General features: G+C 39.6%; 1 protein-coding gene across 9 annotated transcripts; it reads right to left on the bottom strand.

Moving 5' to 3' along the window:
• Nucleotides 1-25,483: 25,483 nt before the first annotated feature.
• UNC79 (unc-79 homolog, NALCN channel complex subunit) lies at nucleotides 25,484-140,584 on the bottom strand. 9 transcript variants are annotated; one of them, XM_049828745.1, is made up of 52 exons: nucleotides 140,445-140,584; nucleotides 134,829-134,949; nucleotides 128,783-129,087; nucleotides 125,172-125,342; nucleotides 122,099-122,191; nucleotides 120,734-120,789; nucleotides 119,359-119,488; nucleotides 117,232-117,296; nucleotides 115,297-115,385; nucleotides 114,085-114,125; nucleotides 112,787-112,815; nucleotides 111,502-111,731; nucleotides 111,011-111,182; nucleotides 108,413-108,643; nucleotides 106,314-106,504; nucleotides 105,283-105,406; nucleotides 103,920-104,060; nucleotides 102,356-102,577; nucleotides 101,524-101,751; nucleotides 99,969-100,110; nucleotides 99,476-99,555; nucleotides 99,243-99,391; nucleotides 98,022-98,179; nucleotides 97,487-97,668; nucleotides 95,983-96,184; nucleotides 94,162-94,341; nucleotides 93,079-93,144; nucleotides 89,807-90,093; nucleotides 85,947-86,129; nucleotides 84,939-85,101; nucleotides 81,834-81,986; nucleotides 79,144-80,367; nucleotides 76,707-76,814; nucleotides 72,868-72,984; nucleotides 70,877-70,960; nucleotides 68,368-68,470; nucleotides 66,454-66,594; nucleotides 62,445-62,483; nucleotides 61,367-61,479; nucleotides 61,195-61,280; nucleotides 60,054-60,227; nucleotides 58,199-58,267; nucleotides 57,485-57,595; nucleotides 51,729-51,833; nucleotides 46,387-46,464; nucleotides 43,790-43,879; nucleotides 38,611-38,786; nucleotides 36,756-36,942; nucleotides 35,141-35,338; nucleotides 32,899-32,976; nucleotides 26,842-26,883; nucleotides 25,484-26,144 (listed from the first exon to the last, which is right to left on the bottom strand). In XM_049828745.1, the coding sequence occupies exons 1-52, from the start codon at nucleotides 140,464-140,466 to the stop codon at nucleotides 25,944-25,946; spliced, it is 8,130 nt and encodes a 2,709-aa protein (XP_049684702.1). In that variant the 5' UTR covers nucleotides 140,467-140,584; the 3' UTR covers nucleotides 25,484-25,943. The 9 variants fall into 9 exon arrangements, with proteins under 9 accessions (XP_049684702.1, XP_049684706.1, XP_049684703.1 ...); XM_049828749.1 differs by having other exon boundaries at nucleotides 79,144-80,241; XM_049828746.1 differs by having other exon boundaries at nucleotides 81,834-81,983.
• Nucleotides 140,585-144,179: the final 3,595 nt, after the last annotated feature.

The raw sequence follows: 144,179 nt of genomic DNA, 5'->3' as shown, positions 1-144,179 counted from the left end.
TGGTAGAAACAGGCCTTAGTAGAATAGGAAAACCACTTAGCAGAAATAAACAGTCTCAACAAAGGAGAATCTTCCTGCTTACTGTGTTAGTGGGAATGAAGGATATTTTCAACGTTGCCTTGAAACAGGTGATGCTGATCATACACGCAGGTAGAGACCCTCAGCGTGAGAAATCCCTCAGATGAATGACCACATGAATCTGCTCCACCCTCCTCTTTCCTGGTACCTTGGGCAGTGCTTAGACAGAGCTCCGATGCAACGGCTATTCAGACATGCCTCCTGCATGTAGGCACACTGGCACACACATGCAGATGTGTATAGACACATGGTGTCTGTCCAGAAGTGAGATGCAACTATTTGCAATTTTCCATGACAATGCAACGTAAAGTGTTTCAGGGCATCTTTTGAAGCAAGCTTTTCTCCCTGCCCCGATCACTAAGGCAAAATTGTTACAACCTGATTCTCCTTTGAAAAATGACAGGGGGGAAATGGAGTGCGAGATATCTTTAGGTTCATCCTTTTTCCTAACTTTTTGAAGTACTGATTGTGCACATCTGAAGTTACTGAGGCTTTATGGGGATGGAGGAATGTACCCGAATGAAGAAAAAACAGATTCAGCAGCTGTGTTGGTTTTTTTTCTCACGCCTCGTCACCTGCAGTATGAATTCAGGTCTCCAAACTGGGTTTTCAGCTGCATTTGAGCGACTCATCATTTTCAGATTATGATCTTTCTGACCCACAGCTGTATTCAAGGAGGCTGTCCAGGAAGAAAAAAAATGCAAATTTAGCAAGCAGTTCCCTAGCTGAGGCATCAGACTGTATGGTTCCCACAAGGTAACCTGCCAGCTTCACTGGCCATACTAAAAGCAGTGGAACTACTCAGTAGCAATAGGCATGGGAAAAAGCACCAGAAGTTTATTTCAGTAATTGTAATTTTGTGTAGGAATTATGTTGTTAAGATACCACAGAAGATGGAGCCAAGCACTTTTAGAATTAAAATTTACCATTTCTGGGCCAAAAAAAATAGTCTTCTCTAAAATGCTATTTACTGTACAAACATAAAGCTGAGCCACCATAAGCTTGAGGGATGCTCTAAATTCAACATTCCCTTTAAATGAGTTGTAACTTACCAAGCTGAGTCTCGTGGTGAAATCCCATTTGGTATCTCTACTGTGCTGGCTGCTGTCTAAACGTGGTGAGAGACATTCTCTGCCCAGCACCATGTAATCTGAACAGGCTCAACTTTTGCTGTCAGGACCTTGAGGGATATCAATAATATTGAGTTTCATTTGTCATTTGTCATATGGGAGAAGAGGTTTATTCTCAACACCTATGTTTTATGAAGCCTGACTTACAAAGCCACTGAATAGCTGAGGCAGGATTCCTCTCACCTAATTTTAACCAAACTAAAAGTGTGGTATTTAATATCTCTAAATTATCTAGAATATTATCATCAGTGGAGAAAGACGGCACCTCCAGATGGCAACCCATCTTACCCTGAAATAAGTACCTACACCTGGCAGGGGGACTGAATAGCCCCAGCCTATTTGGCTGCACAGGGACAACTGCTGTAAGACGAGATGTGGCTCCCAGGGTCTGAATTTATTGATGGTGAGAGGGCAGATGCTGCTGCATGCAGGCATTTCAGCAGGGGGTTGTCATACAGTCCAATGATGTTAGACGCCCATCCTAGTGGGAAATAATGCAAAATAAGGATAATAATAATAATCAATAATCAGAGTAGGAACAGTCCATCCAAAACTGGACATATTCCTACAAACTTGTACAGAAAATCCAACCTCATTCCAAAAAAACCACAGTGGATTAATTAATACAAAACAAGACTTTAGAAAATTTGACAAAAACCTCTGTGCGTGTGTGTACGTGTGCATGTGCGTGTATGAGCACACATGTATGCAATTTAGTTCGGCCTGAGTAGAAGAATGTTATTCTGAAAATAATAATTCTTGGGCAGACAATATCTTTGAGGTCACTTGCACAATCTGGTCAGGCATCCACTGAACAGGACAACTGAAAAGCCTGCGGTGCATCCCCCTCACTCCTAGTAGGCAGCAGCACACGCAGCGCAGGCTTCCATAGCAGCTGTAGGGTCGCGGCTGCTCGGAGGCTTAGCTTCCCTCTCTGGAGACAGAAACCTAAACTGGGACCTCACGGGGGTCTGGAGAGCATGCAGGAGAGGAGCCCAGGGTCCCGGCCCAGCTTTGTGGCAAGGCCATCTCTCCAGTGTTGAAGTGAACATGGAAATGCAGGTTACAAACATATTAAAACATTAAGCTCCCCGTCCCCACACCACATTTTCTTTTTTAGGTGAAAAAAACTGAAGTGGCCATAGAACACCCCCTTCAAATCTGTATTTCCTCCTGGTTTTGAGCAGTTTCTCATATCAGGGAAAACCGCTCAGATGAGTAAGTGAGGAAACGAATGTCCTTTGAACTGACTCGCCTCTAGGGCAAGGGACTGCATCATCTGTCCAAGCTGGCTGGTCACACGCCATCGACAAGAATGACTGGAGGTGCCTGAAAAGCCAGCTCATCCTTTCTGATGACTGCAGCCTGTCACCGTCGCCTGAATTCAGCACACATTGCACAGACGTGCCCTTTCTCCACGGGAACCGAGCAGCTGAAAGCAACTTGACACTCCATCAGCTTAGGAAAGCTTAAAAACAATCAGCACTGAGTTTGTCTGTGGGTTTTCAGGGATTTTCTGCCTTGACTTACATTTAATCAGCAGAAATAAGAAAACCAAATATTAAAAAAAGTGAAAGTAAAATATACCAGCTACCAATCCACCTTTCCCAAACATTTCAAGCTCACAAGCCCTGTTTACGCCAGGAAAATACACTTTTATTACAGGAATGTACCTGGCGATGTTATTTGTAGCAGGAACAGAATTTTTTTAAATAGCTGTTTCATGATTGTTTTTCAAACCTGGTAACTGCTCTCCTGTTTACACAAACAACTTGTCTATACAGGGTGAGATCTGCTTCAGAACAATTTCTCGGTCAGATTATCCATCAGTACCTCTACAGTTTGCCTGGAAAATGATCATAATTTAAAAGCTTGCTTTGACCTGTATTAACGTTCAACTGTAGCTGAATTAAGACAATGACCTGTAGATAATGTGTGTGAACAAGACAGGTCATCAGCTGAGGCTGCATACCCTTGATGCTAGACTGGAGAAGGGGATCCCAACTGTCAAAGTCATTGCAGAAAGTACGATGCCCAGTGGATGATCCTGGCTGCTAACGATTAAGGATCTTCTGATGCTGCCAGATCTGTAGAACTGAAAAGGGGAAGCAGACATGTGTGGTTAATGTTTTTATAGGGTGGTGCGCTACGTGTACTGATTTCAGTGGCTGAGCTCCCATGGACTTGGCTGGTGTAGGATCTGGCTGCTGGTGGGTTCATGTTCAGGCTTACAAGACCAGGAAGAGTGCTGTTACATTCCATGCAGAGCTCTGGGGCCTGAAGTAGGTAAGAGGATGTTTGTTGAAACCAAAGTAGAAAAGATTTGTCTGAAATTTCCTTTTGCATAACAGAACACATTTTAAAATTACAGTGGAAACTAAAACAGTTATTCCATATTACGTTCTGCACATTTTATTCCATACTCAATATGCCAGGAGACAGACTAAGGAGGTGCACAAGTGATGAGATTCTTATTTGCAGGAGAGGGGGAAAAAACCCTTAAGTAACGAAGACAGAATTCACCCACATATCATATGATAGTGATAACTTAACTAATATAAATTAGACATGACATTTGGATGCTGAAGAATAACCTACATTCCACATTTGTTGTGATGATTCACAGCAATGAACTTGACCCAAAAAATGCTACATAAGTGCTCAGTGTTATTAATAATAATCATTATTCAGAGAATTCCCAGATGGATTAATTCAACTTCCTTTCTGCAACAGCTCCGGTCTCCTTTTATTCAGCATGTTCATTTTATTCCTTTCTAATTAAATGTGATTTTCTCAGCAGATGACTTTATTTTTTTATTTGACTCAGCAGAGCTGAGCAATAGGCATCCCATTCTGCTCGCCGACTTACCGCTCCGGCTCCGCCTCGCAGCCCCACACGCCACGTGCAGCCATCCTCAGAGAAAGTCACAGTTCTGGAAATGCACCAAAGGGAAAAGCTGTCACATTTTGATGAGGCCCACGGTGCAGATCACATCTTCCTCTCTGGACTGATGTCAAATTATAATCACAAGGCCAGCCTGTATGTTCTTGATACAGCATTTAGGGAATCAATCTTACTACTATGATAAATGAAACAGGCCACTAGGTCCTTGAAAACACAACCTGAAACTGTTCTGGAAAAGGAAGGTGATGGGTTTTTCCTGGTTCTTCATCTTCATGATTCAAAATAACTCAACAAAAAGACAGTTTTTTAGCAAAGAGCCACATTTTCAGGCCAAATTTAAACTCCCCCATCTGCTGTTGTCAATGTAACTGTACCCTGATGGGCCCCACCTGCATCCACAAACCAGAAGGGGAGATTGCCCAGCAGCTCAGGGAGTGTCACCAGCTGTATGGAAACCAAATTTATGTAATGAGGGACTGTGGCAGAAGCTTTTCCCTATGACCCCTGGCAGGCTGGGGGGACCCGTGCAAGGCTGTGGAGATGTGCTCTCCTGTACCTGCCAGGTGGCACAAGAACCCATGGACAATGTCAGGCTCTGATGGGGTGCAGGTACCCAGACGCTCATCTCCAGCTACAGCACTGCAGCTCATACAAGCATTTGATGCTGCTTTGCTGGTTGCCTACCTGGATCTTGTCTCAGAGGGCTGCGTTTTTGTTTGTTTGGGGTTTTTTTAAGGATAAATGCTTTCTGGATTTAGCTTGTGCTTTAAAACTTTGGACAAAGGAAGAATCAAAGCCTCAGTTTCTCCCTGGACCATGTGGGTGAAAGACGCAGCAGGCAAATCACCCCATGCTGAGTTTGTATTAGCCTTCACAGCTCACAGAGAGCACGACTGGTCTCTCTCTTAGCCAGCATCAGTGAACATAGTCCCAAAGTTGAGGTAAACTGAGGCAACTAATTTGGAGACATCAATGCACGGCCTGCAAAGAGCATTCGCTGGAGTCAGGAGAACTGTTTTTCCAGTGCCCTGGAGAACCAAAGACAATTATTTCCATATGCACCCATCACATCCCTGAAGGCAAATGTGATTCCTCAGACAAAGCCCCTGCAACTCCCCAAAGGGGACATACACCCTATGTTTACTGGAAGATGGTGCTGTAGGAAAAGACAAACTGGTCAAAAAGGTCATTCGACTGATCCCATTTCCCAGTCACTAAGTTCAAATGATGGAGGTAACAGAAGTGACACCACTCTTTAAAATTTTGTTCTCCTTTGTTTTCTCTTTTCTTTCTTTTGTTCAGTATTTTGTTTACTGGTTGATTCTGTTTTCATGAGTGAGGGGGATTTCCCCATTATTTTTTTTTTCCCTAACCTCCTGGATACTGCCATGATTTATAGCATTTTTTTTCTTCACAAAAACCAATGTAATGAAAGAAAGAACTGTTTTATGGGTAAGTTATCAATTTCTGATAAAGAAGAGTCACCCAAGAACAGAAATCATGCACAGTCTTGCTCCACTAATGATTGCATGTTGCAATCTGTCCCTCCCCATAGGATTACACAATTTCATACAAAATAGAGCAGCTGCCATAAACCTGCTCCTTTCATAGAAATGAGCTGAGATCTTCACCTGGTAAACAGTCATGTATCCCACTGGAGTCCAGTATCTTCAGTTTTATCGAAAGTGAAGATCTATCCCCTTTGCTCTCTTCACCAAGCTGCCAGAAAACAGCCAGTCCCATTGTGAGCCAGGATTTGCCTCATTCCCTCTCCCCGTCTGTGTTAACTGTGGTTGCTCCTGCACAGCACTATGCCCTCCACCTTGAGCTCAAAGATGGCTTCCAGCCTCCCAGAGCTTTTCATTACCTTATCTCCATTATTTAGACAAATGCAGAACACTTCTCCAGACAGGTCGCAGGGCGCCAGTTTATCTGCATTATTATAATAATGAGCCTTTATCCACAGTAGCCAGCCTCTCCTTAAAAATCAATCATTGCCTGATTAATGTTCTGTAAATAGGGGGATCTCCATGCTACAGTACTAGATGTACTGTTCTCCTCTTTTGATCCCACTCCACTGTGTTTCACTCCTTGCTTCTTGTTTTGCTCTTCTGACATCACCTGGCCACTTGCCATCTTAATGTTTATTGTTAAATAACCAGTTTGAAGAATATTCACAATCTGTTTAATGGGACCTGTGTCACATATTCAAAGGAGTTTAGCTTTAATGCATTTGCCTAGCTGTTCAGGGGCAAAGGGTAGCCAAGATGTCCTGAAGCTGTGACATGTTAATGATAACTGTTATCTTTGTCTCTGTACTGCCCGTGAAAGCTTGCCGTGGTCAGGATGTCCCAGGGCTAAGCATGATACCATGTAATTACATGGAAAGAGGAAGCCCATAACATTTATTGTATCCTGGGAATTATATGAAGCTATCCTATAGCAAACCGGTCAATCCATACAGAGCTTTTTGGGTGTCATACTATTTTATATGTTCTTTTGAGGATCATTTATTTCTTTTAACTGCCAGGTTAAAAAAACTGTCAGAGAAAGACAAAGATGTATATTCTCCTTATGCTCTGGCTTCCTATAATCTTACAAATTATAGGAGGGCTTCTCAAAAACATACTCCTATAAATGTAGCCATATGTGCAAATAAATAGCATTTCAAATGCCGCCTTCTAGGGGGTCTAGCTGTGCTACTTAAGACAAGATATGTTTTTACGCTATCTAGAAGCCTTGGCAAGAAGTCTTTCAAAAATGTGGCGGATCACCGTGTTTCACTTAAAAGAGATATGGACACTAAGATATACAAATCTAACATACTGAAATAAGAAGGAATATGGCTTCTTTTTGAGACACAGGACAAAGGACTTACAAGAGTCAGTCCCAATTTTCTGACTTGTCTATTGGAATAGAAGTTCCGTTCATTACAGAAGGATAATTATCTTCTTTTGGCTCCATGTGTGAATTTCCATCCAGCTACGGACTCTGCCTCATCGCAGATGGGCATATCATGAGAGAGGTCCAGTTATGCTGGGCAATGTGCATACATATAACAGAGAAATATCCTGTCTCCGAAGAACTGAAGAGATAGCAAAAGCTAGGAGAAATTGAGAAATTTTACTCCCATTTGAGTGACCTGCACAAAAAAGAAAGCTTACACTGAATAGCCCCAAAAGCCTGCACTTCTTGGGATGCCCATAGCATCCAGTGAATTGGGGAGGTCTCAGCAAGAGTCCGGGAAGCTGCCTCTGCGTTCAGAGTCCAACCATGTCAGTGTGGCCCTAACCCCCCCAGTAAGCACCTATGGTGACAGCTACACTCTGAGCCACAACAACCCATGTTCTGTCACTGTCCATGATGGAAATTACTGCCTTCTGATGCTGCTTTTTCCTTGGCATTTTTCCCTTTTGGAAGAAATGCATTTTTCTTTCAATGGAGAAAGCAGTTCAAAGGCAGAATATCTTTTCCTAACTTTCCTAAAGAGAAAAAGGAGGTCATATATGCTGGCATTTTCTTGTAACCACTTTAAACATCTGCAGACCCTCATGGTATGCTTGTCCAAACCAGTTAGGACAGGAAGGTTTCTATTTTTCTTTCTAGCTGGGGGACAAAGTTCATAAAACAAAAGGAACATGCCTCAGAGCAGCATTTCAAACAGAAAATTATCTACCCTGAAGAAGTGAAAACTCATTTTGCTATATTTATCAGTTTCATATCAGAGAAAGGTCAAAATGTGAATTTATCCAGCAAAATCAGCAAAGCTTCTTAGGCTTCCACCTTCCCAACTGGCATGAAACTAAAACTGCATCTTATGGTTTAATGTTGGTGGGACTTGGCTTTTTGTTGTATATGAAAACGTTCTATAGAATGTTTGGGGTATTGAGACAACACAGGGCCAGAAAAATCAGATTAAAATTAGCAGTCCACATATGTGGAATTAAAAAAAACGAACAACAACAACAAAACACTAGGAAAAATGATGCAGAGCCACTTCTACTTAGAGAGAGCCAAACCCATTAAGCTAATTAGTTAAGCAACTGACGTTTGGACCTGACATTTTTTCTTCATTTAGGATCTTGCATTCTTCATGCAAGAAGATCTCTCATTATTTCTTACCTAAACAAACCCAAATATACAGTCATTCTTCTGCAAACAGTTTGCTGATAAAATTTTCCTCTAAACAGTCGTAATCTGAAACTTGAACAGTGTGACCTATATGACCTATTACATAAATCCAATTTTCTCTTCTCTTGTGAACCAATGACCCGGACTTTATAAACAACTTCCTTTAAGCGTCCTTTAACAATTAGTTTCACTCCAAAATAAGTTTCCCTTTAAGATTTTTATTTTTAAAAAACAACAGGGAGATGGGTGACAAGATGCTTTAATGCAAATCCCCGTTTTGTCACGTACTTCTCGTAAGACACAGACACGACAAAGCCAGATCCCCGGAAAACATCTGGCAGAGCAATCCAAAAGACCAAGCTTTCAAATGCCTCTTCAGCTGAGAGGGGCTTAAATTCGCAGGCTGCTGGGATCCCCCCAGTAGAGCAGCTCTGTTCTGGGCACACACATGACTCCATCCGTCCAAGCAGCCCTGAGAGCTAAAAAACTCATCAGGAATCACAAACCAGTTGTGTCTTCTGCCCCCATCTGACCGGGGCTTTACAGCCTGGGGTTAGGGCACGGACCAGAGGCGGGAGGGGTTTGTAATCAGTGCCCCGGTCTGGTCAATATTGTGTGAGGTGGGGAGAGAGGAAAGAAAAGAAAGAAATCCCTACCCAACAATGCCAGGAAAGTCCACAGACTGGAGGTAAGTGCCAGATTCAAACCTTGGTATAAATCAAATCAGCAAAGCATCTGCTCTATCTGCCAGAGAAGTGGGAAACATTGCACCTCCCCATGCCCCACCATGGTAGCTGTACTGCATGCAAGTAGAACTGAAACGAGTTAGGTGTTTAACTAAAACCGGCTAAGTGTTTAAATACTGTTTTCACAAATGCTAACTCTGCACCGAGGAAGGCACGTACCGCCAGGAATCATTTAGGCACTGAAGGCCATGAGCCAGACCAGTGACGGCCACTCATTTCTGGTTTATGGGCCCCTGGGGAAAGCCTCCTTAGAAATATCAAACAGAAATATTACTGGAGGTATATACAAGCTTGCTTGTCTTCATCAGCTTTCACAGCTTCCCAGGAAGTATTCTGTAGGCATCCAGGGGCCTGGTGTGTTGAAAAGCATTAAGTTAGAGACAGAAGACACGTCTGTGCTCTGAGTGCAGCCGTATACAGAGGTCCCTTAGCTAACACTAAGTGAATCATCATTGAAAGTAAACACCTCCATTTTCATGACAGACTACGAGTGGGCACGCAGAGGAGCTTACATGCCTTGACTCCATTCCCTTACACTAACTCATTCCTGCTTCCGTGTTTTGTATGAATATTCATATCTTGCAATAGCACATCCATTATCGCTCTCTCTATCCTATATAAATAGCCACCACCAAAGCCAGTGGATACTGACCCACTTTATATGACAGCAAAGAAAGGAGTATCTGTCCTTTGGGATGGCTCTTCCACACCCCAGTGGTAGCACAGCAAGCAGGCAAGCAAAGCAAGCCCATGCCGAGCACCAGGCTTACACACCATCGTCCCATAAAGAGGGAGAAAAAAGCTGAGGAGTGGGGCAGGCCAGCGGACCGCAGCAGGGTGGCACCATCTCCATTCCTGAGACCATCGCCGTGCCAGACATTAAAAGGCTCTGCTGTCTTTTCAGTACATTTCTGCTCCTTCCCTCCCCCAGGGAAGTTTCTGAGATTAAAAACTTAGAATGTCTTCTAGTCATGGCAGTAAAAGTGGGTGCATTTCATAGGGTCCCTTTAGCCTCTCTGTCAGGATCAGAGGAGAGGAGATCTGCTCACGTCCAGCCCTGAACTTCCCCTAGGTGAAGTGCGTAGCATTCCCAGCAAAGCTTCTGGGATGGGTAGTTAAATTGTTCCAGCACAGGCTCGCACATCTCCCGGGGCTGGCATGGAGGGGGTTTAGCAGAAAATCAGGAGCACGGCAGGGAGCGGGTCTTCTGATTCCAGAGAGCTTGTTTTTCTGTGCTTTTCCTACTCCATCATGCTCTCTAGAAAATGAATGACCAAGCTTGACCTCTAACAATTTAATTTTCTGAGTGTGTTTTGTCATTGATCAAGAAGTTGCCTATTTTGGACTTTAAGTGATTGTCTCTGAACTGTTACTTTATATATAGATGCCTGCAACTGAGGCACCCTGTGACATTTTTGCTAAGCTAATCGGTTCCTGCCACTGAAGCTTAATAAACGTTACTCCTCTGCCATGCAAGGCCTGAGGTTGTTCTGCTGAGGAAAAGATGGGTAGAAATTGAATTTGAAGATAAAACGTTTTCTGCAGGATCAGAATTTGATATAAGCCTTAACCCTTGACTGCTTCTTACTAAAATAACTCATCAAAACTAAGAAAATGAAAACATCCACTTTTGTAAGCAGCAATACTTTTTTCCCCCCAAAATTAATTTACTTACATGTCTGGAGAAAAAATGCAGACTGGATTGCCTTTATGGGTCAGATTCTGCCATCCCTCCTCTGTTGAACCCACTCTATTGCCAATACAAAGTTGAATTATCATTGCTGATAACTGTAAAAGGATAGCACTGGATTTTGGTCTGGTGTTTGGAAAGTTCCCTCTTTTCAGTCTTTTGGGGTGTTTGATGACTAAATTTCAAGCCTTTGAAGGAGTGAAGAACTTTGGATTTTTAGCAGAAGTTTCCCGTAACATCAAATCCTGCCCCACGAGCGGGACCTCATGCACTGCTCCTCTGGGGGAAAATGGGCTACAGCTCCCTTGCACAGAAGCAACAATATAATGAACCCCTCTTGCATCACAAATAGATGTCCTGCATATACCAGGGAGCTACCTCGGGGATATAAATTGCCGTAAAGAGATCAGACATGTACTGTGTCACATACGCCCATCGATAGCTTGGGGTCCAGAACTTTAGTGATACAAAGCACTGAAGGGATCAGACATTGATGAAATTAAGAGCCATCTCTCTAGAGAAAATACAAACTATCCCAAAAGCCTGTCACACTATTGCTCATCTCTTCCTTCTTCTGCCTTTTTATTGCTAAGACCTTTCTTTCTCAATTTCCCCCTTTGTTTAAATTTAAGAACAACTCTTTGCATCTTAACAGGAGGAAATATTTCATCCCAGAAATGTTTATGGGTCACTGACAATGATGCACAATTTGTGGTTTGCTCATTAAGGACCTCCCAGCCAAACTTCAGCTCTTCCCTGTCCATTGCTTCAATTAACCTTCCATTTGGCATTTCGCTGCCTATTAATGCTAACAAAATATTGTTATGAAAACATATCAAGTTGCCTTTCTTAGGCTATAATCAGTCTTTCTGGCATGAAGTGCAGTCAGGTTCAATCTGGACTTTAAGCTCACTTCTAAATTTCAGAACATGATGCAATCTGTAAAAGTTCAGTAAGTTAAATTCTTTCTGCACCATCTGATATGTGAGCTAATCTACTTTTTCATTTAATTTTTATATGTCCTCAAAGCCAGATATCACATCCAGAAATATTTCCATCTGAAATGTTTTTTTGAGTGGGTAATTTCCCCTCTATGAGTACTGGAATCTACTAGGAATTGTCAAACAAACTTTTGATTTGGCTTTATTTGTTTTGCTTACAGGTCCATGTGGAATTTCCTCTGCTGGCCCATTGAGACCCCATAGCTACCTCAGATCTTCATCTCTTGGGCCCTTCAAATTCCTTTTGAACCTGCTCATCACTTTTTGTGCACAGAAGATCTTTACACAGAGACACTGGGGGTGGGCAAGTTCCTTTTACATTTCTCAGAAGGCTTCACAAATATAAAACTCATTTTCATAAAACTGTTCTGAGGGAGGTCAGTCTCACCACCCTTGCAGTATGATGAAGGAACTGAGACACAGATGCTTTGTCTAAGACTAGTCGCCCTCTGGGACTGAGAGGATGGAAGCCACGTCTGGTCCCAGGGCATTCCCATGCAGGTTCATTTGGTTGCTGACAATTACTCAAGTCAATGTAATCACTGTATCTCACTTAATGAATACCACAAACTAAACAAAGGGTTTTTTTCCTATATGCATATTACGTAGCAGATCTATACAAGTCCCAGATTTAGTTTGCCTCACAAAAACATAAAACAGTTGTTTCAGTGCTTCAGGGACAACTTAAACTCGTGTATGCTGGAATTGAATGTAGTATCAAAGTATATACATTTGAAAATATGACTCTCTGTGATGGCAAAGGAGATAAGATATTTTGAGGACAAACAAATTTAGTTATGTAAATATTACTTCTTTTATTCCAAATGTTTTGTTCCTAAGTATTAATTTAGAGGGGATTTTAGCTTGGCTAATCCAATAAAGAGCAATGACTTGGAATAAAACCAGCAAAATTACTCCAAGTCCTCTGCTTTCTTTTGTAGCAAGCAGTCTATTCCACCATTAGCTTTTAAGCTTTCAGTCACAGCCTTTCCATCTCACCCACTGCTGATATCTCCCAAATGAACCGCCTCCGTAGATAGCAGTTTTTCAGCAAACAGTCATCATCTCCTGCCACAGGATATCCTACAGCTGTCTGATCCAGTGAACGTAATCAACCTGCTGGGGAGACCTGAATTATTACCCAAGTAAGTCTGATTGAAATTAGTGATTCCCTCCACTTAATCCCAGTGTCAGAAAATGAGACCTTACATGTATAAATACCAAGTTATCTCAAACAAGTATGGAGCAATAACAACGTGAAATACCTGTGTTGTTCTGTCAGTACTGCATGAATTACTGGAATATTTGGTAAACCAGTTGAATCCCAATTCCAAGTTTGTTTGAGATTGTCATCCTGGGTATAGCTTTTTATATGAATGAGTCATAACAGCTACAACTTATTAGATTTCTTAGGAAAGATCTCAAGGCTCTAGCCTCAACCATCTGCATCTCATAGGAAGAAGTCTTAAATAAGCCTTAGCAGATGTGGCCAAGAGCTTCTTTGTGACTGCTGCTGATGCTGAAATAAGAGCCTCCAGGGACAAAGGGATCACAGATTCCCAGCCCTGGACTAGGCACCCTGGATGAGGAATAGAATAGAATAGAATAGAATAGAATAATTTCAGTTGGAAGGGCTGATCACAAGTTAAAGCCTATGTTTGCCATGGCGAAAGGAAAAGTACTGTGGAAGACAAGGAAGGCTGCTGGACTTCGGAACAAGTCCGACACCACCATATCAGTCAGGGAAGAAAACTGCTCAGCCTGTCTGAATGAACAGCTCAGGTCCGTGGGCAACGTGAGACCCCACCAAAAGTACCACTTTTAGTCTAAAATTGTTCTGCTGGAGCAGTACTATTGCTGGCCACAGATGCCTTGATATATAGGTGCCCACTATCAGTAGAGCTTACCTCCCTTCCCACATGGGATGAACAACCTGCTGTAAACGAGCTGACACCAGCACAGCTAGGACATTGATTGCTGTTGGCGACAGGCAAGCCTGCAGTTGTCCCCAGGATGGGAGATCATGGTCCCAGCCAGTGTCCTGATAGCTACAGGGATGCTGCTCTTTACAAGAGTCAAGTCCTCCGAAAGTACTGCGTATGTTCAGCAGGTGCTTTTTTAAAAAAAATAATCATAAAGACCTTGCTTTTTCACCCTGGGTTCATTCTCAGAGAATACTCCTTATGGTTTCTAGCCCCCGTAGGCCAGATGGTGAAACTCTGCTCCTGAGAGGGTTTCCTGAACCATGAAACCAGTGGAGGACCATACTCCAATCACCCTATTTGCTCCAAGCAGTGCCTTATATCACAAGAGACTGTAATGAAGTCATTAGGCCTACCGGAGGAGAAAAGAGCTATTTAAAGTAGATCTAGCACCAGAATTGGACTGAAGTGGAATTTTCCATTTTATACATATGAAAGATTAGGCAGCATCTGCGCCACGCTGCTGCAGAATTAGCCATGGATCCAATTATGACTCTTTTCCCTTCAGCCTTGTAAAGATCCCTATCTGAATTCACAGTCAGCAGTAAAGCAGTCAATGTTTATCTAAAATGATTATAATGCTTCCCTCTCCCTTGTGCCCCTTGTCAGTTTGTCCTTAGATTGCAAGAAAATATATTGTTTATCCACCCTGGAAGCATTTCCCAGACATATAGGGAAGAACTTCACGTGTAGCAGGTGCTGCTTTTAATGGCCAAGGCTTTTAACTTTCTTAACTATGGTGTCACTACCAGAAGTGCTGTTTTCTGCATGCTGTGGTTTAAGGGTAAAAAACCAAAAAAACCCACAACAACAAAAAACCGCTAACAAGCGTGTCAGCTCAGCACACAGACTCTCCCTGTCCTGGACTATCACAGAGTATAAACCCTCTGAAGGTTACTTCTCTGCCTGTTTCAAATATTGACCTTGATGTCCTGTCCCTTACAATATTCTTTAAAATCCATCATCTGCAAACAAAGTTTAAGTCAGAAAACCTAATTAGTAACAGAGACAATGAATAACAAGCTTAAGGGGAGGGAGGAGAGAACCTCTTGCAGGTGGCCAGCTCTTAGCTGAATAATTCTCCGTGCAATGGTCATGCTTCAAAAATTTAATTCTCTGTAATTTCATTTAGGATGAGGAAAACAAAACAAAATGAGCAAAGTGATATAGGATTTCATTTATATTCTGACAGGTACATTCGTCTAAAGTTTACCTATAATAGCTGCAGTTACTGTACCTTTCTTCCAAAGCATTTAATGGTGTGAAACAAATGGCAATAAAAAAATCATACAGGACCTACTTGGCATTGCTATTTTCTATTTTTATACCAAAAAAAAGAACTCTCCCTACTGTCAGGCTGATTGTATTAATCTGAGATTCCTACAGTCCTTCAGACTTGATTGCTTTTTGATTCTTGCTTAGTAGAAGTGGCGATAAAGAAGCTGAAATCATAATTCCTATTTAGAAGGCAAAGGGGAGGCCACTTCAGTTCTGTGGTGAGTGGCACATTTTGTTGCTTTAATTAAAAAGTTGTTCTGAGAAGCTTAACTGCTTCTGCAGTATTCAGAGGATATTCAGAGGACAAAAAGGATGGTATTTACAGAGACACTTTGGGATCACCCTTCCAATTTTTCTGAGGTATGTTGGTGCTCTTGTTTAAGCATACTAAGAGAAGCAGAGAAGTAGTCATCAAATTTGAAATATTCTTTTTTATCTTAAAAAAAATAAATCAATCCTCTCATTGATGGAAATATATTTTCCTTTATGTAGTTCTTAAAGCGCTATCCATCTCTATTAAGGCTCCTAAAGGGAGATTTTCAGCAACAGGACACCCTCTAAAACCAAAAAAAGACTTAAGTATCAAGCAGTAATTGAAGGCCTTTAGCCCAGAACTGCAGTGATTTTCAAGAGCCTGCTCCCTTTGAGATGAATGCCCAGAAACCTCTAAGGGTCAAGGTTTTTATTCCTTGAGAGTAAGCCAAAAGTGAGCATCACTGTACAACCATGAGCTACCGTTCTTTTCTGGAGACAGCAATGGCTGATGGATTCATCAGTGTATTATGCAATCCTCTGAGCTAGCCAGACTCCCTCAAGACTCAATTTTCACTTTTAAAAAATCAATACACTTCACTGGTACTTTCAGCTTTTCATATAGCAACAGCATTGAGAATTAATATTTTACTGAGATTAATAACAGTGGACTAAGGAGGGCATGTAAGATTTGGGTCCATTTCAGGATCACATGAGAGCTCAGGTGAGATGCTGTTGGCTTAGAGATTCTAAGTTAAATCACATCTGGGTTTTTTATTTAATAGTGCCAGGATCCTTCACGTTGTCTGTAACTGTAAGATCACCTGTTCCTTTTGCACTGGAATCATGACAAAGGCCCCTGCTAGTTTTAGATCTAAGCTCAACCCAAACTACACAGATGTATTTGATGTGCCTGCTATGTTTTCCTCTGCTCTAGGTAGCAGCAGAAATACCTCTCTCATGTCAAACAGTAAAATTAGCTGCAAGGGATGTAAACATCCCAACACCCAAGGTTCATTTCCTAATCTCTGAAACTATCCTTTACCAGAAAAGTGAACTGCAAGTTAAGCTTGTTCTCACCAAATCTTTTGCTAAAGGTCAGAGTTGTCCAAACCAACAGTTTTCACCTGTCAAGACACTGAACAGGGAAGGAAAAAGCTCAGTCCCACTCAGTTCTTCCAGTGGGACCCTCAAGTCCATGTCCTTAAACAAAAAGGGCAGTAAAAAGTCAGAATCTGTCCTCCTGTCTGCAGATGGCACCTAAGAAGAGGGTACAGCTGGCACAACTTCATTTACTCAAACTACCTAACAAGGGAGGTAATTGCTTTGTAAAAGCTATGCCATTAGGGCTAGCAAAAATCAACACGCAGCATATGCAGTCCTTCCCTGAGCAAAGCAGCTGATGCCTTCCAAAGAAGGACTTCAAATTTGAAAGCTTGCTGCATCCTTGTTTCTGAACAGGGGCCCAGCTCTTGAACAATCCGCCCAGTACCTTCAGGAGGGACCCAGATTCCCCTGTTCTGTCAGGCATGTTTGCTCCCTAGTGCCCAGCAATGCCTCCAGCTCTCCCCCCTACCTTTGCAGGGACATTGGTGGTAACGAACGCTGGGTAAATGGGACAGCTTGGGGTCCTCCCGTGAGGGCTCTGAGCATCGACTGCTACAGAGGTAGCAAGGTTCAGGCTGCCTAGAAGTACAATAGAGGCTGTGCCTAAGATGTACCTTGGTCTCAGGCCCCGTAGTCAGCTGGGGCACAGCTCACACACGTGCTACTGCTCCATCCTGCTCGTGATACGCTGCCTCCGAGGCCGTGCCCCTTGGCCGTGGTGAGGATGGTGAGAGAATGCCTGCGATGTGAGGCAATGCCTTTCCAGTTATGAACCGAGATCTAGCTTGAAGGGTTTCCCAGCATCTTCAGATGCTAGTTGACCTAGGAGAAGCTGACCCTGTGCCGATTACATTATCTACATTGCTTATCTCTAGTTTTGCTTTGGAACTCTCTTGTAACACCTCAGCTGAACCCTAGTATGTGTGTGCTTTTAAACACCCCAGCTGTTATCGCTTCCCTGAAAACTAACCTCTGGCTAAAATTTAAGATCCGGGCTCCTCAGTAAAACACCAGCTGGAAAAGTTGGTCGGGGAAGCCTCAGACTGGCAGAGGTCTACCTGCGCATCCCAAAGCATGTAAGTGTGGCCTATCCCACTCACACCTGGAACAAGGGAGGAACAGCTAGCTCTTCCTTGGGTCTTCAGGTCTCCGCAGGCCACGCTCTGTGCATTCACGAAGAGGTAAGGGAGACCAAAGTCTCACCAAACCCCCCTCTTGCTTTGCTGAGTGGTGAGGGAGTAGCATTATGTCACACTTCGGACTGGTCCATCGATGGAGGCCATAAGGGGGACCGGTTATTTGCCCCCCTCTGCTTTACACGTCCTAATTAGCACACACTCACTATGAAGCTCAGGAAAGACGCCACAGTACATAGGAAAACACTCTTGAGCTGGGACCAAGCAGAGCCTTGAAATGCTGCTGTGGATTTAACTTCCTAGCCATGTCATTCTGCTCCGTTTTGTGACACTTGAGGCAAAATTACTAAATTCCCTACTTCTAATAACCTCATTTGAAGCAAAGTATCTTCAGCAGCCCCAATGTTTGATCTCAGCCTCACAGCTGGGGAAAACTAGCAGCTGTTTTGCGATTCAAAAGGAACAGAACAATAACCCACTGAGGCTACTTCTCCTGTATGTGGATGGGTGAGTCAGATGAATAATTGGACAATGCAGATCAGTAAAGCCTAATTCAGTTAATAGAATTAATTTGCAAATTAGTACACATTAGGTGAATCAGCTGCAATTCATTTTGACAGAAATGTTAAAAAATATTAAAGTAGTTACAATGAAACATAGACAAATATTGCGGCTGAAAATGTTCCCAAGAAGGCAGTTGCTATGTGTAAGTTTTTGTCTGTAAGGGCTGGGGATGCATACGTTTGAGTTTCATAAAATCAGCAGGAAGCATATTTTCTTCCTGGCTTGTACAGCTTTTATCACCCTGACAACTCTCAGTGGATGTTAAATAATCATTAGAGTCGGGCTGAGAAAGTTCTGATTGGGATCCAGGCATAGATGTTGTTGGGGATGATATGGGGTCTGGTACAAGGAAAAGGAAAGAAACGGTTTTAAATTTGAAAGCTGGCCTAAGAAAATCAGTTTGTAAAATAATCTGGCCCTCTCACACTCTTCCTAGGAAAGCCTGGAAACACGTCTGGGCTACTGTTATTAAGTGACACACACTTAGATCAGATGAGCATCTGATATTTGAGACAGCTTGGTGTCTTCGCGGTGGTGATCACTGGGAGGAAAATGCCAGTAGTATTATTTTATATGTTACTGAAAGGCTGAAAAATGCTTTGGTCAGGTACAGTTAATAGGATCTCCCGAGCAAAAGTAGAGCTGCAGCTACTGGAGCAGTAAGATGATTTAGGAAGATGCTGAGCTCTGAGGTGTGATCAAAGCAAACTGAAGAACCAAGATGAACACAGGAGAACAAATGTGCAATCCCCCCTGTGACAAAGAAGAAAACCTCCATTGTTGGCTTGATTGTGCAATGATGGCAAAACCTGGTGCTGAATAAACGTATCTGGAGGAAGACCAAATCATGGCTGCATCAGTTTAGCAGTTTAATCTGACACCTCCCTGGAACTGACTAGTACCAGAAACATATTGCTGTGGTGCTTGGTTGCTTCACAGTATCAATCCTTGTTCCTTCTGAGCTATAAATACAGGGTTTGATCCTTAACAGGTATGAATTGTGCCTTTCTGTAGATTTCAGTACATGTCTGGCAGTTTGTACTTGCTTTGGATCTCACTAATCAACACCACGTACACAGGATTTCCTCAGTAGTGCAAAACGGGTAACAGTTTTAATTAATTAGTTATTTCTTTTAATGATGGCTCTTTGTATTCTGCTTTACTGACACTTTCCTGCATGGCAAGGATTCACAGGTTTGGAAAAGCTTTTGTAAAGAACTTCACTGCAATCAATTTGACCTCACATGAAAGCCATGGAGCTGCCAGAAAAGCTAACCTGCCTAAAGAAACTATTACCTATAAAATTTTTATTCTGTGTGTAAAACTTCACAGGCACGCTATTGTACATTTTTGAAAGGATTTAAAGTAGTAAAACAGCCGTAGCAGTTACGCTGCCCAGCTGCTGAATTATACATGGAGAAAATTGACCTAGCATTACATTGTGCCTATCAAGCTAGAGCCTCCCGGCTCACAGTCATAGCTTGTCAGGTTTGATGGGGAGCTGGTTAAACGCAATGTCAGAGGAGGTTACTTGGGGCGGTGCACAGAAGGCTGCTCGCCAGTCGGCTGGCAGCCCTGTGCTATCTATCAAATCCAGCAAAATACTGCAAAGTAATTCATGATGTAGACCTCCAGTGATTGAGTCATGGGTTCTGCTTTTCCATGTTAATGCTTCGTAACTATGAATGAGAAACCAGCCACCCTTCCCAAGCACCGACAGCTCTTCACAACCTCCTGCTCCTTGCCCACAAGTTACGATACACAAACCACACATGGCGATAGCTGAAAGCCCCCAAGTTCCCAGCTGCAGGATTTAGGCACCGCAGCAGCTCACCAGGCTGGCCAGGCCTCGTCGTCATGTGGCCTTCTGTTATCTGACCCAAGGCGTTTCCAGCGGTGGCCCCTGACTCCCCACCAGCAAGCCCTGGGGAGGCAGATGCCAAGGGTGGATTCAGGTTCTCTGCCTGATCCCCTTGCAGTTGGAGAGGCATCAGGACACCTTCCCCTCCAATTGCTGTTCTCACTGCCGTCCCTTGATGCTTAGCCTCCAGCTGAAATTGTGCTCAGCAGGGAGAGGCAGAAGCGGATGGAGTAATTTAATTCAGAGTTATAAATCAACAGACAAATGCAGAGCCCTTCCTTTCAAATTTGCATCAAGCCAAACAAACGTGTCGACTTTAAGCCAACCGTAATGCTGTTGCCGCCACCTGATTTTAGGCAGACTGCTAAGACAAAGACCCACACCGTTGACTTAACAGCCCTCGTGCAATCAAGATTCAGATCCTGCTGGAAGAATATAGACTTCGGCCCTGCTGAAGAGTCACATGAAGATGCAACAAGAAAAACAGTGGATGAAACCCTCCCAGAGCTGTGTGCAGCTGGGGGAACAGCGCAGGAACCTTTGCTGCAGAGCTCTTTTCCAGGACACGCTAGCAAAGACTAAACAGCCCTGGGCTCTGGTAATCTTCATCCAGCTTGAAAGGAGGCCATGCAGGCCGAAGTTCAGAGAGATTTTCAGGCCCAGAACGTTCATCAGTCCTAGAGCACATTGACTGTTGTCATCGCATGAAAAACAGAGCCACAAAACTGACTGTGTGATTTTAGGCCTTCTGACCTGCCACAGCTCTAATGAGATGTTACAGAAATGTCATGTATAAGATAAGGCACGTATGTAGATAGTAGCTGATGTGCTGCAAAAGCCTTTTGTTTGTGCAATCCTGCATGTAGCTCAGACAGCGGCTTTCTCAATAGGCAGCAGGAAAGCTCTCGGAGGTGCCAGCGTAGATGTTAACCTTGCTTTCAGGACACCGAGTTACGTAATTCAGCGGTACGGCATGCCATGGCCGGTGTGGGGTTTTAACCGTCGCTTCATCCAAAGTGCCCCACGTTGTTGAAAATTTCACAGTTCAGCGCACCGTAAATTGATTCTTTTACTAGGTCAGGCCTGGTAACAGGCATTGATTTAAGCAGCTTATTGCAACAGATGACTAAATGCTGTTCCTAAACAGCAGCTCTCTATGATCAGACAGAGAATGGATTCTGCTCCTGGTGACATCCCCAGAGACACAGCCATGCTGGGAGTGTGGCAGAGTACGAAGATTGGCCTCTGTTATTTGGTAGCATTTTCAAGGAATACCAAATGTTTACTTCCTAATCTTCCTACAGAATGTAAAGAATTGCTGCTCTGGGCTATTTCAGAGAGATAATGTGAGTGACTCACTTGAGTTGTCTATTGACCTCAGGCACTGTAAAGATATATTTTACAGTGCTTTTAAAAACAATTAGTGCAGATTTCTGTACTTCTGAAGATGCCTAGAATGCACTTAGAGATTTTCATGAGGTGTTAAACCACACACATCTGGCCAAGCCCCATGTTACTTGTTACATTAGTCAACACATTCCTAATCTGGTTGTACCATCTTCCAGGCTGTATTCTCTATGCTAAAGCAGCTCCTCAATTCATATTTATAGTCTTAGTTTGCCTACATATAACAGCTCTATAAGAACCGTATTAATTATAATCAGTGAGAGATCCATACTAAACCCTATGTTCAGACACGGAAGTAGATTCTGTGACCAGCTCTTATCTCTAAACCCTGAGCTGAAACTAGATCTAAATTCCCACAAAGTCTTTGTTTAGTTATGGACCTGGATTCAGCAGGTCTGGTTTTGGCTTGTGTTTAATTTTAGTAAGTACCCACCACTATATTTGCATTCTTTTTGTGTTTTGCCTGTCTGAATACTAGATGCTTTGAAGCAGAAATTTTGCTAGGCAGGGAAAGTGCTTGTGCCATGTTGCCTACATTCATTACCTACTGAGTGAGATGCCTGATCATGGCTTCTACTTTCTACAAGTGACTTTTAAAGCCAAACTTTCTCAGGCTCTCTCTTCCCTGTAAATCATCTGTCTTCACCCTCTAAGTTTCCACAATCCCCATTATACCCATATGAGTTCACCTACCTCACACCCAAGGGCCTCATACTCCCTCCCTCTCCTTGCCTTTCAGTTGTCTTTCAGATTCACCAGGTCACAGTAGACCAAAATACAAAAATCTCTCTCCCCTATATGTCCCGCTTTCAAGGGCCCAATAGCATTTCCATTCCACTAGGGTGACCCCAGACCCCACAATAAGTGAACCTGGGCCCTATTTACATGGTTACCCAGCAAAGTTATCATCTGTATTGCAGACACAAACATGAAGAAGACACAGCCCAGGAACAGGAGTCAGTCCCACTGAAAACACATTCCACAGCTCCTTTTTGCCTGAAGGCCAAAGTTACAACTGCCTCCCACTTAGTTTTGAACTGCACCTCTGTGAGGCAGTGACAGACAGGTTCGATGAACAAAGGGCCTGGGGTGATGTGACTGGAAGGGATCACAAAATCAACAAAACGGGGCTCAACCAGGATCACCATCAGCATTTTGCATGTAAGCAAGGAAATGCCTACAGGGCACCATTATGGAGAAATCCCCAAAACCCGTTTTGGGAAATCAGCATGCTGAGGGGGTCTCTCTGAAGTGCCTGTACATTAATGCACACAGTATGGGGAATATACGTAATGAGATCTGTGTGCAGAGACTGCAAGTCTACAGTCTCATTGGGATCACAGAGATGTGGTGGGATGGTTCCCATGACTGGAGTGTTGCAACAGAGTGATACAGGCTCTTTAGCAAGGATAGGCTGAAGGAGAGGGGACTTGTCCTTTCTGTAAGGGCAGCTGGAGTGCATAGATCTCTTCCTGGGGATGGATGAGGAGCCAACTGAGACTTTATGGGTAAGGATTACAGAGAAGACAGGTAGGGGTGACATTGTAGCGGGTGTCAGCTATAGGCCACTTGACCAGAAAGAACAAGTGGATGAGGCCCTCTACAGACAGATAAGAGCATCCTCACATTCACAGATCCTGGTCCTCGTGGAGGACTTCAACCACCTCGTTATCTACTGGAGGGACAACACCACAGGGCACAAACAATCCAGGAGGTTCCTGGAGTGCATCAATAACAAATTCCTCACCCAAGTGATAGAGGAGCCAATGAGAAGAGGTGCTCTGCTAGACCTCATACTCACCAACAATGAAGGGCTTGTTGGGGATGTGAAGGTCAAAGGCAGCCTTGGCTGCAGTGACCATGAGATGGTGGAGTTCTGGATCTTGAGGGGAGGGAGAAGGGTAAAAAGCAAGCTCACAACCCTAGACTTCACGAGAGCAGACTTTGGCATCTTCAAAGATCTGCTCAGAAGAGTCCCATGGCATAAGGCCCTGGAGGAAAGAAGGACCCAAGAAAGATGGTTAATATTCAAGGATAAACTCTTCCAAGCTCTTCAAGAGCAATCCATCCCAATGAGTTGAAAGTCAGGCAAAAAAAATAGCCCGGAGACCTGTGTGGATGAACAAGCAGCTCCTGGCCAAACTCAAACACAAAAAGGAAGCATACAGAGGGTGGAAGCAAGGATGGCTATCCTGGGAGGAATGGAGAGACACTGTCCAATCATCCAGGGATGAAGTCAGGAAAGTTAAAGCCCAGCAAGATTTGAACCTGGCAAGGGATGTCAAAGACAACAAGAAGGGCTTCTGTAAGTACACAGGTGACAAAAGGAAGATGGGGGAAAATGTGGCCCTACTGCTTAATAAGACAGAGGACTTTGTTACAGAGGACATGGAAAAGGCTGAAGTACTGAATGTCTTCTTTGACCTAGTCTTTACTGGCAAGACCGGCCTTCAGGAATCTGTCTGAACATCAGGGAACTTTTTTGCTTTGAGGGTGATTGAGCACTGGCACAGGGTGCCTAGAGAGGTTGTGGAGTCTTGGACCTTCAAGATACTCAAAAGCCATCTGGACATGTTCCTGGGTAACTGGCTCTAGGTGAACCTGCTTGAGCAGGGAGGTGGGACCAGATGACCTCCAGAGGTCCCTTCCAACCTCAACCATTCTGTGATTCTGTAATGACTATTAGCTGATTATTAAGTGACAAGGCAGGGGAAAAAGGAAGGAATGGGAACATGTATAATCATTTCTATATCACTTTGTTCTTTCTTCCCCATAGCCAGTCAAAAGCTGGGAAAAGAAAATGCTATCTCCCTCTCTTACCACTACGAAAATTTGGAAAGAAGCCCTCCCTTATCAATGCATGCAGGTCTGTGCAATCTCAATTCAGCATGACAAAAATCAATGCCAGAAACACGGAGAAATTATCATCTGATGGATCTCTTAATAATCTTCACATCAAGACAGAAATGTTTTCCAGAAACTCAGAAACTCTGCTTAGTCAGAGGCAAGTCACTCACCTCAAGCAAATACAAGCAAAACTAGTTACAATTAAATAGCTTATGATGAATCTTAGATTTTCTTTTAGATAGTCAGTCCAGTTTAAGCTTAGACTCCATTAATGTGTGAACCTGAGAAAGCCACATCAGTTTCTCTCCACTGCAAACACACAGAGGGGCATCTTTTAAGCAAGCTAGCACATGCTTTACTGTCTTTCGTTTGATTGGTTGGTTAGTTTGGTTCATTGGTTTGGGGTTTGTTTTAAAAGCATAATGGTACTTTAATAGCATATCTGCAAACATTTCAATTTTTTCTTTGGTAAATGCACTGAGGAAAGATTGACCCTCCACAACAAGTGAAATGTACTCAGGCAGTCCTTTACAGGTATGCCTTTCCACTTCCATGCAATCAGAGAGGAAAAAGATTGATTCTGAGAGTGGTAATAAAGACTAGGAATTTAATAGTATTCTAATACACAACTTAAATGTGTGTTTGTTATTCTTCCAATCGGTGCATTATAGGAATAAATACAGAAAATACAACTGTGATTGCACAGAGGTGGTAAATCATGGTGCTCTCAAGATTTTACGTAAAATCCACTGAAAATTAATTCAATAATTAATTAATTGAGTCTCCTTAGATTCCAATAGCCTTTGGCTGAGTCCCTTAATGATATTAAAATCCATCTGTTATTAAACGTCATGTTTAATACAATAGTATGCAAATGCTGTGATTTGTAAATATCATTATGCAAAAGCTCAGGTCCAATCATGCTCCTCTTGAAGTCTGCAACATAATTTCTGTAGACATCAATAAGAACAGGTCTGGGATATCAATTTTTAATTGCACTGTGTACAAGTATTGACAGAAGAATACAATACGGTAGTCACGAAATTAAAGAGGCTTCTATGAAACCTACAAAGAAGAGCAGCACAGAATCAATGAAGTAAAAGCAGTATTTCAAAAAATAATAAATCAGACTTGGCAGTTTTGGAAAACAGTACTGAAGAAAAGGACAAATGAATTGGCACACTTTAACAACCTAATTTCTAAGTGCACTTTATAATAACTCTCCTTACAAGCTGCTGTTTCCCCTGAAGATGATGACAAAAAGCCTCATTATAATATCACTGTTTTATAGTGACAGGTTTTATTGCATTGCCACCTGTGAATCTTAAAAAAAAAAAAAAAAAAGACACCCCCCCCCCCCAACTCCTATAAAGGTTCCTAAAACCCCTGTTTTCTTTTGTTATCATCAAAAAATAGCAACATAGCACTTCCATATGTTTGTGAATAACCACAATTCTATTTTTAAAAAAAATAGAAGTTAAAGAAAAGTGATTTTTGTCTTAGCTTCAAAAATAATGTAAAGAAACATTTAAGAACAAGATATTTCAATGATCAGTTATGTACAACGTGATAGATTTGAGTCCAATCCTGCAAATACATGTTCATGAATGCAGACTTGAGAACCTGTTGATCCTGAGTAAGTGTAACTAAAGACTGGCAGGATCAGGCTCTTAGCTTCACCCATTATAAGCTTTTCCACAATCTGTCCTAGGCTAAAAAGTATAGATACAGTATATACTCTGTATACTGATTTATACAAAAGGTCTTTTACAGCTCTAACCCTGTTATTGCTAGGCTAAAAATGAACATTTGGAACAAATTACATGAATCACAAAGGATAAAATTGAGATGCAGCTTCTGACGACTGAATTTCCACTTGAGCCATTTTAAATTGGGTACACTGTAGCCATTTGCGGAGCACAGATGAGCTATTGTTCATTTGTCCTGACCCCTGTAACATCCTTAGGCTGTGATGGTTGACATTGCTCTGGATGGCTTGGAGGCGTAGCTGGAGTCCAGCAGATAAATGCTGTTGAAATAATGGAAAACATTCAGTTTCCTTCCTTTAATACATATATTAATACAGCACTGTGAAGGGTACTGGTTGTTGGCCAGGGAAAGTTCTTCCACTGCCCCAATGTCACATTTTTTTCTTCCACATCCTGCACTGTAGTGTTGCCATGAAAGGCCAATGTGCTTACAGAAAGAACTCCATAGTGAGACTAACTCCAACACTTTTATTCTCATCACTAGAATTCTCTTGACTGGCAAGCCACACTGATCCACCTTGCTCTCTCTTACAAACAGGGCCAGCAGTTTCACCCAAGCAAGCAGGCCCACAAGATCTGCTACAAAACCCAAATCTCCTGAGTTGAGAGTCCCAATCCTGATTTGTCCGGGGACTCTCAAGCCTAAGACATCAAGAAAACCACAGCTCAGGGAACAACCAATCTCAGTAAACAGGGAGAAAAGGCTCTGCCACAGAACCTGTTAGAAGAAAGTGTTTCAGAAGGGAAAGGGAGAGCAGTACTGATTACAGGGCAAGTATCTTAGCTGATGATGCTCACACTTGAGACCTTCAGTGCTGAGCCATCCAGTGCATCTGGATACACTACAAGGCTCTATTTTCAAAGAGTCTGGACACGACATCTAATGATTTTATTTCCAGAATTTACAGAAATGTATAACACTAAGAATAAAAGGATAAGGTATTAGAAACAACTTACCTTTAGATTTGACTGTATCATTGGCAACCACATTGGTATGAGCTGTAGGAAGAGAGGTATATTTTGTTACTATACAAGTGACTGTAAACATGCTCCAGTTACTGTGAGACAGAGATGGGTATATCTAACCCATTTAACTGTCTGAATGGACATAGCCTGAACAACAAATCTGAAAACGTGGTTATTTTTAAATGTTGCATATGTTTTGGGGCAGGTAACTCTCAGAGGTAAAGAAGCCAGCTTCCCTTGTTTATAGCTTGATGAATCACCAGTAGCAATTACTGATACCCTGTTTAAGGCAACGGTGAGAGTACAGAATAAAAACTTGTTAAAGGAAATCACTTCTTATTTTCCGTGTGAGGGTGTTTCTGTATGTGCAGGTGAGCAATACTGCAATAAATACAGTAAACATTCTGCATGGCGAGGCCTACATCAAGAACTGACAAATATGCAGCAGAAGTTCCTAATAATAGGCCGGATATTTAAATGGTAACCAACATTTTATAAACCACTAGCCACATCAGTGCTTCACTGCAGAATGTGACCTGTAGGCCTGGGAGCACAGGTAAAAACTCTTTAACTATCCAGAACAAGAAGGCAAGGAGGTCTGTGAATCTGTCACCCATGATTGGCTTGATAGGTATTTCAGTCTCCTGCTCTTCAGACAACTTTTATTTCTAAGTATAACATGACAAGCTTATGGAAGACAGAGAGGCATTTCTAGCAAAAGTATTCATGTTCTCCAATATTAATTTAACCACCAAGGTTACTGCTCTAAAATGTTCCTCCAAATGGCATTAAAATTTGCAATTTGCCAATTATGCTACTGGGAGCTGCAAGTTAAACCTAATCACTATTGACAACATTAGATAAAGTGCTGCTTCCCTTGTGCAAGGAACGATAATTGTTTCAATTTCAATGCTTTTTTGCTGGAGAATCATATGCAGCGCTGTCAGGACTGATTACTTAGTCTACCACATGAAGAACTATATGCAAACCTCAGCATTTACAGATGAATGCCAAAACAGCTGGAATGCAGCCAGATGCAGCAGACACGTGAGTTCTGTACATCCTTCCATGGGCTCTCACACTAATGAAGTGCTTAATAAGATCCAGTGACTACAAGTCCTGATGTGTTTTTTGGAAAGCAGAGAACAGGTAAGCATACTGAGAAGCCATGCTCCATGCCCCACTGCCATCAACAAAACATCACTGAAAATTTCATCCAGCATTAATGAAGTTCCTCTGGAGCTAGCCAGTGGTGACAGGACTGGTGTCAGAAGTATGTCAAACAAGGAGGGAAGCTAGGCAGTATACTCAAGGTACCTCTCTGCATCTGAACCAATTCACTGGACATCTTTTACAGTCAGCTGAGAGAATCAAGCACTTCTCACATCCAGTTCATCTTGTCCCAAAGCAGGTATCTAAAACAGATCAAGATGAATCATGTCCAAAAATACCAGTTTATCTCCACTGACTATAAAGGGCACTCAGGGAAACTATTGATATCTACACTGTAGAGGTCTAAGGTTAGATACAGATCACTGTCCTCCATTGCCACTTCTGTCTTCAGGGTCTGGACACATTTAGGGAAACAAAACATTCTGCTCCAGGCACAAGCAAGCAAACCCTCCACTCCTACAGCTTCCAGTTAGATAAATGAGACAAGAAGACATTTTTATTGAAGTACTTGAGGTTTATAACCTAATCCCCAGCCAGCCTTTTCTTTACAAAGGAAGAAAACATAAAGCTAGTTAGAAAGAACAGCTGGAAGAACAGACTGCTGTCAGATACTGTCAGTTTTTTGGAGTTCATATTTTCAACAGAATTATGTTGATTCCAGTGCAAGTTTTGATGGAAACCAGGCTGGAGAACAGGTTGGTCACTGTGCTTTTCTGGTTCCCTGACTCTGCTGCCTACCCAGTTCTCTAGAATTCTACCCAGCAGCTGCTGGAGCTGCCTAAAACCCCTGGGTGTCTGGAAAAGACGTTGCAGTTTGCTGAGCTGCTCCCTTCTCTGCCGTAGGCTCCTAAATTCCTCAGACATACATCTGATGGTCAGACAGAGAGCTGTGATAAGCAAGGAGCTGGTCTCCCTCATCAATGGCTGTCCTGGGATGTCTATTTTCCCAGTTCCTTTGACATAGAAGGAAAGCTGAACACTTTCATTTTAGCCCCCCTAGAGCAGAATGCTTCCCCTCAGAGGAAAATATAATGAATTAAATATATATGTGGGTATGTGTGCATCTGTGTAAATGTGTGCATATATATCTATCTCCAACTTAAAAAGAAAAATAAATACATAACACTTGAAATGTTTTCACAGGAAAGAAACTGTGTTTTCCTTGGCAGATTGGTAAAGATAGTCTAACATCAGATCAAAAAAATATCCTCTGAGAATACAGAGAATGGCTCAAAGACATGTCAATGCTATCAGTGAGAGTTTAATTTAATAGCAAAGGCCAACGCAGTACCAGGAAGAGGAAACCTCACAGCACCAACACAAGGAGGAGATGAAGAAGTGCTTATCTCGGGTATAAAGCTCTTCTTTCAGTGAAGGAGAGCTGAATTGTTTACATGTTCTCTTTCTCTCTTGTTTTAGCACATATTTTCCCCTCACTTGTCATACAGAAAATGGCCACCTAAGACAGCCATCCCATAAACCACCTGGAATCATGTGACATGCACCACCTTCTCATTGTGGTGCATTAAAAATACATGTGTGTTGAATCATGCAATGACTTCATTAACAAATGAAGTTTCTGCAGCACCTGATTCTGTAGGTGGAATAAAAGACACTGCAGTAAATATATGAATGATAAAAGGTCAGGATTTATCAGTGCTACTGTACTCAGTTCCAAGAGGAAGTCATTGGGAATTATTAATTTTGCTGAACGAACCTCCAGAAGACTGTTAAGAATGTTCTGGTTTAAAAATCTCTCTCACTACACTATGTACTTTCCTTCAGTGAAAACAACCTTGTTTGAAAGGCTTGTATCTAAAATAAAATTTTAAAAATGCTTTAAAACACAAGATAAAATGGTTTCATTATCAAAGGCATGGCAATAGAAGATTGTCTAGCATAAAGAAACCACCAAAAAACTGCCCAGTCAAGTAATATTCAAAGAATTATCATCCTTGCAGACTTCTGAAGTAGGAGTAACAAAGTTCAGGTCTTCTTCAGAGCCACTGTAGAAGAGACAGTCTCAAAGCTGATCTTTTTTTAAATTACAGAGATGCCACTCACTGGTTCCTGTGTGAATTAGCTTTACACTTTTGGCTCTTTGAAGGACTTCAAACATACAGTCAGTCTTTCCCCAAAATCATGACACTTACATTTCAGATCCACAATAAATTTTTTTGCAATTAGTTAGTTTTGAGGAAAAAAAAAAGTAACCTGGGACTACAAATTCTATAACACTACTATGTATATATATATTGTTCCTGCAGGATTTCACTTTAGGGCTAAGTAAAGCAGATTTGGTCAACCAGATTCTACTCTTCCATCTCCCACCCACTGAACATGAAAGAAAGCTTAGCACTTTTACCTCTGAATTTCACAGGTTTATGAGCTTGATTTTGTAGTAACAATGTACTTTTAACATGATTTAGCATATTATTGATATATACTCTCAAATATAAACCCCTGAAAGCATTCATTTGAATTGTGACAGGAATTCAGCCCTAAAGGCCTCTCTTCTCACAGCTTTAAAGCCATTCTTCATCCTTGTCAAATTCTGGACATCCTGGATTGGCTGAAAGAGAAGCCCATGTCTTCCAGGGACAGCCATGATCACCTTAACATCCCATAGTGACAGAGTTTCTATAGTGAATCAAGTAAATACAGACTATAAATCTGTATTTTCACAACGAGTGTGAATACTTTCATGCCAGTTAACATCAAGACCTTCAATTTTAGCTACTTTATTTTCAATTCCTGCTTGACCATAAAAGACTGGAGTAAAACAACAGTCAGAAGTTTCCTTTAGGGCAACAGAAGAACTATATAAGTCAACATATTTCAGTTAGATTCAGAGTGCATTTAAATACTTGATTTGTTGATATTTTATGTGAAAAGTCCCTTCAGAATAATGCATTGGGAAAACATGTAAAAAAAGCTAGTGAAAATGATTTATGCTTGTGAGACTACTACAATCCTTTTGGCATCAGTTCTGAAAATGCTGATTTCCACTGATTTCCAAAAAAAAAAAAAGTTTTACATGAATAGACCATGCAGGATTTGATTCTCTAATCAAAGAATACCCTGTCACACATCGTAGGGGAAGATTGACTATCAAATAGTATTTGACTAAGACAGACACGCAGGCATATAATAAGAAAACCACTGTGGCACAAAGTTTTTGTTATCAAGAATGATAGGATCAGAACAGTGAAGTGATCTGCAAAGGACCTACGATGATTAAGTTACAGAATGGCTGAAAATTCAGAGACTACCGAGAGGTTCTTAAAGTCAGTGACAACAGTTGAGTCTATTAGAGGAATAAGACCATTGCAACAACGGAAGAAGGAAGAAGATCAGAAGTTCATTTGAAAAAAAAATAATCAGAAGAACTTGGATTTGAGATTATGGTCTGGTCTTACTTCTTACCAGAGATTTTATTTTTTGTTATAGAATCACAGAATGGTTTGCATTGGAAGGGACCTTAAGGATCATCTAGTTCCAACCCCCCTGCCATGGGCAGGGACACCTTCCACTAGACCAGGTTGCTCAAAGCCCCATCCAATCTGGCCTTGAACACTTCCAGGGATGGGGCATCCACAGCTTCTCTGGGAAACCTGTTCCAGTGCCTCACCACCCTCACAGTAAAGAATTTTTTCCTAATATCTAATCTAAATCTACCATCTTTCAGTTTAAAACCATTACCCCTTGTCCTATCACTACAGTCCCTGATAAAGAGTCCCTCCCCATCTTTCCTGTAGGCCCCCTTTAAGTACTGGAAGGCCACTATAAGGTCTGCCCGGAGCCTTCTCTCCTCCAGGCTGAACAACCCCAACTCTCTCAGTCTGTCCTCATAGCGGGGAGGTGCTTCAGCCCCCTGATCATCTTCATAGCCCTCCTCCGGACTCGCTCAAGCAGCTCCATGTCTTTCTTCTGCTGGGTGCCCCTGAGCTGAACATAGTACTCCAGGTGGGGTTTCACAAGAGCGGGAGTAGAGGGGCAGAATCACTTCCCTCGACCTGCTGGTCATGCTTCTTTTGATGCAGCGCAGAATGCGACTGGCTTTCCAGGCTGCGAGCACACATTGGTGGCTCATACTCAGTGTTTCAGCCAATAATAGCCCCAAGTCCTTTTCAAAAAGGCTGCTCTCAATCCACTCATCGCCCAGCCTGTATTTGTGCTTGGGATTGCCCTGGCCCATGTCCAGGACCTTGCACTTGGCCTTGTTGAACTTCATGAGGTTCGCACAGGCCCACCTCACAAGCCTGCCAAGGCCCCTCTGGATGGCATCCCTTCCCTCCAGCGTGTCAACTGCACCACACAGCTTGGTGTCGTCGGCAAACTCACTGAGGGTGCACTCAATCCCACTGTCTGTGTCACCAACAAAGATGTTAAACAGCACAGTCCCAGTACCAACCCCTGAGGAACGCCACTCGGACATCGAGCCATTGACCGCAACTCTTTGAGTGTGACCATCCAGCCAATTCCTTATCCACCAAGTGGTCCATCCGTCAAAACCATGTCTCTCCAATTTAGAGACAAAGATGTCATGCAAAACAGTGTCAAATGCTTTGCACAAGTGCAGGCAGATGATGTCCGTTGCTCTTCCCTTATCCACCAACGCTATAACCTGATCATACAAGGCCACTAAATTTGTCAGGTATGATTTGCCCTTAGTGAAGCCATGTTGGCTGTCTCCAATCACTTCCTTACTTTTCATGTTATGCTCTCCTAGGTTTTATTTCTGCATTAGTATTTAATCTCAGCTTCTTCCACTTTCTTTTTCTGGGTGGGAGGGGAAGCAGAGGACAGTATGTCTAGAAATCACAATAGATAGGGAACATCATTAACTAAATATTTATGGTCTGGTATGCCTACCTTTACAAAGATAGTAGAGTTGCATTCCTGTAAAGCTTCCATTAAACTAATCACATGCAGGCATACCATTTCCACCATCTTGGAAAAAAAAAAAAAAAAAGCATAAAAACAAATTAGTGTCCAGCATAACAGTGTTGTAAGCTCAGCCAACAGTCTCTAAAAAGAATCTTCCTGTATTTGCTTGGCAATTATACTGAATCACTAGATATGCATTTATTAACCACTGACATATAAGATTAAATATAAAGGACATTTTTCTTTATTTAGTTTTCCCCTGATGCAGCAACACCTATCTGTTAAATATTTCAAATGTATTTTAATTCGTATCACAAGTTGCCTTCAGCTTTGTTCTTTTCAGACATCATAAATCCTTTTACATGCCTTTGCTGTGTAGTTCTCATCAATCAGTGTGTCAGAAATTGATATTTTTATTTACTGTATCTTTGAAAATTAGCATACCCACAAAAATCATCTTTTTTCCCCCCATCAAAAGACAATTTATTGTTCTGAACTGGCAGCTAGTCCATAATTCTTCCATTTTGTACCATGAATTATGACAGATGCAAATATCAGTTATTTGGTAGTAGACAGCATTTTATGTTTTATATTGTGTAAATTCATAGGTACAAGACAAATACCCTGAGCCAGCAGTGAGTATTTACAGTGCCTGTCTGAACTATGTGTAAATTCCCCTTGATAATAATAAACTTAGCTTTTACGTAGTGCTTTTCATCTTCAAAGTGCTTTACAAACACTAACTAATTAACCTCACAACACCCCTGTGAGATGGGCAAGTATTATTATCTACATTTCACAGAGCAATAGCTGAGGCAGAGTGTTTAATAACTTGCACTAAAGCCACATAATGAGATACTTTCAGAATAAGGATTGGAACTTCCAGGTCATATTCTTGTTTTAAGGCTTGACAAGAAGCCTTTATGTCTGACTAAACAACTGGCTAGTTAGAAGCATTATGCAAATTTCCCATTCATTCAGATGGAGCTTCATGAACTACTGTTGCCAACAGTGGCTTGTCAACCACAGAGACCTCACTAGATGTCAGAGGCTAAAATATAATTTAAAGATAGCTTTAGGTGGTCCTTGCCTGTCATGGACAAGACAAGGGAATAGTAACTGGTTCAAAGACATTCAAGTGCAGCCTATCCAATTACAATTGAAAGGGCAAAGGTCCATACTTGCTTGGAGTGGAAGATGTTTCACATGGGGAAAGGGGATTTACATAAAATAATTCCATATAGATAGTAGGTCTCCATTTAAAAAAGAAAAAAAAAAAGAAAGAAATAAAGAAAATCCCAAACCTTAGGAGCACCTGACTTAGAGGACTGGGCCACATACAAAGAATCTTTCTCTCTTAAAGCTAATATCAAGTTCTCCAGAGCCAGAGCTACTAGTTACCATCTCAGTTAAAGTTAAGAAGTTTTGACAAGTCATGACAGGCCTGTCATGACTTTCTGGGAAGTGGGAAACACAACACATCTTGCTCATCAGAAACAAGCTCTCAACCCTAAGCTTGCAGGCGCAGAGAATCATTAGTCAACGGGAAGCAAAGGTAGCACCTATGAAAAGGCTGCTGGAATCCCTCTGGGTTCTTATTGTACAAAGCTGCTCCAACAGCACTGAGTGGTTGGGATAAATAAATGCTTAAAACTTATTTCCAAAAAATGGTCTGGACAATTTCTGGATAGAGTAAACATTTCCCTTTCAAACCTTATCTCTAGAGATACCTCCTTCAAGTCATTCATTACTCAAAAACGTTTCCAGAGATATTTGTGTAGCTTATTTTTGATGAGTAACCAATGGGTTATGAGTAGTGAAGTGTCATCATTTGTGTATTTTTTCACCATCATGTGGTAAAAAATATTCAAATGGATATCCACAGAATTATCCTAAAACACTTAGTTGTTCCTGTAAGGCAGAGTCAGATGAAACAATAGGACCACTGTGAAGAGCAGGAAGATATATGAAATGAGACCCGATGCAGGGAGCCCTTAATCCAACAAGCAGTGACTCTAGCTTTTGATTCTGTTTCAGGCAGATCCTGGCTAGATCCTTTCAGGCTCATTGCAAGGTTAAATCACTACCAATTGGCCTTCCCTTTAATTTCTCAAAAGCTTCAAAGCTGCTTTATGACGTTATTCATAGTCTTGATGTATTCCACTGAAACAAAGCCAAACCCTCAGAGTTTAATCTGTACTAAATCTGTACACAGCACCTGACTCACCACTTTGTTATGTGCCATTAGCTGTAGGATGCTAGGTGTCACTCGGCTCCAGAACTCCAGGGCTGTAAGGATTGCTGTAAAGCTAAATTCGTTCTGATTCTGGACTGTTGGAGCTACTGCTGTTTGTTCACAATACACTGTCCAGAGCTGAGCAAATATAAATGCATGGAAAAGGGAACACATGTGCAGAACAGATGTCTGTAGAAACAGAAAATAGAGGAAAATGTTTATTTAAGTAAGTGTATTGGGATACAGTGCAGACGCTTTCACCATCGTCTGTCTTGCATCCCACTGTGCAGTCTTGCCCCTCCCTTTCCCACGTTTCCCTCCCATGAGAAACTAGTAAGTCAAGTACCCTTGATAACATCTTCTCCATGTTTAAAAACTGGTTTTATATTTACAGACTAAAAACTGCATTTGCAAACACACACTCCCATGCAGTCTTACTGTATGGCATTAAGGTCAGTCCCTTTATAGAGAAGGTTAGTTTTGCAGAACAGCAACTCAGGACTAGTTCTGAGACTTTCTTGATGGAAAACTCCACTGCAATCTGTGGAAGGCCTGGAGGCTCTGGCATGTATGACTGCATTTCAAAAATGCTGCTGCAGTAAATCATTCAGATTCTGATCACGTGAAAGGAACGCTATCGTACAAAATACACAATCTTACATCTGTTCTGTTAATCTGTCATCCATTTCTAGCTTGCTGGGACAGAACTTCTCACAGTCAAGGAAAGTAAGTTTTGAAAAGCTAACAGAGAATTCATTTTGCATACTCAAGCATGGCTCTTTGCTTATATGTGTTATATATCACAGTGTCTGAGCCTCCAGGAGTGCTGAACATTAACTACTTCATTACAAGAAAGATGCTTCTGGTAGAGATGTTTTCTCAGCTTGCAAGTGCAACGGTGATTCATGCTCTGTTGTAGTATGACCGCACCAAACATTGCAATGGTTCCTTGGTAACTGGAAAGAGGTATTTGAAAGAGAAAAAAAAGGCCAAAGAAATGAATGGGAAGCACCAGTGTCTTGGCCGGGTGAGGGGGAAAAAAGGGGAATTTTACGTATGAGATAAACGTGTGTGATCATTCTGCTTCTGTTGCTAATAAAAACCTGATTGGTGTCAACGAGTGCTGCTCTATCCGTGTTAAACTACTGTCACAAATGGCTTACGATTTGCAATAACTCTTCTTGTCCAGAGCAGCTTGAGAAAAAAAGTTGTGCTTGAACCATCACTGTTTTTAATTAACTTTTGATCATAACATTATTTATAGGTTATCCAATTCTACTATACAGCTAGAATAAATAACTGAGAGATTTGCTACAGAGATGGTCATTGCTAAAGCTTCAATTTGGAATTCAGTTTTTCCTTCCTCACTCCTATGCTGAGATATTTTGAAATAGTTGAATCTCAAACTTAATTGTAGTGATTTCATCACCAGTTTTCTATGCATGAAGAGGCAGCTATGCAAGAAAAACTACAGAGATTTCTTTCCCTAGATGCGAGGTTTTAATAAGGTTTTACCCCTCCTTTCTTCTTATGAAGAAATAAATAACTGTTTGCAATAATAAGGCCAATATATAACACATCTCCACTTAAAACACAGAACCCTTACCTTTGATTGCTCTGGAAACCCAATCAGAATAACAATAAGGTGGTCAGCAATTTGTGAACCCGCATCCAGTGGAATAGGCATGCAAGATGATGGAGAATTTGGACAGACAACATTGTGTGTCAGAGACCCCAGGAGTAGCCAGGAGAGCAAACGAATGTGTGAGACACATTCTATGAACTCTTTGGGCCTGTCAAGAAAAAGCAAATTTTACAATGATGCTAAGTTTTCTGGTTTTCCCCAAAATACGGAGTCTCCTTATGCACACTAGGCAGATGCAGTCTCAGTGTGCTGGAGGCACAGATCATTGTTATAGCTTATGGGAAGACCAGAACCACACAGAACTTAGTGGGCTTGACATACCATTAACAAGTCCAACAGAACATATTTGGTGGGTCTAAGAAACCGTGTCTATAAAAGGCTGAGACATTCACAGATTCACTGCTTTCATACACAGTGACTTTTTACAAAATGGGAAGGGTTGCCCAAGTGGAAATGCTCCTCTCAGCTCCCCTAGACAGCACACAGTTGACAGGGCAATGGCAGGAACTTCTTCATGCCACAGCGAGCTCCAAGGCAGGCACCATGCCTGACTTCCACTGTTCCACTTCTCCATTGGTAAAGTACAGTTAATTTCTCTTTTTCTTAGCCTCTCCTTGGACATTTGGACTGCATGCTTTTGAGGGCAGGGACTATGCTTTTTTGTGACAATTAAGTATTCATCCACCATCTAGTGCAATGTCTAACTGTAAAGCAATGTGCTTCTATAATCTAAAAGGGAATAGCACTTTTCTGGTGTCATCTTGTCTGTCGCCTTGCTGCTACAAAGTTCAGATCACATACTCATTTGAATTCACAGGCACAGGAAAAAAAATAATTGGTTTATGATCAATAAATCACTACTAACTAGGCCACTCTCACTACTGTTTTTAATTTCTACTTTGATGTCATTGTCAAGGACTCATAGAACCAAAGAGGTATTCCATTAATTTATTTTTTTTAATAGACTCTGATACCATGCTCTTAAAGGAATTCACTACCTTCAACTCAGGAAACATACTCCTTTTTTTTACATGTAAGAAACTAAAGTGCAAGGAGATGATAACTCCATATTTCCGAAACTAGATATGCTCTACATGAAAGTACATGTAGACGTATCTACAGGACTGGAGCCTAAGCAGCTTAGTCCCCAGAATCCTGGGGCAGGTAGACTGGGACAAAACTGGGACAAGAATACAGGTTTGTTGAAACACAGTCCAATGGTCTACACTCAGAACACCTCATTTGTTGTCATTGTAAGACCAGGGACAGTATCTCCCTTCTCTTTTGAAGGTAAACCACTGCAGATTAGGATTTCTCACAGTGAAAAGGGATAAAAACCATGTCTTAAAGAACAAGATTTCTCTCATCTAACTTTAATCAGATGAAGTTAGTATTTTTATCAACATATCAATAGGCTTACACTTACAGTTCTCGCTCATTTGTACTCCATAATTTCAAAGGACATTTCCCATTGTATTCTCTGTAATTCCCAACATATTTTCTGTAATTCTAGGACTCATCAAGTACCTATGTGCTTTTCACTGTCTGTATCTAGATCAAGAATCAAGTTAATTTCCAGGGCAACATCAGTAAAGCCAATGGAGTTACCTCCACTGTCCCTTTGGCATGTACTCTAAATATTGGATTGATGAACTCCTCAGTTAAGGATCAGGGAGCTCCTGACCAGTTGTTTCAATTTCCCACAGCCACCATTCCCTACTGTGGGTCTTATCTATGGAATCTGGCAATAAACACAGAATTTTGTGAAGATTTCTAACTCATTTTAGTATTCTTTTTTATGGAAAAGCAGTCTCACCCTTGTTGCATTGCAGAAGGAGGATGGTAAAGCCAAGGCAAATATCGGATCACAGCTTTGTTGTCTCTGTGGTTTCCCCGTGTGATTTCCATAGCAGCAATCTGAGCTAAACCAACTTTCAGATGTCCACCAAACGTGTCTTCATGCAGGGGCTGAGAACAAGTCTTCATGTGACTCTGCAAGGCAAAGATCTGATTTCCTACCCAAAAAGATCATTTCACTTGAACTAAGTTCTTCCAAGCAACAGCACATCCTAATTAATTTCCCTTCAATTCCTTTCTCAGGGTCTCTAACTGTGTCTATAAAACTGCAGAAAAAAACCTCAGAAATAGATTTTTAAAAATTCTCCAGTCCCTATATTAGTAACAGCTTTATGATGCAGATCTTTCCACAGAGGACCACATTTTCAAGAGCCCACAGAAAATATGAATTGTGCAAAATGTATAGGCACCTTTTGTATCAGCAAACTCAACAGCTGATGAATACAAACTAATGGTTGCACATCCAGACAGCTTAAGTGAAGGTGAAGGAATCTAACCATTTAACAAGATAGCATCTGGGCAGAAAATGCCTTCCCTGTGCAGTATTCTGTTTACACGTACAGAAATAAGTTGCCACTCATTCACCAGCAATATGACTATGTTGCACTATTCAGCTGCTACAAATGCCTTTAAGCCCTGGAAATAAAAGGGCTAAACCTTTTACCAAGAAACACGCAAATATTTATGCCTGGAAAGATAATTCCGTCACGACAGGAAAGACACTGCGGTGCTCGAGAGTGTCCAGAGAAGGGCAACCAAGCTGGTGAGGGGCCTGGAGCACAAGTCTTATGAGGAGCGACTGAGGGAGCTGGGGCTGTTTAGTCTGGAGAAGAGGAGGCTGAGGGGAGACCTTATCGCTCTCTACAACTACCTGAAAGGGGAATGTAGTGAGGGGGGTGCCGGTCTCTTCTGTCAGGTGGCTGGTGATAGGACGAGAGGAAATGGCCTCAAGTTGCAGCAAGGGAGATTTAGGTTGGATATTAGGAAAAATTTCTTTACTGAGAGGGTTGTCAGACATTGGAATAGGCTGCCCAGGGAAGTGGTTGAGTCACCATCCCTGGCGGTGTTCAAAAAGCACGTAGACAAGGCACTTCAGGACATGGTTTAGTGGACATGGTTGATGGTTGGGCTTGATGATCTTTAAGGTCTTTTCCAACCTAAATGATTCTATGATTCTATGAATTTATTATCTTGCTTTGTCAGCTCTGGGTAATGCTTCATTGGTGCTTCTTGAGATACTTCAATATTTCTAATTAAGGTAACTTTGCATTACCTTCTGTTGCTAGACTAACAGAACACATGCTGAGTGCATTTGCTTGCTTAAAGCAGAGCCATATGCTTTGCACAAGAAAATCCAGGTCATCAGTTATTAAATTATTATAACAGGATAAAAATCAGTGGACCAATAATATTTTATAACAGATAAATATCTGACCCTAGCAACTTACACTCTCAGACATCACTTACTTGAAGTCTCTTTCAAGAGAAAAATAATAATAATAATGTACCAGCACGAGTATCTAATTACTTTGTTACAGAGTCAGGTAAAAAGGATAGGCAGGTATGCAGGCAGATAAATTAAACTTCTTCAAAAATGGTAGAATTTTCTAAATAAAGCCTTACGGAGGTTTACCAATTAAAATGTCATTCCAAAGGGAAAAAAAGATGATAAACTGAACAGAAAAAATAAACTGGAACGTGATTATCTTGAGAATTAACACTTATACCTTTTTATAATGCAGTAGTTGCTAATACGCAGGACTGAAAATAATTAACCTCTTTCAAAGAAACTATTCTCAGACACGCAAAATAAGACATTGGAAATTAATAAACAACTTTAACTATTTCTGTTCACTGAACTTCTACAGAGAGTAGAAATTTCAAAATTTGAAAACCAAGATTAAAATTTTGCTGTTGGGATTGTTACTGGTCATATAAATCATATAGTATTCTTTGTGTTAGTTTGGTAGTCCAGATGCTGTTGATAATAAACACTCATAGTAAGAAATTTTACAACTGGATAATCTTAGGACTCACTTCCTAGAAACACATCTATTAACAAAACCCAAGCAACATAAGTAAATATATTAAATGAGCTTACAGGAATTTGAATCTAGATGTTGTGAATTTGTTTAAAGTTCTGACTATTTGTAAACTTAGAAATGCTTACAAATATTTTCCCAGCCATGTTGGAACCACAGAATAAGTTTATCTGGTCTGGTTAAATAAAAACTGCCTTTTCATTTTCCAAAGACAGCCAAAGCTTATTCTTTACAATACATAAAATTATGGTAGTATTTGAGTCTCCTATTACATTAATCTTGTTTTCAGATTCCTGTATCACATGGCTAAATCAAAACAACATGAAATTTTAGAATATTTGGTTCTGATTTAGTTTTAAATGGCCAGACTACACATTTGGGAAGCTTTTTGTCTAATTTCAAAACATAAAAGTGAAGAACTGGGTAAAGTTTTATTTCATGTCCTACCTATATCTGTGTATAAAAATTTAAAAAGAAATAGCCCTACTAAGCATAAGAAATTATCATCTTATCAGACTGAAGCATTGTAAAAGCATTTCTAAAAATCAGACTACAGTTCAAGGGAGAAGGGGCAGAAGGAAAAAATGCAAATGGCAGAGAGCTTTCTACAGAAACATTTTACAGAGGAGAGAGAATACCTGCAAGTATTTATAAATAAATTTTCCCCATTCCTGGTTTCAGGTAAGCTCATGTTTTTCTGTGGAACTGGCAAACCAGATGTCTGTCTCCCTCATTTATGATTCATTTGCCTACCTATTCTGAAAGCAGTTCTGAACTGTAAGAAAAATAGGTGAATAACTTTAAGGGACAGAGTGGAAAGACAATCCAATTCAGCTGAAAATTATTAATTAGTCTGTGCTTTGAAGTAAATTTCTACTCCAGCACAAAAGGCTGCTTCCCTTATTATTTTTTTAAAACTCAAAGGGATTCAAGGCATATGGCCAACAGGGTAAGAACTTAACAAAAGTGATATTTTGTCCAGTAAAACAAGGTCACTGCGAGTTTCAAGAGACATGAGCTTCAGTTTAGTTGGGATTCTTCCTCCTTTGTGGTTAAGTATTATTAACTTGCAATAAGGTGTCCCCTCTGGGGCATGAGGTAGGATGGAGGGGACAGGGGGACAGTGAGCAAGTGTGTGAGAAACTAGTAGGGTAAAAGTTATCATCTCATTGCTTCATAAATAAACTCCAGTATCTATATCCACTACAGGTTATCATTTACTCTGTCTTGCCTGCTACACAATGCTTGCATGAACTTGTGGCATAAGACACTCCAGTGCATTTCCAGTAGCTTTCAGCAGACAACTGGTGCAGTAGTAGAAGGGCCCTTTCAGGGAAAGACTATACTGATTTATCAGGAAAACAGATCATCAACACCCTTTATTAGCAGATGCACTCTGCTAATAAGAAGCACAGTGGCTCTTGAGGTTAGAAACAAATGCCAAGAGCTTGGTCAAAGAACTTGCCTAGAAGATCACGTGCCAAAGCCCAGGCATGTAGGCAATGGCAATATGATTCAAACTAGCTAGAACAGGACAGCACTGTTTTCCTGTATCTGTCAACTGAGCACATAAAAGCAGCTTGGCAGCTACTTGACTGGGCCCAGTAATGATATGCCCTATTTCAGTTGACGTACTTCCCCTTGGATCATCAAGTTGCTGGTGTACGAGGACTAAATCTCTACTGCCAGATTTCAGATTGGCTGCATCTTTGACAGCATAGACTCTCCTCCATATCTGTAATGGTCCCTCTGCTGCGCTCCCACACCATTTATTTGTCTTGCCAGCTTTGCAGAAGTTAGAAGCATCAAGGCCTAGTCACACCTCTGCCTCCATTTTATGTGCTGAAGGAAATCCACCCTTGTGCAGGGTACCAGTATGTAGCTCAAAAGGCTACTTTCTAACTTTGCCTGGCATTGAGAAGTGACAGATGGTTCCACTATAAGACGGGTGTTAGCCCTCTACAAAAAGGAGGATTTTAACAACCAAAATTTCACTTCCAGCTCAATGCTCACTTAGTACTTAGCTTCAGATGATACAATAAAACTGCCTAATGGGATAGTGTTATACTAAATAGAATAAATATTGCCCCCTCCACAGCATTACGACTATTAGTGATATATTAGCTGAAATATTATATTTTTTATTTAAGCTATTATCAATAGATGCTATTTTGCTAGCAATTGAAACAGCTACACTTCTATTATTTCCTGTTATACAGCAGCAATGTTACTTAGCCTAGTTCTTTTCTAAAACATCTTAAAGAACTTCCATTTTGTAGGAAATTTAACAGATACTGGCTTCTCCCATGAAACAGAAATTCCAGCTAATTTTGACCAGCTAGTTATTAGTAGGATGCTTTCATGAAATAAATAAATAAATTCCTAAATGAAATATTTTATGCTGACAGAAATATTTTCCTATCGCTCCTGTTAGAATTTGGCATCAAACTAACGTACAGAAACCAAAAAGCAGTTTGGACTACAGAGATAAGAACTACTCAGTTTTCCCCACCTCAACAGAATATAACCTAACAATGAAAACAACAATATCCATAAGAAAGAGGCCCCCCCCCGCCCTTTTTTTTTTTTTTTTTTTTTTTTTTAGGTCAATTACTGCATTTTAATAACCTCTGAACTTCCAATTAAATTAAGTGTCTGTTTGTGTATATGAGACACAGGATTCCTCCAGAAGAGTGTAATTACTTGTACAGGCAAGGAGTTTTATGTTTCCAAGGGTTATATTAAACATGACTACTTCTCACAGTGATTTTGGTATGACATTAGCTTATCATCAACATTTCAGAAAAACTTACCATTAGCTTATCATCATTTCAGAAAAATCAAGCCTGCATTTTTATTGTGCTAACTACATTTGAATCAGCCTCCATTTCAACACTGCATAAGCTACTTTTTACTGATCCCCCAGAAGTGTCTAATCTATAACAGTACTAACATTTTTTAAAAAAGAAAGAAAAAAACCTGTCAGTCATCCTCAAAGACTTCCAACTGTTTCTCCCAGGTAGGTTCATTACAGAAAACATTTTTTTTTGTTAAAAAAGCACATACACTTTAGGTCAATATATGCCCAGAACCAACCTTTAATTTGGTTAAGGTATGCATATCTGCAATGAAATCCAGCACTTCTCCAACATACTGCCTCATGCATTCCATTGCTGCTGTTCCACACTAGAAGATAAAAGAAATAAGTTTAAGTACCAGGTTTTGAATATGTTCATGTTTTTGTCTTTGTTTCTTGTTCACCAGAACACAATTTGTCTGTCTCAAATTCTTTATTTTACTTTTTATTTAGATTACTTTTAGGAGTAGGTATTCTTTGATGTTTTTCTTCTCACTGTAATATGCCCTCTTATCTGATGATAGTATAAAAAGATAGCCCAGTCACTGTAGCTTCTTCACGCATCATAAAATACCCTTATCTGTGACAGCAATAAAAGATTAACCAATGAAACTTTCAAGAATATCCTTGTTATGTCATCCTGAGATTTACAGTGGTCCAGAATCAAAGTCTTAAAAAGTCACTGAGAGTTTAGCAACTCAGTTCTCCAAGCAGCTGAGCATTTCTGCAAGTGGAACCAACCAGCTACAACCCCAGAAAACAAAATTCAGTCACAGGCACAGATGCCCTTATGTTCACATTACTCATGATGGAAAAACAGTTTAAATGATTGGCTTCAGGTATTTTATGTGTAAACATCACTAAAATGAACACCACTGAAATTTAAGAAAATTTTTTTTCCTTTTTTTTTTAAACTAACAAATGTTTCTGTGCTATTCCTGAAGCAAAATCATTCAAAATACAGCATTCTAATGGCACTTAAGCTAGTTTCAATTTTCAAAAGGGGAGGCAAGGACTATAAGAGATAAATGAAATCCTTCATGAACTGCTCCAGTTTGACCATAGAAGTGTAAGAATTGAGAAGCAAACTGTGCCAGAGCAAGAACAACCTCAAAGGGAAAACAAGATGACTCAATGTGGTGCTTGTTGTATTCCCACAGTACAAATTTTCTTAATCCTTTTCCTAGAACACAATGAGAAACGTGAATCTGGCCTTTGGCTAGTACAAGACAAGCCCAAGGTGTGCAAAGCAGTCAACAGAACAAAGCTGTCAGATTAAATAAGGGCTTTGAACAGACCAGAGAACCCTCGAGAAAAGCTTTCAGAAGGTGATATGACTGGCCCACTAGGTATCATATAAACTTCTGTTTACATGTTAATAGTCTGAGGTGAAGATAATGCTAGCTGAATTCAAGGGGAACTATGAATGCCTCATTCTTAGGGGCCAAGTAAAAGCAATGCTTAACTTTTGAGGCTAGATGATGACATTATCAAATTAGGTATCTTTAAGTCACCAAAAACTACTGTATACAAAATCATAGGCTCAGGGCAAAACATTGCAGTAAAGTTTACAGGGGAAAACTACTCTTCTTTGACCTCTATTTAATTACCTACACTTTGAAGCACCGAAGGTGATTACCCTATCTGAATATACAAATTAACCAGATTTAGTTTTGATCACAAAATTATTAAGCCATAATTGAGTTTTAGTGGCTGAAATTTGAAAAAACTGTTAATATTCTATTTTTAAACAACTGACCTGGGCACTTCTCATTTTTGTATGTTAATATCAATCTACACAGTGTTGAACTATGCCACCTTCTGGCTTTTCAAATGCTATGCCTGTCAGTTCCTTTGACAGAATAACAAACAGTAAAACAAGGTCACTGGCAGCCCTGTCAGCATATCCTCCATCCAGTTTATGTGGACTAAGGATTCCACATGGGTTCCAATATATCGAATAATAGAATTATAAAAGATACTATACTCAGATCTCTGAAAATAATGCTCAGTTGCAAAAGACTTCTCTCCAACCATCTATTCTGTTTCATTTAAGCAGCAGGCAGCCCGATTCTCTATGATTTCTTCTGAAATGATCAGTTTCCTATCATACCTTCTAACACCAATGTTAGTCTACCTATTTAAAGCAAGTATAAATTAAAATATTCTGTTGGGAGGAAAGGTATTATTAAAGATTTGCATTAAAAAAAATCACACATTTCAGAAGATCCTGTTAGGTCACCCCTAAAGCTGAGAGAGACACACAAAAAGGGAAATGAGTTTTCCCCAGTTTGTGAAGCAGATCTGGGCTAACCCTCATCCATCTGTTTGGGTCCAGGTGTGCTACTTCCTCGCATATTCACCAGGTGCATTTTCAGCGCCTAGGCAATTATCAGTACTGGTAATTTAGCTACGCTCATCAGCAGGGTATAGATAAATGCCTTATACATTACCAGGAAAATACCATTAACTCCATTCCTTAAGCAGCTAATCTTTTGTGAGCATGGAGGCAATGGCTTATAGCTTTCTTCCCTGCTACCATTTTTTGAGGTATTCAGCTGTTCTGTTCCCCACATGTTGTCTTCTTAAGCATAGGCTCCAGCTAGTCTGTTATATGACTAAAGAATATCAGTGAAAGTAAGGGAAGCAACATCAGGTTCAGAACTTTTCCAACGTTAATAAAAAGGAAGAAGCATCTCAGCCTCTGCCTGCAATACACCTTGCCAACCAGAAAAGAAATGAACAGGAAAGAACATTAAAATGAAGCAAAATGAGCCAAATAAGAGACATATTTTAAAAACCAAAACTAAGAGATGGAGTTTGATTCAGTACTCACTCCAGGCATAGAGGCAATCATCTGTTTATGCAAGATTGTTGACTCAGCTAGTTTTGTTCCAGCATCTGCACAAACAAACTAAGAAGAAATTAAAGACAAGTTATTTTTTAATTATTTTTGGAGGAACCTGAAGACATTAGTAAGTTATTCATTACTTTATTAAAATCAGTTCAGAACTCTTCTTGCTTTTATTCACAGTAATTTGCCTTTAGAGCTCTCTTTCTTTATAAACAACCTAGTTAATTCACCATTATAAGTGAGGTAATTTTAATGAAAAAAAATCTGACTTTAATGTGCTTAATTAACACATATATGCTGTGCAGGAGCAATTTGAAGAATATTATAAAATAAATCAGACCTTTTTTATGAGCAAAAATATATAACTTCGCTATTCCTTGCATATATCAAATGTTCCTCTTTCATAATGCAAATCACGATAGAGGATGATAAGGCAGCATGCCATGTTCTTCACTGTGATATTACACTTTCACCGAAGTTCTACAATGATGAATTATATGAACAATTTTGAAGTTGAGAACACACTGGTATGGTGTGGTATAACTTCTGCATAATATAGGCCACAACACTACAAAAATACAAGCTGTTTCTGAGAGAAGGTCAGTATCATTCTGTTACAGTAGAATATCTCTAATTGCTTTTCTTATGCTTTTATTTTCCTTGCTTTTTTTTTTTTGCTTTTTTTTATTTCCAAATCCCTTGACCCAAAATCTCTGATGTCCACTTCATTCATACATTAGACCTGCTAATACTGTTATTTAATAATTATAAGCTTCAATAATGCATTGGACACCCTGCAGATGATTTGCCTGTTCCTAAAACTTGTCCTAATAGTGTAGTTGCACTTGAGCAATTTCTCTCCGTAGTGATGCAATGTAACTTTCTAAGAAAGAGCAGACAGAAAAGAACTGTCAGACTAAGGCCTAAACCTTAATTTTCTTTCTTGAAAATTAATACCATGGTACCTTCACAAGCTGAGACAGATATTGACTACACAATATATTTTACAGTTGTCTGATGCATGTGTGTTAGCAGTACTCTCAATGACTGGCTGCTCTTCTTGAAAATATTTCTAAATATTCCTTACAGACCTAGAATTTACTCTTACACTTCCACGAGCTTTACCTTTCAGTAACAGATTTAATCTGAACTCACACTGCCTACCAAGACTTGGAAACCACTCAACCTATATCTTCATGAAGAGTCTGTTCTTTGGGATAAATACCAGAAAGACGTACCTGAGTTTAGATTAATAATCTATTTAGGTATCCTCACACATAGGTCTGGCTCCAGCTGACTCTTCTAGCTAGAATTTATTTTACACCAGAATAAGCCAAGTGGAAATAAAATGGGAATCTAACTCATATTTCAGTCGAGAGATGGCCTGGTGCTCTTCTGTACCACAGCTCTAATAATTACATGGGAAGCAGAAGAAAGCCCTAGGGTTATGGGCTATATCAATCCAGTAAAGAGAGTTGAGTCTTAGTTCAAACAGCAACCATGACTCTCCACTTCTCTTTTAAAAGAAGGACCAGTAATGGACTTAGGCAAATAGATGAAAGATTTTCTCCTAATGCACCCTATCTCAGAAAAAGCAATGCTGACGCTGAGACCACTGGACAACAGATGTGTTGTTTTCCTGTGTGAAGAATTTCTCAGTCAACCATTTGTGTGTAGATTAGGGTTCCCTTGTACTACTTTAGCTGCAAAAAAGCACCATAATTCCCTTAAGAATCTGGCTGAGTATATTTAGCATCCAACAGTGAGTTCAGTGCGCTGCTACAGATATTGTACAGCACTCACCATATAAGTCAACAAAAAACCCTTGCCAAAGACAAATGTCATTTATTTCAGACATTTTCTTTTAAGAACAATAATAAGAAGCGGCAGGCAAAGCAAACTCTACTGGCCTCCTGTAAGCTTTCTACATCTTTTGCACAGAGGAGTTTGTGTTAAATAACAGATACTAATTTATATGTGAAAAACAGCTGACAAACTCCATTCTGTTTCTAATTAATAATTAGGCCTTGTTTAGCTTATCTTTCTTATCATCAGACTGCCAGTTTCAAGGATGCTTCCTAAAGTTGCAATGCAGCCAAAAGAGGATGGGGAAACCAAACTTAAAACGACAAGTTTCTTACATTTCCAGTCCAACTCACTGTCATTTATGTTATCTCCCTCTACAAATACTATAATACATTAAGACATCACTAGCAAGAGATTTAATGCCAGCCATATGTAAAGAAAAAAGGAAAGAAAATTACCCCCACAATGCAAAAAGATGAGAAATGGGCAAATAATTGCCTTGCCTCTTACTAGCATTGTCTGCTAAGATACAGCTGCAGAATAATGTCTAAATGTGAATGTCTGCTGACTGTAGTGAACTATCTATATACCATAATCTATCTATATTATACCTCCATACATAATCACAGTTTTTAAAATATACATTCTAATAAACATATATGTAATTTTAAATCCTTCCACTGAGTAATTAGTAGATCAGATCTTCACAGAAACATAAAGCGGAACCACTAGATACACACAGATGTACATTAGTTGAAGGTTCAGCCCAAAATAAGAGTCACCTAAACGAAACAGATCAGACGATACACTGAACCTTAAAGCCTGACTGAACAAGCAAATCCTAATGAGACACTAATATAATTTGAAGTCAATGGAAATCCTGAAGATGCGTGCTGATGGAATGCGAGCGGGAGAAAAGTACCGGGAAACAAAATGCTGGGTGAAGAAGCAGTTCCTATGGAAACCCACGGAACAGCAGCATGTACATGATGGCTTTCATTTGCTAGGATAAATCAAGGAGACAGACTTTCTGTACCCTTTATCATCCAGGACACCTATGCAATGATAGGGGTGATCTGGTTAAATTCTCATTCTTTGTAAAGTGGGATAAAGTTAACTCTCATCTTAGCACTGATGTCACCAGTGACACTGCACCACGTAATCTGGATGAATGGGGGTATCAAATGTACATTCCAAGGAATTCCTTTGTTAGTCAGCCCACAACTGATCTATCATTAAAGTGCTCTGTCTCCTTTGTTATCTCGAACATTTTGACTAATCTCTGTATTCTGTACGCACTGTCTGTATAGAATCTTGTACACAGGCTAACATGTCCATAGGAACATGACTGTCTTGGAAATTAAAACCATTTCCATTTGGTGCTGTGTTAACCCTGCTATAGCTTTATGGATTCAAAACCATACAACTTGAACTAAAATTGTGGCTTTGTGTGGTAAAGAGGTGAACCAATCCCTTCATGCTATTAATGACACCAAAGAAAATTAAAATAATCAGATACATATGCATTTTTACTAATAGGTTTCTTAAATTACAACGGTGCTTAAGATGAGCTTAGTGGTTACCATGGTATTTAAATTCAAGAAGCTGTTGAATGATTCAGACCACATACTACCAAGCGCTGCCAATTTGCACAGTCAATGGGAGAAGTAGTCATCATGCCTTCAGTAGGCATCTATGGCAGATGGTCTGAATACAACCCCTATTCTTTACCATTGACTGCATAAAAACAGAAGCTGGCTGCTTTGGATAGCAGGAAATATGAATCACTTCATCAGCCTCTGAAAGACAGACATCATAAAAGACATTTATATCCACATTAGGTGCTGTTGTGTAAGGTATGAATACACCACAAAGTGAATACAGCATATGGGAACAGTGCTAGGAGGAAACCCCAGGCAATTATCATTTTATCTTCTCTCATAAAGATAATGTAAGAGAGAGTTTTTCTTACTGTGCCTATCAGGTGATTGACTTAATGTGAAGGAAAAGTGTTCACCAGTTAAATCTCACTGCCAAAACTGAAGTGGCATGTTTTGCATTCTCAAATGAGGAATTCAGGATTGACTAGACTGTGGGATTGTCACCCCTTGGCGTAGCCATAGGACTGAGCTATACAATACAGCAGTGCAGAAAAATTGCTTTATTCTGTAATACAGGAAATAGTCAGTTCAAGTCAGCAAACACTGATGCATATGGTATCAAGCTGCATCACTGCACCCATAAGACAGTAAGAGGCTGGTGGTTGTTAAGTGATTTGATAGTCTTGGCTGGGACTGAAAAAAGAAGTCTGGGCTTAAAAAAAATTTAAAATATATGCAAATTCTGCTTTTGAAATTAAAATGAATTTTTAAAAATGACCTTTTACCACCCAAAGGAAAAAACCCAAGTGTTATTCTTCCCCACATCAACTTCTTCCCCTAATACTGATGGCATAATAATTGTTTTCAGAGTTATCCTAACTGCTATTTAATTTCACCTGTCAGTATTATTTCTCTGTCAACTTGCAACCACTTATTTACTATGAGTAATGTGCCAGTACTCAAAAGAAAACGAGCCCATAGTAAGCTATATGAAGCTTTGGCCCTGTAACGGGAGGGGAAAGAGTGAATGGAGCTGTGTGGCTGGGAGCATTATGAATGATCCACATAATGAACATCTTGCTTGAACCTTATGGAGTGCTGTTATGCTGGTCCCCTGTCATTTAAAGTTACTAAACAGATACAATGGTTAGCTCATTGCATACAATGAGAGCCTACTACCTGTGATTAAAATTAATGGACTTCAGTAAATTGTTTTTGAGGGACAGGCTTGTGGTGCCAAACAGTGCCACACTTGGCATTTTGGAGGCAGAAAGATTTTTCATGAGTTTGTAGCTTACTTCATCAGATTTTCCTATGAAAAAGCTAGCTTAACTCCTACCTCAGCAATCCACAGAATGCAATGAATGGAAATATTGTCTATGTATTCTTTGCTGGAAAATTCCACGTTAAAAGAGAACAGCCTTCAGGGACTGGAGACAGCTGACTGCCTGCCTGAATAGACAGAAACTGAGTTCTGGCCCATGACCAACTAGCATCTCTTACCACACACAACTGCTAACTGGTTTTGGGGCTATGGTATGAAGACAAGGCAGCAGCTGGGGCAGCTGCCCCACTGGGACATGGTATGAAACTCAATGGACTCCATCTTTATGGGTCCCTTCCAACTCGAGATATATTCTATGATCCTCAATACGTCAGCAATGATGCACAGGTCATTATCATCCCGGGAAATGTGGATTTCCAATTTAGTTTCTTAAATTTTAGTGTGACAGTCTAAATGGATGCACCTACAGTTACAAATGTAACTGGATTTTGATTCAAAAAATTATTGCTTCCCTTGACGTTGCTGGTACTTTATGCAACCATGATGGGCTTGCCTTTTTTTTTTTTTCCCCTCCTCCCCTCCCCTGGGCCGAGACAGGATCAGTATGAGAATTACATGGGAATCTCCTGTACCTGCACCAACAGCAGCAGATTCATGTCTGGTAAGGGTGACTTTAACTTGAGTGCCTGCAGTAATTCCAATATGACACTACGCGTCAAGTAGAATTTGTCCCTTTCCTACAACAGAAAAACACAGAATTATGAATGCCCTGAGATTCACTGACACACACCAATAAACCACAAAGATACTTTTCATCTATGTTTGAGACTAAAAAAAGTTACAAAAGTGTACTGGTTTCTCCTGTCTTACAAAAGAGCAGACATTCATCATTTATGTAATTCTACAGACTTGATTGAACAGACATCAGTGAGGGTGATTCTCATTTGATGTTGTATCAGGCACTATATCCAAGATTTTAATATTTCACATGTGAAAGATAGATTTTATAAAACAGTTATAAAGCCCAGGCATGCAGTGTAGCTTTCACTAAGTAGTTCCATATAAAGGGAAAAGCAGTAAGGATTGACACAGGAGAACAAAATTGGCAACAGTATTTAGCACTATTCTTTCATTAAACCTGCCAGAATGGTCTGCATTTTACCATACTTTTTTCCTCTTGTCATTCCCCTTAAAATAAGGGTGTCTGCACTAAGGCAGCTTGGACATCTATTTTCATTCATTAGACCAGCAGTACTTTTCCACTTACACAATAAAAACTGTCTTGGCCATGGCTGCTACAACAGAAACATTTTAAAACATAGCGGAAAATCAGCCAATGGAGATTAGAACACAGAAGCCTAAGAATAGAGTTGTAGAGCTGAGACAGCAAGGTGGTACAAGAGATAAGATGAGCTTGTTACACATCTTACTCTTACATTCTCTGACTTTAGATGATAAGATAAAAATGTGGAACAAATTTATAACCTGCTACTGACCAGAGCAACTCATGAATTCTGATCAGCAGGAAGACCTACACTAAGCTCTCTTTCAAATGACCATCAGAGATGAAATAATGTTGTCTAATAAAGAGAGCATATCCAAAGTGTTCTTAAGATTTAAAGCCTAGTATCTTCCATCTTGTAAATCACATGCACTTGCCTGCTCACTTAAGTTAAATGGGTGGAACTTTTTACTCAGTCAGGGCCTCATTTCCTCTGTGACATCTGTAAAATGGGATAATAATGTTTGCCTCTTCCTCAGAGAACTCTTGTGAGGTTTAGTTAGTTAGGGTCAGTTTGAAGGCCACCTCCAGCTGCACAGAGTAGCAAGTGCAGCTAAAAGGGAAGGAGTTGGAAGAGATGAACAGCTGGAAGTGAGAGTGAGCTTTGGTTGCAGCAGACCAAGAAGCCAGTCGCCAGTGTTCCTCTTTAGAGACCTGATGTCACCACATTGTATCTGCGTAGCATACTGCCAAAGCTTACAACAACAGTGTGTATCTCCCCCAGTACCCACATACCTTTTAATGAAAACAGATTTTAAACATCAACCCCTGATTTGGGAGAAGGTGCCAAAACATGAATGGTATGTCTTTCATGAACGCTATGAGGCCAAACTGTGAATCAAGAGACCTTACTTCAAGTTCCTAGTTTGATCTTCAGTTACATGGAGCGTGCAGACAGATAACACATTTAGCTGATGGAACGGGCCCCAAACTGCAGTGGTCCTTGTCTACCTACATTGCTGCAGTCTAGGCAGCTAAACTCATGAGAAGCTAACACTCTAAAGAGAAAAAAAAAAATTCATTCCCTTATGGGAGCAGCAAAGACTGGATCACTTCAGCTGTATTATGAAACCATTACTTGAGGGGACAAGTACTCAAAAGTCACACATCACACATGCTTGAGCAGTGCTCTGATAAGAATAATACAAGAACATCCAGGAGAGGTCAGACCAGAACAAATGTCCTCAGTAACTCATCTCCAACAAGGCCACAAACAGATGCAAAAGGAAGAATAAAAATAAGGCAAGCATGTATAATTCTCACTACTACTCTCCTAGCTACCAACTATTTTCAGCTCAGGGAGCTTCTGAGCTGAGTGTAGTTTCTGTATAATTCATAACTCTCAGTGGATTTCACTTCCACGTATGTGTCCATTCATGTCTTGGACCCACGTCAACTTTTAGCACCCACAGTACTTGACAAGGAGTCACACACTGTTGAAGAACCACTTCCCTTTACTTGCTTTGACACTGGTTCCTACAAACTTAGTATGTTCTTGTTCTTGTACTGGAAAGGCATGAAATTACCATCCCTCCCTGGGTCACTTGTGACCTTACAGACCTCTCTCACATTCCCATCAGTTGTCGGTTTTTCAGATTGAAGAGCCCTAACTTAGTTCCTCTGTATGTGGAACTCATCCCACTGTTTGATCATTCTTGTTACTGTTACCCGAACTTCCTCCAATTCTACAAATTCTGACTGGGAATGGGGAACCAGAATGGTGCACAATACTCAAGGTGCAGACAGACCCTGATTACTTGCTAGAATTCACCAGCAACAGTGACCCTTCCCACCATCATATGCCTTCACAGTCCTGAGACACATACAGAATGCAGTGCCATGCTTAGACAGTCGACAATTACATCCTCCAGAACACTAGACAGGAGTTTGTATCAGTAACCCAGTACAGTAGCCTACAAATACTGGAAAAGAAGAGAAGTAAAATTCTTTCAAAAGCATTCAGCTATTTTACAGACTAACACTTATGCTACACAGGATATAACTGGGTTATAATAAATTGTTTTGTCAGAACACTGGGAAGGAAGCATAGGCTTCATGAATCCCAGTTTTCCTTTGCTCTAAGGATAACACAACAGTGAGCTACCTCTTTCTCGAAGCAGTCTCCTATCTCACAGCAAAATGTTTTTGATATCTGACCTCTTGCTTCCTGCACTGTAAATCACAAGTGATGACACTGATGTCAATAGCCCAGAGTACCCTTCCTATCAAAGTCTACTTATTCCTATCATTCTGCTGGTGATAAATATGTTTAAACATAGTTTATACATGCTTTAAGAACTTTATATTCTGCCATGGAGCTGTAAATGGGTATTAGCTCCATGAGAACAATGCCCAGGGGAGTCACATGTGTAAACCTGGTACCAAAGAGTCAAGAATACAACCCCTTTAGCCTCTGTTAAACCAAATTAACCCTCTTTAATGTCTATGCATCCCTATAAAAAAATGCCTTGCAATCTTCAAACTGTGACTTGCCAGAGGTCTATGTGTAGAACATGAAACTACTGAAGTTTGTTTCTAGCAGTATCTCAGGGCCCAAACTTGGTAATAAGAATAGTAAATTTGGTTCTTTAATGGAGTGGTATGCTATCCTCCAAGTAAGCCAATATAAAGCAAAATTCTTTATTTTAGCTCTGTTGCTACTACAGTAATTACAAATACTGAGGATTGGCCACTTCAATATTCTTTAAAAAAATTCAATAGCAATATCATGTCGTGTCCAAGTCAGTGGCATTCTGCATTTACTTAACAAGGGTCAACAGAATGCTAGCAAAAGGCTAAGTTTAGGTTCAAGCTTCTGCAGCTGTAAGGGATAAGAAAGGCAGAAATTGTCCATTTTGGACCTTAAGATACTTGAAAGAAAAACTACAGATAAGAAGATTACAATCCACAGAAGAGATGCTACTTTCATGTGAGAGTTCCACAGACACTGAAAAAATCATATTGCTGACCTGGAACAGACACTCAGACAAGGAAATACCAGATTGATGTGAGTCTTCAGGCTCCAAGACAAGAGAAACCAAGATATTCCTGCCACAGGGTATTAGGAAAATGTGGAGATAAAAAAGATTTGGAGTGGTTGTACAGCACTGGTCTCTACAAAGTGCATGTCAGAGTGGCTTGGTCTTTGAAAAGACAAGAATCCTCCACAGCTTAGCTGAAAGTTGGTGTTTTGTTCCACCCAGCACATTCAAAGTAGTAAAACAAGTAATTAAATCTGAATAGTTTAAATGTTCACAAATTATACCCCTTCTGGAATTCACTTCTACATGGTATTCCACTACAAGCAACACTTGTTGTTTACTTGGCTACAGGGATTTCCACTGTAGAGAAACACAGACATCACAACTGATTTGTTTTTTTTCTAACAGCAGTCATTAATTTGATATTTCTAATGCAAACCCATGGTAAGCTTTCAGAAATAACAAAGATAATGTAGTGTGGAGTTCCACTAAATTAAGCATTTTGTGGCTGTAAATTGCAGGAGACCATTCACTAATGATTCCATTTCTGGGTCACCAGGTTGCATTAAACTAAATCAAGAAGGAGATTTTACCAAGCACTATAATTCAAGCTTCCTTTGTGAAAGTATGTACTCAGTATATTAATAAAACATTGAACCAGGAAGCATGCAAGAAACACATGGGGGTTTTTAATACCATGGTTTTAATAAAATTTTTGTGAAATAACTGAAACTGCAGAGCTGAAATGATGGGAGTGAAACTTTTCCTGTATTTCAAAATTTGCTTTAGCACACAGATGTGAAATAGTCCTATCAGGCCACAAATGCAAGAGGAACTTCTTTGCTGCAGTTTTAAATGTGGTGGGTTTTTTTTGTTTCAATGAAAAAAAAACCACTGTGGGCTTTAAGTTAACATTTTTCTCACTTTGCCTTGCCCAAAGCCTTAACTATAGATCTAACTCAAATTACATCCAAAAGCTGGACGGTTCTTTCTGTATTCAGGATTTTTTTCTTTCATAAACTTTTCTCTTTCCAATGAGACAAAAAAGGTAGTATTTGCTTGCTGTAATTAAACATACTGTTAGTTTCTATTTAACGCTTCAAACTATTACATCTGGTAAAAGTTTTTCTTATTTTCTTGTGGTGCAGTTTTTCTGTGAGAGTGTCATTGCTTTTATCATTTCTTCTCCATTGTTTGTCTAGTGATATTTTAAGCCTTATCAAGACCGAAGCAATGTGTGTTCCAGCTGCACATTATCAATACAGAAAATCATGTAGCTACTTATGAAAGAATGTTTCCTGAGGATTAATTACTGTTTTGACAAATGTATCAATGATGGAAAATGGTGCACTTAGTGGCTGAAGCAACATTTTTGCTCAGTACCTTAACAATCTACATAATGGAGCATATGGGCCCTTAGTAAAAGGTTTGACTGGTTTTTGTGGATTTTGTTGATGTTCAACTTCTCACCAGTAGCTACGAAAATGAACTTGAGTAATAACTCAGTGTTATTTGTACACCGTAGCTTTCATCCAGGAATCTTAAAAACTTTTTAAAGGTGCACACATACCGTTCTCTTTTCTATGTAGCTTACAACCATGCACGCCAAAGTGAGATACCTAACACAGAATGAAACAGGATCTAAGCTGGGAAGCTCCTAACTTGGAGTCTTCCACTTTATTTAGCTATCTGTTGTCTCCCTTCACAGCTGTGCTCTTAAAAGGCACCACCAGGAATAGTTAAGTTTTTACTGCACAAAGTATGTGGCTAAACTTGTGCACTAGGAAAGATATGACTGTACAGACTAAGTCATGCATGAATATCAGATATCATCTCTACAAGAGAAAAAAAATTTCAAGTCATGAAATCACACCAAAATACTTTTCCAAGCAATTTTTTTGGCAGGTTCCCTTTATCTGTGTGTATACTGTGAATGTGAAACTCAGTGTTATTAAAAGGCACTAAATTGTGATCACTACTTGATCAGCCAAACTACATTAAAACTGTTGACATGTCTGAAACTTGACACTAATTTCATCTTTACTTACAAACATACTACTTGAGGGAAGTAGGACTTTGTCCTATTTTCAGTTGTCCCTAAAGGAAGATATAGTCTCATTGTTACCTTAGTGAAGGCTCGGTAGCACAAACCACACAGTTCCACCAGGTAGGCCAGAGTGAAGACAGCATTCTGAATTACAAAGCTTAGCAATTTTGAAAAAGGCTCCAGAAGACTCTGCAATGACATGATTTAGAGAAATCAATAACTGGTTGCTCAGCAAAACAAAAAGCATGCCAAATCTGAAGTGCCTGAATGGAACATCATTATTTTTAGCTCAGAGGCTATCTTGCTGGGGTTTACACTGTTTCAGTCAAATGGCTATTCTATTTAGCATTTGCTTTCATGCTTGTATGAGAAATTAGAAGCAAAAAATTAGAAAATAGTTTCACTTCTGACACAGTGCTTATGAGATATAAGAGATTCTGTAGTGTTTATGCAGGAAAACCTCCTTGACCTCAGTGGAATTATACTGCAGAACTTCTAAGGAAGTTCATTACTATCTTTTTTTTAAAAAAAAAAAAAAGAGGAGGGAAAAAAAAAAAGAGAACATCAAATTCTTAAGAAGATATACATTCACACCCACACAGGAATGTAATCCCACCCACACTTTACTGTAACCTAGATTCCAAAGCTCTTATCAGTCTCCAAAGAGTATTGGACTGCACAATTTTATGCTTATATATAATAATTTCCTAGCTAGGGGATAAGAACACGTTCATAGAATAGCACAGGCTGGCTAAATCTGAGGCAACAGAGTTTTGTCTTCTTGGAACTTACCCTGGTGGCACTAGTCGTAGGTATCTTCAACAAGCAAATCATGATTCTTAAACTAGAATCTAAAGAACACTGTGAACATATTTGAAGGCAGGAAAGAAAAAAAGAAAAAGAAAAGAAAAAAAAAACCAGAGTTAGTACCTTTCTGTGCACATGTCTTGCTTTTAGTGGCAGCAGCTATGAATAAGTTATAGGTGAAGTCTGAAAAATGATCCCTAGTGATCTTTACTTACTTTGCCTAAAATGGCTTATTCCTGAACACACAATCATACCCCTTCAGTGGTAACATACCACAGCATGGGCCTTGAGATGAGAAAATTTCACTAAAGGGCTAGTTTAGAAAAGTTAACTTTAACCCTTTTATGACAAAAATTTCTAGAAATATATTTCCACTGTAATAAAAATGGATTTGGGGGGGGAAGAGTGGATTAGCAGGAGGTATGCACCATCTACCTCATTTTATATTTCTGTGGTTGCCCTGGACTATGACATTTTCCCCCATACCCCAAGACAGGGCTGCAAGTCACACCCCATAACATCAGAATGCACCCTGGCAATAGCTGCTCCAGATGCCCCTCTTAAGTTGTTCCTCATGGTGTAATTGATTTTTCTTCTGAGTAAATTACAGATGTTGCAGCAGTGAATGGGACTTTTCAGGGTCTACACATTGTCCGGCTGCTGCAAGCATCTAGAACAGCAGAGTCATTTATGACCCTAGAGGAAGGAACAGGAGATGAAAAGCTCAGGAGCAAGCAATTTTTTTACTTGTATCACTAATGATACCTCCCATGAATAAAAGGGAAATCAGAGTAAACACTCCATCTAAATGTTCTGTGAATGGCAGCTATGCAGTTGGAACCACTAAGATGCAATTAATTTCTTTTTATTTATTTCAATTAGACAAGATGCAACAGATTGGGGTGGCTAGTATGCAAAGGGAACGGTTATTGCCTGTTTGGCTTAGTAAGTGCTGCAAGATAGTGCCTCAATTTACCAAAACCTGAAGAGGTTTCAATATCTGACTATTGCATAATAGTGCCAAGGAATTTAATATCATTCATGTAATTTGGTGATGACACCCAATTTAAAAGACAATGTTATGTCACAAAGTTAGATTTTTGATCCCTCAGCTCATACTGAGCAATGCTGCTTTGCACAGAAGAAATTATGACTGGGCTCATTCACACCATAGGAAACAGCATACGGGCATCAGAATGGCATGTTTACTGGAAAGACTCAGAAAAGGTTTTGCTGTGTTTACTGAAAAGACATCTGGAAATATACACACTAGGAGAAGATCCATCTGTATGTGCTCTGAGCACTCAGAAATCAGAGCCCAAAGCTTCCAGATTCAGTTTCTGCAACTATATTCCCATTACAGCCAGAACTACAACCTGGTCAGCCAAACACACTAGGCTCAATTCCCAGTATTCTCAGTTCTCTCTGCCTGTCTGACTGTTGTGTACTTTTAGCAAATTAATTAGGTGGTGATGCTCTTCTTTAGAGTTTTATTTTGTTTTAACAGTTAAAAACAGATGGATTTTTATTGCGAAAATGCTGATTCTCTCAAATACAGTATTCTAATCTGACAAAGACAGGGCATGGAAAAGCGTAAAGGAAAAAAGCCAACAAAGAGGTAAAGAGTACTCTGGTCAGAGTTGTTATTGTTACCCACAGAAAGTATAATTAAAGGGATGGATCACACATGTAATAAGTCCAGTCCTCTGGACACTTTAGTTGAATCATTAGAAAATATTCACAACAACCTGCTCTGATTTCTCATCCACAGCTTTCCCGCTGTTTCGGTACATCCTGACCAATGGCAGTATAGGTCATTTCAGAGGTCCATACATCATACCTTTAGTGGCAAAACACAAGGGAGTTTAGTAAGGAAGGTCTGAAACTGATTACTAATTGTGGTCCAGAGGTTGCTGGGTGAATCCATCGGCAAGGCTTCCATAAAGGTAGCAATATTTTCCAAACAGCGTAGCATTGCACCTCCTGCTGGTAAATTCTTTTTGTTGTTTAAACCCTGGGAAACAAAACAAGAACAGTAACAAATGTACACATGCAGAAATGGTCCCTTAAACAGTATTTGGAAATGCTGAGGTTAATTTGTTCAGACCAAATACTACTTACCTCTTCTATAATGGTAATGATAAAATGTTGTGTAGGGAATTTGAACTGTGTATGTGACAGTTAAGTCTAGTTCAGTTCCTAAAGTAGAGGCCAAAAGATTTTGAGCCAAAATGTTATAAGCAGGGTCCTAACTCATAACCTGCTTAGACTGACATGGCAGCAAAAAGAAGCAGAACTAGAAGTATTCACCAGTGGATCACCCATGTCTTCCTTCAGACAGTTTTAAACAAGATATGTTCATTAATGTTCAGTAGACAATGTATGCTTTTTTGGTTTGTATACTAGGTTCAGGCCTGGAAAGACATGAGCAGTTTTGAAGTAAGGTCAAAATCTTTGTATGAAGCAACCGCCATGTTCTTGGAAGAGCAAGATACATGCAAGTGACTAGCGCTAGTGGGAGGATAAAAGTTACAGTAGAACCAAGCCAAGTGCACAGAAGCCAGTCAGGGAAAGGCAGGCAATAAATCTTTGTACTACTTAGAGAAACTGCCATCAGATACAGGGGAGAGGGAGAACTCAGATGTATGAGCAGAAATATTCCTGAAAACCAGAAATAGTGCTGGGGGAAGGGATGGCCCACACTACCAATGTGTAGGACAGCTCCAGGAGCTGGTCTAAGGGAAAAAATCCCCAACCAAACAACAACAACAAAAAAACCCAACCCCAAAAAACTCAGTGAGAGCAAAACCCAGAAAGAAAATGGCGAGGACAGCCTAATCCTGCTTCTAGGGAGGACAAAACAAAAATTCACATTGTTTTTGGTGATGCAAGTCTGAACTTTTAATGAATGAGAAGTGATTGAATAAGCCTGATAATGCTAATAAAACTAGCACCATTAACAGAGCTGATTGCCAACATACCTCTAACAGCTGGCTCAGAGCAGCAATGGAACTCAGCTCACTGAAGTCCATAAGAGATGTGGCCAAGGTCCTTAAAAAACTTCCATCTGAAATTCGAATGACATTTTTGCACTGACTGTCCACACAGAGGTAACTAAAAGGGTCAGAAATGCACTCAGGTACCACACATTACCTTTAATATTGCTCTGGAAGAGCTGGGGGAAGATGCCATTGGGAGCCAGCTGATGGAACACACAACGGAGGAACTGCTTGGCCACACCTGCAGCATTTCCAGGGATCATCATGCTGAAATGAAGGGAAGGAAAAGGAAAAAAAAAACTGCATTGCAGATGAAACGCTTCTCAAAGCTGACTACATGGAGAAAATAAAGATGATCCTATTCTTTTTAATTACGTAAGTGTTCAGTCATGAGTGAGACAGTCAAAAGCAGAACTATCCTGACCCCAAAAAACAGTTCAGCATATTGATTTTATGACTTCAGCTCAACTATGCAGAGCTGAAAAAGTTATGAACACATACCTGAAGTATTTAAGTCTTTATAAATAGTTGCATTTTTCCTGATTCTCCACATAGTTTTATTTGTGAGTCATCTGAGTTTGAACTATAATCCTGCTCTCACCTTGTATATTTTGGTGATACAGGATGATGTTCTTGGCTTTAGCATAAAACACATGAACAACAGGTAAACACACACATTATAATATTAATTTGCCTCTGGTGGTTTCCTTCAAGAGATTAAGTACTTCCTAATCAGTCATACAATTAATGGTTTCATTTAAAAAGCTAAAGTATTATCTATTTACTCATAAACTGCAGATCTTAACATGTTTTACAGCTTCTCAAAATTAACTTATCCTATTCAGCATCTGATTTACATAATGAGACATCACTACCAGGGGTTCTACATGGCCAACAATGATTCACTTGATTGAATGTATGGAGACAGTTTATCAAGACAAATACTGAACACAGAACAAGCTAGAAAAAGCTGCACTGAAATTGCAGAAACCAGAAGGCATCTTTAAATTATGTCTGAATCTGAATTTTTTCAAGTTCAATACACATGAATATGGGCTCCTGTTCATCTTCAGAACACAAGATATTTGAAACAAGTGGGAAAGGACAGGTGTTTCCTCTTACTCACAAACCTTAAATAAATTTTTTAAAAGTTAAATTTAGTTTCTTTCAGGGCCAGGAAGGATGATGCTTTAATTGTTTCATTTTGGTCAAGGTATCCTTTGCTACCATACCTTTCTGCTTGATTAGAAAAACTGGTACTTGATGCCAACCTGGAATAAAAATAAAAAAAATAAGTGAAGCTTATATTCTTTTGTGTTTCATTTTTAAGTAAGCCAATAAAGTACCATTTTTTTTAAATAATAAACATGAATTTTAGAGAACATCTAAAATGTCACCGGAAAGGTCTTCTGAAGAGCACATAAATTCAGTCAACTCATGTTTGCACAACATATAAACTTTATTCAGTCTTGCAGTCTCACAAATACTTAACAGCTCTAAAGACAAATCTACTTGCCTCCCTGTACTAGCATGAAGATAATGAAGTAAAGCTATTGCCTTACATGCACATCATGGATAATTACTAACTTAAGAGGGACTTGGAGAAAAAAAAGTTTGCCAGAAGCTGCCTACTGACTGAATTGTTTCTGATTAACACAGTAACATAGACTAAGCCAAAATTCTCTGCTTGGCAGTCTGAAGTGAGGCTTCTAGTTCCAGATTTTGGCACCTAAATAACTGGCCTAATTTCAGAAACACTAAGTACCTACAAGCTCTTACAAAGTCAGATGAGGAAGACTGGGTTCTCAAAAATCAGGTCATTTATTTTAGTACCTAAATGTAAACTTTAAAGACAAATATAGGCATTCAGTGATGAAAATACTGAACACAATCTTAAAGCAAAATCATGCACTTCAATATCCAGGACATGTAAATAAATAAAATCAGGGCTTATAATACCAAAGCAACACACCTTTATACTAAAAGTCACTAAAAAGCAATTATAAAGATGTACACTGGAAGCATCTCTTACATACAAAATACCATGCAATTTTTACTGTCATCTGCTGTGTATTTCAGCTGGTGTAAGCTGATATGTCTAAACAGAAAGTTCATAGAGCTATGCTAATTTACATCTGCTCATGATCTGGCCTTCAATGTTTATCTTTGATGCATGATCCTTCTAGGCTGGATTTCGCTGTTGCTCAATCCTCTGTCGGCCTCTGTTCTGAAGACAGTTTCCTCTTTAATCACCATGCAAAATCCAAAAAGGACCCTAAGGCAGCTCAATTAAATGCATCATTGTAAACCAAAATGGATGGTGATTTTCATTAATGATGCTTGACAAGCTGGGGACACAGCATACTTTCAACAGTGCAATAATATCAGGCCTGATGGTGCAGAGGATTGAAGATTATATTCTCCTCAATTGTCCCAGCATAAATCAGAAAAATTCATTAGAGTCCCTGACTCCAGTGCTGTTAAGAGGAGTCCCCACTAAAATACAACATGTTAATTCTGGTATGCAAAGCTAACTCTGGGTAAAACAGGTCTGAAGCTACCTTCAAGCAATACAGACCTTGATTCTGGAATAACTGTAGCATCTGCTTACATTAAAGCACATGAGGATTTCTGCAGAATGCAATAAGACTAATCACATGCCCAATGAACATGACACTTATTTTCAAAAATCTACTAAAGCATACAAATACAACAGCATAAAACATTTCTTCTAAAAGAAATTAAAGTCCTATGCAAAGTTTTTCTCTCCTTTCAAATGCAATAATGCAAGTATGGTTTTTATGATAAACAAAACATTTGGTTTCTAACTTTGGCAAAACTTCATAAGACATGAACGACACTAAACGCTTGGGAACATCTGAAATTTTTGAAATTTTGTGCTTGTATATATTTATCATTACTACTCTAAATATTTTGTTGCACAAAGACCATGAACCCCCATCATTATCTTTGCAGACCACAAAGCAGAACAGTAAATGGACAGTAGACAGTAAATGAATGTGTTCAAATTTGTACATGTTAAGAACAGAAGTTAAGCTTTTCAAAGCTCCTCACTAACACAAGAGCCTAAATGCCATTTTCAAACAGGGCTTTGATGCTTGGAAAGCTAAATCTCACTGGAAATCAATTAAATAAGAATCAATAAGTCAAAAATCTTGTTTCAGGAACTAAAGCATAAAGTTAAGTGCATGCCAGAGTCTTATGTCAATCTCTAATTGTCAGTAACTTGAACCCAGAACTTTTTCTCTTCTGAAAATCCCATTAGATGCCTGCCTGTAGCTGCAGGTACCCAAATAACTTTTGAAAATCTTTCTGTGTATTGTTTAGGTATTCTGAAAGGCCCTGGATTTCCTAACTCCTTGTTTCCTCTTCTAAGCATGAAAGTAGTAGCTCTTTTTCTAAGAATAAAAATGCAAGAAGTCTAATTCATTCTCACCTCTGCTGTCAGATGGGTATTTGGAGGTAATGATATGGCACTGCTTGATGAAAGACAGCAACTTAGGTTATATACCTGAGGCACCTGAATGCCTCTCTGCTTGTATATGCTACTTATTTTGCATGTACTCAAAATAATGTCTTTGTGAGGAGCCTCTTACTGGACTCGTCAGAAATGACAGCCAGTAGGAACAACACAGGATATTTACCAGGAATACCCCATGTTGCATGCCATCTGCTGCTCTAAAACAATCAGCTGTCTCACTCCAAAGATGCAGCATTTCTTCCTAAAGGACAGAAAAAGGTAGCCTACTCGGCCCTCATGTCTTGGTAATTTATCTTCCAAATGATTTACTCTCTGTGGTTGTAGCACTGCTTGTATTTACAAGAATCACACAGAATTGATAGCATCTGTCTAGATTAGAAACTTTGCCTCGATCACAGTTCATTAGCAGTGACAGCAGGGAACTGCAGCCTTGCAATTAATGGAAATGGAGGACTTGAATAGCTGCTGTGTTTGGGAGGTAGTGGAGAGGCAGGGCTGTGAAGAGCCATGCCCCTGCAGAAGTCACAGACAAGCAATTTTAACTTCAGTCACTGAAAAGAACACGGAAAAGGAGAGCTGTGCATCATTTCTGCACTTCTAGTGCTGCTCAGAAGTTTATTCTGAAACACCCCCAACACATCCCACCCAGCTCTTAGCCAGGAAGTTGTGGAAGTGGCCAAGGCAGCAATGACAAGTAATACAATAGTAATGGTGCACTTCAATTTTCCCATGCACACCAGTTAAAAGTCACAAAAGAAAAATAATCAACACCACATGTTTAAGACCTTACCAGAGACAATCTCATGCAGCAGCTGGTTAGGAAGCCCTCATAAGGAGACGCAACTCTTTAATTAGCATACAAAATATGGTTGAAAAGCCTGAAGAGCTTCAAGTATGCTAATGAATGATCATACCTAGGAGTCAACAGTCCTCTAGGAGCAACAAAATTCAGAAAAGCTAACCATATTCATGGATAACTTCTAAAGCAGGTACTACATAAAAGTGAAAAATTCTGTCAAAGCAGCAAAAAGGGGTAGCCAAGAGAATTCAGGCTTTACAAGAAGCACAAAAGCTGTTTCAGAACATTACATTGGAAGCACAGGGCCAAGGTACCCCACTTGTCAAGAAAGACATCAAAAGAGAAAAAGAAAGGAAAGGTGAGGGAGATTATTAGAAAAAAGAAGGCTTCTTTCAAAAAGCTGAAGTCATGTCTCAAATGAAAGCAGAAAAGAGCATAAAGTCTGATAAGTCAAATGTAAAAACCACAAGAAGGCAGACCAAAAAACGGTTCAAGGAGCAACTAGCAGAAGCAATAAAAACTAACAGTAAATTTTACTTCAAATAAAAGGGGATCAAGAAGCACACCAATTGCTGCATCAATTGCTGTTCACGTAATAAACAGGGCACTCAAGGAAGATAAGGGTACTGCAGAAAAACTGAATTAATTCTTTACATCACTGCTTACAGTGGGACAAGCCAGGGAGATTCCCAAACTGGAACCTCCCTTTGGATGGTAAAAGGGGAGGACATCAAAGTTGCTGCCCAAAATTGAAGTGACAGTGGAAGAAGTTACATAAGAAAATCATAAAATTATGAGTAACAAAGAAGCAGACAGAACCAGATGTTTTTCACTTAAGAGTTCTAAAATATATAACTTCATATAGTGAAGTTTATGTAAAAACAATTCCAGGCAGAAAATTCTTTCAGTCATATGGGAGAGAGCAAAGTAGTGAATTTACCTTCCTACAGACTGCATGATGTCCAACAGCAAAGGAGCAGCCAAGTCTGGACTAAGGTGAATGAAGGTTGAGAGCACAACTATGGCCAGGCCTAGTGTTTCTTCATCATATTCTTCAAGAACAGCCCCACAGTCATGGCACCTGCAAAGAACAGTTTAAAAAACTGACATTAACAAATTTAAAACAAAGTATTACTATATATATACGTGTATAATTTTGTCTTTTAAAGTACTATTATTTAGTAGATTCTATTCAAAATTTATTTAGAAAGATAGTGTAATTGTGATCTTTCTACAATTAATAACAGTCCATGGCTTTCAAACATTAATAAAGCTTCTCACTTGCTGCACTGGCTGTTTCTTCACTGATAAATGAAAGAGAGCCACAGGGCAGGCCTTGGTTTGGGTCCTTCATTGGTAATTGTTAGCTAATTCCTTCACCGTATTGGACTGCTTCAGTTTGCACTCTCCAAGAGTAATCTGCAGCAATGAAGACTAGCCCTCAGCAATGTGAACACATGCCAGTTCGTGCAACTTGGGCTCAGGCGAGGGCTCAGGTCCCTGGCACTCTTCTATTTAGCAGCGCAGACACAAACAATGACACTCACAGATGATCTTAAAGAGATGGAACAATTTCACATTGTCCTTCCTGTCAGTCATTAATTATGAATAACAAATTATACAATTAGGAAACAATGACCTGATTGGTTCCCACAGCAGTTATAGCTATTAAGGAAGAAATGAAAGGACCTCTCAGGGGCAGAGAACCTTAGATTTCAGAGAAGTCTCCTTTCCCAGGGCAGATTTGCTGCTGAGTCACTTATCCTTCCTGAAATGCTCAAAGACAACTGATGAAGTTCTGAAAAGGCTGCGTAATGTCTAATTATAAAGGGGATGTCAGATTTAGGACAGATGAGACAGGCTTTCACAACTTATGAAAAAGGCAAACCAATGTGGGGAAACTGGCTTATCTCAGCCCAGTAGGAACATTTGCTTAATTTGATCAATCAGTTGCTAATGACTTCAACAGATTGTGATATTGGAACTTAATGGAATTGTACAGGCAATTTTCTTGCCTTTGTTACTGAACAGAAAGAAAATATGCCAACAAAGTCATGAAAGTCAAGCTCTGTATGTTAATAGGTGGTGCTAGAGCTTTGGTGAAATGGCCAAAGGAAGTGCCAAAGATAAGCCTAACTTTTGGGATGCTTCACTTTGTCACACAATAAGGTCCACTTCGTCACAGCCTGCACAATGGCCCTGTCTTTCTCCAGTGATCATCCTGGCATGTCTGTCTACTGGACTGAGCACAGAAGCACAAGCAAGAACTTCCAGTTTCTCCTCCCAATTTTTGACAAAATTAATGCATGGCTGCCTGCTGACTGCTTTACCTCTCCATTAAATGAGTACACTTATGTTTAACCCTTCCTTTAGAGGCATTTTAACCAACAAATTGAGGTTTGCAAAAACTTTCGGGATCAGTGAGTATCAGCATTAAAAATGCTATGCTGATTACACATGATTACACATCAGCAGTTACCTATTTCAACAGAAACCCAAAGGAATTTTAAAAAAGAGCTTTTTTTTTCCCCACGGTGAAAGTGGTTTCTGACGGATCACAAGGAACCCTTGATTTAAAATAGGATGGGAAGTGCTTCCACTGCCCTCCGTGCACATGCAATAGTCTGAGTCACCATTTCACCTCTGCAAACTCACATAGGTCCTACTGAACTAAAAGCACATCTTGCTGGCAGTGTTTAGAAAATGTTTACCTTGGGGTAAAAAAATTAATTAAAAACTTAGCATAGAGATAAATGATAGAATGGACTTGATATTTCCATAAAGTTTATCTACACTTTATTTGACCTATTTGAAGTTCAACTAGTTCTTTGAAAGGAATAGAAAAAGAACTTACTTGTCAGTCATCACAATGGGCTGGTCATCAGCAAATTCTTCTGGTGCAGGTACAAACATACTGACTATGCTGGGTGCTGATAGCAAGCTAGATTTTGTGGCACCTTTAAGGCAATTGGCGAAAAAAAATTTAAAAAAGAAAAGGAAAGAAAATCACTAAACAGAAATCCATACTGCTTGAAGAGTAGACTTCTAAAGAAGAGCCATAATGGTTTTACTGTGCATAGAAATAAGAAACAAAGTGTGTCTACAAAGGGATATATATCACATCCTTTGCTTCTGCCAGATTATTCTAATTGCCTAGAACTATCAATTAAAAAAACACAAAAACTTAAAAAAAAATCCTTGGAAAAAAGATAAAGAACAAAAATTCCAGGAAGATGCATGTAATTGTATCTACTAATGTTTTAGGAAGAGAGGATGATTCTACAGTTGCTATGAGACTGGACACCAGAAGATTTGCAGTCTTCCCCGATACTTCTGGGAAATTACATTCTCACAGTTCTCAGTGACATGAAGAAAGAAATAAGTTCATATGTCTCAAGACTAGGTCATCAATCTATTCATACCATCCCTAACAGAGGCATAGGAGAGAAATCAGGAAAGGACAGCTAGAAGAAATAATTCATAAGGAGTTGAGAAAGACTGAGAACATTGGAGGGCTGATGATTAGAAATGCTTTCCACTGAAAGTCTTCACAAGCATCTTTATTCTTCAAAGCTGAGTTGTTCAGCTGGGGGCATAGCCACTGCAATCATGCCAACATATGGGGTTCCCTTTGCCTTTGGCACTTTTTGTGCACCGAATTTCTGATAGACGCTTGTTTTAATAGGAAAAGTTATGTACAATGGAAGATTCAAACTCTTGACTTCTCTGAGTTCTGCTTTCCAGAATTACAGCAATATAGAGTAGTCTGACAGTCTAACATCTCTCCAGTGTGGTGGTTTTCCTCCCTTGGTCCCTTTGTTTTCATTAAGCAGACAACAGCAATTGCAGAAAAAAAACATACAGAAGAGGCAACTCTCCAGCTAGTCTGGTTGCTAAGAAAACCTTAAGAAGAATAATCAGACTCATTCACAAGCCATCAGAAACTTGGATCACAGCAACTGTGACATACGAGCTATTTCATTCATCTGAGATGCCTTGTGATGATAATTTAAATATTGTTAGCAGCTTTGTTCTCTAGGTCACTAAGACAGAAAGAGAGATTCAGTTCTTAAAAAAAAAAAAATAATCTCTTTTGGTTGCCACATGTAGCTGACATGATAGAGACAGTATTACTCTTGTTCCCATACAGTTCAGCTCCAATAATGCATCCAGGGAGCTCAGCTGGTAGACACCATCATTATGTATATAAACTGTCCCCAAAGGCATCTCATTCTAAAGACCAATCTATGAAAAGCTCATTTTGTGAACCAATATTTAGAAAAGTACCAATGCCCTTTTGGTGCCAATTCAACCACAGATTAAGTAATCCATTATTGATTTTCTTGCTGGCTGCTTCAATCTGCAGATTCAGATTTAATGTTAACATTAGCCTGTTCTAGTAATATTTAACTGTGGAAAAGGAGGAAGCTTCTCCACCTAAGCTAGGTTCAGATGGACTTTCTGATGAGATAATCCCAGTTACTGCAGGAAATGCAAATTTAATATCAGCTCTCAGGCAAAATAATCTAAGAAGTTCCCACAATTTCTGAACTCAAAATATGTGGATTGATGAGGGCTTGTTTCCCAAGAATAAGACAGGTTTTAAACAATCATTTTACTAAGTATGAAAGGAAACACTTCTTTTGCATAGAGTTTAGTACTTCATAATTGTCCCCCATAATTTTGTTGGATATGAGCAGACACTCCAGGAAGTCCAGAATACTCTTCAGTAATGTAGGACACCATCCAGAATGCAAGGAATAGGAGTAGATTTTCACATATTTCTAGCCAGGTTTCAACCCCACCTCACAAATCAATAAAGATCCCTCTGCTATGACTTTGGAAGTTTCACTGTCATGTTCTCTTGATGTAAGTCCCATTGCAGCACACAAATGCTAAAAGCTGTCATAATGCAGGTTACAATGTTGGAATAAGACTTAACTACTCAAAACAAAAACATCCTCTCTCGTGCACTGAATCGTAGGAAAAAAACATGATTTAGGCAAAGAAGTTAGGCCACTGCCCCACTGCAAGGCTGTAAGAAAGTCTGGATATATTTCGGCTGTGAGGAGGGAGAGTTCATAAAGAAATTAGATTCAACCACACTCTGCATACAGAGTCACTTATTTCCAGGTTGACAGCCAAAACAAGTACTAGCTGAAAGCCAGTACTTCTTATCAGTTGTCCCTATCTTGAATGAAACGTCTTGTCTAATAATTTTTCAATAACCTACATTCTGCAGGACAGTTGAGGGCTTTAATACAGCTGAATGGAACATAAAATTCAGCACCATTTGCTACTAACCAAAAAACCTTCCTGGCAGTCTTAGCAGAAAGATCAGGTCAAATGAATGCTGAACCAACCTCTGATTCTTAGTGGTGGTCCCTCCAAGTCAGGGTTTAGGCAAACAGGGACATTGCACAGCCGCTTTCCATGCTGCATCTGCTCTGTGAATAAATACAGAACTTCAGTCTCCAGAACCATGAATCCAGCATCTGTCAACAACACCATGAGTCTTACACAGTTAAAAGAAGAGAAAGACAATACAACAGCTATTGGAAAAGCAAAGAAAACAGTTAAATTTTTAAGCATAGAAAAAAGCAGGGAGGGAGGGTGAAAGATGAAAGAAGTCCACAAAGGAAAAAGGGCACAGATAACCTAATACCAAAGAAGGCATTTTAGTAAGTAAGTGTCATTAAACAAGAAAGCAAGTGCTAGCCATAAGGATTCAACAAGATATGGAATATATGAGTCACTAAAAGAGAAAGACAGCATTTAGAAATACCAAGAGACTAGAAGTCAGCTATAGTTTGTTCTGACAGGAGCTAGACAGAAAATGATTTTATTTTACAGATAGCAAGCTTAGGAAAAGAGGGGTTTGAAATAAGAAATGAAAGAGACACATCCTAACTACCAGTGTAAACAAAAAAAAACCCCAAACATGCATGAAGCAAGCACACATCATATACTTATGTGGGATAAGTTATGCACACTGAGCATTTGTCCTGAAAAAAAAACCCAACTGTTTTCTGCCCAAATAATAATTTTACTTTGAAGCCAGTGGTTGAAAAAGAGACTGAGAGATGCAAAGCTTTCCAGAAAAGAACATTTTACTTTGTATCTCCAAATCTGGAGGACTTTAGCTGGAATGAATGTTGGAAGGAAAAGTCATAGATATTCTGAAGAAAGCTAGTGGACTTGGAACAAGATTAACAAGACAGAGTTCCTAAGTGGTTTTGAGTATTGACTTCTTCTTCTTGAATATAGGCTAACTACTTCTTGCAGAATGAAACCAGTAACTTTTTCACCTCTAAACCCTTGCCTGAGAAACTCAGTGATACCAGTTAAGTCTCTTCAATAAATAAACTTACCTGCTGATAGGACAAAAAACCCATTGTTATCATTGACAAATTCTGACCCTTGTGATTTAAGGATCTTGTGCTGAGCATGCTACTCAGCAGAATGGAGTAGAAAGGATAATCCTGAACTACATACCATACCTTTAGCCATCCTTCAGCTACAAGATTTAGTTTGATGGAACATAACATTGAAGACTGAATTAAGCAAAAATTTTAACTCAGCTTTCCAGAACTGGTGGTGAGACACTAATTCTGCATGCTAATTTCCATATAACATTTTAAGCACTCGTTTCTGTGGATGTGTCTGGATCTGCTGATAAATTCCCAAGATGTACAATTCCATAATGTCACTAACATCAAAACATCTACCATTTATGATAAACTGGAATGAATTCATTGTGTAGTGACATCTGCTATGAATTTGGTCATAACAGAAAATCTTTTATAGAATAAAAAAACCAAAACACTTGAGAAATGAGTAAATCATGTGCATAATTCAGTTTTCACTGCTTTGCGTTCATCTTAAAGGGAGAAAAAACAGGTCAGTGAGCGAACAGAAACTTCAGGTGTTCAGCATGAGCTGGCAGAAACTCCTTTAAAGAGAAATCAAACTGGCTGGTATAAGGCCTTGGTGTAGCTACACCATTGTAAACATACATGTATGCAAATAAATGATTCCATGCACCAGGGATGAAATCCTATACCTAATGAAATCAACAGTGATACTTCCATTTCATTCAATGAAGCCAGGAAATAATCCAACTAATATGCGAAATTGTAGGAACACCACTGTACCAGAGGGACTACCTCCCAAATATGTAACTATTCCAATTCATACCAGGTGAGAATCTGGTACTCACTACAAAGTTTCACTTTAGACTTGAGATTGATTACATATCTGCAGTGGTAGAACAGAAATACTCACTTTTTTAATGGATTGATACAGAAAGTAATTGGTTTAGGAAACAGAATAAGGAACAATAAATGCAGCTCACCAGTATCCCAAGTGCTGATATTGTGGGGAGCACTAGACTGGTGTTCCAGCTGCCTCTTCATTAGCTGATTCATTGTCAGAGCTCCCAAAGAGCCTCTTTTCATTTGTCTGAACTGAGCTGCAAGTCAGAAATGCAAAAGGATTTCAGGGGCTCAGACAACATGTAAAACAACTTATTTCCTGATCTTACAAGCCAGCTTGAGATAAATACTGAAAGGACAATGACTGCTTGCTCTAAGGATCTTGCTCGAGTCAATATGCACTTTTCACACAACTACACAGGGTACACTTCTGGCCCAAATGACATCAGTCATCAGTGACTTGGATTCAGGATCTCATCCACTGTGTCAACTGTCAGTGCCTTTTTGTCTCCAAATATCATGAAAACTCTTCAGAACACTTGGTATCTGCGAAGTGTAAGATACTACCCCAAAATTCCCACGCTGACAGGTGATAGATTATACTTCAGTCTCACTCACATACAATGTACCAAGCAAGGAAACTTGGTCTCCTCCCAGCAAAGTAGGGAGGCCTGCTCTGTCCATGCTCACCATAGGAAAATAAATTCACTGACTGTGTACCACCAGCACACTTCATGGGTGACAATCTAAACAGGTCTCCTAAATACCCGCCACTCAGGCATAACACCTGCACATTCTTCTGAAGTGCAAAGCCAGCATACCTTTAAAGACGTGTCCCTTTTGTAACTTCACTGTCATTTTTCTTACGTGGAGCTATCAAGCAACAAGCATTTGATTTTTCCTCATCTGACTACTTACAATACTTCTTTAAATGGATATTACCGTTTGCTTTAAGAGACGTGTCTCACTGAATAATGCTCACACATACATTAAAAAAAAATAGTGGATTTAAAATTTAAGACTTTTGTGATCATGTATTTTCTCAGTGCTTAAATGGAGGAAGAAATAGATCATATACAACTCCTGACCTTCTTACTTTTTTCTCCATTCATAAGAAAATTCAAATTGAATGAACATAATACATTCGCTTTGACAGTTGAGTCTGAGCAATGTATTTCCACCACTGAAACCAAAATCATTGTTCACAGTATGAAGAGAGAGTTTTAAGGCCCTGCTTGAACAACCCATGTGAGACTGCTCCATCTCCATGCAGGAAAGCTTTTAAAATGTTGCCTTAAGTATATGTTTAAGTGCTTTCCTCAACAGGGCCTTAAAGCAAGGGCAACAAAACAAAATCTTCTCCTAATGATTATTTTCATCTGCAACTACATTCAACATCATCAAAAAGAGTATTAACATAACATCAGGTAGTTCTGTTCTAAAATTCCAAACAGTACCCAGCTAGGCTCTGAAAATAAGCCCAGCATTTCACACTATTAACTGTGATGAAGAAGTACAGACAAGGGATAAACTACAGCTTTCAGAAAACTCAGAGGGGTTGAGTGCCTTCTCCTAAACTTGTTCTACTCAGTTTCTATCCAAGAGTTTCAAATTCAGAGAAAGCAGAGTACTCCCTAACAAAACAAATACAGGCCCTGAATAATAATAAGCACAATAGTAACTTCAGTGGGAATCTGCACACTGAAATTATTTTGTTAGGTGAACTATTTTAAGTTTTCCCTCATTATATCTTTTCAATGTATCAGAGTGCATTTAAACTATATTTTTGGTCCAAGTACAAACTTCTCCAGAATTGCTGCCAAGCAGTCCTTGTGTATCTGAACTTCTGGAACTGAACCAGACCAAGAGACCATTCTATGTTTCACTTTTAAAAGTTATATTGCAGCTGCCTTTCACAGCAAATTAGGAGAAAAATAGAATTTCCATCATTTCCAGGACAAGGATTTTAAATAGATGCTTTATCACTTTATCAAGCATAGAATTTCCTGATGAAAGAACAGCAATTAACATAGAACTGACAAGACTGCTTGGAGTGCAGATGACTGTCAAAATATAGAAATTTATCTCTTTGAATTTTCTTAACAGCTTTTGCAATTGAAATTCTAAAAATTCCATGTATATTTCACATAAGCAGGCTATTGTTGAGCAGGTTTGGATTTCCGGGGTTATTTACCTGATTTCTCAAGGACAGCCATGATTTCAAATATTGATAAGTTAAGAAAAAAATCTAAAAAACCAAAAAACCCAGAAGGCTTCCAGCCTTTGAACAGTCTTGGAGCCAGACTGATTGCTGTGGACCAGCACGTGACTTTCATGCCTATGACTGACTAGTGGCATAGGGAGGAAACTTTTCATCAGGTTTTCTACAAGAAACCTAACAATCGTGAGAAGATCGGTAATCTTCATATAGTAGCTGGTGAGCCTTTCATATGTTAGCTAGTGATCCGGTCAATCATCTGCCCACTGCTGTGTAATTCTGTACTCAAGAAGAGAAGTCCAAAGGCAAAATCTTCCTGTCACAGTTAATGATGTATGCTTTCTGTGGCCAAGCACTGGCTGTACAAGTAATGTTATCTATTTGCGTTACAGAAGTGCCTTGTGCTCACAGTCCTGATCAGGGCTGATTATGCAAAGCACTGCAAAGACAGATAGTAGAAGGTCAAAAATATTTCAGTCTAAATGGACAAGAGACACAATAGAAGCAGGCATGTCCCTTTTTGCAGTTGGAAACTGAGGCACACAGAAAGAGGAAAGGTATATTTGCAAAGGAATGTAGGCTCAATATTATATAGATACTATTCCCTATTTCATATATTGGAATTTACAGGAACATATAACACTCGATTAAACCAGAAAGAGATTGATCCTAACTGGCATCTCTTTAGCTGCTTTAGTAACTGACATCTTTATCATTAGGTGGCCAACAAACGTACTCTGACTATGAGATGCACACAACACAAGACACTTGTGGTAAAACCATGTTCAGAACATGGTTTAGTGGGCATGGTTGATGGTTGGACTCAATGATCAACCTAAATGATTCTATTAAGTCTATGAAAACTGGAGAGGAAACCTCTAATTGGGAGTACTCATCTAGCATGTCTAAAATAACATCTTCCTTTAATAGGGCAGACAACCCTTCCAATCAAATCAGCAGATGCTGAATTTCAGAAATTAAAATTTAACTTTTCTACAGCAATCTGAAATTGCAGTTCAGCAAGATGGTTAAGCTGATCTAGCAGCTCACTGGTATCAAAGCAGGTCATCATTTCCCCTCCCTTTTCTACTAGTCAGAGTCCTGCCCCATCAACCTTCGGATGTGTTACTTAACATTACCTAGATGGACAGCCATTCTGGATTTTGTTAGTGTTCTAAGATGCCTCCACCTGGCAATATTATCTGCATCTGCTCTGTTAAGCCATGTGTTAATGTCTACTTAAACCAACCCAGTTCACTTTCCATTGAAATGGGTATGGGAGTCTCAGATAAATAATTACCACATTTCAGCAAGTAGCTGAGGAAGTGGCATTTCAAGGTATTTTACAAAAGTTGCAAGAGATTTTTTTTCCTAAGGTACAGCAAGAAATGTACTGAAGACCATAGTAACAGCCCTGTGGAGCAATCATCCTCTGCTTCTGTGCACTGACAGTTGACAATGCTTTCTCTCACTGGAAAATAAACATTCAGCTTTAGTGAAATACTGCTTTTAGCTGCTACCTACTCTAATTCAAGAAAACCACATTTGTCAAATTTGCCATGTCACAACAGAAAATCTTGCAGCCACTAACTACTAAAATCTTGCTGACCATCACAGATTTAACAGATCTAATGATATCCAACACAGCTGTACTTCCAAGAATCAATGAAACTCAGGGGAAAGCATTTACCATAGATGATATGTATCTGGTACACAAATACAGCAACTTAGATTTAATTCTCAAACCAGAGGTAAACTTACTTGATATGGAAGAGTGACTACTTGTCTCTGGGACACCTGCTTCCAGGGTCGGTGCAGATGATGACTCTCTTGGCATTTCCAGTGTTGAAAGTCCTTTGGCAGCAGGATCTGCATGTGAAAATTGTGCTTAACTCTCAGTATTTAGAATCAATAAACATTTTCCATCCGCTTTCTCCCTGGATGCGTTTTTCACATCTTTTCAGTCATCCATTCACCATCTGGCATTCCCAGCAGTTTTAGAAGGATTCAATGTGTGCACCGTAAGAATTTTTATAGAGGCACAGGGATCTACGGCTTAAAATCCCTTTTTAAAGGAGATTCCTACCTCTGCTCTTTAGAGCTCAGAACTAATAAATGTACATAGACTTTGATTTTGATCCCACTCACAGAGTGATTATCAGAACCACCAACATGGAAATAAGAAAGGTACCACTGATGCAAAGCTAGTTTAAGTGACAGCTTAGCATCTTTTAAAAGCCTTATCTCCAACATGTTTTCAGTTTTCATTCAGAAGGCTGCTGATCTGGCAGTTGATCCTAAAGATTCAAAAAGTTTAAGATTCTATCATTAAAAAGAAAAATAAGCCATTAAAACTGTTTTTATTTTATGATAACTGATACTGTCAACATGGGAAGAATAAAGCAAAGAAATTTTCAAGTGTTGATGGCTGGTTTCAGCATATCCTATAAAAATGCCTACATATCTCAAGTTTCAGGCAGGAAACTCTGTAATCCAGTATTGTGCAGTTGAAGAAACAGCCCATTTGGGTATTTAATTCAAAGATCAGTTATATCAGAAGCCCTTCTAAAACATATGGAAGTATAATAGGCTGAAAAAGCTTGAGTAAGACTTTGAAATGATAATCAACCCATTATGATGGCAATATTAAGCCTACTTAAATGAATTACAAGACATATGTTCTCAAATAAACTAATCAATAAGGATAAACAAAACAGAACATGAGATACATTAAACTACCCAAGTCACTAAATTACCTAGTTATCTGAATTGCCTGCATCAACCTGTGAAGTAAATGAGCACTTAATGAGCCATTGTGAATGTTTTATGCTCCCCTTGGATGACATACTTAGATGCATGCAGCCAAATGACCATCATATATGCTATAATCCTACGTTCCATGTGGTGTTTCAGAACTGGGACAGCCCTTCCAAACAGTTTCAAGGATAATAGTGTTAGTTGTTGCATGAAAACTGGCCCTTACTAATGGTCAAAAAAACATTTGAGTCTAACTGCACAATTCTTTCATGATGATTCTTCTCCAAGAACCTATGTGAAAGGTTCAAAAGTACTCAACTCCCTTTTGTTTTTACAAAGCTTCAGCGGTTCTTCAGCTTACTGGAACTATAAATGGGACAACAGGCCTGAAACATAAAAGGAGCTGCATAACTATCATCACACTGAATGATTTCTCCTTGTAAAAGTGGAATAACGTAATAGGAAGTTATATTATGGTTCCCTCTGAAGCAATTAAGAAAGAAGAAGTGAGGTCAGGAATGCATAAATATTCCCCCTCACTTCACCAGCAACAATGAACCAAGGCCTGAAGGATTCGTGCCTTTTTTAATTAATATGTTTTAAAAAGACCAGTAAAATTCTAATAACTGAAAAATCCTGAAAAAAAAAACAGCCCCAGAAGTAAACAGGCAGCAGCATACAGTGTTTAAAACTCTTTGACACATCCAATTGGAAACTGAGGAAACAGCTAAAACACACCTTCTCTCCACCTGAAAAGTTTAGTAACAAAACTCTGTACTGAAATTACCTGAAAAAATTTGGGATACACAGAAATACTGTATGGCTTTCCCCATGCTTGAACTTTAAATGTTTAACAAACACCAGCCATGTAAACTTTGTGGATATATACTGTGCCAATACAGAGAAGGCTACAAAAAGTCTTTAGTTTATAAAAACAGAGTATGTGTGTATGTCTGATCCTAAATGAAAACTGCAGTTAATTCCAAGTTCTGAAGTCTACAGCCTGCTCAGATTTACACTTTGTGATCCAGTCTGCTTTCCACTGCCTTCTGCTTGCAGAAGAAATAAAGGCCAAAAATCACTACACACAAAAGAAGATCAGTGTAGCATGGACTAGATTAGCAGGATAAAAGGCACAGAAGTATGACAATTTTTCTGACTCCCCACGTAAAGAGGCCACGGAGTTTCACTCCCTAACTTGGATATCAGAACCAATGTTTTTGTCACTGAGCTCCACTTCCTTTCCAAATGGGCCCTCATACATGCACGATACCTGTATGGTTAGTACATTCCTTGTGAGAAACAAATAGCTGAAAGCATTCAGCTCACTCAGAGCGCATCAGACGCTATATATACACATCTCTTCTTACACTGTCCTGTCCTGTTACTAAAACCTTCATACAGTAATAAGCCTTTTGATTGGGTCAGTGATTGAGCTTACCTGCCTCCTTCTGCTCTCCCAGCTTGTCAAGGATGTTAAAGGAAATGTCCAGGTATTCTCTCTGAATAGCACTCACAGCAATCTTCCTCTGCTTCCTCTGGCGAGGAACAATCTGAATCTTAAATTCTGACTCTTCAGTCTCCTCTTCTTGTTTCTGTTCTGTGTTTTGTTCAGTGTCAGACTCTGTGTTGGTATCAAGTTTATCACTTTCCGTTTGGTTTTCAGAATCTTCGGGGACTTTAATAAGGACTGTCTTCACATTTGGGCTTGGAATTGCTCCACTAGGTCTAATTTCCTCCACACTGAGCTCAGAGTTATCATCAAGGGACATTTCTGGAAGGGCATATGACTTCTGCAGCAGGTCCCTTTTCTGTTTCAGTGTTAGTGGGTTCCCACAGGACATGTCCTGAAGTTCTTGTGACTTAAGTAACTCTGAAGAGTCCTTCTGATCTTTGGGAGAAGTGGAAAGTATCTCCTCTATTCCTGATGAAGCATTGTTGCTTGTATCCTTAGAACTAAAGTCTTTGGAGCAATCTTCAATGCTGAACTGGACCAGTGGAGTTGTGCTGAGGCTGAGTGGAGAGACATTGATAGGAGTTGAGGGAGACGACACAGCAGTTTTGCCAGAGACCTCATCATTCAGCTGGTTTGTTGTTTCTTCTTCTTCATCACTCTCCACTATTCTAAGGGGAGGAAGTGGTTCAAAGACTAAAGAGTCACTGTCTGAAGCGGAGAGTACTGAATGCTTTTCAGGACCCGATGTTGAGTCAGAGGACAAATCTATCAGATCCAAATCTTCCTTGGGATCAGTAAGTTTAACCGGAGAGTCCACTTTCACTTCATAGGTTTCCATGCAATTTAGCCTAACTTCTGGTATGACAGGTCTTCTTGTTTCCTGGAAAGTCTCTGTACAAGGAAGATTTTCTTGTGTTTCTATATTTTCAGCTTTAGTAGAAGAATTCTGCCGACAGCGTCCATAATCACTCTGCCTGTGTATGGTGTAAGCAGCAGGGACAGGTGGTTTTTCTAAGTCACACCGGTCTATGCAGGACTTCCTGCGATGTTCATCTAATGAAAACAACAGGGAGTCTGCATTCCCTATATCAAGAGATTTTTGTTTTAGAGAGCGCAGTTTTTTTTTCTGAATGCTTTCTTCTCTCACACAGCGTAGAATACTGTCTTGTAAGGCCCCCGTCTCTCTATATTCAGCCAGCTCTATTTCACCTGATTAAAACAGAAAGAGCTAATACTACCTCAGTTGGAGACTTCTGGCAGATATCTTCATCTTTATCTCACAATTCAATATGACTGGCATTTCAAATACAAACCCAGTATTAGCCAAAATTGTCTAGATTTTGGTTTAACCTCAGAGACACATTAGGTAGATTTTTACAACAAACAACAAAAAACCCTACTATTTGGATAATAGGGTTTACCTAAATTCTGTCCACATTCCACTCATCCTGGACAGATGTACCCTGAAGACAGAGAGTTTAACCTTATGCATTGAAAAGAAAATGGCACAGGCAAGTAATTTCTACAGACACTTGGGATGGCTGCATTAGGCGTGAGAGATGAAAGATGAAATGAGCTACACAGAACACTCTGAAGAGGTTTCAAAATAATTTTGGACAACAGCACTGTGGACATCATTTGACCATCAGCATATATTAGAGTACACCTACATGTTATTTACTGCAGCAAAGTGGGCTTAAAATGGATGCCTCTAATTCAAGAAGCAAGGTTAGCAATAGCAGTGAGGATGTCACAGCACAAGCCTGAGATCAGACAGGTTTTCAGAGAATTTTTCCCGCAGTGATCCTAGACCCCATCAGAGTCTAGCAACTACCACACCACGTAATCATACCTCCTCATCCTAAGGAGGAGTAAAGTGAGCACAGTTATACTTGCTGGTACTACCACTGCATTGGTATTTTGCTGTGTGAACACATTCATTGAGAATATTTTAAAAGGTTATCACTGTTGTTATTTTGAATTACATATTTTCACATAAACCAGAATATTCCTGATCATTATTATCCCCATATTTCAAAATGCTCCACATATGAATCACCATGCAAAAAAAAGCAGTGAGAAAAGTTGAGGTAGATGTTCGCTGTAGTCAGAATCTTTCCCCCTGCCATGCAAACACCCGAAAGAAAAAAAGGCAGGTGGGTGGTGGTGTAAATATCAATTTTTTTAGAATATTCATTTCAGAAAGCTAAATTTGAAAACAAAATCCTTCCTATTTTTTGAAACCACCAAATAACCCTTTTTACCAATAGAAAACCATAATATTTGCAGCAGCAACAAAAATTTGCTCTACCGTAGAGTCCCACCTCATCAAATATCAATTTCTGGGAAAAAAATAAATTTGAGCAAAAATTTTCAGCCCAATGGTGGAAAAAAATTGCAACAAATCCTCTTCAAAATTTTTACATTCAAAAGAGCTTAAAGGTTCAGAAAAGAACTGCTGAATTTAGGTATTTTTATTTTGGAGTGCCTACTTTGAGATTCTTGTACAAGAATTCATTCAGGGAAACGAGGAGTACTTGCTCTCAAAAGTCAGACAGAGTACTTGTATTCAAATCAGGCAATGCAACAAACTCTACAAAGAAAGGTGGTAGCTTGAGACTAAGAGTAGGAAATTGTATTTCTGCATGAGTTTATACCGACAAAACAATTCATACTTCTCTGAGCATTCATCTCAACTGGTTGATATTTCACCATTTTGCTGCCACCAATTCTTTTCAGTCTTGCAAAGAAAGTTTGAGATTCTTTATTGCAAGGTCCAGTTGGTGTATCATGAATATCAGATTCATCAAAAACACTGTCTTCCTCTGCTGGAGAAAGAAAAAACTTTATTACTCTTAAGAGAGTGCAATTCCTTGAATGAAAAGCTGTCTATGTAACAAAACCTCAGCTAGTTTCAATTAAACTTGAATTGGAAAATGACGAATCATCTGAAGTTTGCAAGAAAATTTATATCCCAGGTATAACTTTACCATTCTTGTTACATCTTGAATTAAGGTCAGAAAGGACAGAGATAAATGAAAAATGGGTTACAATGCAACAAAAGTATACCAAAGCTTTTACCATTCTAAGCTGATCTTTTCTACTGATAATAATATAGATTCTGTAGATGGAAGAAATACAATAGATCTGAACACTGACTTGAGTAAATAACTTCTATAGTGCTCAGTGAGAAATGGTAAATGGAAGAATATCAAAATTAGTACAAGAACTGCAAGGTCAGGAAAAAACCAGCAAAATAGGAAAGTGAAAAAGGAAGAAATGAATAATCTTGGAAAGTTGGTAATAGTAATAGGATAAGACCTAAGAGTATGAATTATGAAATTATTGCTCTAAGTAGTAATAGTGAAACATTATGCTCTAATTTGAGACCTGCTGGTTGAAAATGGCAGAGAGAAAGAAAGTTCCAAACCTATTTATCCATCAAAAAATATCCACATTGCCTGTATGAAATGGCTATAAAAAAAGAAATAAAAAAAGAAAAAAATCCATATCTATTGTGTCTAGTGATTCATCTCCAAGGAAATAGGAAACACTACTGAGACGATAAAGAAAACAGAGCACTCGAGAGAAGAAACAAAAAAGTTTGCCTTGTTTATTCTAGGAAACAAACATGAAGAGGAAATGCATTTGGTGTCTAGGAGTGAAGAGGCAAGTAAGCCAAAGAGTTAGAATGACCAAAAACTGAAGACTTAAACTGGACATTAATATCTTTAGCTTTGAAATAGCTGGAAAGTTTCTGCTACATGTGAAGCTATGGAGCTGCCACCTAACAGCATGAAGGATAAGATACCTAACTGATGATGAATCCAGAAAAATCAATCGAAGTTGATAATAAGAATTTCTACAGGGACTGGGTTTAATAAGTTAGGAGATCACTTTTAACGTCATGTCGTATGTGTCTAACTTATTCCCCTTGGCCACAAATGCTTCTTCTCACAAGATTCATCATCAGCTCTACAACAGTCTGTACACTTGCCATGATCCCCTTAACAAAGTTTGGCAGAAAAATTAGGAAAAAGCTTCAATAGTGCGAAAATCCATCTTTAGCATAGGGATTCTTGCTGCCTGACAATGAAATCCTCATCTGTTGATATCTAACCACCACCTTGGATGATGACAGCAGCACACACACTACCTGAACAGAGACTAAACAAGCCTCCTCAGAAAAGGTGGGAAAGGCTTCAACTTTCTAAGTCCCTATGGAATTATATTGGCTGCTTCTTGCAGGTAGAAGAAAATTTTTCTGCATCCTCTTTTTTCCACAGCACTTCAGTCAAAGGAGGAGAATCAGCCCTACGATTAAGTCAGCATTTACAAAGTAAAATTTGCCCACTTACGGTCCTTTCCCTCTAAGCAGCCCAAAGCCCTTCACAACAGCTTTGGAAAGCAAGTAAATATTATTCTCCTTACTTTAAACATAGGCAAACAATGATGAAGTGAGACACAAGGCCACCCAAGGAATCAATGCTGGACATGGAATTGGAACACCGAGTTTACTAAACCTAACTTGGCACTTACTGTGAACCACAAGCTGGGTATTTAGGCACCTTGCTTTGTCTTAGAAATGTCTCAGAATCAATCCAGAAACAGAATGCATATTATAAATGTATTATTACTACCCTCAGCGTTATTAAGTCTTTATGAATTAAGTCATTAACTCAGCTCAAAATAAAGAAAAATTCATAGTAAGTCCACAGTTATCTGAACAGTTATCTTAGCCCTCCTCCAGCAATACAAAATGTCCAACTGGGTGAGAATATGCAATACATCATTTACATCCATTTTAAGGTTGCTTTAATTGGCTAAAGCTAAGTAATAGAGTGTTCAGGTAAACAAAATTTTGTGTCCTTGTTCTGCTAGATATCTTTTTATGAGCAACAAGCAGCAAAAGAGGAAAAGGTACTGACGTGCATGAATAGTCCTTCTTGTATTCTTTGGAAGAAGTGCTTGCTGCACACTAGGAAGACTGTTTGAGAGGGAGGATGTAAATAGCAATAAGCAGCTAAAAGGCAAAACAGCTGAAAGGCAGCTAAAGATTAACGTCAAAAGAACCTGTTAAACTTTGATCGTAGATACTTATCACATAATAAACTTCACAGTTGTAAGGACCTACACTCAGTGACACCACATTATTTCAAGCCCCCACCTTACACCAGTTCACACCATCACAGTACCTCTGCTACAGCTAGCAAGCACATACAGAGTTAACAGTTGGATGCAGATTCTAAAGGTCGAATTGTTCTCTTCTGCCTTTAGACATCCACATCATATATGTCTGCATGTAAGCTAGTCAACTTCAGCTCCTTTTACAGACAAAACCAAAGTATATTTTAGTTTGACTAAATTCATAATTTTCTCTTTTCAACATCAAGTATTTGCTACTATGCCATGTTATTATAAAGTATAATCAGAATGCTGCGTCAGACTGGTTGCATACTTTGTGTGTGGGCAAGATCAGTTATTATCGTCATAGAAAAGGCCAAGGACTATCCAGGCATAGTGACTGAACTACTAAGTCTAAGGTACATTCCCTCCAAGAGACTGTTAGACTGCCGTGCTATGGTAGCCTACAGAGAAATTGTCAATTTCTTTTACTATAGATGGCAATAGCTGGTCAGATACAACACACCTTAGACTTAATTCTAAGTATTATGTTCTAAAATTCAGAATTTACACCATATTTACCCATTTCTACAATATCTGCAAGACTTGATGAATTAAATCAATGACTATCATATAAATGAGAGTGTTAAAAGTACCTTTTTCCTTTTCACTGTATCGGCTTATGTTACTGTTGTCACTATACAAAGGACCAGCAGTTGCATGGGGCTTGCAGCTGTGATATTGAGCGTTGAGGGTATTGACTGTGATGTGGATTAGGTGAAGTACAATCTTGCTGATTTCACAGTCTCTGTAGGGGTACTGTTCAGTGAAAGAGAAAAACTTCAGCTTAAAAACTAACTTTTCTCCTTGGATAAACATTTAGGCAGTAAAATAGAAAAATGACAAGAATATTGTCAGCTGGAAGTCCTATGCCTTTCTTTGATCATACATTTCTAAATACATCATGAGAAGCAGAAGTGTTTTCATCTTTGTACACAGAATTATTTTAAAGTTTTAAAAATCCCTATTAACAACATCTAACACATTGTTTTCTTGACTTCTATAAGACAAAACCAGCTATTAATAATAATGCAAAAGGTCTCTCATCAGAACTGTTCTCCAAATACTCTATTTCAATCAGCACATTATCATTCATTTCTAGTATCTCCACTTCCTCGTATGCCCTATAGACCTGATAGAAATTTGTTAAGCATATCAAAAGTATTCACAGCTCCATTTTAGTGCATAAACACACTACATTTTAACAACACTTCCTAAAAAGCATCACTCAACTAAGAATACAAGCTGTTAAGCTGACAGCCCACCCATTTAAAGTTACTAATATTTTTTAAGAACTAATTCTAAGTGACTCAAAATACTCTTCACTGGAACTTTATAAAGAATTTTCATACTTTCAAATCTATATTTTTCTTTCTCAGGTAACCATGTGAAAGACAATATAGACAGCAGAAGTAAGAAGTCAGTAGCACAGATGAAAGCCTAACTACCTCAGACACTGAAATTAAATGCAGTAAGCAAGCAAATCAAAGTAGAGTGCTCTTTACAATTCCTTTCACTTGCAGTACAGTTAGATGTTCCCTGTAATAAATTTCAAACTGAAGTGTAAATTTGAATGTGGACGGCATCTTTTCAAGACCACTTACCTTATAGAGAATGACAAGCAAAGCCTTTAACCACATCTGCCTAATGTGAGGTTTGAGGGACCAGAGGGAGCAGCGAGGAGGCTGCTGAAAGTAATGCCGTAGCTGAGGACAAGTGCAGTATTTCAACACTTGCACCACCAAGGGAAGAAGGTGTTTACCCAGGTTGATGTTATAATCCATCACCTGAAAAGAATAGTAGCACAGGAGTTAGCTCACCAAAATCAAATCCACTGACATTGAAAAGCAAAATAACTAATACAGTTGAGGTATCAGTTAAGTGAAAAGAAACAGACATTTTTAAGGAAGTCTCACTATCAGTTAGAAACTTTCTGCCAGCTTGCCACATTCTCATTTTAGCTACATAGGTAAAATGAAACAAAAAGATGTGTTCTGAAAATGTTTCATCCTGGACAGTCTAAATTTTAGCATGTATACATCGGCAAGTCATAAAATATATCATGCTGGGATAGCCTTGATTATAGCCCAAGTTGATCATGCTTCAACAGACAAAATCATGTTAGGTATATTCCGTGTTTAACAGATAGGATGCAATTGTGGGTTTTGGGAGAAGGGTGTGTGTGTATTTTGGTTATTTGGGTTTGTATTAACACTACATTGCTGGTTTTCATCATTTTTTCATCAGGCTTGTAACATTAGCTGTTGGGTTTTATTAAGCCCCATGTTCTGGAATCTGGTAATGAGACAAGAATCCCACCCTTCACTATGGCAAAGATAAGAAATTGTCTGCGATGTTATGCAGAAAATCAAAGCATGCAAATCCTAAAGGATCCAAAAATAAAGCTAATGAAAAAAATCTTACTCCAAATAAAATGCTCATCAATTTTAAGTGATAGTGTTGCTGTAGACAGGTTACTGTTATTACTGCTAGTCATAAGCCTTGCTTCCATCATGACCTTTGAAGAGCATCATGCCATTTGGTGCCTATCCTTGAGGTTTGAATCCTGATTGTTAGGTGCAGTGTGGCCATATATTTCCACTACCCTGAAACAACTGTGTTTTCAATTGAAACTGCATTGCTATTTTTCATTATCTTTCCATCAGCCTTGCAACATTAGCTATTTTTATTTAAAGCCATATGTCCTGAAATCAGCAACTAAACTAGATCATAACAAGGATCCACAAAGACCTTGTCTCTGACACTGACCTATATTGGTTGACACCCAGGAAGGTGTAACAGCAGGCCAAGCAAACTCCAGCACAGCCCCCAAGATCTAACACATCCCTGCAGTTTCAGTGGACTTAGTGCACTTTACCAGGAGCCCTGTACATCTAAACAGACAAACATCAGTTTCATTTTCATGATCCATTTCCTTCAGGTCTGTATTTCTTTTTTTGGTTTTATTTTTATTAGAACAAGGGGATGAGCCTAATTTACAAACAGAGAACTCATCTCTCAAGTTCCCTCCTGAACAAGCTGACTAGAAGTTTTTTGCCATAAAATCCTCTAGTTCAATGTGCAGCTGTCTCATATTTTTGCGCTGCATGCATAGAGCTAAATAGATTAATCCCATGTCTATCCATGCAGGGTTAGCCTGTCGAACAGATGATATATAATCACCAAATATGGTCTTACTCTGTAATGCCTTGTCCCCTCAGGGTGCGATACAGTTATACAGCATGGTTAGGAAAACTCATCCATACAAGGAAGACAGAGCCCTTCCTTAACAGAGCACATACTGTACTGCAGACATGTCTTAAGCTGAGCAGACACCTTTTTTAAGTTGTCACAGGTAGATCTAGAATAAATGATGTTGCAAATGCTGAGCAGAGCTCAGCCTGGGATGCTGAGCAGTGCCCAGCACTGCTGGCTTCCTCACTCCAACAGGCTTGTACAACATTGCCACCATGCGGGGCAATGCCGCGGTGACTGCTAACACCAAAACTTGGCCACTTCTGCTGCTAGGGAGTGAAAAAGGCGTTTTATGCTTTCAAGAATTCCAAATATATAAAATTTTATGATGCAAAATACTAAGAGACATTTGATTTTTCTTTTTTCTTGAACTGACCATGCCAAGCAAGCTTGGAATCAAAATCAACGAACCAGCAAGTCAGCCCAGTCCCAACATTTGTGGAGCTGATTGGGGAAAGCAAATATTTATGCCTAGGGGAGGGAGTGTAACTGAAATAACTCTTATAAAACAAAACTCTGTACCTGGTTTTCACTCTGTAAATGCATCTTCGGATTGCAAACAGCATTTCTCTTGCAGCAAAGGTGATTCCTAACACAAAGCAGCCCTACAGCTATGAAAAAAATCCCCCTAAAATATAAATTAAAGTTTTGATGTCTGCTACATGGAGAAAAATCCTCACCTACTGAAGTTCTCAAACTCCATTTGACGTCAGGGGAGCCAGGATTCAACTACGAAGCTTTTCAAACAGAAATGGTGAATTTGGCTATCATGAGACATTTTAAAGGTGAAAGAGGAAAGACAGGGGCTGATATTTAGAGTTGCAGTAAGTAGTACTTCTGAAAATCAGGTCAATTATGATCACTGAAGTTTGGCAATCCAAACTTGGAAAACATGTAGAAACACATGGAAGATACTGTCCTGTGACTAAACTGCCACTTCCAGACTCTCAATAACAGGCCTGAATCTCCTTTTACATGCTTCAGCTTAAAACTGTACAGATGAAAGATGACTGACAAGACATAGCAACAGTGCTCTGAGACAATGGATCAGGATGCATTTGCAGCTACCCAGTTTGCATTAACACCTTCCATTTTGCCTGCTGAAATATGGATACCTGATTTCTCCATAACTGTGAAAGTTTATCCAAGTATCTACATTAGAATTGACTTTGAAAAAATCACTGATTCCAGTGTATGAACCAGAAAATCCTGAGAAGATTTGCAGATACAGAAGAGGCCAGGATCGCTTTGAACAATGTTTGAAGGTTACAGTGGGCATTTTAAGAGCTGGGGCAGGGGGAGATCTGAAATCACAGCCCTCTCTCTCCCCTAAGGTAATCCTTTATGAGAGACTGTGATAAGGAAAAAGTGCGGAAGTAATAATGATGCTTCACTGCAAATAATAAGAATACTATGCAAATGTGAAATGTTTTTCAGCCTAGCATCACCGACTACTCATCAGTAAGAATTAAGTGAGCCTTAGAAGAGCCTTGTGAGGTAGGAAATGACAGTTGTCCTTACAAGATGGAGAAAGAAGGCACAAGGCAAGGATGTGCTCAGTCATTTATCACAGCAATATAGGCAGAAGTTCATCATGGTGGCACTACTCCCTAGGAAAGGGAAAACAAAGTCCTGGTGCACTCTAAGGAAGAAGGAGAATCAGTCTCCTGCAAAGTGAAGAATGTGGAAGAGTTTACAGACCATTCACGCTGGGAAACAAGCAAGAGCACATGGGTCCCAGGTCTTCCTGAATGGGAAAGGAGGAAATGACATGTGAGGAAAACAAGGCATTCAAAGGCTACAGAAAGAGGGCAAAGGTTTGGAGCAGTCTCTGATTTTTCATACAGTGGTAGTATTTGCATGCCTACACACACACAAAACTGTTATCTCTATGCCAGTGATGCAGCAAGTTTAGAGTACTAGTAAGAAGTTATAAATTAGCATACTTCTATTTAACTATTTACTTTTTAACTGCAAAGTAAAAACCTACAAAAAGCACTTGATTAGGCTACATGGAGCCTTCTGAGAGTAAAGAAAAAGCAGCCATCCTTATTCCCAAATACTTTCACCAACTGAAGAGGCATTAAGGAGATTTAAGTAGGATTACTGCACTCAGCCATTATTTTGGTACAAAGAAGGCTGTGCTACCACCATTTCAACAACAGGCAATGAGAAAGAACTGCAAAAAGTAGTAAGTGCCTTCACCTACTTGTGCTATTCCAGCAATAAAGGCATTAAAGCAAGTCGAAACACGCATTTTTTGTGGTGCAATCATGAAGCATCCTTCCTGCTGATCATAACCAAGCAGGACGTAGAGATGGCGCTTGACTGTGTTGAAAGCTTTAGCGCTGCTGATGTCCGACTCAGCGCTGCTCTCATCCTTTGCCATGAACTTCATTAGCACAGTAATGAGCTGGTGGACAGTCTGGTGATCAATCCCAGCATCCTCTGGCAGCAGGTCTTTTATTGTGTTATCATTCTCTGGTGAGGGTTGTCCTATTGGCACAGGAGAGACATTGGTATCAGACACTAGATAAGACTGTCAACAGGGTACAAAATACACCAGAACTTTTTTCCAGAGTTCATTGCTCCATTTCTGCCCAAATGCACATGGTGAAGTCACAGGAGATAGGCATGCATTTCTGAGGGCATTGCTCCCCTGTTGCATCAGGCTCAACAGCACAGTAACACCTACTGTGTACACTGCACTCTGTTTCTCAGCTTTCCCATGTTTAACAGAGCTGCTTATCTTCCCATCCCAGTGCATTTTTGTCAAATTGAGTGCTATTATTCCTTGGCATCTATGCAGTAAAGGAGAATCAAATCCCACTGCCACCAGATTCTCATCTGGCATAGTTTTCAGTCTTTCCTCAGCAAATGTTAGTGGACATTAGTCTTTGCCAGCAGAGGATGTACAAAATGGCAAAGGTAAGAGATGAAAAAAATTCTACCAAATAATGATTAAACACAGAACGAAGACCACCCATTTTAACAATGTGTCCATATTTCTCTCAAATAACTTCGGCCAAAATGTAGGCACAATAATCTATTAGGTTTTAGGACACAATGTATTACATCAAAACTTTGATGGTTTTTTCCCAGAGAAGAAGCCTAAGACTTGGTTTATAAACACTGAATCAATCAGTAATACATTGCATGGGAATATGATTGTGTGAACGACAAGAGACTACTTACAAAGCACAAGGAAGCTTGGGTGCTGGCTATCACTATCCAAGCAAAACAGACATGCTGCAAATAACAGTTGTCCACCGGGCAAGTATTTTCATTTTCATACTTCAATATTTTTTTTAAATACAATATTTCCAGTTGCTTTTAAGACCATATATCATTAGTAGAATTCTCTAGTAATTGCCTTTGGAGCTACCCTCTTCCATTTCACCCTATGTGTAAGGCCTTTTTTTAGTGCTTAGCAGTTCCTATGATCTATGTTATACTAACACTAGGAACTGAATTCATGAAAAGCAAAACATATTTCACACATCAGTATATCAGATTGTTTTTATTAAATAATTCTGAATAAATGCATAGCTAAAGCACAGTAAAGTATATTATTCCAACATGCTCTATTTTAAAACAGTAATTTAAATGAAATACTTCTGTATAAATAAAATGCATTATATATGCATTATATGCAATAATAAATAAAAATTATTTCCACTAAGATAATCAAAGAGAACAGAAAATATTATTTTGACAGATCAAAATGCAGCAATAGTTGGAAATTAAGTTTTTATTACACCATTAATTTTAGTTTGTTCATTAAACACTGTAACTGTTAACAATTAAAATTAATTGTTACTAAAATGTATTCTGATGTATTTTGTGATCCGTGGTTAAAAAGCTGTCTAACAGGGAATAACAGATAAAGCAAGCTGGTATGAAGCAGAATTTCAAAACAATCTACTTGTTTTTCTTTCAAGGATAAATCCTTTCAACTACTGGACACAGTCCTTACTTTTGCAAGAACAGTTTAAGTCAAAGTTTACAGGACAGACCCTAGAAACAAGATTAGCTCAAAGTATAATCTTGAAATTGCTCCTGCATGTCTGTGTTAGGGTTACTAGCCAGCAACTAATATCCACTTAGTCTGTTAGTTACTTACATGCCTTAGGATTTATGTAAATTCATAACTATATATTTATAGCAAATGGTAAAAATTGTTTTAACATTCTAATTTACCCATATTCTTAATGTAATATGCTATTCTGACCAGGGACTCTTTTGCTGGTACAACTGCATCCGTCTTAGGTTCTTCACCAGCAAAACTGCACTGTCTGTAATTTTTTAAAATAATTTTTAAATATTTTACATTTTATTGGTGGGTGAGCAAAGGGGTTTGTTTGATTGGCTGTTTTGCTGAGCATGGGAGAAGGTTGCTATTTCTATGATAGGTGAAAAAGAAAACTAGGAGGGGAATTTTCAGTATCACTTCTATTAAGAATAACTTTCCTTTACTGGTCTCACTTTGGTAAAAAGAAACCATGAACTTCATATTATATTTTTTATTCCATACACTTTTCACTGTGATTTTTTACTTACAGAAACCTTCCTTCAAAATGAAAATTCTCTATGCAAACTGTTGCTGGACCAAGATTTGCAGATGCAAAAAGAAATCAATAAATTCTGAAATAATTAGAATCAGAAATACAGCAAGTACCATTTTCAGAAGCACCTTAAAAATGTATATAGAAAATAACTTTAGCTTTGTGGACATCAACTGAGAAATAATCTTTCCACATATTGTAGCCATGAAATTTTTCCATATTCCCATGAAATTGTATCAAAAAGATGCCATTTTCATAAAGATTATATTAGATTGTTTTCTTCAGCTCTACTTATTTTCACCTCTATTACATGTTGTGAGATTTTCACTAAAACAAAGAAGGAGATAAGATGAAATGATACTAAATGATTGTGGGGCTCTAAATAAATCCTGGTTCTCCAAACAGAACTCAATGAGTTCTGACAGACAGGTGACATCTTCACAAATTGTCAGTAAATATGAAATAAGGGACTTACTTAAGATGTCTATAAGCATACAGAGGAGACAAGTGTAATTTACAGTACTGACAATCAAAGCCATTCTGTCAGCTGTCTCTAAAACCTGAAGGCCAAAGATCAGGCTGAAATAGGTGACCCATGGGGCCAGCCTATTAAAGATTTACTTGATCCTGCAAGCAATGAAACACAGGAGGGTGAGGCACTGCCGGCATAGCTGAGTGCCTCTGAATAACCTCCTCCCAGCCCCAAAGTACTATTTACAACTGGAGGCAGTTTTCAGTTCAACTCAAGAGCAAAACTTCACTTTGCACCTTTTGGAACCATGATGAGACGTGATTTCACTGTGCCTTTTAGACAACTTCCATCTTGCAGAAGTTTATCTCATGAGTCAACAAGAAAACCAGTGCTAGTGCCTTCCTCTTCCTGTTCCATCAAAACACTCCGCCTTGTCAAACCCACCTGGTGTTTGCTCTGGTGTTCCTCCAAGTGCTGGAGCAGACTGCTCGTGTCTGGTCAAACTCACAGCTTAAAAAACAACAAAAAAAAGCAACTCTGTTTAAAAAGGCAGTACTGACATCTTATACTTCAGCATATATTCAGTGCTAGCATATTTATGTTCATTTACTCATGCACTGTTGTCACGCAGTGAGTGTAACCGTTTGAAACATGTCACTTCTGTGCCCTACAGATTTTGTGTACCATGTTCTACAACTCTAGTGTTCTCCATCATTCAGTTTTGCTGATACAAGAGTCACCACACAGGAGCCCCTGTGCAGGATCAGAAATTGGTCAAGAAGGATTACCTGAGTCCCAAAATATGGTGGTGGTTGTTTTGGAGAAAAGAAATTACCTTTTAACTTAATAGTTCACCAGTACCCAAGTTTGAACATTTTATCAGTAGAAGCAATGTGAGAGGTCCAATTTGAACATAAAGACTAATCTGGGTTTGTAAAATTCTCTAATTGAGAATGGGTAAGCTTTATTTCTGCTCGGAAAGATATCTGTACAGCGCTCCATACAGGCCTATGGTTTTCCAGCACCTAGGTCCTCCTATAGAAGCTGGCAGGAATGATGCGTTTCATGGACATTGTTTTCTTAACAAAGGAATTCTGAAGATATCCAAAAGCTCATTTGAGACATTAACAGTTGTTTTTAAGATGTCTAAGATATGCTGCTTACACTGATTAAAAATTACAGTTAATAAATAAATAATATAGGAATTTTTCTGTAAAGACTGTATCTATTTTAGACAAAACTACTGTATATTAGCCACAAATAAAATAAAGATCTATCCACAAACTAGTTTTGGAGCATTTTGTTCTGGCATTTTAAACAAACACAGCATAGACATAATGTTTGTCTATGTTCTCTGTCAAACTCACTAACTTGTCATTATTTGAATAATGCCCAAATCAGTCAGAAACCTAAATTTGCTATCCCAGCTGGGTAAGTGTTGACAATTCTGATGTGTACCCAACAACAGGATACGATCCTAAGGGAGAAGATACAGGTGTGTCACAAAAATATAAATAGATACTCAACGAATTTTGGTGGTTAAGGTTTCTGGAAGGGAGAGCGCTCTCTTTGACTCCACTGGTCCCTTCACACTGTCCCTCAGGGAACGCACACTCTTCTGACGATTACGTGCGAAACGAGCCCTCTTGATCTTCCACATTGCTGCATCACTGAGGTTGGCGACATTTGTCCGGACAGCAGTGATAGCTTTGCAAATGCAATTGACCAAGTTAGGATTCATTCCACAGCATGGTGAGGCCCTAATGCTGCCAAGTGCCAAATGCAACTGGGCCCCAGGTCCCACTCAAGTCAAGAAAGCTTCATATGGGCTCAAGGGGTCCATCTGCAAGGTACTCATTTGCATCCTCTTATTCTGAAATCCATAAAACCCCAAATGGCGTAACTGTGTTAAAAAAATTATGATGTTACTTCTTTCTTTAGAGATTGAGTAAAAACAGGTTCTTGAAACTAAAACCTGAATTTCAGGCTAAGGGGATATAAGCTGTCCTCTGTTTAAATGGCAGAAATCTCATGAGTATGGATCACATTTAGTGCGCTCATACCCAAATGTGGCCTCTAGTTTTGCCTCGTTGACCTCCTATCTTGCCTACACCTATCATCCTGGATTTGAACAGCGCCTCCAAAAATCTGTGAGTGTGATTATGTGTTTACAGTGGTGTTACCAGCAGTATCACTACATGTCTTAATGGGGTCGCCAATAGTTTTCTATACTCATGTCTATAGTACATTCAAACCCTTTAAGTTTATCTGAGCAACTAAAGCCAGTGAGCCCATCCTTTGCACCACTTTTATCTTTGAAAAGGCAAAGAAAAAGGCTAAAAAGAAACCTGAAAAATATATTTTGCATATTTTAATTTTTAAATCACTCCCAAATATTCATATTTAAAGATATGACCCTACATTTGCAGCCAGATGTGCTGGAAACTAGTGCTGAGATTCCCTCCTCAGGCCACAGCAGCAGTTCCCAGCTTTCGGTGAAGCTACTCACATATGGAGAAGAAAATGTTTGCAGTTCCACTCATCTCTGATATAGATACAGCAGCAACACCTGGGCTTTTTAGGCTCTGGGCTCCATGCAAGTGTAGAAGGAGGCATTAGGCTGCTGAGGGGGAACACGCTGTCCTAACAGCTATCTCCACCTCCTCCAAGCAAATCACATGGAAATAGATCTGCTTCATGGGCCACCACTTGGCTAAGCAAATTTTCAATTACTCAGCATGTTAAACAATCATGCACAAACTATTTTTTAGCCTCCCCCAGTGAATGGAAGGAGACATGGTATCTCATCAAGAAACCAAGTATGAACAGGACAAACATTTACAAACAGTTGTCACTGCAGGAATAGTTAACTGAGAAGCAGCTCTAAGAGTCCATGTACCTCTTGTGCTGTGCCCCATATATTTGTTTGTTTTTCAAGGGTTATACAGCTCCTAGGGCTGTCTTTGTATAGACCACTACAGAACCGGGTCAGGCATGACCTAGGCTTTGAGAATAGCAACGTTGATAGCATAAGAACATCTACAAAAGAACAAGTGGGTTAATGCAGGCTGCAGCTAATCATAGCACCAGACCACATTTCAACCAAGGCTGGCAATCACATCCTAGTGAGAGTAAAACATGACGCCCAAAGGTGCAACAGAATATAGTCTAATTTGTATTCAGGCAGTCAAAAAATGCTCTCTTTGAATTCTGCTCTTTTGGCCTGAAAGATTACTTAACTACAGATAATTTATACAGCTGAGACCTACATCTCTCTCAGACCCTTGCAGGCAGCTGAAATTCCAGAAGCTGATAAAAGGTGATGATATTGATTTGGACTCTGCTTACTTGTTGGGAAAGGGAATTCTTTGTTGCAGTCCAGATGAAGCTGTGCTTCCAGAGACAGGGTCTCAAAGCGATTCACAAAGAACTCCCAGCTCAAAGCTGGAATATCCGCTTTTAGAAAATGAAGTAGCAAAAGCTTACTAAGAATTGTGGGCCTGTCCTTGACAACTGTGTCAAACTGGAAATCAAGGCAGAGGCAGAGACCCTATAGAAGGAAAAAAAAAAAACAAAAAAAACCAACACAGAACTGAGATGTGAAAACCTTAAGCATTTTTTAAAGCAAAGGGAGGTCAAAGCTCGTAACTTCTGTTAATTAGTACAGGATAAAGGTTTAGCTCCTTTTTCCTACCAAGTCCTTTAAGTCAGAACTAATGCTACTGATATCAATGGAAAAGTAAGGTAAGTAAGGAGATAAATGAACATCATATTTAGAATGTAGAATTTGCTAAGATTTTAAGGAATACAAAGGTCTAAGCAAAGTGCCATCCTACTGCACATTTGGTACACAATATCAAAGTATTCTCTTCACACACCCCTCCCTGAGAAAAAGCTTATATTTAGGCAAATGAATAAAGCCCTTAATTACAAAAAGAATGAATCACCAAGCCCAAACAGAGGAAGAAAGATTATGCAGTGAAGTGTATCAGAAGCACTTTGCCTCAAAATGCTTCTGTATGTTATTAGCACTAGAATTTTGGGTGTAGCATCAAGACTTAGGTTTGCGAAGAAAACCCACACATTAAGTATGAAAGTGCAGTATACTGGTTACAGTCGCAGTAAACTCAGTGAATTCAAGTTCTCTGGAAGCTCTTTTGAAAAGACACTATAGGGAATAAAACTAGCAAGTATTAACAGCTTTTTAAAGGCAGTAACACTGAACTTTTTAAAATACATATTCATTCTATTCTGCAGAGAACTAAACTGAATTGTGCACTAAGAATATTTTCTTTATCTTGCTTCTTTACATAGGCTCTGACCCACTTTCATACCTGCTTAGTTTTAATCATGAGAATTCTGATTGGCAGGGTCTCTCACATGCTGAAAATTACATGCCTAAGTAAATCTTGAAAAGATCAAGACCATGTTTGGTTCTGCTTGAACATATTTTCTCACTGTTAGCTCAGCAGGGTGTCATAAGACTTACAATATTTTTTTTTAATTGAAAAATGCCAATAAATTTTAAAATCATAAAAATAACTTACAATTTTCTACCACAGCAGTTCAAACACAATAGTAATCCTTTGCAGTCATCAAAGTTTTTATGGTTGGACTCGATGATCTCAAAGGTCTTTTCCAACCTAAATGATTCTATGATTCTAAGTCAGGGCTAGGGCAGTATCATTTCCCTTGGCTATTTTGTGCATTTGTCAATTACCAAGACCCACAAGACTCTTGCCAGAAAAGGTATTAGCAGTGACCATGATGCTGTAAGCCTGAACTGCTTTGAACTTTGGGTGAAAACCCAGATTCTTCTTTGAATATACTTTTTCCCATATAATGAACCTACCTGTAAAGCTGGTCTCTTTATGGTGTCAAGTAATAGCCCCGCTCTTGTAGCTACTGCTGGGTTGACATCTTCCACAGCAGTCAGGAAACAGCAGAATGCATGAGCCAAAGAGTACTTCAGTAGGTGGTTTTTTGTCACAGAGTGAATATCCAAAAATCTGCACAACACAGCCACCTTCTCCACTGTAGCAGCCAATGCCCCCAGACAAAGAAAATATGTATATTAATTTAGGCAATGGCTTCTTTATGTCCTGATTAATATACCTCTCCTAGAAATATGCACATCTGAGAAAGTAACAACAAAAAATAGCTGGAAAGTGTTGTAATTTTGATTTCATTTTGATTATCCAAAATGTCTCATGTTCTCCTCTATTTTACCATTGTGGTGCCATGGTTTTGCACCAGACTATCTCCAAAACTCCCCAAAGTAGCAAAAAGATAATAATCTATTACAGGTCTCCTCAGTTACAGCAGAGAAAGCTCTACCTCTTCAGTGAAGCAACAAAGAGCAAGTAGTGTATATTTCTCAGGCCTACCTGCTTCAAATCTCATCTTCCAATCTTTGCTGTTGAAATTGCTGTTTATGATTGTCCAGAAAATGTCAGCTCCATGGGGAAGCGAAAGTGCATGAAGAAGAAGTGGGACTGCCAGGGAAGAAAGCTGAGAGAACTCAGACTTCACAACACCCCATAAGCTGGAAAGACCAAAAAGAGCAAGCCTGCTTATAAAAACACTTCCTTGACATCCTTTCTTCTAAATCTCTACACTGTATTGTTGGCGGGAATGCACTTTTCATGAAAATCTCTATGAGCCATCCTGGGCATTTACATGAATACTAAAGAGTTGCTGGTAGGAGGAGAGAGCTACTTGCAAATCTTCAAATACAGCAGTTTTTCTTGAAAATCCAGGTTCAAATATTCCTTACATTGAAACACTTCAGATTTGACAGGAGTTTGGCTAATTCAAGGCACAACTGCCATGGATATAGTCTATGCTATGAATTAGCAGTTTCAGCGTGACCAGCTTCAGCGCATAAGCCACATGAACTGTCTTGGCACCACAAATCACATGCATCCACAAATGACTAAGACATTGGGTGTTCACAGTTTGCTTGTATTTAGATTCGGGACAGATTCTCTAGTCTGCTAAAAGCCTACAGTCTCAGGAGATGCTCAATGAAATTGATAGAGAGCAGCTGTAAGCACTGGTGAACACACTATTTCAGAACATGATATGCTAATGTTTATTCAGTGAGTTTTCTGCAAAAGTCTGTTACTCTGAAGAGAATCTTAAAATGCACAGACTTCAATCCAATTCACTCTGATTCTAAATGAAAAAACTTCCTTTACCTCTTAAAAATAAGGTGCATTACTATTGTTCACCCAGCTTTAATGCTAAAGCCCTATAAACTGTGTGCCTCCCTCTACCTCATCCTTTGTTTTATTTTGTAGAGTCAGGGAAGATACCTCAGTCTCAGACAATGCTATTATTCAATATAAGCAGCTCTGACTCACTGAAAAACAAGTGGTGCATGACAGAGTAGCCCTGACAGACAATGCAAGGTACCTTACTTTCATTTGCAACTTCTTAATTAGCCTGTGCAACGTGCCTTCATACAGTTACTTAACCTTTCCAGACTTCCCTATCACCCTTTGTTAATTTTCCACACTAAACCTGCAAATTCTTTGATGCCAACAATGAATGTATAGTTGGAGAACCAGCTAAGTGTGAAGACAAAATGTGCAATGAAAACATACCTTGCAATCAGCATGTGATCTTGAATATAGGCAAGGAATTGTGGATGGTCCTTTCTTGCTATATACAAGCATTCCCCATGAAGACAAAGGATCTTCAGACAGTTCAGCATGTTAAAAAGAATGTCTGGTTCTTCAAATCTTGACATTTCCTGTGTAAGCAGATGTACTACTCTCAACACAATGACACCACTTAACCAAAAATTCAAACTAAACAAACAAGTAATCAATGTTACCTGCAATATAGTGTATATGAGCTTCAAGGTAACTGGAAGTTGCTGATAACAAAATTTTCTTTCTGTGTCATTCTTTATTGCTGTTAAAAATGTAAGTTACATAAAATGTTGTTAAAGTTCTCTCATCTGTGGATTCAGAATGAAACTAAAGAAGGTCAAAGTGATGAGAGATAAATTAATTCTAGCCACTGTAACCCTGCAGTCAGTAAAGTTACAACAGCATGGAATCTGTTATGCAATGTATTTGCTACTTTATATGTTCAAAAAGCCAAGATTTCTTCTAACACTTTTTTGAGAGACAATCACACTTGCTATCAACATAAACACATCTTTCCTATTTAATTAATTTGTTAAAGAATTAAATGCATGAGAAAAAAGTGACTGTGCATTGTTGGGACTTGAAAGACTGCTTCAGAACCTTGTATTCTATATGAGTAGAAGCATTTCATTTAAAGCCTTAATGAAATTCTCAACTTTCTCACCCTCCACCTACCAGCATTGTCTGTGGTCTCCATGTGATTTCCTGGGTTTTCTCCATGCTTTGGCGCCGATTTGTCTTCCTCTTCTCCTTCAGTTCCTATAATAAACTCAGGTCTAGTATACAGAAGACTATCCTCGAGGTTATCTGTGGGCTCCTTTAAGAATATAATAAGTTAAATTTGTTTCTTGATGTTATCTGAACACGAGGCCATATCCTGCCATTTAAGTTACATTGGGTGTGATAAGCTGAGCTCAAATGAGGCAGAAACTGTCTAGTTCCATGTACACTTGTGCATTCAAATCACCTGTGCATCTAAAATTCTGCATCAGCACATACCAACAAGACTATGTTTCAAACATGGATTTAAGTGATACTACTTAACAGAAATTGTATATCCATATTGGAGCTGAGTTGTATCCAATCACAGGGCTGTAGTTTCACCAAACTTGTCAGCCATGCCTCAGAGGAGTAGCAGACTGGAGCAGGGCATGTTTCCTCCACTACTGTAGAGTTACAGGCTTAGAGGTAGGAGCTACCTCAATCACTTTTACGTTGAAAAAAGGACCAGGCTGGAGTTACTCCTGCCTGTGGCAAGGAGCTCAGGATTACAGTTGCCATTGTAACATTTATGTTATAAATTGCAAGGTGGATGCTAGAAATTGTACCAAGCCCCTGCACTCAAAAGACTTCACCACTTGCTACTTTATGGTTGAGGTGAGAATTTAAACTGAAATGGCATGAGATGATTTTTCTAGCACAAGTTACTGAAAAACCACATGCACAATACCTACTATTAGCATACACATCCAAATGGAATTCTGAAACTTCTACACATCAAAAGGCATCACTATGCCCACCATTGAAAAAAAATTACTAATAAACATCCTGTCACTACCATGCCAGACAGAGCACTCAGAATGAGCACTCAGAATAAGGGGAACGATGCTGTCTTCTGAACTATGAGATGGAACAGTTATGTATAACAGACATACAGTTTAAAATAAATTAATCACACTACAGGTAATGCTTTGATTCTTCTGCAAAGCTACAAAGGACTTTAATGATGACTAGCAATTGGAGAGTACATATCTGTGTCTGATAAAGTTGGATACTCAATCTGAAGTATATTCGGTTTTTCAACAGTGCTCAACATTTTCAACAATCAAGCACCAAATAAAACTTGCTCACTTGACAACTGATTCACTCAAAATCATTAATCATTTCAAAATATCCACTCTTAGCTTTTAAAAGATGAAAAGCACTAAGTATTAACATTTCACATTTTATTTAAGACAGAGTATCATAGGAGTGCCCTTCCAAAGTGAAAAAGCACTTTAATTTTGATGGGGGAAGAGTTCATACTGGATGAATATTGCCATCTTCCTTGGGTTCTTTGAATCAATTAAAACTTAAGAAATTTTACAGTTCAATGGCATTTTGCTTTAACCTCCCAAATCCTCCATGCCAAAGGTCAGTGCAGCATTGCTCCCTTGCGCACAATGTAATGAGAACAATGAAGAGGAGTTTCAGTACACCAATAATATAGGCTCTTTCCTGCTCTACTTACCACAAGCCTGATTTCTTCTTTTGGAGCAAGCTGTTCCAGCAGCTCAAAACCCAGCTGGTAACACAGAATGCTGGACTGACACAGACCACATTCAACTGCTTTTTCATCTTTCTGACAGGTGTGAGAACCACCCCAGGGTGCCTGGAACACATTGTTTATGATGGATATTATATCTTTTGAAATGCTGTTCTCTAAGCCCAAAGTGACACCATCATCCTGGAGTTCCATCTGAAAGAGAGTGAAAAGCGTAAGGACTTATTATTTATTTAAAAGCCAGAGCACTAACTATTCTGCTTTTTCCTACATTTCTGCTACTGTTATATTACAGTACTGGGAAGAATTTGAGATAAACTGGAACTCACAATTTTAAACTGCCACTGGTGTTGAGGCCCAAGCTCAAACAGCTAGAGTAAATAGACAATTTCAAGCACAGGATCCATGGATTTTACCTGGAGACAGTTATCCAAAACACTTGGCTTTGGCTTCACAATGTACAAATTTAGCTATCCAAAAATTATGCATCTAATCTAAGCCTATCAATAAGCCTCTGCTTCTAGTCTGTAGAAATAAACTTATCTCCAAGCAGAAGTTCCTTTCACTCATATGAGCTATCTAACATGAATGTGGAGGTATCTAACTTCTTTTCATTGAACATGCACCTGTAACTCCTATATGGGTAAAGGCAGATGACAGCTGTAGAGGGATTTAAATGTTTTATACTTCACACCAGCCCCTTAGCAGAAAGGGACTCAATACAGGATTAAGGGAGAGCCAAAAGTGACTAGAGAACTTCAGTGTCCCCTCAATGGGGATGCTTTTGTGCTGCGAGTACCTGCTTCAAGATGAGATCAAACATCAGAATGAAGCAATTAAGATTCATTTCATCATCTTCACAGTCAAAATCAATTGTCTTTCCACTGGGGTGTCCAAAGTTCTTGAAAGGGCTGTGAAAAGGACTACGTATTGGACTCCGAAATGGGCTCTGGAAGGGGCTTGGGAAAGGACTCAGCATGTTATGCTGAACTCTGCGCCCAGGGTCAGAAGCAACGCTTACCTGAAGACATAAAGAATCAACATGTCCAAATGACTGTTACACATGTAAGCAAACTCATTCTATACGAAACTGCAGAAAATGGCAAGAACTTCGACAGCCTTACTATTCCCTTTTGTAGCTTTTTTGCAAAATCTACATGTGTCCCTTAATGCCATTAAATGATAAAATATGATAGAACTACAGGAATCATATTCTGCACAGATGTATAGATTCTCTTAAGCTAAGTGGCTGACATCCATTATCTTATTCCTACTAAAGAGGAATTTTAACATCATAAACCAAACAGAAAATTGGTGCAGGCAGTAAAGCAGCCATCAGGTTACAATTATCTGCTCCATGATCCAGGGACATGAACTTCAATAGTAGGAGGCTATCTCAAGAGAACAATGTAACTTATACCAAGGATACAGGTAGCTGGAAATGAACTAGACACAATGGGAACAAGATGTGCATGTCTGCATTGATTTATGTCCACACCACAGTAGGCCACCTGAACCACCCTGAGAACCTCTAAGTGTTGCAGGCAGATACACCGTTAGATGACACATGAGGTCTACTTTTAGGCCAGCTGTGGTCTGAAAGACCAGACAGTAAGTTTCTCCATTTTTTCTCCTTAGTTTAGAAACGGTCATGGGCTAGGTGTGGGAGTGCTCTCTGCAGAGCTACATCAGAAGAAAGGCAGCCCACATGTAAGGAATCAACAACTGCCTAGATGCTGTAGTTCCTTAAACCTAAAGATCTGACCTTTCAAGTACTCTTGTTCCTGCTATCTTTGAAGCACTTTATCCAAGACTGGGAAGTTAGTCACATAAGTCCAAGTGCATGTAGTGCTTCCAGACCATAAACCTTTGACAGACAACTTTAGATCAATTTTTGCATCTCTTGGATGGGGAAAAAAATGCAGGGAAACAGAAATAAATTCTGCTCTGTCACCCTTCCAAAACATACCTAGGCCCACCAGATTTGTACTAGAATACAGAAGCTCACTCTGGGTGACCAATTGTCCATAACAACTTGTTGTTGACGGTTATTAATAGAAGGTGCAGAGAATGAAAATTGTCAGAAAAAATACCAAGAACACTCCAAACATATCGCAAACAAACCAGTTCACTAAGGAAAAACTGCACAGTTTTTCTGCAGTTCCTGTGCGCATTATCTTTACACTGTCCATGTCATAGACTTGTATTAATTTAAGAAGTCATGCCAATTTTCTTCCATTTTCAAAATTTATAGTGCTTCTGATCAAATGCTGCCATATTGAAAGATGACAACTTAATTGTTCACATGCATTCTATTAAGAAAACTGTTCTAAGCAAAAAAATAATCAGGATAAATAAGTTACCCTCCGAGCTGCAAGATTTCCCGCCAGTTCACTGACTCTTGATTTTCTTTGATTTGCTAACTCTTTTACAGAATTAACTCCATCAGAAAACATGCTAATTAGTAACTGAAGAGGAACAACAATGTCTAGTTCAGATAACACCTGAGGAAAGACAATAAAGAAAAAAGCATGAGTGTCAAGTTTGATAAAAAATGCCAGCTACTTTGTAAGAACCTTTATCGTACGATCCTCAGCTCAGCAAGTTCCACACATTCAATTTTGGGATTCAATGAGGTGAGCTGCAAGCTTAGATTTCTGTTAGAATCAGGGCAAAAGAGAACTGGCAAAAAAAGGGTATTTTCAAAATATTTGTTGGCATCTGCTTGGTACACCTTGAGATCAGTTTTATGCACAAACATACAGGGATATGAGGATGTTCCACAAAAATATTTCTGTAAGCCAGAAGTATTACCAATACTTGGATGAATAACTATTTACTGTATTTATTATTACTTAAAACTGAATTCCTGTATTTATTCTAAGGATCTAGTCAGAATGGTAGCCTACAGGTGTCAACTTAGTGACAGCATGGTTATCTGCAAATCACTGAGAGAATATTCATCACCTATTGTCACCAACACTCAGACAAATACGAGCTTGTTTGTACTTGGCATTAACTGCTATTATGTCAAGAAAAATCAAAAAAATCATGCTTTACTTGAAAACTCTGCATACCTGAAAATTGCTACAGTCATCAGGTAAACTGGTCTCTGCAGAAGCTAGACCAAAATAACCCCTCAGCAGCAAAGAAGCGATAATGAAGAATACAGGTATTATTCTGAGGTGCTGTGGAAGATTTTATACCCTTTTGAATTCACTGCCCCCAGCTGACATGATTGTCCCTGTAGCTTTTGAACATGACCATTGGGTGAATGCCAGCTTTGTGGGCAAATACAGCACAAATGGGCCAGAGCAGCAGAAAACTTGATGAGTACAGAGCTAGTCTAATCCAGTTCTTCATATGCAGGAAAATCTACAGCTGCCTCTGGAGTCTGGAATTAATTTTGGAATCTACAGAGCAAATTCTGTGGAGACTAAAAACCACTGCTGGCAAAAAGTCAGCTGAATGGCCCTAAAGACACAACTGACATTCAAAGGTAAAAGGAATTTCCAGGCTTCCATTACATTGCCCATGATGGGCTAGCAACATAAAGTTTTCCAGGATCTGTCCACCAACCACCATTACATTGGGGCTAAGCAAAGGGCAGAAAGGTTCCATGACCCTTGGAAAAGTGGCTTCTTTTCCCACCTCCCCCCCTCTTTTTTTTTTCTTTTCCAAAATCATAGGCTGCTTCAGCATGACTCATCAAGAGAGGACACTTACATGCAGCCAAAGCAATGCTTGCTCTTGCACAGAGGACGGATACCCTGTGAATCGACAGCTAATGAAGCCAAACATCTCCTCCATGGAGAAAGGGAGAGGGCAAAGTTCAGTGTCAAACATCTTGCTGAAAAGTAGAACAAAAATATAGCATCAATGAGTTACCATGGCATACGCTGTGTGATATATAACAGAAAACTGGTAGAAAGGCAAGCTCACTACCAGCACTGATGATGCTTCTGTATCTTACTTGCACTCTCGCCCTCCAGAGGAATTGAGCTAGGTTGCCAATACCACCTGTCCTGACTGCACAAGGTCATCTTTGAATGCGATGACGCACCTTAAGAATTTACATCACATCTCATATCATGCCCAGTTTCATTTGATAGCAATAACTTTTTCAACATCCAGTGTAAAAATTGCAAAATTTCTCATTTCACCACTCTTCTGCTATTCCATGTTTACACTAAAAAAGTTTACATCAGTACCTACAAATAAAAACTTACAGTCAGTTTCAGAGCCTCTTCATCAGTTAAAAGCCAATGTGAAGTTTTATTGTCAAAGGCATACATCAGACATGAAATTATGACTCAGACAGCCATGATTCTTATTCTGGTGTTTTCTTTGTTCAACAGGGGAAGGTATTCACTAAATCAATACAAGTCATCACTCTTTCAGTGACAACTCTTCTAATCCCCACCATTTCTCATCAACAGCTGGCCAGGAGGAGAGAGATGCTTCTTCCACCAAGTTGCAGGAAGCCACTGAAAATGTGCCTTGCTCACAGCAGAGAAGCATCCATGTAGTTGGCTCTTGATACAGATTCAAAAATATCGGGAGCAATAAAAGGAAACGTGCCCAAAACTTAAGTGCTTTAGTCTAAATATGAGTTATAAAAAATTCAGAAGCATTCACTCACTACGGTCTACTGCACACAGGCATTTTTTGTTGTTGTTGTCACCATCTAATTGTGCTAAAACCCTCAACAATCAACATATACAATGATAGAATGGTTCCTACATATGTCTACATACCTCAACACTTCCCGGAACTCTTTCAGCTGATTATCAGGCACTTCCGTCCTTATAGCTTCCAACCACTCTGGCATAATACATTCCCACACCGGCTGGTTTATCACATTGTATGGAATCAAGCAAAGGATTCGATTCAGCCCTTCTTTTAATTGGGTCACAGCACTACACGATTTGTCCCAGTATCCACCAACCTGTGGGTATTTCCAGGAATCATACTGATGAATACTTCTAGTCCCCGTAACTTGCCCAGCACCATAAATTTGCTCAGTGTGTTGCAGCCAGAAAATCGTGGGGGGTGATCATCAGTACCTTCCAGCCTGAATTTAGAACTCAGCCATGGAGACTGCATTGTTTTTTTCCTCTCTCATTTGACCCACAGTACACAACAGCACTGCCCAAGATTTAGATGGTTTGCTCACTTCCAGGCCATGACACAGAGTAACGTCTCATTGTTTACAGTTCTCAACAAGGGACAGATTTGTTTGGTCAAAATTGCACCTTCAATTATTTGCTCTGGGCAACTTGTTACAGAACTTGGTCTGTACCAGGTGTTCTTCTGTGGTTGTTTATTTTGGGCTTTTCTGAGGGAAGGTTCTAAGTGATGGAAACCAAAAAACATACTTCTAAGTAAATAAGTAACTGGCCTACGGAGATTAATTATTCCAACTGACCTCGGATCACATCTGCTGTTCCTGACTAATGGCTCTAGAGATGCCTGCTGTTTTGGCAGCAACTACTGGTAATCTCAGCCAACAAACTATTTTTTCTCCATTCATCACAGCTAATTTCATGGCTGTTTGCCTTCATGTTCTAGTGAACCCTTGCAAATCTGGCAAGTTGCCAGTCTAGTCTTAAGTATTGCAGCAGAGGTAATAAAACTCAAAAAAGGGGCTGGATCCAAGACAAGACAAAGATCCATAACAGATTACAGCATGAGGTTCAGTCCTTCCTTTCCCCTTTAGCCTCAAAGCCCTGATCTCTTTTCTTCAGTTCTAACATTCAATGCATCCATCCACCTCTATAATTCCCTCAGCTGCCCTCCAATCCACCGACAGCCAGGTGTATCTTCAGAGCAATGGTTCAGAGTAAGACATGTGCTGGTCTGCACATGTACAGCAGATCCTATGTATTAGGTCATGAAAAAAACATGGATGCACACTTCATCCCTGATGAGGTAATACATCTCACATGAAGTCTTTATGGCCCTTCCTATTCTAGCCACTTAATTTTAGGAAACAAAACCAACATATCCTCTAGACATTTTATATAAAAGGGTCACAAAATGAAAGTCTTAGAAAAGCACATATGATATAGTTGGCAGTGATAAATGAGGAAAAAGTCTTAAATCCCTCTAAAATATAAAATTCCTATTTTCATGCTGATGTTTCATTTTCTATAGAGGAATATTCACATGCCTGACTTTGTTGCCTGTCTTCACTATCCAGGTTAAGTGGTGAGTTCTGCTTCATAATTAATGGACAGAAAGAAAGATTCTTTCTAGAAGTGATTCCAGCAATGGTCTCACTTAGGCACCCTGAATGACCTGCCAGATAAATATCTCTCTCCATCAGCAATAAGGAGAACTATGGGAGACTAGTCTCTTAACTGAGTCATTTAAATTAGGTATCCGAAGCTACAGGGGATCAGTATGCCCAAAGTTCCTTTCAGTTACAACTGTGTGATTTCATGAATCTTAATTCACAGCTGCAGAGGTAAGTATGCAAAGAACAAAGAAACATTAGTAAAGCAGACTAGTAAAGAACACGCTTATATGGGAACAGACCAATGATACCTCTTACTAAAGACAAGCTCAGGAGCTTCAGCAGCATAATGGAAATGTGCAGCTATCAAAAATGTACAGTATCTTTCAAATACCTGTAATATTCTTCCAACCTGTCTTCATATTACTGTAAATAATCCCCACTCTCTAACACAGTAAAACTAAAAATGCTAAAAAGAGGAAAAATTTCTGAACTCCACTGCTCCCTCAACCACTGAGATTTCTTTTGCCTTGACAGAGCTGAGGGAAAAATGGTCTTTATACTTAAGACTTTAATCTCTGTGGCAAATAAAGGAACCTTCAGATAAATTATTCTTACCCTGGCAAACTCCATTGGTTTAGGAAGGAGGCACATAACCATGACATCAAATCGGACATCACAAACAGTCTTCAACCACTTAGTAACAAACTGTGGTTTGAGCTTTTCAACCAGGCTACCAACTTCATCATCCATCATGTAAGCTGTAGAGTGAAACCACTGGAATACCATGCTAACCAGCCTTGCTAAACTCTCTGTGGGTGTATTCTCACTAGGAGTGCAAAGGCTCACCTGGAAGACAGAAACACAAATGAAGTTTCATTTCTAGAATTAAAGGTAGGAAATTGTTTGTCTACTGTATTTTGCATATTCTCAGACATACGAGGATGCAGATTACATAGAAGACAAATGAGCTGATCAGTTTCAAGCAGAGTTTGGCACAGGACAATTGACAAAACATTTCCAAACCAGAAAATAACAATAAGAGGGGAAAAAACCCAAGCACTGAATTTTTTGTTTCTTAGTTTCAACACTGAAAACTTTAATACAGAATGCTTTGACAACCTGAAACATTTTGGTCTGAACTTTAAAATTACTTTCATTTCAAATGGTAATGTAAAGCCTGGTAAAATATATGATACATATACACACATATATATATAAAATGTAAAAGATAGAAAGACAAACCAAATGAAGTATCAAAAAGACTGAAAGAAGAGGTCTACTTTATTATATTAAGTGATCTTTGCTTTGCAAAAAGGTTCCAATTTTTATTTTCTGTCCTCATTTGAGGCAGGAATATGAGTTTTATGTCCTCAAAAATTCTCAAATAATAATATTCTTCTCCCCTTCTCCAAACTCTCTCTTTCTAAAATAATATCTGCATTGTGAAACTGTCCCGAATCTGAGACCAAGTCTGTACCCGAGTTCACAGACCAGGAACACTGCTAAGCCCTTAATTACCTGCTATTTGAGCTCTTGGCATCTTCTGGGGATGGGAGACAAAGTTTCAAGTCAGGTTGCTGCACTGAATCCAAAGAATGGAAAATAACAGATGACAGGAGATTTAGGAAGTTCCTTTAACCATCTATCAGCTGTTTGTTGCCATTTCCTAGTGAAAGCTCTACTCTCAGCACTTGGCAAGCTGAAACCAGTGACTGCTGCCTTGCAGCAAGTGAACAAAGGAGAAACATTCATGTCATTTCTGGGGAAACAGCTGACAGCACTGCTTCCCAGAGAAGACCAGAATCCATCTTACAAGTGGCTTTTCCTCCATGTTTTTTCTTGAGATGAGGCAGCTAACGACAACCTTGCCAATTCAAAGTACAGTCTTTATTTTTCTACTTCATTGCAGGTTGAAGTTAAGGTGTTTGCTTCCTGGTGCTTGTCTCAGTTGAGTGTTAACTCAAAGGCAGTATCATCCGGCAGCCTTTTTACTAGGAACTCTTGAAATGAAAGGTATTCATTTTATGAAAGAAAACAGCAACCCACTATTTCTCACAATCTGCTGTCTTCTCTGCCAATACTTACTACAGAGAGATCAAGAGATTTTATAAGAATAGAATGAAGTCCGTGAGCTCCCCCTCCCTACCACAAAGGTAGACTCTCAATGTCAAGGATGAGGAAAGTACAGTGTAACAAAACCTGTTCTATTCTCACTACAATTCCACTTCTGGAAAGGTAGATCCTCCGTCTTTACAAAACATCATTTGAAACAGAATACATGAATATGACATAATAAAAAAAAATTTTAAAAAAGGCCTTAAGTCTAAAACAACATTAAACAAAAAAAAACCACAAGATATCAGCAAACTATAGTTTACTCATGTAGTCACTTGAAACAGCACAGCAGCTTTGTTGGCATTGTGGGATTCTAGACCTGCCACCCTGCTGTCCCTGTCTCTGTTTACATGATGGATGAGGGGTCTTGCTATTCCCCACTTGTCACTAGGTGACCAAAGAGGAGGGAGCCTGAGAGCTCAAGGTGAATGGGAAAGAGCCTGAGAAGGAGAATTCTCCTTAAGAACTGCAGGATCCAATTTCTGAGGATCTACCAGGTTCCAGCCTGGCTTGCTCATGACCTAGCCAGCAGCAGCCCTGCTATTTTGGAATAATCTCTGCTAGCTACTACAGGGCTTCATTCTGTCAACCCACGCCAGGTGAATTAGCTGGAGTACAATGACTGGAACTGATCCAGCTAGGCCAACCTGAAGGCAGGAAGGAAAAGCAGCCCACTAAATGTCCTCCAGCCTATTCACAGGTAAGAGAGAAAGCTGAGCTTCCAGAGACTGATATTGAAAGACGAAGGTGAAACGTAGATCTTTAGGGGATTGCATTTTAAGGTTAAAATAATGGAACTCAGCAGGGGGCACTTGTGAACAGAAGATGACGGCACATAGAAAGCCAATAAAAAAACTGAGAGTGAATAATTCTGTCATGCACTCTATACAGGAATCGGAGGCAGTCAGCAGCTCCACCCAAACTAGTTCTGAAATCTCCAAGTCTGACAGCTTCACAGAACTCCTTCTTTTTGCTTACAAATCAGAAAAGTATCCAACTACAGCCAAGAAGTGGAAAAAAAAGAGATATAATTGAGGCTTCAGAAAGAAAAGGAAAGGGAAGTGAAAGGAGTGAGAGAAGAGAGCAAGAATTTCTCACCAAGAACCAGATTCCAAACTGGCTCAGGAGGCGCTGGTCATGCTTGTCATCATCTTTATTATCAAAGTCTGTGTTGTCCAGGGAGTGATGGGAAGAGGAGAGGCCCATCTGTCTCCTGCGGTTGAGTTCATGCTCCCTCTGCTCAGCATGAAACTCTGCTTCCTTCAGCAAGCTATAAAACAAGCTTGTGGTCAGTGAATGCAGCTTTCCTGCACTGGATACAGGTATCTGATCAAGAATAACTAAAGGTTAAGGCATCTGATGTCATCATTTTCCTGATAAAAGTAATAAAATAACATCAAATTCTAGGATTCAAGGCTGACTTCTTCCATGAGGACAAGCTGATCAGGATCAGCTGCAGGAGTTCAGCACCCCTGCTCTGAACTTATCCTGGTGAAACCAAAATCAACTTGCACAACATTTGCAGGCAATATTTTCATGAAAGCCTGATCATGCTTTACATATTGATGCCACGTAAGCTGCCATGTTACCTGATCACAGCTTCCACAGTACACACAAGTTCCTCTGCCCCACACTCCCGGGTATTGATAGGGGGTGGTGAGGTCTGATAAAGATGGGTTTCTGCGGCTGCCCCAACTTCACTGCTGTGATGATTTGAATGGCATCTTTTGCAATAGCGCACTGGCCTGTTGCCATGGCGGCCACAGCAGCCCGCTGAGAAGCACGTGACAACAGCTCTTCTGACATGTGAACTACAGTTCTGGAAAATAAAAAAGATTTTATCAGGCCACAAGTATCAGAAAGTGGAACTGAAAACAGGGATGACAGTCAGCACTGGGGAACTGGCTCTAGAGTTAGTCATTTCCAAAATCACTATATATAAGCACAACTGTGTGCAAACTCCTGATGCCAAGTGTCACTGAACTTGCAGAAAGATGAGCTCAGGCCTAAATGCTGGGCCTGGACTTAAAACGTCACAGTTGCTCTTCTTTTGGAGCAGACCACACCAACACATAAGTCATCAACCTCAACTTTCTGGCTTGGAGCAATCTCTAAAATTTACAGTAGTTCTTTTAACCCCTGCTTATACATCAGAATGTCTTTTTAAATTACATGTAGCAACAGGCAGATCCTTAGGAGCGTAATCAATGGTGCCACATCAGTTTATGCTATGTAAGGATCTGCCTTATCACAGGTAACTGTCCAAACCTCCAAAATATGCGCTACCTTTATTTTTGCCACCTGGTAATCCAGCCCAACATAAAAGCTTTGTTTACCACATAAGATCTAGAATATGTTATACACTGTATTCCTCATTATTAAAATGTTATTAAAACACACTAGCTGGTATGTATTGCAAGCAGATTCTTTTTGTCAGCAGTCTTTTTAGAGCCAAGCACTGAAGACTTTCAGTCCATATATTTTTAAAAATACACAGTTTACAGTAGGATTTTTGTCCAATTTAGGATTAATCCAAGACTTCAAGGAGATGAGAAGATATAAACACTTAGATTTAAAATTAATCTCTTGCTCTATCCTCTTCATAAGCAGAGTTAAAGAATAAAAACTGAGCTCAACTGCATAATTGAATTGCTTTACTAATTGCCATTTCAACAAAAACCTAGAACATCAAACATGAGCAGTTTTAACAAAAAGAAACCTTGCTGCTGAATCATTCCCATCCACCAACAAATGCATTCATGGAAAAATTGTGAAAATTTGGAATGGTACAAAAAAGAACGCACCACATAGTAATGGAATGACACTACACACAACATCAAATCATGCCCCATCACACAAATGACTAAATCTTACCTTCTTCTGACATATAGCAGATATTTCAGCTGTAAGGGGAAGGCATACAAAACATCAACACAGAATGACGATCCTTCTGTTTTACTATGGCAGCCATGGGAAAATGGACTTGCTGCAAGAAGTCTCTGAGGCTAACTTTCCAGATATTACTGAAACTTCTGAGCCTGTTGGACTGCATGAGGTAGGACACTGTATACTTAGGCCTACTGGCTATTTCTATACTGAAATAAAAGAACAGCCTTGGTGCATTAAGTGTGGTGCACTCTGCATCCCATCCACCTTCTGTCTATGCTTCTGCCTCACGGGCAGACTTGTAGAAGTACACCTGTAGGCACACTACTGTGGCATGCTGTGGGAGACATGGCTCAGATGTGCCTACACTGCCTGTGAAAGCTTGCAGGATAAAAGATTAGTGAATATAGTTGAAAAATGTAGAACCAGCCACTATGTCTGTGGCCCATAACTCCATAGCAAAATGTTTGCAGATTCAACCTGTAAGCAGTAGCTATTCAGTCTGTTGCCCTGGCAACATCTGATTCAGTAAATATAGATGGCTGAGTAAAGACAAGTACTTCCCTTAAGTAAATAAAACATTCTTAATCTGGAGTAGATTTCAACTAAAAGGAGACAGAAAAAAAATCACCACTGCTTAAGAATTTCAGTTTGCAGAACAAAGAGACAGGGAGTGTCTTCGTTCTGTCCTTGAAAGGGTTATTTTAGAGAATATGTGACTGCCCTTGTAAACCCAGGAAATTCTGATTAGTCTGTCAACAAGCTTTGTCTGCATTCTGGTACATAATAAGGTGTCAGGCTCTCTCACTAGCCAAAGGACAATGATTGGATCAATGACTGGATCACTGAAAAATATTTTATGTCCTTTTCCGGTATCCTTTACAGCCTTCCGTTCATAGCATAGATTCTCAGAAGTTTTAAGAGCTTTTGAGTCCGAGCCAGGTTACTGGAAGAACTAGCCCCTTTTTTTGGACACCAGTCTGGGACACAAATACTTTTAAAAAACTTGGGCCCAGCTGTGGATGCTTCAAGATTTGAAAATCTGTTTGCTGTCTCTGTTTCCTCACACATAAAGAGTTGCATACTATTTCAGATAGAGGATTAGTCGATTTTTTATAGTACTTTAAGGACATCAAACAGTATTAAGTGCAAGCTACTCTAAAATTTTAGGAAATATCTTTAGAATAGAACACAGCATTTCAAGTAATACAGTATGCAGAAATATCAGTAAGCATTGGGTTGTACAATTATGATTATTTTGTACCTACCATTAAAATGCCTCTTACCTTGTGGTAGAAGAACATCAATCAACCATTCACTGTGATCCCTATAAAAATTGTATATCTAATTAGCTTTCCATTTTTTATATATATATATATGCATTTATTTTTGCACAGAGGAAGTTATCTAAATTAATGTAGCAGGACTGATATTATTCTGAAGCTGTTTTTTTCAAATGTAGCTTTATAAATTGCAGGCTGCTTTACATTACCTCTCTTTGTTGTGCCTGTCTTATTGCAAATTACCACTTTGCTGATGTTGGTCCACCATGTTCAAGGCTTTCAAAAAATTCCTTTTAAGGCATAAATTTATCAACTTAAAATAGTGTGTGCTCTGAAAATCTGATAGCTAAGAAATGATACTGAAGAATAACAGATGAAAATAGGAAAAAAATAAAATGTACCACTACTCTTTTCTGTGAGCCTCCTTAGAAGGTATGCTTCTACCAAATTCAATTATTTTTTCCTGCAGCTTTAAATCAATGATGACTTAAAAATCTAAGGTGAGATGTAACTGCTTTTCCTACAGCTGTTGTGATATAAAGGTGTCTTAAACTGGACCATGTAGCTTCTGAACTACCTGTAACCTTGTCCATTTGAACTAATGACTGGAACTCTCCATAAGTATTAGTAGATCTTATAAAGTAATACAAACCAAAAAGTAATATAAAAAAATATTTTTAAAAGTTTAAAAAAAAAGAATAAGTGAGTTTAATTCATCTCAGGCTATATTTCTTCCAGGTACTGGACAAGCCTGGACCAATTTCAATCCTTTATTCTGCTGCTTCACAGTATACCCTAGAGAACAATCTGAAATACATGTTACAGAAAAGTAATAAAGTCTCTGTGAAAGAGCTTTCATTGTAATGTGCTGCTTTTAACAGCAACTAAAGGATGAGGACAAAAAAAAGTTTCATAAGCAAAAGCTTGTACATTAATGAGGTCCCCCTATCATAGTCAATGCATCCCACAGTATCTATTCATTCAGAGATCTTAATTTTAAAACTCACTACTGTTCAAGCTAGATGCAAATGCTGATCATGTGGGATAAATTTCTGTAATCCTTATTCATACTGAGTGGCAGTGTGCTCCATACATTTCAACAGGGTTATCTATATAAATTATATGGTAATCATACTGAAATAAAGCATAATTCCAGAGTTCTGAATGCTGCAGTCTGACTACATCTGATCATTTTCCAGCTCTTAGTTTACCTACCCTGCAATTCTCTGGCTGCATTCTTCACAAAGATATAGGGGAGGTGGCTTATCACCCAAAGCCACAGACAAGGATGGGTCAATGCACATCTGAAACACAAAGAAGGAAAAGAACTAACGCATCTGTTCATTGAAGCTCACTGAAAAAGTTCAACACATTAATGCTAGAACATACAATCTAACACAGCTTTGACATGTGTTGAGAGCATTTAGTATTCTAAAAGATGGTACTCAGCACCTGGCAGTACAGGATCTGAAATTATTTCTAACAAAGGAGAGGGATGTAACTGAAAATGAGAGCCTATGGGAAGAGAACAGGACATATTTCAATATCAGTATTACCACTCTCTCAAAGACAAGTATATTTTGTGTTACACATTTACATTGCATAGTCATGATAGACTTACTCTTTGTTTTTTTCCAAAGAGATAGTCACTTAGAGGATCCATTGCTTAGGACAAAGTAATGTAAAAGTCTAGATTTTTCTCTCTCAGTAACACCTCTTAGCAAAAGCTAATTTTCAGTCATCAGAGTTGTTAACTATACAGCACAATTCCAGTGACAGAACAAAGACTATGGACCCACAGTTCCCTTGGTAGCATAGGTCCAAACTTTGTCTTGCGTTAGCTTTTATCCTTAGCCAGTTACAGAAAACTACATTAGCCAGTTACAGAAAACAGTTAACAGCCAGTTACATACACATTCGTCTGTTTTGTACTATTTAAGGAAGAGCTGAACAGTAGTATGCATGCACAATATCTTAACCACTTAAATCAAAATGTTTCTTACTCCATTCAAGAGCAAGATCTTATTTATAAAGTCAAATGCCTCTTTGAATGTTTCTCTTCTTTGTTAATCAAATTTACATTCATCTATCCAAGAGGCAACAGGCTGCATTTTTCTGAGTGATGACTGATCAAGACTGGTTGTGTCAAAGTTAAGCTAAGACATCATTCAAAAATATTCAGGTATTTCATCTGCAAAACTCGGAACTGTAGATTTCACTGATATTTTGCTTTACTCAGTGATCAGTCTGAATCTGGTGATCACTACAACATGAAGCAAAAACTTCCAGCTTTTTTTCCTATGAAAAGGGATCATGGAGAATGATTGGAGTGGGCAGAAAAGTGGTCCCTTGCAGGACTTGCGAGATAGGTGTCACCATTATGCCCTATCAGTATCATGGCCAGTGGAAAAGGCTTACTGAAGAACTGTTTGACTAATTTGATTATGTTAGTATATGAATTGATGCCAGGAAAACTGATTGTATCTACATATTTAACTAGATACAAATCTAATTAATTAGTACACCTAACCGTAGTATGTTCTGGACTTGGGATGCTGTTCTTGCCTCTGCCATCAAATTGTGCTATGATCGTGGTCAAGCCATTTTACTTTGTTACCCAGCACGTAAACAGGAAAGACATTTACCTCCCTCAAAGAGGGCTGTAGAAGAGGTAAGTAAAGCTTTGTTGCGATTTGCTTTAGGACACATTCCAAGCAAAGGATCACAATCAGAGTAGGTGCGTTGTATGACCTCAGTCAAGATACCAAGGTGAACATGTACCTATGTAACTGACATAATGTTTCCTGTTTATAGCAATATTTGTGCACATATTTAGACACATATATGTGTTCAGGAAAATATTTATATGGTTAAGCCAGGAGCCAGCTTAGAATTTTATAAAGTGCTCTGCAACTGTCCCCATGTTTAATATGAAGACTTGGCCCACAGTAGTTGGAGGAAATATCCCATCTTGCTTTAGGTAGCCAAGGAATATATTCACAAAGCCCCACCCTGGTCTTGACAGGCTTTGCTGTTCCCTTAGCTCCTGCTCTTGGTCACCTGCACACAACCAGACCATATGGCTGGGGTCTAAGTGCAACTTCCTATCCCCCAGATAGTTGGGTTTGACCCCTGAGGAAATAGCAGTACCTTCACAGCTGGTTTGTTAATAGCATTATGGCATTCAATGTGCTGGCAATGAATAGGATTCCAGGCTGCAAAACCAAAACAGAGCTGATTAATAAATGGAGAAAATATATTTATATTCTTTGTGTCTAGCGGTATTGTCATGGTTTTAGCCTAGCCAGCAACTAAGCACCACGCAGCCGCTCACTCACTCCCCCCCATCCCACTGGATGGGGGAGAAAATCGGGAAAAAAAGTAAAACTCATGGGTTGAGATAAGAACAGTTTAATAGAACAGAAAAGAAGAAACTAATAATGATAATGATAACACTAATAAAATGACAACAGTAGTAATAAAAGGATTGGAATGTACAAATGATGCGCAGGGCAATTGCTCACCACCCGTCAACCGACACCCAGCTAGCCCCTGAGCAGCGATTCCCTGCCCCCCACTACCCAGTTCCTAAACTAGATGGGACATCCCATGGTATGGAATACACCGTTGGCCAGTTTGGGTCAGGTGCCCTGGTTGTGTCCTGTGCCAACTTCTTGTGCCCTGGCTGGCCATGAGAAGCTGAAAAATCCTTGACTTTAGTCTAAACACTACGGAGCAACAACTGAAAACATCAGTGTTATCAACATTCTTCTCATACTGAACTCAAAACATAGCACTGTACCAGCTACTAGGAAGACAGTTAACTCTATCCCAGCTGAAACCAGGACAGGTATCAACTGAGAACAAGATCCTCTTGTACTAAGTACTATACAAATATGAGAGAAGACCTAGCCATTCGTCAGGAAGCCTATCAATTACAATAAACAACCTAGAATATACATGCCTACTGACTTGTTTGGGATATAATTATGAAATGAACCATGAACTCAGCGAAGAAATGGAAAAAGTGAGATGCAGACATGCCCACTGTAGACTCTTCCTGATCTCACCAACACCTTTAATTAATTAATTATCTTTCCACTCCAGGAGCAGGATGGTAGGAGTAGCTGACCAAATTCAGTAACATTCTCAGGCAAAATGAAAACAAAGCTATGATAAAGGAAAACTAGTCCAGCCACACAGAAGGAGCCTTAGCTTTGTAATGACAAGAAGTAAACAAAATGCCATGCAACTGCAGGTAATACTCATCCCATTCTGGGATGCATTAACAGAACATTTACATATAGGAAAATTATTCCAGTCCACCCAGTGCTAGTAACGGTTCAATGGAATATCATGCTTAGTTTACAGACCTGCTTGCATGTGAATTGATACAGAGCAGTACAAGAAGAATTTTTTTAAAAAAAAGTCAAGAAAACCTATCAACCCTTCAAGGGAAGGCTTTAGAACAGATCAGACAAACACATAACAGGAACATTCAGGATGTACTTGGTCTAGGGGGTCTTCTAAGGTCTCTTCCAACCCTTCATTTTGATTATTTAAAATGTTGCATTCTGGTCCAGAAATTTTAAAAGTGAACAAAACATATCCCATATGACAGAGATTATTTGAAACAGGTTGAGACAGGCAAGCAGGAAAAGCAAGTCATGAATTGCTGCTGGAGACTCCCCACCATAGAAGCACAATCCCATCAGTACCACTGGGGAGTCTGGTGGACAGAGGACTTCATACCATCCGCCTACTCAGCTCCAGCTGCATTGCTGCCTTTGTCTCTCTTTTTCACCCTATAGTCAACCTTGAGAACTTTTCCATTATACTGACTGCACCTGACAAGACCTGACTTTTTTTGACAGTAACAGCCAGATAAGGAGTCTTAGCAACAGCAGCAGTGATAGCAGCTGGCACAACAAAAGCAACCAAAGCAATAATTGAAAGGAACATAAGCCAGAACCCTTGTGAGGCCAATATGGCAGTTTCACAGACCATTTGGAACACTACATATATTTCTTCTCCTGTTCTGGTTTAGTTAGTATTGGGAGTTACACAATATATTTAGTAGCCACAATCACAGTTTTTATTTTTCGTAAATCTTTTGGAAATACAGAGAAACAGATATTGTATATACTTATGAAAGTACCAATTTATCAAACAAAAGATTTCAAAATACATCATAGAACTGTAAACATGTGACATTAACACACTTCTGATCATCTCCTTTATGTTTATTTTGGCCTACACAAAAACAGCTGCACTGACCTGTGTACTGCAGTCCTCTGTACTCACTGATTGCACCAGGTGGTTTTAAATTGGGCCAATAGTGAAATAACATTTGTACTGCTGGAGGTTTAACTTGAGATGGTCCATAGGCTATCACATACAGCAAATCCTAAGGAAAGACATGTATAAAATGTTTATTTTGCAAGGTAACAAAACACAATTCAATACATATTACTTGTGTTCAAAGATACTTGAACACACAAAATGTATATGTTTCATGCCCTACCAAATGTCCTTTGTACGATCTTACAAGTAGATTAGATGACTAACTTCAACAACATGTTCACAACTGGCTTCTGAGTTTGATCAGAGCATCCAACGGCTACCACCCACCCACATAGTGTACTAACATATAGCAAATGAAGCCTCTATCTAGCCATGGAACAAAGAGGTGTGAGATGATAGATAAATAAGTGGATTCAGATCAGATTCAGGCTAAGACAATACTCACAAACAGTCTTTGTAAAAGTTCAGGCCCACATGAACTGATAAGATTGGTCATTACTAAAATTTCTACTAACTGGAGCCACAATGACATAGTATTTAGGAAATGGAGCTGTGTTCTACAAAACATGAAGCTGCTTCTGTAACCTAAAAAATCAGAGGGACCTTCCTCTCCATAATCCAGAAGGAGGATTGGATATGAAGATGTCATGGTTTAACCCCAGCCAGCAACTACGCACCACACAGCTGCTCACTCACTTCCCGCCCAACCGGTGGTATGGGGGAGAGAATCGGGGAAAAAAGTAAAACTCATGGATTGACATAAAGACAGTTTTATAGAACAGAGAGGAAGAAAATAATAATGATAATAATAAAAAAATTATAATAATATTAATAAAAGAATTAGAATACACAAAACAAATTATGCACAATGCAATTGCTCACCACTTGTCAACTGATGCCCAGTTAGCTTGCGAGCAGAGATCCACTCCCCCTCCCCAGGCCAACTCCCCCCAGTTTATATACTGGACATGACATCACATGCTATGGAATACCCCTTTGGCTAGTTTGGGTCAGCTGCCCTGGCTGTGTCCCCTCCCAATTCCTTGTGCCCCTCCAGCCTTCTTGCTGGCTGGACATCAGAAGCTGAAAAATCTTTGACTTAGTATAAACACCACTTAGCAATAACTGAAAACATCAGTGTCTTATCAACATTCTTCTCATACTGATTCCAAAACATAACACTATACTAGCTACTTATAAAGAAAAGTAAGTCTATCCCAGCCGAAACCAGGACAGAAGATCATTTATAACTTTTTTGCACATAGTCAGTTCAATTTTCAAGCCATATGGTTTTCATTACTATCCAAATACAGTCATTTCCACAAAGTATATATGATCATAAACTTACTTTCCATACTTCTTGCTTATATTTCATGAGGCATTCCAATAATTGGCAGTGATACACTGAGAGAGAAAAGACAGTATAGACATAATATTGAAATGGAAACTCAAGTTACAGAAGTGATGTAATTAGCTGATTGGTTTTGCTTTGTCTGTCCAAAATTCAGTATGTCATTTAATTACTTTTTATTTTAAAGGTTTTGCTGAATAATCATTGCTCTGAGAGTCATCACAAAAGATTAGAAATTAAGTATTAGTAACTTGTTTCTGCCAAGGAATGCAGTAAGATGAGTATTAGGAGTATACAACTTTTTGCACATCAATGGAGATCTTTTTCAAACACATCTAGTTTAAGAATACCTGCTAATTCACTTAAACTGTCCCTCTGGCACAGTGTAAAGCTGTAAATGGGTAGGTATCTTGTCATTCATCTTGAGGCAGTAATGGAAGTCACATGTAACAATACATTATTCCCATGTATACCAAAGACTATAGGAGCCACTCTGCATCAAACGTAAGAGCCAAATGAACTACTTTATATGTTTGACTTGCCCAAAACCACAGGGGAACATTTTCTTCAGATAGCTGGACCATGGAATTCAAAAACAAAAATAGAATGTTTCATGAAAAAAACTAACTTGTGCGAGTAGCTTTTAAAAATAGTGTGCTGCTTTTATTTACTGTTGTGAACTACATTAGCATGATGTGCACTTCTCACGCACATACTGCAGCGTGGGGTTCCTCCACACACACACCACCTACCCATCTACATAAAGCGGGAGATAGTTGACTATCCTGCAATGTAACAGCTCCCTCAGGTTAAATTTTGTTTCAATTTGGGTATGTGATCCCGCTGATTTAAGTGGCACTGCACCACAGTGAGAAAGAATGGCCTTGTGTTTCGATACTTATAATTACATTTAAATTCATTATAGTTCTGTTGAGCCTGCAGCCCACATTACCTGTCATCTTTAAAAAATAGTATCAGTTGTGAACTTGGTGGGATATGAATCATAGTATAAGACAAACTGTTACTATGAATTTGTATAGTCAAAGTTAGTGGTGATTTCTCTCCAACACTGATGTTATATATCAACGCTATTTTCTGATGTCAAGCAAGAGCAGACTGGAGTCTCCAATCCTGGGCCAAATCCTATTTCTTCATCACAATGAGATCTCTTATCTATACAATGATTACTTCAAGCATGATGCTCAGAAATTCCAGTTTTGACTAAAATCACTTATTTTTCATCCTGTGTCGGATGGTGAGACAGATTTTTCCCATTATCTGAACTTTTCTGATTGCATTTGACAGTACTGCATGACTCACAGTTTTGGAGAGAATGATACCATGCTGCAGGTTTACACATACCTGGGTTTGATGTGTACTGCATTGCAATCATTAGCATTGATGATGCAGATAGATTGACATGTGCTGGAACACCTTCTCTTTTTGAGGATCCCACTTAAAATAAAGGAAAAAAAAAACCAAAAAAACATTTTCTATTGTATAACAAGGAAAATTAGAAAAGAATAGCATATAACTGATTCCAACTGATGCAAATAAAATTCCTAAGGTACTATGTCCTTAAAAAAAAAATAAATTAAAAAAAACCCTAAAAAACTAGAGACATTCTGTATCGGGAGGGTGTGAAACCCCTCTTCTGTTGGAAGAGAAAGATCACTAAGAATATGGAACTGCTTCACCGACCGCACACCTGGTTTCCAGATCAGTAAGATTTCATTCTCAGAGCTGCATTAACCAAAGACAGTGATCTTCTCAGGCACTCTCCTTCAGCACCCACAGACTGGTCAAAACAGCATCACTTGTATAGTCAAGTGCACCTAGGTCTTAGATTGTAGGAAAGGTAAGGAAGAAGGGGAGAGTGAAGAAACAAGAAAAAATGGAAAGCCTGCTGTTGAGGTATACTGAGGTATACCAGCTGGGGCTGGTGGTGGCTGCTGGCTGTTGGTGCATGGCCCAGATTACTTCTCAGGGAGCACATGGTTTGAGTTCAAGTTATAGCCACATACCAGAGAAATGAGTCCCCCTTGTTATATGAACTGTACCAAGATAATGATAAACAGTAGCACTGAAGTGTAGCTAAACTATTGTAACTTCAAGCTCACACATAAAGTGGCTAGAGTTCCTTCTGGTCTCCTATGAAGTGGTTACTATTTAATGGTATACTTGGAAAAACCCTGCAGAGCATAGGGGTTTATTTGCTGAACTATAACATGGCAATATGGCTTTGAAGACAACCTCCTACACAGAGATGTGGCATGTATCTTCCCATCCTCACTCACAGCACTTTCCCAAGCCTGGCTGCCAGGACCCAAATACCAAGCATTTGGGATAGAAGCACAGAACCGCAGCTACCAGTTCAGTGAGATGCTTTCATCCCTCCCATCTGGATCTCCAGCTGTTTACACAATCTCTTGCATCCTCCCTTTCGATTTAATTCAGAGCTGAACACTAGGGGAAGGAAAGGTTCTGCGCTTGCCTTGTAAAGGGACATATCATTCCTGGTGGTGAATTAGGACACTAATTAAAAGACCACTCGACTGGAAAAGGAGGAGGGAAGTGGAAATACAGAATTTCTCTCTTCTATCTGGTACTCCACATGACCCAACATTACTATGGCTCTCTTCATTGCACTTCATTCTTTTTGAATCTCATCCACACACATAAGAGCCCCCAAATTATTACAGAAAGGTCTATTTGCATGGATTTAAATTGCAAAATACTCAGCAGCTCTAACCTGGCAATTAAAATGTGGCCATCAGCAGAAAAGTAGGACACAGTACTAGAAGCCAAATTTAAAGAACAGCAGACTGGTTTCATACAGAGATCTAACCAAAACTAAGGAAAAAGGCAGCACAACAAAGGTGTTCCCATGCTCTATATGGATGCAACCTCTGCCAAGGACAGTTCAGGAATAGTATCTATTTAAGCAAACCAAGGATTTGGCTCAACCAGTTGTTTCGGAGAATAGTTTTACACATCTGAAGATAGACAGGACAGGATAAGTCAGCTACATCAGTTGTTCTTTAACAGGTAACAGTAATGGAAGAAAAAGTAGTTGAATGCAACATTCTGTTCTTAACCCTGAAGAGGATCTATTGCACATATGTATGAAATGTATCTTAGTAATTTTCAGTTGCATACTGTTATTAGACCTCTCAAAGGTAACGGAGAAAACATCACTGCAATGTCTCACAAGGGACTATTTTACATGGGAAACCAAGGTACAGAAGAGTCAAGGGATTTCTCCAAGAGCACTGACTGGCAGAGCCAGAAAACGTAGATGATAAATTTCCATAAAATCTTAATCTCAAAACACTTGACCATGCTTCTTTCCATGTTCTAACAGCATCTTCTAGGTGCTTAAATCACATCAGTGTTGATCTCTGTACAAAAGTTGTTCATCTTTTTCCATAAAGGTCTGGAATACAGATAAGGAAGAGACATTCTCACAGAATCATGGGATGGTTGATGTTAGAAGTGACCTCTGGAGATCATCTTGGCCAACGCCTCTGCTCAGAGAAAGGTCAACTAGAGCAGGTACTCAGGACCAGTTATATTTTGAGCATCTGCTAGGATGGAGAATCTGCAACATCTCTGGCAAACTGTTCCAATGTTTGATCACCCACACAGTAAAAGGCTTGTTGGTTAAAAATGACTTTTAATATTGATCCTAATGCTTCCATCTGCAGACCATGGTTAAATTTCTCGCTACTACCGAAATCCCATCAAGCTTTTTATCAGGTACATAGATGAGCATTCAGAACACACCTCAGGATTCACATTGTGCAGGAATTATGAAATTATGTAATCATGTGACACCCTTGGGAAGGGGAAGAAAAAAAGAAAGAAGACAAAAAAAAGGCAGACACTGTCAGATTCACTCTTAACACTTATGGATAGGAGACATTACAGGCACAGCTATTTAGTACAGAATTTAAAGAGAAAATTCCAAGAAGAGAGGGAGGGGGAAAAATCAGAAATACATCACAACATCATTATATTGAGAAGAGTCATTCTTGCACATCCAGATATAGTCCAGATGCAAAAATTATGCATGTTGCTATTGCATCTATCATTTCAGGAGCAGTTTGCCCATTGATTCTGTATTCAAAACTCCCACAGCTGGCACTGAAAGTTCTAGGAGTCTGAAAAAAGTGTATTTCTTCCACGAGCTAAACTTCACCCTTTAAATGAAGAATTCACGCAGTAACACAGCATAATAAATAAATAAAAATTACAGAATTGTTTCTCTTTGAAAAACACTCACGTAGAATTATTTTACATATGTATATACAGTAGATTGATGTCCCATTACAATTCTATGACAGATCAAACTTTGACTCCTACAGTCTGGTACTATTATAGCAGTGCACCATGTTTCCTGAGACATAACAATACTAGAATGATTTCTACTTACATATAGCCATAGGCAGAAAAGATGTGCTGAGATACTCTATAATATCCTTGTGCAGAAATGGAGGAAAGGTAGCTAGTGTTGAAATCATTGTATAGGGTAAAGTGCTCAAAATATCATCATTGAGAAAAGGAAGTAAGCATGTAGTAGTGTAAAAAATTGATTGCCCAAGATCTGTTGAATAAAATGGAATAAATACAGAATCATTACAATGGAAAAATAATTATGACTATTTACTTTTTAGTTTACAAAACTATAAAAGAAAATTACATTTAAATTCAAGTTTTCCCTTCAAAGTAATTTGGGAAGTTAATCACTATAGACAAGAAACTTCACCCATCATTTTTAAGCCCCTCCTAAAATAGAGTGAAACGGCTGTTCAACAGTACTCAGAAGAGCTTGAAGGGAATATGTATACTACAGCCAGTAAAATAATTCATTAAAATCAATGTTGATTTTAATCATACAGTGATTAACACACAATGGTCTGCATTTAAGCAGAGATGTTATTAGAATCAGAATTTGATATGCACTTTGATATTGAATGGCCTGTTTTCACAAAAAGCATTCTAGTCTTTATAAGTCATAGAAAAATAAGATTTTGATCTTAATTACCCTCAAGAAAGCTGCAAAGTACCCCCCACATAGAGACTACAGGACACATCACTGTATTATTCAAACAACATGTGATTAAACTATGGATCTTGTTCTCCTGAGAAGCCATTGAGGCCAAAAATGGCCAAGGCTTAAAAGGAAAGGAATATTTATCAAGAATTTCCATACTTATTCTAATTAATTATACTATAACTCTTTGGAAGGGATACTTAAGAAATGTGCAACATTTCAAGATCCAAAGGGAAGAGATAGGTTATTGTGTATCTGGGCACTGTGGAATCTCTATACCCTCTTCCAAATGAGGAATTGAGCTGGGGCTAATAACCCTCCAAGAAAGGTTACAGCACTCAGTGAACCCCAAGTTTGAACCTGTATGATGATCCCAGTACATCAGAAGGCCTTTCCCCTGCATGAGAGGGATTCCTTTTGTTACTCACTCTGTAACCTTATGTTACACAGGCCTTCAGTCTCATCTGTACAACCAGTATGATTTAAAACTGCCTCTGTAAAGTGCTCAGAGATCTCTAGCTGTAAACATCATGAGTCATAGTAAGAATTAAAATTAGTACTCCACTTCAGTGGTTCTGGCAAGTCTTCTTGCAAGGGTCTAACCAGACCCTTAATGCTAGCGAGTGCTTCTCTCTTGCAATACATATTTACCAGCTAAGCATTGAGAGTTTTGTGTAATTTGATTGGACCAAAGCTCAGGACTGCCTAGCGCACCAGTTGTACTTACCCAAACAACATTGATTGTTCTGATAAAAAAAAATATATTTCTTTTAGTCAGATGCTAAGCTGAGGGAGAAATAAATAGCAAGTTTTATTGTAAAATTTAATTCTCCATACACAGAACCATAAAAAATAGCAAATGACCTCCCCTTGCCCCAACCATGAGTCAACCAAATTATTCCTGGCAGATATTTATCTGAACTGTTCTTAAAAATCTACAAGACAGTTCACTCCTCCTGGCAATTCATCCTAGTGCTTAACCATCTTTATCATAAAAAAGCCTTTCTTTTTTTTTTAATTTCCATTGCTGCAGTTTAAGCTTGTAATTTCTTATCCTGATCGACTATAACCACAAACAGTTTGGTTTAGTTTTTTTCTCCTCACAGCAATCTTTACATATTTCTGTAGGATAAACATGTCTCACTTCCATTTTTATCTAAGCTAGACAAACCAAGTTCTTTCCATTTTTCCTCACTGTTCACATTTTCTAGACCTCAAATTATTCTTATTTCTTTTTTCCTGGATTCCTCTCAAATGCTCCATGTCTTTCTTGAAGCCAGATTGACAAATCTGAAATTTTTTCTCCAGCTGAGGCCTTGCTAGGCCTGTTAGAATGACAAACAAAATGCTTTGGGTGTCTCACACACAAAATACCTGTTTACATATTGCTGGAATAAAATTAGTGTATTAGTGACTTATGGTCTGCCTCTGATCTACTGTAACACCCAGATCTTTCCACAGTACTGCTTTCAAGGTAGTATTTCCCCCATTTCATTTCTGCCTTTGATTTCTCCTGCTTAAACATAGTATTTTACATTTCTCTTTTGAAGATGTTTCAAAACAGAATGCAATTTGCCAAGATTGTTTTGAATTGGATATCTTTCTCACAAAGGACATGTTATTTGCCATCTTGATAACCCCTGCAAATCAAAGTCCTCTCTCATTTCTATCAGCCAAATAAAAAAATTAAAATATTTAATAACACTAGACCCAGCACAGACTCCTGTAAGATTCCCACTTGGTACACCCTTCCAGCTGACAAGAACCACTGGTAATTACTCCCGGAGTGTTTTCCTCACTCAAGTGGAGACCATATGTCTCAGATTGCCTATTAGGATGTCAAGTGACACAGCAACAAAAGCCTGACTAAGGACAGGAAAACCCCACCAGGAGAGCCATTGTGGTGCCTTAAAAAGAAATTCTATTTGCTCAATGCTATTTGTTCTTTACAGGTCTCCATTGCTTGTTAATTATCGCCATGTTATCTATTCAGAAAAAGATTGTTTTGATAATTAACTTCACCATTTCTAGAAATTGAAGTTAAGTCAACAAGTCTGTAATTTGCTAGGAGCCCCCCTTTTGCAATTTCACACCATTTCCTAGTGCAGTAGTCTTTGATTCAAAACATGCTGCTCCCAACTCAAAAGGAATTCAGCATTTAACAGAAAAAACTTTCCTCCTGAAGAATTTCAGCAGTGTATCAGATTGACAACAATCTTCCTATACTGACCTATGCAAGTAATACACCCTGATACCATGGTGAAAATTAATATTAGGTTTATGTAACATAGGGAGAACACTGGGCTCCTGAATCCCAGTCTGAAAAGCCACAGACTAACAAGCCAGACATATGCAGAACTCCAGGGAAAACGATATAAATACAATGCAGTCACAAAAAAGTCTTGTGATTAACTACTTCAAAACATAAGGAAATATGGCTTTTCTGTAAGTCAGACAGAGATATTGCTATCTTTTTACCCAGGAATATTTTAAAGCCATATCAAATTACCATTACTAGGGTTTTTCTTCAATTAAATGTATACTATGGTCTATTTAGAGATGGACCTTCACCAAAACACTCAATCTAGATATTCGTTATAGGCCAGATAGACGTTTGCAAGAAATTTGTGCCTTTTTAAGAGAGCCACCCCAAAAAGACTAGTCTGAAGATATCCCAGCAGATTCAAATTCAAAATCCAGATTTTTTTAGACCCATCTGTATTGTTTTTGTTACATACCGTTGTATTTTAGTTACATACCACCAGCATATCACTAAAAATCAGACAACCTCAGAATTCAAACCCAAATCCACAGTTAGCAAAAAAAATCTTTTATTTAAAAAAGTCAGACCAAACACTTGGATATAAACACATCCCAGGAGATTTTAATTCCAGATCCAGGTCAGTTTAGGCCCATCTCTTCTACTGCATTTACGCATCATTCACAGCACTGAAGTTAAGCGTACTGGAAGGGTTCAAGGGCCTGCTTACCATGTTGACCATGTTGTAGCAAGGGAACTAGATCCAGCAGTGTCACCAGTGTCACGTAAAGTCCTTGATAGTCCAAAGATGGGTAGTCTGATAACTGAGCATCACGACTTTGCTGGCCACGTTCAGATGGAGCATCTCGCAGGACGCTGTAAAGGAGGGAGCGAGTAACAGTAGGGTTGATGGAACTGACCTGTGGTCTTAGAGATGGGGTGAGTGGGAATGGCACAGGAAAAAGACACATGGTCATGGGCACTGTCAAATTGGAGGCATCTTGATTCTCCTTCTTCCCTGTGCGGGACAAAATGCTGTTGGGGGGACAAAGAAAAAAAAGAGACAACAAAGACACAAAGAACAGCACATTACATTGAAATGACACTATAAAACAAATAATAAAAGACCAGATACATCCCACATAAGATGCAATCGCTACTGAAACCAGCATGTCTACAAATCTAGCAACCATTCACTTTCATGCTTCAAGGTAAGAGACTTAAAAATTGACATATAGGAAAATTTCATTGCATCTCATGTGTTATCTGGTTCATAAGGAGCAAAAATATAAAAATGCATGTTTCAGTGCCCTACCCATGTTTCACAGTTAAGAAAAATTCCAAGAATTAAAAGTGTTTGCTATGGAAAAAATAGCTGTGTCAAAATAGGCTGGTATTTTGCTCTGAGATTTTGAGGATTTTGAGAGATTCCCCCCCCCCCCCCTCCATAATCTTTTGAAACAACTGACTGAAAACATGCAAAATATAGGTGTGGCACTTGCAGAAACATGTTTTAGCAAAGAATAAACATGTGTGTTTGTTAAGATAGTCTTAAAAATCACATGTTTATTGCATTAAAATAATGTCTGTATGTATTTTATGATACTGTTTCATGACCACTCACTCAGTATCATTTGAGATAATGAAGTTTAAACAGGCACATGGATTTAGAAATAATATAATATTTCTAAAATGTTAACTAAACTACATTTGGAAAAGTTATAAAATAATATATAGTAGATGGTCTTTAGCATATGTTTGTGAGCTAATGATAATGGTTGTTTATGTGTGTTTTTAATTTTGCCCATGTTTAGGGAGGAAACATTTTACTTTATGAATACAAACACTCCTTGGGTAAATAGTTACCTTCAAAAATCTAAGGGCTAAGCAAGCAAGACCAATTATGTAACTGCAGATCAGACAGTATGTTACCATACATTCCTGCTGTTACTTACGTTATTATTCAACAAAACTCACTATAAACTAAAGGAGAGATAATTTCAAAAAATAAAAAGGATTTAGTGGGAATCAAAATAGAGGCTATACGTCAACCAGCTTGTTATGTTGTTTTAAGAATGTTGTAAACATGGTTGTAAACATGTTAATTTAATTTATTAAAAAAAAATAAAACCCACTATTTTAAATAGAAATAAATTGTCACTTAAGCAGTGTTATATTTTAGTTATCAGGCAATTATAGGGTTAGTTGATAGTCTTCATATGTGCCTATAAAATATAATACACTTTTTAAATATATTAAACCACACACAATGCTTTTTTTTTTTTTTCAAAGCATGTTTTGCACCTCTCAGTGGTTGGGATTTCCAAAAGCAGTTACTGTTGGTTTAACTCTGTTCCCAAAGTCAGTGTTAAAACTTATAGAAGACAAGTCAGTGGCATTAAAATTTCCACTGACTAACAAAGAGCAGAGTTATGTCAAGAGGGAGCACTTCTGGAAACCTCGGTCTTCTTTAACAGTACAGAAATCCTTATCGTATAATCACCTTAGCAAAGATGTATCTTACCTCAAGTCAATTCAACAATTTACACAAGTAAGCTAAACTCTTGCTAAGGTGCTTATAAGAGAAGGTGTCATTCATTTGCCATATATATAAAACACTTTTACAAGTACAGTTCTATGCCAAGTGGCTACTATCACATCACACTTGCAGTCAGAGATGACAGACATCGTCTGTTTTAAGAAACTACATACTTTTTTTTTTTCCTTTTTTATTGTGCCTTACGTATTTGGCAGATTATTTTGGTTTCTGTTACCCAATGTCCAGTACAAGAAACACGGTGACTGTCATGATAGTGTTTATGAAATCATATCAGAAAATCACCTAAGATCTAGTATGACTTTAAAAACAAATTATCAGAGTGCTGATTCCTTTTAATTTGCTTGATGTTCATTTGCCGTACTTTGCAGCTCATGTTTAGAGATACGAAGGTACTGAACTATATTTCTTCCCTGCCTACCAACAGATGATACCAATTACCCACCCCTTTACTTGCCAACACATAACTTCAAGCGCACTTATTTCCAGAAAGGATATTACTGTATTAATTAATCGTTGCTTTAGAAAGTCTAAGGCAGTGATGGAGAGCTTACTCTACAGGCTTCCCTTCCTTTTAACACAGAGCTGTGGCCCATCTATGGATCAGAGGCCAAAGCACACCATCTTGTATCTTGATCAGGGCATCCTTCTGTTCACTTCAGGAACAGCAATGAAACCATATATAAATTCCAGCTGCAACCATGCCAAATTTAGAAAGAAAAAAAAAAAAAACAAACAAAAAACTTTCAGACCCAGGCTTTTGCCTGACCCATATATTTTAAAAGCAATAAACAGAAGAGTCAAAACTGAAAATCTAGGAAGTCCCCTAAGACCAAGATACAACGATTGGAGTTTGCTTCTGTTTCTGTTCAAACCAAGTACTGAGAACTTGGAGCATCTGCAGATCATAACTCCATACTGAACTTGCTCCATGACAAGTAACAAAGCTACCAGGGCTTGTTTCAAGATTTGTTTGCAAATCCATCCCCAAATTACTGCCTTCCAGGAAAGGTTTCCTAAAATGCCTACAAGGGAATTGCATCTCACCAAGGCAGCAAAACAAGTTTGACCATTAATTAGCCACTGGGCATTTCTAACTATTCCTTACGTCAAACATTTTACTTAGAAATACATATGGAGAATTTTCTCCAAGAAAATGTGAAAGAATGAGCTGTTCTGCAACACATTTATTCAGTCTTAGATCATTCCTCAAATGAGGGAGAAAACACTGAAAATGAGCTGGGCATGAAACAAATTCATGCTGTAATGTAAAGAAATGCTTTTGCCCAAAGAGAAAATTAAAGAAGAACTAAATGAATCAATGTGCTATGCATTGTGTATGGTGATTTTATGTGATGTTTGTTCATAGAAATAAGGAATTTTATTTTTTTCAGCCATTCCACATCTGTTCCCCCCCACCCTTGAGCTTGTGATTTATTGAGGCTACATACAGAGCAAGGGAGCAAACTAATCCCTTGTGCAATCCAACTATAGCTAGCAGATTGACACCAGGTATGAATGTGATCCAAAACAGTGGGCATGCCCCACTGAAAAGAACACAGTCAACGCGTCCATAACATGGAATGGTAAAACAGTAAGAGCTACACTTGTAAAACCCCATCATCATATGGAATTTCTCTCGCTAATCACTATTCTTCCATTACTCCTATGACTACATATGTTCATCAAGAAATGTTTGTCCTAAAAAATTCAGCTGCAAGGAGAGTACACATCAAACTGGGAAATATTTTTTAAAGTTATTTTAAAATAGTAGATGAACAAAAGCAACCTATTCTGAAGAACAGATCCAAAATCTCCAGAAATCAATGGGCATTTTTGCTACTGTTTGATCAGTATTCTCTTAGCAGCCCAAACTCATTGCATATACTCTGTCTCAAGCTAGAAAGATTATTCTCCTCCATGTACTTCAATCATTGATTTTAAACCTTGCACAATGGAGTCTCAGTGTAGGAGGCAGAAAGAAGACTCAGCATGCAGAATATTCAAAGAAATTTCTGAACACGCTCTTCAGAAAGGTTCTTAATCAGTCTGTTTGGTTTTAGGGTAAATCTTGTAGAGATCTGCACACAGTGGGTGGGAGTTTCCTTCTTTCCATCTGCCACACTAAATACAGGGTGCATTTTGTTTTGCTTTTTTATCCAGCTTCTTTCTTAGTATCAGCAAGTGTATTAACTCACACTTGTTCAACCATAGCACTCCGACATTGACCCACAGTTCAAATTCCCCAGTTACAGGGATTTAGAATGTGGATTTGACCTTGCTGAGTATCAGAATTCAGTCCACTTAAATTTAGTCCTGGCTTCAATTTCTGGTGCCCTTTTAGCTCTGAGGCTGATCAGATCCCAGATCATGAATGACAAAGCCATTTGTGTAGACCTGCATAGCTATACTACGTATCAACAACAGGATTTTGGTTCAGTCCCATTGTGAACATGAAATAAAGAAATGGAGTTGCTCAATTGTGCAATTGCTGCCCTGATTTCTGATCTGCTCCCATAGTCGCTAAGTATAAAGCTTTTTCAGTAATCCCAGAAACATCACTGCTCGTGGTGTCTGAAGAATTTGTCACACAGGACATGTGAGCTGTACTGCTCAGAAAGATGAAGACAACAGGGTGGCATAAAGACACTAAAGCAGCAGACTCTAAATCCATCCTATCCCAATAAACTTCTGCCCAAAAAGAAATAGATCTCATTTGGTAGTTGGTAGTTACAGCTAAGAGACAAAACATTCAGAATCAAGTCCAACTTTCTTGCTTTAAAAGCTTGAAGGCCCACAGCATTTGAGCAGGGGCTGTTTTGTCATACAGAACCTTACTTAAATGCGATTTAAGTGTGTGTGTTGTGCAAATAATCCATCAAAACAGCCTGATGTGGGAACAGAACCACATTTCAGAGGTATCTTTAGTGACACTCTGAACATTTTTTCCCCACTGCTGCAATATAACAAGACAAAATTTATTAATCTTAGAAAAAAGCCCTACTGGTTGCCATAAGTTTCTTCAACACTCTAAATGATGAGGAAAACAAATTTCACAGTGGTTAAACAATCTACTCTTGAAATTTTCAAAAGTACACAGTTTAAGTTTGCAGTGAACAGGTGTTCCACTGCTAATGAGTATTTCTATATATCTTTCCTTCTTATAAACAGGGTCAAGAATTTTGATACATCCCATGCACTAGTTCACTATAAAGCACTACTGTCATTCTTTCAAGTTTAGATTCTTGCTTCTCAACTTGTATATGTCATAGGGGTATGTGTACAAATATATGGGTAAATTGTATTTTGTTAATGTTTCCTCATCAACTATGACAACGAGCTGTATTTCCAAACTAGCTTCTGACAGCAGGGACAATCCTTCCAGGTGTAATACAGGAAGCTATGCACAGAAATGCAGCTTTAAGAGCATTTTTTCGGGATGTGAAAACTAGTGCCAGCCAAAACCTGGACAGACAAAAATCACCTCTTCAGTGTCAAAAGCCATTTTAAAAACAATTTGAAAATATGAATCCACTAGGTAGCACCGTGGAATGAATGTCATTCCTAATTAAGTCTCACAATTTTTCATATCTTTTTAGCAAGATGAGATAGTATTCCCTATTCAAAATGTATTCTGTAATCATATGGTATTTAGTACTACATTTTATTACTAAATAGACTAAATCAAAACCCTGGGTCAGAACAACCCTGACCTGTTGTTGCCATCCAAATCCAGATGTCTACCCAAGCTTTGTGTCTATTCATATTGTTATAAGGGACTGAACCAGAACCCAAATATGACAGCCAGCTGAACTACGGCACAGTGAAAACCTAGCTCTCCTCGTCTGGCTCATCGCTGTAGGATCCTGAGGCACCAAGACTGTCAAGGAGGTTATGAGGATACACGTCTAAAACTCTGTAGGTCACAAACTCAAGTTCAGCATGTTTACGCATTCAGCTAAGTCTCAGGAGTGCCAAGCAAATGTGTAATCAACCAAGTTTATTTTAGAATCAGCCACTCAATAATAAGCAGCTCAACTGGGCAAATTGGGCAACAGCCACTGAAGAGATTAATCCATACCATTCTTTTCTTAAATTATGCTCTGACTCTTTTTGGCTAAGCATTGACCCATTAAATCTTGCAACCAATTCAAAGTTAATCAATACCCCCTACAATTCTTTAGCTCTTTTCTCTTCAAGAGCATTAGTTAAAACTTACCTCAATAATGTCTGAGAAAAGTATTTCAGAGTATTTGCAATGTCAGTTCCAGAGGGCACAGGGTAAATGTTGTGCAGAACGCGGTTGTGGTACTCCTGAAGGTAACGGATTTTGGAAGCAACTACATAAAAGACAAAAAAACAAACACAGAAACTTTAATTTAGGTTTTTTGCAGACTTTGATAGAATCACATCTGTTCCTACCATTTCTGATTTCTTTTTTAATTTATAAATTAAACTGTAAGAACCAGAAAAGTCTCTCCATTCCTTCTATTTTGACTTAATAAATTGAACACTCCAGTGCAAGAGTGCCAAGGGGAAAGCACAGAAATGAATGCCTGCATCTGTATTAGACCAAGTTAGTGTTAGCAAATTAAAAAGAAAGAAAGAAAGAAAAAAAAAGCAACCAAACAGTAAAGCCACAACAAAAAGCCCAACCAAACAAAAAAAAAACCCAATGCACTTCTGTGTCTCCAAGCATCTCAAGATTCATTTATAATGAATGAGTCACTGGATCACAGGAGGTTCATGTGAGATGGATAAGTATTTCTACAGCCAAAGCAGAGATATAAGCTAAGACAGAGAAAGCTTATGTGATTTACTTTAGGCCATACATTTACTTTATGCAATGAACTGAAGATATGAAAAGATCTGTGCTGTTGATTCATGTGTCTTAGGAAGTCTGATCAAGCAGGTGACGGGATTTCAAAGAGCAGTAGTAGCTCTACACCTTTACTGAAACCATTTTTTTGTTGTTTTAGAAATAGCGGGTTTATTTTCTAATAGAGATCCCTGTTCAGTACTGGAAAAAAGGGATTACCCACAATAGCTGCAATACCTTCCATTGCCTTATATGGTACAAGACAGTCTCATGCAGAGACACCTGAGCACACTCAACTATTTTTTGCTCTGCTCAGACTAATCATCTCGGCTGAGAAACAGAATGCATCAGCTGTGGCAGAGGGCTGCACTAGCTCAACTGTGCTTCCAGCTAGACTGCTCAGCAGTTGTTCATAGCATCACTGTGCAGACACAGCCTCAATGAAAGCAGAGCTGGCTGGGAACTCTTAATCATGTTAAAAATGCACCAAGACTGTGTAATAGGCAGTTAAAAGGGGAGATGCTTCTCAATGACTTCAGCCCTTAAGCATATGGATTATGACAGTCTTTCACTAGACCAAGATATACCTTGTTCCCCTACAGGGCTCCTTCAGTGTGGAAGATAAATCATGCTTCCTAAATGAGCAATTAGTCAATACTTTGTTTTATTCTCATTGTTTGTCTTTATTAAAGAATGAATACTGCTTAGTCCTCTATCGAACAGAAGGTCAGTAACTTCCTGAGAGACATCGCTATGCCTCCCACTGCTACTGTATCTGAACATTTCACGAGCATTCTGATTTTTTTCTGTGTCATTGACAAGTTGAATGAGAAGGGGTGGCACTGTATCCATATTACAGAAAAAGACCGAAGGACAGACACCAAGAGCGAAGTGTCTGCAACTACTGTTGGAGGCTCAGCTTGAGATACTGAGTCATTTTGCCAGCATAGACAGCAGTATGTACTGGACTTTCACATCCAGTAAACAAAAGCATCTGCGAGTGCCCAGTCACACAACAAATGAGGTTTGACAATTTCAAGTCAGTTATCCATAAAATGAGGAACACTCAAACAATCATCAAGCAAAGAATACTGTTTGCTTGAATTGCATGACAAGAAACCCAGTCTTCCAGCACCGAACTGCCCTCATCATGATCGTCCTTTCTCCCGTTTCCTGCTATACTGACTGTAGCCTTCCAATTTCTGCAGCAAGTGAAGCTCCTACAGACAAAATTCTCCCTTGTGATGTTACCCTGCTTCATCACAGGGAGCAAGCCCGTCATGTGACTGAACAGGGCTGGGGTCTATGGGAAAACAGCAGGTAAAAATGCAATTAGGGACACTGTCATAACGCACACGCAAAAGTAATAAACTAAGGATGCATAAGCAACTTAATTATATTTCCTCACTTTTAAGTGTTTTACTTCACAAATTTATTTTAAGGTGATGTTAATGGATAATTAAAATCAATCACTACTTACCACCCCCCCCCCCCCCCCAGACTGAAAACATAAGTTTTGTCATGTGGACTCAGATTGCTTCAGTATAGCTAGGAAGAAGATCAGAGCCTTTCAGGCCACCACATCGGCCTGTGGCACATGAACTGTGCTTTGCAGAAGGTTATCCCTGTCTCTGTGAGACCAGCCATAACTAGCTTCCTACACATGCCCAAAACCACTGAGGTAGTAACATTTGGTCATCATGTGTTTCACTCCAGGTTACAGAAGTTTAATTTAGCAGTCCAAGACCTGCTTTCCCCTCCTCATCCTACACCTTGTTCTTTCTGCCCACTATCTCAGATATAGTCCCAGATTTGCAGGTCAATTTACCAGATTATTTAAAGATAGACACTTTTTTTTTTTTTTAAACTGTCGTGAAGGCCCCTATAAAAACTAATCTAGATTAGGTTAGATTAAGAAAGGAATTACTTTGTAAATATATTTTGTGATGCTACTTTCTCTTGCTGGGGAAAAAAAAAGAATATGAAGCCAGGCATATTTGCAAAGAAAACAGACCACATTTCACAGTACCCAACAAAGAACAATTCACAGCAAAATGCACGGTTTACTGTGGCTGCCATGGTTTGCTGTCAGATACCTTTAATCTATTTATTTCTATTAATCAGCATTGTGACACAATTGTATCAGGCAAAATCAACAAAACAGAAAACTTATTTATAAAGCCTAAATATTAACAACAGCTTTAGGCCAATGGTTTTAACCTCACCTCTCACTTCTGTTTCTCAGAACATTGACAATTTCAGCACAGCCTCCCAGAACACAAAGAACTTTCTGAAGTAAAGCCCCAGTGTAAAACTTTGCCAGCTTTCAAGATACAGAAGTGTGCGAATAACACAATTTTCTGAGTTTCCATGCACCCGGAGATACGCTAAAAAAAGAGTGATGTCACTCTGCAGAAGTACTTAGCCATTGTCATAGGGTCATCACATGGAAAAAAAAAAAAAAAATTAAAAAAAAAAAGAAAAAAGTTATTCCAGTATACCCTGCTGGGTATCTCTCCAAGATCTACACAGACCTGACTAAACTCCCTAGCCCTCTTGTAAGCATTGACTGAATGAAGAATGAAACCATTAGGAGTCTTTAAAGATGGTCTTGGTTGCTCCACTGTCCTGGAGAAGCACAGAGTGGGCATTAGGCATTCCCAGGACATCACTTACCACAACTAAACACCAGTTACTGCTATTTAAGGTGAAAAATAACTAATTTTCTTTGAATACACAGAACACCTCAGGCATGCCGTGATGAGTCAAATGATGAAAGTCACAGTCAATACCGCTGGTATGAGATATGAGATGCATGTCGTCACAAAAAAGGGAGGCTTCTCGAGACAATTTCCCAGATTGCCACCATTTTACCTGTTGTTCATACAACCTGCCAAAGAGCTGTGGGGTGGCCACAGATTCATGTTTAGACCAGTGCCTCTTCTGTTCTGATCAGTCTGTTCCCTCATTCGTAGTGTTTTGCTGCTGTTCTTGGTAAATTGAGATTCATTATGACTTGCGACTTGACTCCTTCCCGAGACATACTGGTTCTTGGCTGTCACCCAATGAGGGCAGAAGCAACAACAGGAACAGTTGGGGTTTGAAGGTTTGCCTGGTAGTGATGTACGCACATCAATATAATCCTTGTCAGAGTCCATCACCACTTGTCAAAAATTCCAGGTGAGGGAATCTTGAAGTTATGTAGTGACAAAGACATTTGGTAATGCCGTAAGAACTAGTCAGGGGTGCAGCTTTGGTAAACAAAATACATTCAGTATGTTAAAATGCACAGAATATGTCCATTAACCGGGTACTCTACCTAGAGCATCATGAAAAAGAACGTTAGGAGGCAGAAAGACCTGAAACCTGGACCCCAAGTAAAACTTAAAATAAGAGCAACAGGAACATGGCAGGCCACGATGCAGCATCTTGAACAGCACCAGGGGATGGAAAGAAAAAATAGCCAAGGATAAAATATGAAAGAGAAGCTCAAACAGAGCAGACTAAAAGGATGGAGGTACAGAGAAGGCAGAATAGAAAAGGAAGAAAATGCCAAAGGCTGTGTTGGGACAAAAGGCAGCAGAAATTCTTCCACATGCCAGTGTGAAAGAAGCATAATTAATGTATCACAAGAAAGAAGAAACAATTACAGAACTGAGGTGGGGGGTGGGGAAGGCAGACAGAACAGAACGGTACAGATCCGAACATTGCACACTTCAAGGCAGCTGCATGGTCAGAACATTGTGTCTCTATTTATGTAGCCAGAAGTGCATCCCTAGAGCAATAAATTAGCATCCACACCATATTTTAATAGCAACATCATCCATCACTGTAAATTAGCAGTAAACCCTAAAGGAAAAAAATAAAAGTATTATTTTCCTTAGATCAGTTCAGCACAGTCGTATATAAATACAAGGATCCTTTCCCAGCGACCTGGAGGAAGGAGACAGCAAGTCTCAGCACGTGAGGTGTCAGAGCACATCATGTCATCATGACGAACATCAATCCAACCTACTGGTCACAGACTGCCTGGCTCACAACCATGACACTGTATCAGGAGAGAAAGTAGCGTTGATACAGGCGACAAGCTCGACTACCCTGCTATTTTTCTTTAAGCCTCCCACCAGGGCTCTTGCAGACGCATCAGTTGTTATCAACAGTAACAACAGTGGGGAACACTAGCATGGCCCAGCTGCTGACATCCCAACTGCCATGTCATCTGATCTTGCTCCGATGGGAGCTTGCCAACATGGTGGCTAAAACATCCGTGGCTGTGAGAAGGCACGCTGGGCCCCGGGCAAGGGGATGTCAGCACCTGGGGGGCTCCGGCTGGGAGAGACTGGGGGCTGTGGCCGGCAGCATAGGCAAGACGGTAACAGCCAGCCTACATTCACCCAAAAGGTGAACAGCACAGGCAAGAATGACAGCACACCTCCCTTCTCACTCCATCTCGCACGCAGCAAGACCGCCTTCAAGATGGCAATACATGGGTCACCTCCTGTCTCGACAGCCAGACCCCCAGTCTCTCTGATGGCTACACCCTCCAGGACAGGGCACAGCACCGGCAGATGAGGCAGGCTGGACCCTTCCCGCCGTGGGGCCGAGGGCCACGCCGGCCGTCTCAATCTTAACTCCCACCCCCCGATCCCCCCGTTTCTTCCCTCACGTCGCCAGCGCCGCCTTCGCCCAAACAGCCGCCTCCCCAGAAGGGCCACCCCGCCAGCGAGGCGCGGGGCGGGAGGCGAGAAGCCCCGAGGGCCGCCGCCACCAAGCACTCGGCGGCGGCTGAGACAGAAAGAGCCAGAATGAAGGCAACCCCCCCTCCCCTTGCACCAGCTGCTCTGAGGCGGACGCCACAGAACGCGGGAGGCGGCCGGGCAGCGCTAACCCCGCCGGGGCGACTGACAGCCGGCAGCAAGGCAGCGCCATCGGCGAGAAGGCGCCCCCGGCCGCCCGCCCCCCGCTCCCCTCGGACAGGCCCCGGCCCGCGCCGCGCTGCCCGGCCCCGCCACTCACACTGCTCCGCCTTAGTGGACATGCTGCCGCCCCGCTCTGCCCCTCAGCCGCCGAGGAGCGCCCTGCCCCCGGCCGCGCTGAAGGCGGCGGCAACGCCTTCGCCTCAGCAGCGCTGCCGCTGCCGCTGCCCCTGCCGCAGGGCTGCGGGCCGGGGAGCGGCGGGCGGGCGGGCGAGGCGGGGCTGGGCGGCAACGCACTCTTAAAGGGAAAGCGCGTCTGGTGGCTGCGGAGTGGGGGCTGCCTTGCGCGGAGGCCTCGGAAACGATGGAGCAGCCGCCCCAGGCGGGGATGTCACCCTGCCGAAGCGCCGAGTTTGGCGCAGCGCTGGGCCGGCAGCTGCCGGGCCGGAAGATCTCGATGAGCGCCCCCCCGGGCCTCGGCGGTGCCCCCCGGCGCCTCGAGGGTGTTTGGGACTGCTGAGGGGGCCGGTGGCGCGCACCTCACGGGCCGACGCCCCGTTCTGCGGGGAGCTGCGGGAGGGGGAGCGCGGAGCTGGGCCAGGGACGGTGGCATCGTTGTCAGGGGTTCTTGATGGGACTCCGTTTTATTCTTTGCTTGAGACAGGAATGTTGTTTCCTCGAGTACTTCTCCCCTCGACCCCCTGGGCTCCGGCTGTGTACCTCAGGAGGGCAGGCCATCAGGTGCCTCTGGCCGGTTTCCCCACTTGTTTCCATACTGTGACAAGCACCTCAGGACCGTCATGCCTTCCCGGAGGAGGCAACCGGGGCTGAGCTCAGCCCCTGCTGCCTCCCCTCTCTGTCACCAGATCCCAGTTATGATTGATTACTGCCCCAGGAGCCATCAGTGCAAGATGAAGGTGGGATCGGAAGACTGGTTGTGGTTGGACTGCAGTAATAACAATACAATTCACTTTGCTCCAAGAGACATTATTTCACCAGCGTGTGTCCTGTCAGCTCCTCCAGTGTCCTGACTTGGCCCTACCAGGTCTCGGAAATGAATGGCTGGCTACGAGTTTCTTCTCTGAAACTTTCCAAAACAGTTTTTCAGATCCCCGCACCTCTGAGAAAGGTATGTGCAAGCAGTGGTATTTCATCAGCCAGGGCATGGGAGCCTTGATGTTTATAGATAAAAAGCCAGTTGCAACAGACTCTCCCCAAAACACCGGGATGCGTAAGATGAGTAGGCCTGCGGCAGCCAGAGGGAACTGTGCTGTGGAGGTGTAGGAAATGGGTACCTTTTATTATTCGTCATGCAAGGCAGTGCCTCCAAATTACTGCTGCCCTGATTTGGGGACGATGCACATTCTGTACCAGGAACTACGGTAAAGGGGCAGATGCTGTTTGCCAGCATTTAACAGGTTGGCTTTTTTCCTCAAAGCAATTTTCTAAAAATACTGCATGTGCAATGTTTTTTCAACAGTGCTTAATTAGCTCCAAAACAGAGCTCTTGCTGCATTTCCTCGAGGCCATAGTTCTTTCCACATTCCCTGCTGCTTGTGAGCCCCAAAGAGAGAGCGGAATGACCTTAAACCACTACCACTGGCTAGTATGAATAAGCTGCCATGACTATAGCAGGACTGATCAGCAACTAAAAGGCATGAGTTAACTGGTAGAGGAGTCTCCTCCATTTCCCTGAGCAGCACTTCACAAAACCAAAGAGCATTCACCCATTCCCATAGGTGGTTTGCTCCTTCTTCCTGTTGAGCTCACTGCAAGTTCATGTAGGTTGCTACTTGAGGATTCAAGTTTTCTCTTTTACATTTAAACATTTAAGAGTGAACAGTTAAGTTTATTCTTTTATTAGAAACTGACATGTGATACCAGATCCTACTGAAGTCAATGAGAGTTTTTCTATTTATTTTTATTTAATGAAGTGCTCAGGGAGGTCATGTGGTGCTACAAGCCCCACTTCGCCCAACCCTAGTCTCACAACATAGAACATCAGTGATTAAAATATAGACAAATGGCTTTCAGACTTCATTGAAATAGGCTGTTGAAGGCAGGTTTCGTCTTGAGCTTGAATTTCTGTCTGTTGATGCAACAAATCAATCTGAACTGCTTTATTGCTCATTACAGAACAATAGGGAACTCTCTGCACTGAGAGGAACTGAGCTCCCATAGGTATCCTTTAAAATATACCAAGTGTTCACATACCGCAGTGGTGAGCCTACTAAAAACACTCAGGATGATAAAGCAGGAATACACTGAGAAAATATGAATTCCATTTCTCGTGTAAAATTTCTTCTTTGGTTTAAGTGCCTGCAAATCGCAGCTATGCCTGCATTTATTGAACAAGGCCTATACAGTTCAGCATGTAATTCAGGTATATGAAAAGCAATTTATTGCTTATGAGTCCTTCTGCATGCCTAAACAATACCTAAGCCCCGAATAAATCCTGATACAAGTCATCTGTTATTTGGTCAAACAATTTGATAGATTTGCCTAGTTTGTTAATACAAGTATAGCGACTTGTGCTTTAAATTGTGAACAAATGTCATAAAGGAGCAAATACAGAAAAATGGCACTCTGGGAATTAATTTCTCAAGTCCCTGTGCTGAATAGAAGTCACCATTTCTCAGAAAAATCCTCATGAATTTGCCTAATAAAATGGGTACAGTCCTTCACTGGAAACATTTTTAAGCAGCTAAGGTTTATGTCCATATGCTTTTTACCTCTGCATGCACTCAGTTAAGAGAACACATAAAAGCTGCAGGCATCTGAAAGTCCACAAGTCATTAATGCAAGAACATATTTTTAACTATAAATTCATGGGGAATGGAAAACTTACATACCAACTGATGAAAACCAAAAAGAACAAATGGTGCTTTTCTGAGTTCATGAGTGCAAATTTCACAGAAACATAGAATCACTGAGGTTGGAAGGAGCTTCTGGAGCTTGTCTACTCCAACTTCTCTGCTCAAAGCAAGGTCAACTACAGCAGATTGCTCGGGGTCATGTCCAGTCAGGTCCAAATAACTGCAAGGATGGAGACCCCACAACCTCTCTAAACAACCTGTTCCAAGGTTTGACCATCCTCACAGTAGAAAAAGTTTTTCTTATGTTTAAGTGGAATTTCCCATATTTCAGTTTGTGCCCATTGCCTCTGGTCCTGTCACTGACTGCCACTAAGAAAAGTCTGGCTCCATCTTCTTACTCCCTCCCCTCAGGTATTTATACATGTTGACAAGATACCCCCCCAAGCCTTTTCCCATTGAGGCTAAACAATCCCTGCTCTCTTAGCCTCTCCTCATATGACAGGTGCTCCAGTCTTTTCATCGTCTAGTCCTTCCCTTGACTTACTCTAGTATGTCTGTGTCTTTCTTGTACTGGTGAGTCTAGAATGAGACACAGCACTCCAGGCAGGGTCTCACCAGTGCTGGGTAGAGGGGAATAATCACCTCCCTTGACCAGCTGCCCATGCTCTTCCTAATGCAGCCCAGGATCCCATTGACCTTCTTGCTACAAAAGCTCATTGCTGACTCACGGTTAACTTGGTGTCTGCCAGGACCGACAGGTCCTTCTCTGCAGAGCTGCTTTCCAGCTGGTCGGCTCCTAGCCTGTACTGGTGCTTAAGTTATTCTTCCTAAGGTGCAGGACTTGAATTTTCATCTGTTGAACTTCATCAAACTCCTGTTGTCCGACTTCTCCAACCTCTCAAGATCCATCTGAATGGCAGCACAACCATCTGGTGTATCAACCGCTCCTCCCAGTTTTGTATCATCTGCATATTTGCAGAGGGTGTCCCATCAGTTGGGTCACTGGCAAAGATGTGAAA

This window comes from Accipiter gentilis, chromosome 25 (assembly GCF_929443795.1).
Source record: "Accipiter gentilis chromosome 25, bAccGen1.1, whole genome shotgun sequence".
Classification (NCBI taxonomy): Eukaryota; Metazoa; Chordata; class Aves; order Accipitriformes; family Accipitridae; genus Astur; species Astur gentilis.
This window is presented reverse-complemented; position numbering and strand designations above follow the sequence as displayed.

Coding starts and splice junctions, on each gene's coding strand:
- UNC79 (XM_049828745.1), bottom strand. CDS start 140,466: ATGTCCACTAAGGCGGAGCAGT. Junction 114,126..115,296: donor TGCAGCCAGAGAATTGCAGG/GTAGGTAAACTA, acceptor CAATTTTTATAG/GGATCACAGTGAATGGTTGA. Junction 104,061..105,282: donor AAGCATTGCTTTGGCTGCAT/GTAAGTGTCCTC, acceptor GTCTTTCCTCAG/GTGTTATCTGAACTAGACAT.